A 141,591-nucleotide genomic window follows, 5' to 3' on the forward strand; every position below is an offset into this window, starting at 1 on the left:
GCTTTTACATTGAGATCAGGTGTAGGGTGTAAATGCTGTACATACGTATATACAGTATATGCTTGTTGCTGTGTACTCTGTGGTAACGCCAGTCCAGCATTTCAAAAGAAAATACTACTTCCTGTGATTGTGTAAACTCCGCCGCACACCGCGCCCATGTGGCACCTGTACAGACGCAGATCAACATACCACTCGCACGTGTGACCCCTCCCCCCCGCCCCCCGCTCAGATTTACCAAAAGAATCGCAAAATGTAAACATATTTTTGTAGAAAGTACTAGATCTCTCATATATGTTAGTATTCAGCCATATTAAAGCAGAAAAAACACATGTACACACAGACACACCACTTAAAACATCACATACACACTTACAAATAAGTCAGATCTCTTTACATACACACACACACACACACACACACACACACAGCATTCTCCGACTGTTCCAGCAGGAAAACCTTTGAACGACAGAAACACAGCACTGAAATTGTAATTTATTGTTTGTACAACTGGCATGTGTGAATAAAAAAAAGTGAGTTTTATTTATTACAGTAATTTTGTATCAAATTACTATTTAACGTAGGAGTATGACTGTGCCGAATCATTCCTCTGTAAGAAAATAGTGTTTCTTTTTCTAGTCTTCCACATGAATATATGTACATAAAAATCTATATATTTAAACATCTGTGTGGTTTCCGTCTCCTTGATTTTGAGTTTGTATTGGAGTTCACACAGTGATGGAAATGCTGGAGAAGACATTGAAAAGTCAGAAGAGACAAATAAACTTTTAGAAATTTTGGAAAGACTTTTTTTATCTGTTCTCTTTCTGATAAGAAAACAAACAATTTAGAATTCCATAGGCTGTAATTGCACGAGAATCCACATAAGGAGCTTTGGTCAATCTTTGGTGCTGCTGCAACTCTGCACCAACTATAGATGGCGCCCTGACAGGAAGTTAGTCTGTAGCACTGTGCATCAAAATCCTTATTATCCACATAATATGAGTAAAAGCTTCATGGTTTGGAGAAATGCACATTAATGGTTGATGTAGTGAGGAAGTAAAGTATGTAAACATGAAACCCTACCAGCAACAACCCTAAAAAGAAATGGAAAAGGACATAGAGCAAATAATCTGTACATTTAAGGGAGTTTACATTGTACAGATTCATGACATGTTAATTGCAGTGTGCATAATCATATACTTTAGATATGTGTAGGTGCATATGGTTAATGTGTGGGCAGATATGTGTCCAACATAAGAGGTCTTAATTATAATCATAATTTACACACAGCACACATACTGCTCATCTTCTATCCCAGATTGCAGAGCTATACATCCTACCAGTCATCAATGAAAGGGTGATTAATTTTCAATCAGTGAATCAGAGAGTGGGGGAAATGTGTGATTTAGGTTGTACAACAAATTCAATATTACACTATTAATGTTGCAATATTTCACTATTCTATAGCCCTTGGGACATTTTAATTAGGTTTACTGAATGTAAAAATCCATAGCAATCTCACTGACATCATTACATTACATTACATTACATTACGATCATTTGGCAGACGCTCTTATCCAAAGCGACTTACATTACATTACCACCCTTCGCAGAGGGGGGAGCAATTGAGGGTTCGGTGCCTTGCTCAGGGGCACCTCGGCAGGGGCTCGAACCGGCGACCCTCCGGTTCCCTCTGGTTCCCAAGCGGAAGCTCTACCCACTGAGCTACTGCCTCCCATCATTATTGTTTTAGATGTTTTATAAAATAATTACAATTATATTACATTCATGCATTCCAATTAACGGTCCCAGGACAGACATTTATTGCTGCAGCTGTGCAGAAATAAGTGGAAATATTTGTTTTTACATTTTGAGTCATTTAAGGTAACGGGTCATGCTTACAGAATGTAACTTACTCTGTTTTTATTAATCCCAAACGTCAAAACAGCTCCAATTTGCTGGAAACGGCCAATAACAATAGCAAGCCCTTAAAATAGATTCTCACGATCCATTTTATTGTTGAACCTTTGTTGCCCCTTGGCGGCCGCAACCCACCTGCGTGACTTTTTACTGGGTTTCAAATGTTATGTAATGCTGCCATCTCTCGGTCAACTGTGGGATTGCATTGGAAAATCACCGCAGTGATGTGGGGATTTTTCACGGCTCACGTCTGCCCCCTAACGGACACTTATGGAGTTGCAGTTTTAGTATTTTCTAGCCTGTTGCTTTTAAGGTGGACTTGTGAATTGTGCCCCTTCACAGACTGATCAGGGATGTTTGCTGGTGTCGCAGTTGAACTTCTTGCTTTGACTGAGTTCAGTTTAATGTATTTATTGCTGTCAAATCTATCTAAATAACCCATAGAGCAGCATTATTAGTTATTATAATATTGGCTTATATTTAAATCAGAACTCTTATGTGCATTGGCAGTAAATTAGAATCTTTGAACGGAAATTTACAGATATATGCTGTATATTATCTATATATTCGAATCAATAGTTTGAAACGTGACTCAACACTTTGAATATGTGCAGAATGGATATTTTAGTGCGCGGGGGAGTTGAGTGTTTTATGTTTAATGTCTCCATGATAATGTGTTCGTGCTCTGCCAGATAAGTGAAGGAAACTCCTGCGTAAACTTCTGCTGTCTGTTAGAGATGAGGATCAGCCCCGGCCGGGCGGGGAGGGAGAGTCCGCGGACAGGGGCTCCGCTTCCCTCTGTATGAGCGCAGAGCCCGGCGCGGAGGAGACCCGATCCACCTTAAGACCTCGCCGGCCCCTCACTGCTCCCTCTCCCCGGGGAGCAGAAGTGAGGAACCCGGCCACGGCGCACCACAGCCGGCTTGGCACGGAGGAAGTGAGTACGGCTCCCGGGAGCCCCGGCCAGCGCGATATGGTTCCATTCCCCGACCTGCTGCCATCTCCACATCAGCCCCTACTGCCTGTCACCCTGATTTATGGAATTTGAACCCATAAGTCACATTTCGTTAAATTAGACGATCAACCCCACTGCCAAACTTAGAAATTTAGATATAATGTGCGCCATCATACCATAAACATACGCACGCCATAATATTTAGGTGTGTGTGTGTGTATGTGTGTGTATGTGTGTGTGTGTGTGTGTGTGTGTGTGTGTTGTGATCGAGCAGAGAAAGAAGGGGGAAAAAACGTTTTCTTGCGTCCAATCCTGCGCTCCACTATGATTGATTGTTCTGACAGCGGTCCAGGTCGCTGCTGCGTTCTGGTTGCGCGCAGGATTTGGCCCCTCTCAGATCAAAGGCTCCCCGGGAAAGGGGTGGTCCCGGGGCAGGGGGATATAAAGCAGGGACCGGCTCTGCCCTGACTGCAAGGCAACAAGCAGAGCAGTACACTAGACGGACCAGCAGAGCACAGACCTGCCCCGAAGTCCAAGAGCCACAGAGACACTGAGACTGAGACAGCTGGAGACAGAGAGACAGGAACCTGTTGGATTCTACTGCTGAGATCTGAGCTTTGATTTCAATTTGATGAATAGTTCATTCTTTTAATTTTAATTTTTTTTTACAAGTCAGAGCTGCACATAACTTCAAATGCACTGGATTTGATGCCCTTTTCCTGTTTTTTTCTCTGTTAGACTTTGATGAGCCTTGTGTGTTATTTTGGGGCCAGTTCTGTGGAAGTTTAAAGACTTTGGGTTTGTAGCTAATAGTGGAGAAAAAAAACCCTTAAAGGATTTAACTCTCTTCCTTGTAGACACTTTATATTCAGATCATCTCTCCACTGGGATTTCGCAGTGACATGATGTGGTTTTTACGCGTTTGGCTCGGTCTGATTGCCGCTCTGTGCGTCGGCGCAGCGCGCAGCGTCTGGGAGGAGAGCACCGTGGTGCCGCTCAGAATGGACCCGGCGGCCCGGTCGGAAAGCGAAACCGAACCGCGGCGGACTCTCTCGGCAGAGGAGAAGGAGAAGGAGGCGGAGATGAGGGTGTACCGGTTGGACGTATTTGGCAGGGAGCTTCTGTTGCACCTAGAGCCGGACCAGACCTTCCTGGCACCGGGCTTTGTGTTTCACGTTGTGGGGAGTCCCGAGTCCGAGCAGCCGCAGCCGCAGCAGCCTGAGAGCGGAGCCGAGCCGGGATGCTTCTACTCCGGGACGGTGAACGGAGAGGAGCTCTCTGCCGCCGCGCTCAACCTGTGCCACGGACTCCGGGGAGGATTCTACCTGCGGGGTGTCCAGTACTTCATCCAGCCCCTGAACGCCAGCGACGCGCTGCCCACGGACGAGGATGTCCACGCCATTCGCAGAAGAAGTCAGGCCCCTTTGGCGGAGGAGGGGAGCTCCAAGTGCGGGGTCAACGAGGACGAGGAGAGGGTGCCAAAGAATCTGGAGGAGGAGGACAGACTGGGAGCTGCAGAGTCAGAGTCAGAGTCAGAGCATACAGGTAAGAGCTCAGCAGGGCCGGACCTGGAAACTATCTATAAATGTATAAATAAATGGTTTTAAGAATAATGATACAAGTATATTTATTTCTAAAGTAAAAAGGACAGGATAATTTTTTTTTTAAATACATACATATCAAAGTTCAAAGTGAACAGCAAAACAGTTTAGGGGGTAAAACCTTTGAGATAAAACGAGAGAAGATGAGAAGAAACTAAATGAACTAACACGGTCACGTTTTTGGCAGCAGAGACGTCGAAAAAAAGTTGTCAAAACTTTTTTCCACAGATTTCAGAATTCTCCTGTTCGTCTCTCAGCTCATTAAACCTGACAGCTTGTTTGGACAAAGATCCTCTGAGTGACGCTGCATTTGATCAATATGATTCATTGATTGATTATTTCACCCAAAAAAAAAGTGAAGTCAGTCAGCTGGAGTTTGCGTGCGTCATCAACTCGGCTCCTTCTGACAGTTTACGCAGCAGAGAGGAGGAGGGGAGGGGGGGCTTCTCCGGGGAGGAGGGAGAGGAGGGGAGAGGAAGAGGAGGGGGAGGAGGAGTGGCCGTGGGAGGGAGGGGAAGAGAGGCGGGGTGGGATTCGTGTCCGGCGGTGCTGAGACTCGTGGACTCCGTCTCCCCCCTCCCCTCTTCTCCCCACCCCTGGTACGAGCTCGCACCGTCAAGACGTTTCGCCTCCTTCAGCGGGGATTTGCTCCCGTCGCGCGCTCTCGCTCTCCCGCAGAGGTCACGTCAGGAATGCGGAGCCCTTGGAGGAGGAGCCGCCGGTGGTGTGACGCTGAGTCACGGCTCCTCCAGGCGCATCCGGAGATCTGTGTGTGTGGAGCCTCTGTGCTTCAGAGAGAACGGCTCTTTGTGGCGCAGGACGCCGGTAAAGTGAAGGTTTGGCGTCGTGTAGAAAGTTCCAGGGAAAAAAACCGGAATAAAAAACAAACTTCTCAAAATTGCAGTGCAAGCAAAAATTAGACAAGGAAACAGTTCCAGAAGAAAATAGAGCGTCTGGCACTATGGTTCAAAGTGTTTGTTACAGCGCCACCATGAGGCCAATGTGTGTATATATCTGCCTGATAATGGGTGAGATTCTGGTTGCTGGAGACAATATAAAAATTATTTCATAGAACAAAATTGAACAGTCACAGCGCCACCATGAGGTCGAATAAAGCTGGAGTGCACCAAGTGTGGTTACTTTCTCTAATTCATTCATGAGCAGCACTTTTTAAAGAATAAGCCTCGCCCACTAAACTTTGACAGCCAATCAAATCAAACCTGTAAATTGAATCAAAAAGCAAAGATTAAACTTCTGTCTGGGTTGTGGGCGAGATGGAGTTTGATCACTAAAGCCTTACCGCTTCCTCTCTCCCACCTTCAGACCACCACAGGACCCGGCGTTTTGTCTCCACCCCTCGTCATATGGAGATAATGCTGGTGGCTGACCAGTCCATGGCCGAGTTCCACGGCGCCGGACTCAAACCTTACCTGCTGACCATCATGGCCGTGGCATCTCGCCTTTACCGCCACCCCAGCATCCACAACTCCATCAGTCTGGCGGTGGTGAAGCTTCTGGTGGTGTATGAAGAAGAGCGAGGACCCCAGGTCTCATCCAACGCCGCCCTGACCCTCCGAAACTTCTGCCAGTGGCAACGGCAGCACAACCCGGCAAGCGACCGCCACGCCGAGCACTATGACACCGCTGTGCTCTTCACCAGGACGGTAAGTAAGAGAGGAGAAACATTTTTTATGAAGCAATGACAGAAGCATTGTTACTCACGTTTTGCTCTCCATTGTGACCTGTAGGACCTGTGTGGCGCCCACTCCTGCGACACCCTGGGCATGGCGGACGTCGGCACAGTGTGTGATCCTGACAGAAGCTGCTCCATTATTGAGGATGATGGGTTGCAAGCAGCGTTTACCGTGGCTCATGAACTGGGTGAGTAGAAAATTTATGAATGTTCTGTTGTGTCGTAACTAAATTAGTTTAAAGCGTAACATGAAATCTAATGTTCTCTTGTGGCTCTGTCTCCTCCAGGACATGTCCTCAACATGCCTCATGACGACGCTCAGCTGTGCTCTGGGGTCAACGGTGCCCACTGGGGATCCCACATGATGGCCTCCACCCTGTCCAACCTAGACCAGCAGCAGCCATGGTCCCCCTGCTCCGCCCTCATGGTCACCACCTTCTTGGACAACGGCCATGGTCAGTGCCTGTTGGACAAGCCGGTCAAGCCTCAGCCGCTCCCCCAGCCCCTGCCCGGGTCGGTCTACGACGCTGACCATCAGTGCCGGTTGACATTCGGCGATGAGTCCCAGCACTGCCCGGACCTGAGCACAACGTGTTCGGCTCTGTGGTGCACAGTGACCACCTCCAACGGCTTGCTGGTGTGCCAGACCAAGAACTTCCCCTGGGCTGACGGGACGCCATGCGGGCACGACAGCTACTGTCTGGCCGGACAGTGTCTCACCAAGAGCCAGGCGGCCAAACACCAGGTAGGAACTCCATCCAATCAGTAACACCAACATGTGGGGTCTCAATTCAACCAATGTGTTGTGGTTAACCTTATGGGTCTGTGTCCTTTCAGACTCCTGTCAATGGCGGTTGGGGACCATGGGGGCTCTGGGGCGACTGCTCTCGGACCTGCGGGGGAGGGGTGCAGTATTCCTTCCGTGCCTGTGACAACCCCCTGCCTAAGAATGGTGGCAAGTACTGTGAGGGCAAGAGGATCCAGTACCGCTCCTGTAACACCGAAGTCTGCCCAGATACCAATGGTAAGAGGTGTTTGGTATGACACTGAGCATAGTCAAGACTTGTTGATGGTGAATTAGCAGTTAATCTCCTATTTTCTGTTGTCAGGCCTGTCATTCCGTGAAGAACAGTGTCTGGCACACAACGATATGTCAGCCCAAGTGACGTTCGGTTCAGGAGAGGGAGTCGAGTGGGTGCCCAAGTATGCCGGAGTGTCACCCAAAGATCGCTGCAAGCTGATGTGCCGGGCCAAGGGGACCGGATACTTCTTTGTCCTGAAGTCTAAGGTGAGACTCCAGGTTTGAGAGAACTACATGAAGAAGTACACACTAGACCATTATAGCCACCTGAATCATCCTACTGCTCTTTGAGTGGTTACAAACCTCTTTGGGTTTCCGTTACGTGTGCAGACCTGCAAGCTGGAGCATCAGTAACTGTAGTTCCTCTCAGCCCTCGTGCCTTGTGGAAGAAAAAGCTTGAACTTTTTCCTCTTAGAACAGAACGCACACTCATCCTCTTATGTAACAGTTTCCTAAAGTTCCATTTGTGTTCTTCTGCTGCCCCCAGGTGGCTGACGGCACTCCCTGCAGCCCAGATTCCACCTCCGTTTGTGTTCAAGGGCAGTGTGTCAAGGCTGGATGCGATCGTGTCATCAGCTCTAGTCGGCGCTTTGATAAGTGTGGTGTGTGTGGTGGAGACGGAACCACCTGCAAGAAAGTGTCCGGCTCTCTGGAACGTGCCAGGTAAACATCCTTCATGTCTTTTGAATGAACTGTTACAGTAGAAACAGGAAATGTAACAGTAGAAACAGGAAACGTGTTCATGTCTCATTTCCTGTGCAGTGATTCTAAATTTGACCATGAAATCTTTGCATTCCAGACCCGGATACCAGGATGTTGTTACGATCCCTGCTGGTGCCACACACCTGGATGTCAAGCAGCGTGCTCCTGGCAACGGTCGTCATGATAACAGCTACCTTGCCGTGCGTCGCCAGGATGGCACCTATCTGCTCAATGGAGATTACAAGCTGATGACCATGGAGACAGACATCACCCTGCAAGGGGCGCTGTTGCGGTACAGTGGCTCCTCTGCTACCCTGGAGCGTATCAGGAGCTTCTCTCCACTCTCTGAGTCCATCACCATCCAGGTGCTGTCTGTAGGGGAGGCCCCCAGGCCCCGGGTCAAGTACAGCTACTTCACCCCCAGGCCCAACAATGCTGCTTCAGGCTCCAACAACGGAAGCCGCCGTCAGTCCATCAACGCCATCCGTGAGGTGGGTGGGGCTGAGTGGACCCTCAGGGAGTGGGGTCCATGTTCCCAGAGCTGTGGTGGAGGTTCACAGCAGAGAGAGGTGGTGTGTCTGGACTCTCTGGGCCGCCCATCCAGGGATTGCCCTGAGGAACTTCGGCCCTTGGCCTCACGGTCCTGTGCCTCCCAAACATGTCCCTCATGGCTGCTCGGTGAATGGTCAGCCTGCTCCAAGACCTGCGGCCGAGGCTTCCGCAAACGCCAACTACGCTGCATTGGCCACGAAGGACGCACACTAACCCATGACAGCTGCGACTCCAAAGATCGGCCTCGACCCCTGCTGGAATTGTGCAATCAGGGGGCCTGCTAAGGACCTTTCCACATTCTTCAACATAGAAGATCAAACTACAAACTGATCTGTGCCTTTGATTTACCACAGACAGTCAAAGAAGCCTGTGAATGTTTACATCCAGACTCAGAGTCCTGCAGGTTTCCATGCTTCCCAACTGGTCTAACAGTTTACCAGATTTCTTTTTTGTAGGTGAGCCAGGGGCAAGTTTGTGAATATTTTTGAGGCAAAGAACATTTCTGAATCTGGTAATTCAATTGACTGATCACACGAACTACCCCGAGGCTCACCTATGGCAAAATCTGCGAACAATCCCCACATTTGAATGGGTATATATGGCATAAAGACTGAGACTGTGGGTTCGTTGGTGATGTTGGTCCGTTCTGGCACTGCCACCTCACTGCAGACATACAGACTGCGTGCGGCGTCCTGCCTGCGTGGCTTTGTAAGCACAGTGGCGGCACTCTGTGCCTCCTGTCAAGGGGAAGAAATTACAGACATTCCTGATTCCCTTTAAGAAGAGCATGCTGCTTACCGTGCCAATGTCATGCTTGTGTGAGTGTGTGTTTGAGTCTGCGTGTGTGTGTTTAATCTTAAGTGCATGTAAATGTTGTTTGTCCAAGCTGGGCTGGACCGACACATATGGGAGGGGTGTGGGAGGTTTTTGCAGATTATATAAAGAAACAGATGAAAGAGTATTAACATGTGCTCATCCCATCAGGTATGGAAAATAGATAGATATTGCATAGTTTTATGTTCAAAGTTGCCGGTCCATCTTTATATTTATCGCGAGCCTGCAACAATTCAGCGGCACATTATAGCAGCCAGATGTCACTAAATGCCTCATTTTCCTGTAGCCATATGTCACCCTCGTCTAAGCCTTCCGAGAGGGAAAGTTAAAAGACCAAAGAGGAGTGTGTGTGTGGGGGGGTGTGTGAGTGTGTGTGTGGAGATCCAGAGAGGGACTTGTCTCCTGCTACTACTTCATAAGTAAGTCTCTCCTGCCTTCCGCGAAGGCATGTTTGTTTGTTTTTTTATCAAGATTTTTTCCCTTTTGTACAGAATATCCAAACATTATTTATTTTTGTACAGCCTGTTAAATATAATCATGTGGCTTTTTTTAAATATTATTTTTTATTTGTTATTTGTTATTGAGACCACAGAAGGAAGTAGAATATATAGAGTATTTATACAGTGTTATATATATATATGGACCTAGATTCATGAATAAAGTATCACATTGACCTGTGCAGCTCATGTCTCCTGTGTTGTCTTATTATTGATTTGTCCATATGAATATTGGAGTTTTTATATGAATTTGGAAAATTTGCTATACTTTCAGATGAGAGTGGTTATTTCTAATTTTTTTGGTCTCTGGTGGCCAAGAATGGAACTGTGATTAGGATGGAAGAAAGTATCTTTCCAAAAAACAAATTTGCGTTTTTGAATTAGAAGATTTTGAAGATGTTATTTTCTATGTTTATCATTTGTCACGCATGTGAACTTCACAACTTGCCGGTGGTCTTGAGAGGCATGTTTACATTTGAAGAAAAAATAATCATGAAGGCCAGGAGCCAGGATTTCCGACGGTCCTTAAAGTACAAGATGGCGCCGCAGGTAGACTCTTCAGTTTTTGCGCGTTTTGTTTAGTTTTCAGGCGTCACTGTCACAGAGAAGACCTTTCAAACCTCCGACTTTCCATCACTGGACTCTAGCTTTGCGAGCACATACTGGACTACACACTCAACCTGGGCTTAAAGTCTTCCAAGCGGACTGAGACACGGAACTAAGTGGAAAAAAGGTTGGTGTACACAAAAAGTTATTATCACACTTAAAGCTGCCATGGTACCTTTTATAGCTAAAATGACACATAAGTAGTGATATTACCGAGTCGCACCTAAACGCAACTGTACATAAACTTGGTGTATGTGATTAGAGCATAGGAGACACGGAGCCGGGGGAAGGAGACGGAGCCGGGGGAAGGAGACACGGACTCCGTCGCTGTAGCTTTGGCTGGAAGTAAGGTGGACACCGAGAGACTATTGGCAGCTTTATTAAACGTTTTTGCTGCTTTCTGAGGCTGCGGAGACCCAGTGCGGTCTAGCTGATTAGCGCCCCTGCTGGTGGTATGACGGCAGTTCACATTGGCAGTAGTATGTAGTGGGTGTAAATTGTGTTTTATCCACTAAGTGTAGTTGACATGTTTTCTCTACATTCCCAGTGAGCAAGCATGAACTCATATCCTGACATATTAGTCTGTAGATTTAAGGTCATAGTCTATAATAGTTGCGTTATCCTTTGTAGCGTCCAATCACTAATAGAATAGCATTATGTCCTGTTCAGACATGGTATGAATCTAAATTGTAATCTAAATTGTAATTCAGATTTAGGCCGGTAGATGGAAGTGTTTGTCCACCATATCTCACTGAAAGCAAAGTGCACTCTGTTAAATCTTCCAAATCTTCAGGCAGTGGTTCTCAAATTTAAGAAATGAGGATGAAAAGTTTGATAGAAAATCTTTAATTATTTCCTTTCTCAGTTTAAGATGTACAAGAAGTGAGGTCATATCACTAGATTGTATTGACACCAAAATTGCTGTTGTATTATGTACAATAGTGCTGTTGTATGTTGTATTACTCCTATTGTATGCCAATAAAATACCTGAAATCCATTCACATAATCTCAGTCTGCTATTATGAGATGAGAAAATTTGTACTGCTTTATGCTGATAACAGTTTAATTATCGTCTTTACATGATCGATTTATCACTGTTCAGACTCAGACTTAAACTCATACAGTCAAAGTAGATCTGTAATAAAATGAGTTCCTTACAGTTTGCTGCCTTTCCTCTGTTTTGGACCCCGGCTGGCCCTAAAAATGCCTTCTTTCCGACACTAAAACTTAAAATCCTCTCAGTCCCCCATGGAAGACAATCTCCCGCCTCATCAGCTTCCCCTGCAGCGCAAAGGAAATCATCATCCTGTAATTATGGATGTTTTAGAGGCAAACTAGCCATTTCTGTAATCTACATAACGTGACGGAACAAACGGACACTAACTAACCAGGTTGGGCGAGGACGATGCAAAAACACGCCATTGTCGTTATTATCTGCATCTGGCCTGACCTGCCCCTTCTGTCTGGGGTCATGCAAAGAATGAATAAACATGTTTAACAACTGACATTGAAATCTCTAAAGGAGCCCAAAAGGGGCTCTGTCAGAGACCAAGCAAGCACGACACACAACTCAGGAATATGGAAGAATAGATACCACTTTATTTAGTTTTTCAAACCTTAAACTCATTGGAAATAATAACTAGGATCCCCCAACACCTGACTTGAGTATTTCTCAGGTTAACCCATTGCAAACTGATGTATCCGAGCGACTCCCTTTTATAACACACACACCAAACAAAGCATGTGAACACACAGCAATCCTGGTTAGACATTCCAAATAGGGGCGGTAAGATATACATATACACAAAACACAAATGTAATAATGAAGGTTAAAACTTAACTCGCTCGGCTGGCGAGACGTTCCCTGAGCTTGTGGCACTGTCCGACTCCCCGGGGAACAATGACTTTGGCCAGGCTGTGCTGCACGATAACAGGCCGGGTGCTGGAACACAGTGCAGGGGAACGGAGGCGAGCGCACACACTCCTAAAGTCCCAGGCCCTCCCTAACTAACTTTGTGTGTGTGTGTGTGTTTGTGTGAGATCAAGGCAATCATTTTGATAAACATATTGAATTTGCACCACACACACATAACTCAATGTCATCCCAGTGATGAATGCCTCCATCAAGTAATGAAAACAGGTCACCTAGAAGGAAAACATAGCCTTACATCTTCAAATAAAAAATATTTAATTTGTGTAGAGGTTTGTTTTTTGACCTAGACTATTCTTATTTGATTGTTTTCTTTATTATTCGACCGGCTGCTTGTGTATGTAGAAGTTGGATGAAGAAAATTGTAGGCCTTTGGCTGAAAGTGATAGTTGTGTGTGACTGGAACTCTTGGAAACGTTTGATCAAAACTCGAATAACAGAGACAATAATGTAAACACTGCTGATTACATCAGACACACAAAAGCTGTGAGCTACACACACAGCACACGTGTGGAGCTGAAACTAATACGTGACACCATAATGTGAGTGAGAACACTGTGTCTTATATTTACATCTTTGACTGAAACTATTGGCTGATGCTGAAGTCAAACATGTTGGCTTGATTCAGAATGAGAAAGGTGAAGATTCAGTGGCAGTGGTCATGTATCTGCCGTGAACACACTTCACCTAAGTGTTTTGTGCCAGAGGTCGAAACAGGGCACCACATGCAGTCGGACATATTTGTTGCCCGCGGCGGAACACTCCAGACAGCCGTAGACGGTTTCCCTCTTCTGGCTGCCCATGCCGCACAGGGCACAAGGCCCCTTTGGGATGTTGTGGTTGAGGAGGTTGACACGTGTGTGGGGTCCGTCCCTCAGGTAGGCAGTAGACACGTCCGTCATGCTGGCTGCTTTCTCGTAGTAGTCTGTCACCACATCGTCCATGTATGTGTCAGAGTGGGTGAGCGCCTCAAACGTGTGGTCATCTAGACGGGCAAACAGGAGTTGAGATGAGAAAAAAGTGGAGCTCAGGGGTAAGAAATTAATATAATCGAGCAAAACCTTACCTGCCCTGAAGGGGCTGCCGTAGATGATTCCAGACAGGTACCTGCGCAGTCGGCCCACAGAGAAGCGACCAAAGAACCCTCCGAGCTGCTCGCTGATCTGCTCTCTCTCAAATCCCCCTGAGGACTCTGGGGCCACACACATATCTGACACACAGGGAAGAAATATTGCAGTGTGTATGTGTGTTATCCATATCAGTCTGATAAGGGGTCAAAATAGGGGGGGGGCATTTGTGATCTCTGCTAATGTCCATTGATGTTATGCAGGAATGATAATGATGGAAATGACTCATTCACAGGATGATTGCAAGTGGTCACATAGTGATGCAACTCAAACAGCATTGCCATTGCTGCATTCAAAGACACTATTGGGACTCCCTGAAAGTACCAATTTCTAAATCATCGTTAATATAAATTCTAAAGTAGTAGTAGTTTGTAGTATTATGACCATTTGTGAGAGAGAGCCCACTTTCATTTATTTTAACAAATGGCCGTCTCTAGCCTTAATGAAAACATACAGAGCAATTTGGCTATGTGCCTAAAGATGTAGGTGTTGGTGAATAATGAATTCAATGGATGTATTGATGGTACTCCTACCAAGCCTCCCGTCTAGCCGAAAGAACAGCTCACAGATGCTGAAGGCGATGGTGGTGTGTGCAGGGATGACGATAGCTTTGTCTCGACCTTTGGGGTTCCTGCCGTCGTCTATCTGGAACTACAACAGAGCGGAAAGTGGATCGACAGATATGACCACCAGTCATTCAACCATGAGAGTCAGATGTCACAGGTGCCTTTTGGGTATGTGTTATAGAGGGATTGACAAAGGTTGCTTGATTTTGGAGAGGTGTGTGTTCGCTTGTGCGTTACCCTCATGGTAGTCCCTCTCATGCCGGCATGGACGGTCAGAGAGCATTGGCGCGTGGTGCGGATGCTCTCCACGACAATACAGAGAACACTTCGTCGACTGTCCTTGGATTGGCGAATCAGACAGTGATCCACGTTGACTTTCCTGTAAAAAGGGAACTCAATCAAATCCCATCCTATTTGGTATCTGGTCCATTTGTTGTTTGGTTTTGGATTGTTGCGGATAGCCAATCATGGAAAACATTACATCATCGTGACCTACAAAGCTGCAGTCAGGCTTTAGGTTTGACACCAGATCAAGGCTATACAAAGGTGCCTCAGCTATTTCTGTGCACTAGCTATCATAGAACAGCATGTGTGCCTGTGAAGAATAGCTCATAATTTATTCATCCCACAGGTAAACCCTCCTCAGATTACAGAGATTAGACATCGATTTACAGGTTAAAAAGATGCTTATATAGATATCTACAGTGTCAGTCTTTGAGGATAGGAGCCTTGTTTTTAACCACATACCTTATTTTTAATCTATCAGTCAGTGGTTTAAAAGGTTATGGACACTTAAAGAACAAATCAATTTCAGTGAATAAGCAACATGGTCACAATCGTTTGCAGCGCTTTATGAATTTAATAAAAGCTGTAGAGATCAACTGACACCAACAACTCTTATGGTCATTTGTGAATCTCTTATTTCATCAATGTTGTGAATAATTGATCAAAATAGATCATTCTTCTTGATCATTAATAAATGATGCTGTCGATGGCTTCATCGAATCATTCCTAAGTGATGAAGCGTTAGCTGTCCTGTGCGCGACGCTCACGTGTGTGCTATGACACCCGGCAGATGGGAGCCAGAATGAGGCAGATGCAGGTAGAGTGCACACTAAGCAGCTGTTAAAGGACAGTCAAAGAAGTTCAATCTGTCATTTACTGTGAGAAGCTACAGGCTACACAGCAGTTAAAGTTAGAAAGGGTTTTCTGATACCTGGAGTTGAGTTCACGTATTAAGTTGGGCACCTCCAGCTCGTGTTTGGACACTATACCGAAGGAGGCTTTGACAGCCACGGAGTCCGATCCACTGATGTTGAATCCCAGGTCGTTTATGACGTGATTTCCTAATCGACCGTCTAGGGCCAAGTCAGACTTGTCCTCGTAGTTCAGAAGCTGATAAGAGGACACTCCTGTCGGAGGAAAACAATTGTTTGTGATCAAGTCATGCAGACATAAACTAAACCACTTTCTTCTTGGCCGTAAACAAAGTTGATATTAGATACTCTGTCATGGACCGTGACAGTAGAAGGACAGCATGAATGAGGGTAAATTGACTGTCGCTGAAGAACCTCCAACCTTTTGACAGTGTACTACATGACCAGGTACCTGTTGAAGGAGATTTGCTGAGTCATCGTAACTTTGCTGCATTCCATGTGGCAGATTTATGGAAATTTGTGTAATAGCCAACGATTTATAAGAGACCAGTGATCAATATTGGCAATTGTTCAACTTCAAACATCAGAACCTAAATATAGGTCGACTCAATCCATATCATCAAGCCTTTTCCTCCATGCTCATGATCACCATACCTGCAGTGATCTCCTTCTCTCCCACTAGAATGTCTTTTAAGGAGAACGGCGTTGACGCGTACTTGACCTTCTTCCAGAAATGCCTCTTCCTCTTTCTCATCACCAGGCTGAGTGGCTGGTAGCGGTCGGCCTCACTCAGGCTCGGAACTGGAATCAGCCTTCCTGTGTCTCCCACCTGCTTCACAAAGTTCTTAGTGGCTGCGGCAAACATTTCCAGCGACGCATGAGTGTCAAACCTGGTGAAATACGTGCCGTCTCCTCAGTAAACTCCTCTAAACGGGTGTCACACTGCTTTTCCCATTTGCTGGTCTTGTTTGGTGAGCTCAGGCCAGCCCTGTAGTCATCGCATCAATAGAATGGTTAACTCAGGGGTGTTCTTTCTGACTCGTGAAACATCTGAATTATTCAGGTTGTGTGTAATGGAATACCGGAGAAGACAGTGTGTAAACCTGATAGGTCACTGAAGGCCTGCTTCTTCCTCTCACATGGCAAGAGTGGAGTGGGAAAAGCAAATTCTGTGCGTGTTCGACACGAGGTGTGTTGTTTGACAGACACTCTAAAATAATGAATATTTCAAGCCAGGGGATGTTGAGAAACGGTGCGCATACACGAGGATGTGCATAAGCTAGTGAAAACATCTGTGTGTTCATCTACAGTAAGACAGAGGATGTGTGTTGCATTAACATCATTCAGCAACAATTCAGAGAAACCTGAGTTATGAAGAAATTCCATTTCCATTTTGTGTTTAAAACAGTGGCTACACCATGGCCCCCATTTGTGTCCTACACAGACATTCTGCTTTGGCCATGACTGTCTCTCAGTCTTGGATTATTTGTTTAGAGACGTCTCTGTGATTTTCGCCAGAGCTTATGTTCTCCTTCTGAGCTTTTTTTAGTTTGGATGACTTCCACGTTTCTTCACCAAAAAGAAGAAGGCGAAAATGGCCGAACAGCCGGTCACCACAGTCCATGTGCTGCAGGATAGAGGGCAGATCCCTCTTGTGGTCTCACTCCTGTCCCGTTCATGCTGTACCTCTAGAAATAGCCTCCATGTTGGAGGGTTTTAACTCCATATGTGAGGAGCTGTCCGACCAAAGGAACTGATGTCGGCATGAGATTTATGCCTATTTTTGCCTCATGTCTCCTTGAGTTGAATCTGTCTGGGTCTGGGGATCAAACACATGTCAATAATGGGCTCTAGCATTCACCTGAACTCACCTGGCAGGAGTTTTTCTAGCCAAAAGTTTTACATATAACAGATAACACAGTGCAACTGATCTGCAACGGATAACAGGCTTACAGTGTGTCCTCAATGTGCACTTTCACAAAATAGTACATTGTGTGGGCAATGTTCAGTACACCATATCCTAAAATGTAACGCGAGTGGGAAGGGAGACTCTACTTATGGATGGAAAATTAGCCAGTGAGCAGAATGGAGGAGAAAGAGAAAACAAAATTGTAAACACTACAGAGGTGACAGTGATTCATACTGTCCAGATCCGAGGATGACCAGCTGCAGGTTTGAACAAACCCATCACCAGCTTAGTGAGTTAGTTGATTAGCTGGTTTTCTGTGTTTGCGGGAGTGCTGAACATTGAAATCATTTCGGTTGGACTGAAAACCTGGCACATGACATTGAAGGATCGACTCCACAGTATTTTGTTGGTGTAGTAACTCAGGGAAAAAATCAATCAACACACAATGACGGGTCTGAAAGCTGCAATCTTTTTGATAAAACTACTGTCTCTACCTACCTCTATAAATGCCTCATGTGAAAAAAAGCCTCATGTGAAGAAGCTACACTCTCATCTGTTGGAGAAACTATCTTCCCATCTGCTCCAGGTTTCTGTCCCCTGTGGCTCTGCCCTGGTCTCTGAATCCTTTAATGAGAAATAAGTCTGTTCCTCAGTGTTTCCTGAAACAAAGTTGTTCTGCAAAGGAAACAAGTGAGATTAATCTCATTCACAGAGAGAAATGGTAAGTGTTGGCAACTCAATTTGAGATTCAATCACTTGTGTTGGTGAAAACGTACAGAACGAACCACAGGACTTGCCGCCGTAGACAATAGTGGACACAACGAGGTGTTTTGTTCTCTGCCGCTGGGACATCATGTTAGGGATTGACAGCCTGTTTGACGCACTGACTTGGCAGAGATTTGCTCTGGAAAACAAATCCAGAAGCAAATGTAACATGCACACTGTAAAGCGTTCAAGCTGGAGCGCACAGATGTAGGTCAGCGAGTGGAGTTTCAGGGTAGATTGTGAAATAAACACAAAGAAGATGATTTTATTTGCAAATTCATCAACAATAACCTGAAGAAATCTGCAACAGTAGCTTTCAAACATCTCTGGTTATCCCTCATCATCCAGCCATCTTCTTATAATTGGACAAGTTCACTCCGGTCTTTAATTAGCTGCACATTTGAGGCAACTTTAAGGATCTGAGAGGGGAGGTTGGCCTTGAAATAAAGGAAGAGAAAAAATGATTAGAGAGGAGAGGAGGAGAGAGAAAGAGAAGGAGGGAGGGAGCAAGCTAGAGAGAGAGAGAGTTTGCTGCAGAGCGAGTGTGATCTCTCATCCAGGAGCCTGTTCCACTCAGGGATATTTGGATTTTTTCTGTCTGGATGCTGTAGCTTCTGGTCGGTCGAGCTCACTCCACCTTGTCCACGTCTGTCCCGGAGGCTGTGCGAGTGTGTGTGTTGTGTTGTGTGTGAGGAACACTGCGTGTCTGGCATGCAGACATGGTCCCCTCGTTACGATCTAGGATTACCGTCTGCCTGGCCATCACCTTGCTTCAGGTGATCGCCATCAGCTGCCAAGAAGATACCAAGAAAGGTGAGCGGCAAACTGAAGTAGGAATGCTCCTCACCTCTGACTGCTCTTCTGTTTTAACACTTTGTGTCATTGAGTTTGAGTTTTTCTGTATTGCCAATGTTAAACAGAAAAGCTCATGTACAGGTTTGATGGCCAAGTCAATGGGGTTGTCCTACTAGATTAGTGGTAATACTGATTGTGTGGGCTTCTGTGTGGAAATAAACAACTTTCCCACACAGGAACATATAATAAGTGACTATTTTGTTCTAATGCACTGCAAAAACTATGTCAGCTTGTTTACAGCTAGTGGCTTTACGTTACATTCACCCTGTTTGTTTCAGGTCCGACTATCAGCAACTTCCTGTCCTACTTCGTCAGAGGCCTGCAAAAGCATTTTACCTAGTCGGTTCTAACAGTTGTGTTTGTTTTTCCCATTACGTTTGTTTTCAATTCACAATTTCTTCTCCTTTTCTCCCGTGGTTTGTTTTTTCACTCTGTGTTTTAGTTTATGAGCAACACCAGGCTGCTGCTGCCTCCTAACAACTGGACCACACTGGCCTTGTGGTTTGGGAACTAAAGGTTAAAATCACACCCACACTGTGGACTAAAAAAGCTGACATTAAATCTTAAAGAGGCACTGCTTTTCCTGCTCACAAATGTGCTGTAACTAATGGTTAGGAATTTGGTCACACACTTTTAAGAGTTTTAGGAGAAATCCTGAACTCAGCTTGAAATCTCTTGGAATTTCTTCTCTATCGGTACCATTTCTAGCAAAATCACGATCTCTAAAATAAAATGCCCCTGTGGATGTGATCCTGGGTCAAAAATACCCCCCCCCCCCGCCCCCCCGAGGCTGCAGTATGGGCTAAAGAGCGTGAAGGGCTGGCGTGGCTATTTCAGTGCGAGGTTGAGGCTGAATGAAGGGGTTCCAAGTGCCATGGCTATAATGACGGGCCTTGTGGATGGGATGGACAAAAGCAGGCCACTAATTTTGGTCAGACTTCAGGCCAGAAAGACACAAGGCACGCCCAAGCCAGAGAGAATGCTGGATATAAAATACTCACTCGCTTCCATCACGTCCACTGGACATTTAACTCATAGATGTATACCTACATTTGAGCTGATACCTAAAGAGGATGACAGAGGGAAGCAGACATGCCAGTGTTGCACATAGACATGACGACAGTGTGGATATGAAGTTTGAAGACACAGATTTTTATACTTTATACTACTTAAGCTAAGGGTTTATATTGTTTTTTGGCCTGAAGGGTCATCTGACAGTTGTTTAGAGAGAGCAAAGAGAGTAAGATACAGATATAGAAAGAAGGGGGCAGAGAGAGAGAAAGAAGGAGAAGAAGTGAGACAGACAACACACTCACAAAGACCCTGCATAGATACAGAGATGGACAGAGGGTGGCAGAGAGAGGGATGAACAGTGAGAACGACAGAAAGAGAATAGATTGGACAGAGAGATACAGAAAACACAATCTGTGTGTGCGGGAGAGACAGAGGGAGAGAGAGATTAGGCTTTACATTGGAGGGACCAACATGGCCAAACTCAAAGGGGCTCAAATTTGTTAAAGATTTGTGTTCCCAAACTAAATAATTCCATTTTAAGACTCAACACTGTTATGAATGAGCGGTTAAGAAGGAAACTGCTGCAGTTTAAGCATTAAGAACCACTGTATATGGTTTAATAATAAACCTGAGGTGAGATGTTTGGGGGGTCTGAGGACCACAAGGCCACAGAGCTGCACTGTACTGTTTCCAGTTCAAACCCTCGGTGAGTCAGCATAATCTGAGCAACAGTCACTTAACACTTTTATCGTCAAATAAAGTCATAATAAAAATATTTCTTTAAATTGCAACACTTAATGTCATAAGGAATACTGTGTTACTCATCACTCCTATCTGTAAAGCTGTATTTAGAGTTGAGCTATATTTAGTTTATCCATGATGGAGGTTGATCACTCAAAATTAGACATTTCGGAGGTGGAAATGGTCAAATCAAATGTTAATGTGAGTGAGAGAAAGTGAGTGAGAGAAAGTGAATGGTTGAGACCTTCAGCTTGGTTTCTCACATGGTGCAGCCTGCAGGTTTCTCCGGGTGTGGCGACTCTGCGCATTCCAAAATAAAGGAAAGCCACAAGCGTTAACCGAGCCCAACGTATAATCCAGCCGCTGTGGTTTCCCTGAAATAACTCCTCTGCCTCTGAAAGCAGGGCCTCCTCTCTCTCAGGGGGAGGCTCCACCACATAATTAGTACTTAGGATGTCGCTAAACTGGATTGAAATCTGCTCACAAACCCCCATAACAGGTGGCCACATTTTCCCTTTTCCTCTTACTGATGGGTGGTGCTTCCTCGCTGCCCCTTTTCTCTTCTTCTTTTCTTTGGTGAGGACTGAGGGGCCTGAGGTGATCGCCATCGCCATACCCTTATTGTGCGGCTATGTGTCAGACAGATAATAATATGACAAAGTACATTCATTTATATTGACTCTATTACTAATTACAATTTTCCACTGAGAAAAACTGTACAATAGCCGTTACTCTGTGCCAAGACAAGCAAATGCTGTTACCTAAACAATGGCCGCAGAGTTGAACCTACAAGCTAGCTATGGCAAGCTAGGCGATGCTAGTTTGTAGTGACAAAGCTAGCTGTAGGTAGCTTGGAATGCTGGCAAAAAAAGAATAACTTTTTGAATAGACTTGCCTTCTTTTGTGCTTCCCTCCCATCTTAACAAAGACAGTAAACAGTGGGTGGGCTTACATTAAACTGTATATGTTGACCCACTTTACATGGTCGTTTAAAAAAAAATATTGTTCTGACCTCGCGTTGACACAACTGTAACCAACTGCAGACATTAGCCTTCATATGTTTCCCACATCCGGCCTTTCGTTTCCTACATTCTGTGACATTTGGACATATGAGAAATGCATTACCCTGAGGATGCACTGCAGGCATGGAGACTCTGGTCTTCCTCCAGGAAGAACAGAGTCTCTTTGCTGTCTCTCAGTTGTCTGTTAGCTGTCATCTCTAAGTGCATTGATTTAGGATGAGAGGAAGTTACGGTTGCTCTGATTACACTTTGTAATCAGAGTTTATGCAGAGCTGGAAAATGTTCACAGCTCTCCTGCTTCTAGGGCAAATCAGATGATATTCTCAAGCTTGTCACTAGATGGCGTAAAGACACAGAATAATGACTGTGTGGTCTGAAGAAGGACCTCCTACAGGACAAATATGACAGATCATGACCCAACACATCCAGAAAAACATCAGGAGTCAAATTTACTCAACAATCCACCAACCATCACAGATACTAGAGCAGCTAAAGAGACAGTCTTCATGCAAACAGTAGTTATAAACAAAGTTCCATTTCCTTTCATTTGAACGCACAACATTCAACATGACAATCCTTATTTGTCAAGCTTTTCTCCAAAGCACTTAACAGGCAAGATCATACCATGCAAGGAGCAGTGAGGGGTTCAGTGTCTTGCTCAATAAAACTTGGACCGGTTGTCTCGTAGCAGCCCGGAATCAAACCAGGAACCTTCCAATCCCTAAGCAAACGCTCCACCATGCCGCCCATTATTGTGTTGTGTGTGAGGACCCCAAACCCCAGAGGGCGATTAACCCCAGAGAGGGCGAGTCATTTCGTTTTTCCAAAGCTTAGAAATTCCTTTTTCCTTTGCTTCCATTGGATCTACAATGACCAACAACCCAAAAATATTCAAATGATTCATGACTCAATTATACTTAGCTGTTGTCAGTGGACCGTGAGTCTTTTAATGTGGGGCTAAAAGTAGACATCTCCACTTAGGAAAAGGGTCCAATGCCTGGGTGTCCACCTGATGCAATCACATGTTTCAGGGTACATTGTACGAACGTCTAATCTCAAGCAAGTCCATCAGGCCCTGTATTATTATTTGGTGAATTGTGGTGGGTAATAATGATTTATTATTGCAGCTGTACCAGCTAAGACTCACTGACGCCAGCTGCTGTTCTTTTTCACAAAGATTCCTGCACAGAAGATGGCAAAGTCTACACCAACAATCAGATATGGAGCCCAGAACTGTGTCGCACCTGTATATGTGATATGGGGACAGTGGTGTGCGCGGACGTGGTGTGTGAGGATCTAGCTGACTGCCAGACCGCAGTGATCCCACGGGGCGAGTGTTGCCCCGTGTGTGTACGCTCGAAAACCGATGCTACAAGCGGTAAAGAGAACAAAGGGTTTCGGACCGCCGTGTTTGTCTTCTTGCACTTCCGAATCCGCATTTGCAGCCTCAGCAGTCTTTCCACATGAGACAGGACTGCTGGTGTTCTTCATCATCTGTCAGCCTGAAGTATTCCTCTTCAGGTTCCATCCTCCATTCATTTATGAAAGGAATACATAGACTTTTTGGCAGATAAGATCACTTATCAACCTGTTGTGTGCAACAAAAGCTCCTCATCCACAACTACACTGTGGACTTGCCACAATGGAAGGTTGATGAAGGTCCTTATTCTCCAAAAAGAAGGCGTATTCCTGGGAGACGGTACTACATTTTTCATCATGTTCGGTAGCACTGCTGTGTTGTTCATCGCACGTCTTTATGATCATGGGAATGTTCACTTTTATTAAAGGAAATTAAGTCTTAAAGAATGTTTGCTGGCATGGATGTTAAGCATGTTAGAGTTGGATGTTTGTAAACTAAATCCAAGCTAGAGATCAGTGGGAGTGATTTGAATGGCTTTGTCGGCTTTTCAACGCTTTAGTTGACAGGAAACAACCCTTGTGATGTCACGAGGGTCAGTTTCTCTGACTTTGCACCGCGTCCTCTACAGCCACAAAAGCCTTCATACAGCTCTTCTCAAGAATTGCGCAACCAGAGTCAACTCCTGATATCAATTTTATTCTGTTCGATGTAGCTACCTGCACAGAAAATGGAAAGGTCTACACCAACAATGAGATGTGGAACCCGGAGGCGTGTCGGGTCTGCGTGTGCGACGCAGGGACGGCGGTGTGTGAGGAGGTGGTGTGCGAACAGCTCGGTGACTGCCAGAAAAGTGTGACCCCGGAGGGCGAGTGTTGCCCCGTGTGCTTGGATACGGCCTCCACAACCAACTCCACCACAGTCCCCAAAATAGGTGTGTGTCTGTAAACTGTCACCAAAGTAGTGTGATTTCATGTCAACTGCTTATGTAGTTTATATAGCTATGTCAATACCTTCATAAAAGAAAGAAATGTACATGTTCAATATGATGTAAAACAATTATTAAAAAACTACTGTAGTGTATTTGAGACAGTTAAGCATTTGGAGTTAAATGAGTTAAATTATTAGGATGTATTGATGGTAATGATGATTATTTTTTTACATTTAAACTTTCCATCTTCCCATTTTTGGTCTAACAATTAATTAAGGCTGTAAGTGAAATAATACTTCTGGCATTAACATGAACATTTGTAAGCATATAAACTTTATGAAGGTAAAAACACAAGCTGATCATTTTGGAGACCTGTAATTTAAAAAGCTTTGTTTCTGTCCTCAGTTGCAGCTGGTGATGAGACAAAGGCGAGCTGCACAGTGGACGGAGACGTCCACCAGCACAACGACATCTGGAAGCCTGAACCCTGCCGAGTGTGCGTCTGTGACAACGGCGTCACCATCTGCGACGAGCCCACTTGTGAGGTCCCACTAAACTGCAAAAAGGTGATCACACGCGAGGGCGAGTGCTGCCCTGTGTGTGAGGACTTCGCCAGTGTCTATGGGAGGATAGGTGAGAAACACACACACACACACAGTTAAAAATGGTCAAAAAAACAATAGATAAGATAAATATTTTTGTTTTCTATGACATACATGCCAAATGAGTCAATATTTATGAATTACACAATTATTTAAAATGTTTCAATACACTCACAATAAACTAAAATCTTTTTCTCATTTTTACCCCAAAGATATGATGGGCTTGAAGGTAGGATTAATGTTGACATAGAATTTTTTATCATTAATAATGTTATTATCCAATCACAAATATCGTCTGTTGATCATTTCACATTATTAATATAATTGTATTCCATTAATAGGGACAGAAAGGTGAGCCAGGAGACATTCCTTATGTGAGTAATTTAACCTTTTATAAGCCATTGAAGTCTGCATTCAATCCAACATTTCTTGACTTGCTTTTTGTTTTTCCTTTGGGCATCAAAAGGTTTTGAAATATCAAATGATTATAATAAAGTCTAAATCTTTTTTCTCTCAGGTGGTGGGGCTTCCAGGCCCTAATGGACCCATGGTGTGTTACTTACTTTTATCTCTTTTTGCTTTGTCTTTATTTGTGGGATAACATGCATTAAGACAAATGGTCAGATAACAGAGAAACATGCTTCATAACGATCCTTCTCATTATTTCCTCTATGCATCCTTTTTGACACTAGAGGGCGCTAAACCTTTTTGTATTTCTGACTTTGTTTCGCAAGTTGTCACATTATGTGTGAGTTGTACGGTAAAATACAGCAAATCTTGTTCTTGAAGATGATAATTTATGGCATTTGGTGTATTCATTTTGATATTTATGGTGATGTTTCAGGGTCCTCCGGGATCGCAGGGACACACAGGTCCCAGAGGCTTTAAGGGCAGACGGGTACGTCCTAACCCATTTTCATCCCATCTCATATCTGGTTTTGGCTATATACGAATTTGCTACACATGTCATCATCTGAATTGCAGGGAGTCGGAGGGCCGCAAGGATTTGACGGGGAACCAGGAGTGCCAGGGAATCCAGGAAAGCCAGGACTCCCAGGCCAGCCCTCAGCCCCTGGGGTTAGCCGCCCTTTGTCATCCCGTTCTCTTGATACATGAACAACTACATTTATCCAAATTATAAAATATGACAAAACTAACATGTGATGATGATTTTGTTTTCCATTCAGGGCCACTTTGCTTCACAAATGCAATCTGGTTTTAATGAGAAGTCTAGCTTTGCTGGGATGGTGCAAGCATCAAGGGTGAGTACTGTAGACATCAACTACATTGATCAAACATAGTATAATATACAGTATACACATATATAAGATGTTTGTTGTGATGGTCAGTGCTGAAGTGTCCATGTTACAGGGTGAATCAGGACCGCGAGGACATCCAGGGCAGGCTGGACCAGAAGTAAGACTGAGAGACTTAGTTTGAACTTGGATTGAACCTGGATTTACAAATTTAATGGTGAATTGACATTAGAACCCTTTTTTGTTAGGGACCCACTGGTGGTCAGGGAATTCCAGGAGATGTAGGAGAACCGGGACAAATGGTGGGAACATCTTTGATTCTCATTCATATATTTAAGTGATTCTGTTATTAACAAGAGTCATGATATTAGAATGAGTCGGACTCAACTGTCACTGATGCTTGCTTATATTTGCAGGGTGAACCGGGTCATCGAGGACCGGAAGGACCAACAGGAAAACCAGGAGCAGATGTAAGTCAAAAGTCTATTTCCAATGCATCGTTGTGTCCTCTAATTGTATTTTATCATTCAGGTTAAAATGTGAAGTTGATAAATATTGTTGTTAATTATAGTTTCAGAATCACATTGTTGCTGTTTTGTTTTTTGCATAGGGAGAAGCTGGACTGTCGGGAGCGGCAGGAGAACAAGGATATCCTGGATCTGTGGTGAGCACCTTCCAAGACTCAAGATAAAACTAAACCTATATTAGTTCCATTATTCTTAATTACATTCAGGACAAAGTATCTCTCTACCTCCGGGAGGCAGACACAAAGGGACAATAATGGAGATTCACAGGGAATAAAACGTATAATTTGTAAGGAAAAGATTGATAAATACGGATTAAAAAGCAAAAACTGCAGCTCTGAGGAAAAACTTTAAAAAGCTTCAACACAGAGTGACCATGCAGTGGTGCTCAGGTGACATTACAGCAGCAGGACTTGAGTTTAACCTGCACATACTGGATATGTAGGATAGGACTTTTGGACTAAAGGTGATGGGTGGGATTGCTTGTTTTCCACAGGGAGGAAGAGGATTCCCAGGACTACCGGGTCTCCCAGGTCTGAAAGGTCACAAGGTAAGAACATGCACTTTTTGATATCTAGTAATCCATGTCTGCAGTATGCGTATGAGTGTGTGTCTGTGTTTTAATTTCAATCTGTCCAACAGGGCCATGCCGGCCTTTTTGGCCCTAGAGGCGAGAATGGAGCAGTCGGAAACAAGGTAAGACTACGGCGCCAAAGGTTGCCAAAGTGGTGCAATTGGTGGGACATCATTTGATTTCTCCCCTCTAACAATCACTAATGTGCGTCTGCTTGTGTACCACAGGGTGTGTCTGGCACTCACGGGAGCATGGGTCCTCCTGGTCCACCGGTAAGCAAAAACCTCAATAAACGGAAAAGCGGATTTCCGTCTTCTCTCTTTTCAAATTTCATTCACAGATACTGAGCCACTCTTCTGTTTCAGGGCCCAGTTGGAATGTTGGGAGAACGAGGCAGAGGGGGACCCAGTGGTCCTGGGGTAAGAACAAGAAAACACTTCATGCATTTGAAAATGATTGAATGAATTTGAAGTTAGAAATAGCTTTGTAGGATTTGGACACGTCTCTCTTTCTCTTTCTGGTTTAGGGAAAACGTGGACTACCCGGTCATGTTGGCAAACCAGGCCCTATGGTGAGCATTAAAGACTGTACATGCCATAAGGATCCATGTCCGCTACATGGATCCCTGTCAGAATTCCAACCTCTAGGAATGTTGAGATGAAACTGAAGTTATTGGATTAGTTTAAAAAGACATTTGTGCCGTTATTTGTTACTTGTAGCTAGCCAGCAGAACTCTCAACAGATTACCACTCGAACTGAGAAGAATATTGACTGCATGTATTATTAAAGAACATTTCTTTCCATGACAGGGGCCTATTGGAATTTCCGGTATGCCAGGATTTCCTGGTAATTTAGGAATGAAGGTGGGGCTTTTCATGATTGTTCTATTTTGTCGCCCAATTTGACACCCAAGTCCTTTAACTTTACCTAAATGTCTTGAAAGTCATTGCCAAGTTCTAGATTTCTACTTCAAAGCGAGTTGGACTTTAGCACCACTGTAGCTGACTTTGTGTTCTGGTGCAGGGCGAACCAGGACCGACAGGAGTCAGAGGGAGCATCGGACATCAGGGACCCAGGGGAGACTCTGGACATGGAGGACCAGCCGGGCCAACAGGACTGCAGGTGTGCTATTAGAAACAGGTCGCCTGATGGGAGACCAGAATAATTAAACTGATCATTTTGTTAGTTAACTGGGAAGGTTTGTACACTTTTCAGGAATATTCAGTATAACCACCTCTAATGACCTCATTGTTATTATTATTAATTGCTGGTTAACAGGGAGCCTCAGGGCCTGATGGAGCTCCAGGTTCCCGCGGCCAATCTGTAAGTTTAACTGCATGATTTAGACACATTTTTACTTTTCTGCGTATTAGTGGCAATTTTGAAATGTTTGTTTATTCTCCTTAACAGGGACTGGCAGGTGTCCAGGGTCCAGCAGGCCTGCAGGGCCCCTCTGGTAACCCTGGTCCACAAGGAACTACAGGATTGGATGGACCAAAGGGCCAACTGGTATGGTTTCTCTATTTATCTTTTGTTTTACTTTAATAGAATCATTTTGTTATATTATGATATCATGGCCTCCTCTCTATTTGTTTATCTCAGGCTGTGAATATCGGTGGATGATTTTCATTTATATCTACAGGGTGATGCTGGATTTGCTGGATTCAAAGGAGATCTTGGACATAAGGGAGAGCGAGTAAGACTACATGATGTTTACCTGCATGAGTAATAAAGACTTGATAAGTAATAAAGATTTGAAAACGATACATTTAGGTGATGAGCTGATTGTTTGCTGTGTCATTTTAGGGTGAGGGAGGTACTCACGGTTCATTAGGCCCAATGGGAGAGGAGGGAAAAAGGGGACCCCGAGGTGATGCTGGGTCACTTGGACCTCCAGGATCTCCAGGCGAGACAGTGAGTTGGCGAAAATAAGCTTTTATTGCTTACTGCTTACTGCTTTGCAAGTTATTTGTATGTGATTGAATGTGTATTCTAGGGTGCTCCAGGAAATAGAGGTTTCCCCGGTGGAGATGGTTTACCAGGACAAAAGGTCAGCTGAATGCTCATCAAAATACATAATTTGAGAGAGTTGATGACTTCACTGGAATTGAATGTTTGATGTTTGGTCAACCAGGGAGCCCTAGGTGAAAGAGGGCCACCAGGGTCAAGTGGTTCCAAAGGTTTAGGTGGAGATGTTGGACGCAACGGAGAGGCCGGTTTAACGGGAGCTCGGGTGAGTCAGAAACGCCAACAAATTCCATCTTCACATAAAGTGTTTTTTCTCTGAAATGGCAAATACGCCAAAGTCAAAAATTCACATGTGAGGATCAATAGCTGAAGTTGTTTTGTAATTGCGCTGCACCTTTCTTCACAGGGTCTGACTGGACTGATTGGCATGCAGGGAGCAGAAGGAAAGCAAGGGCCAGTGGTAATAACAAGAACTTTATCCCTCTACAATGTAGTCAAAGTATCAAAGTATAGATTACAGCGTGTATTTATGGTGTGGTGGCACATATTTACACTTCATTCTTTATGTCCAGGGTTCAGCAGGAGAGGATGGGAAACAAGGTCCAGGTGGTTCTACTGGAACCAGGGGATTAGCTGGGCCCATGGGTCTTCCAGGACCAAAAGGCTTTGCTGTCAGTATGACTCTTTATTACTTCTGTCTTTCCTATAAAATGTTGCGTTTATTATCCTTGATTAAGTATAACAAGTATTCCAGATGATGATCTCTGTGCTGGTGTATCTGCTTGTTTCTAGGGAGATCCTGGAAAGATTGGAGAGGCTGGCAGTCTTGGGCCACCAGGTCAAAGGGTAGGTTATTTATTTACTTTACCAGGGAATTACATGATCTGTTTAAATCACTAAGTGTTCAAATATACTAATAAGCTGCTTTCTTTCAGGGAGTGAATGGAAAAGATGGAGAGGAGGGCGCAGCCGGTCCACCAGGCCCTGCTGTAAGCATCTTCTTCTCTTCAGATAACTGCTGTAAATGACTCTAATAAAGTTATGTTGACATCATGTTTTATTCAATTTGCATCTTTCCAGGGTCTTGCAGGGAAGAGAGGAGAGCAGGGACCCCAGGGACTCCATGGATTCCAGGTACACTGTATCTAGTGACTGTAATTATATTAGTTCACATTTCAGTGCTGGAGAACATCAGCGTACCACTTTCTCCACTCACTGCCGTCAGAATCCCCACATTTAGAAAGGAAATAGTGTTTATAATTGCATTGTGAACTCCAGCTGGCCTCTCAATCTGTTCAGGCCCATTATTTTGAATTTGCTTTGGAATAAAACCTGGTGTTGTTGTTTTTCAGGGTTTACCTGGACTGCCAGGTTCACCAGGAGAGCCAGGAAAACCAGGTGCCGAGGTATGTAACCCTTAACAAACAAAGCACTGTTTATTGAGGTAGAGCTTCCGCTTGAGAACCGAAAAGGACGCCGGTTCGAGTCCCTGCCGAGGTGCCCCTGAGCAAGGCACCGAACCCTCAATTGCTCCCCCCTCTGGGAAGGGTGGTAAATGTAATGTAAGTCGCTTTGGATAAAAGCGTCTGCCAAAATGATCGTAATGTAATGTTATTGGTAATGAAGTCAAAAAGTCAAATATGCTGACTTTGACTTTGTTTTCTTCAGGGTCTTGCTGGAGAGGTTGGAGCTGCCGGTGGTACAGGTTCAAGGGTGAGTCCACTTAGAACCTTCAGTGAAGGCTGCAGGACTGTGTTAACATCTATTTTTTAAAGTTGTGTGTAAGAAACCTTCCATTTCTTATTGTATTGCTGTACTTAACTGTTGTACTTCTTCTCACACTGCCCGTTTCCTCAGGGAGAAAGAGGCCCTCCAGGAGAGAGAGGTGAAATCGGACCTAACGGACTGCAGGGACCAAAAGGTGGCCCAGGAGCACCTGGATCAGATGGACCAAAGGTATAAGAAGTATAATGGTTGAGTTTATGTACAAACATATGACAGAATTTGTAGATTCAACAATGGTTTTAATTCATTTGCATGTTCATTAATCCTGAGGGTATCAGTAGGCTTTGCACTAACAGCCTTGTTTCTTTCAGCGATTCCTTGGTACTAATGGTTCTTTTGCATGCATACTTTAGGGTAGTCTTGGATCAAAGGGTACTGTTGGAGAGCCAGGAGCTCTGGGACTACAGGGTATGCCAGGAGAGAGAGGCATCCCAGGACCTTCTGGGCCAAAGGGAGATGCAGTAAGTCATAGCACCAATGTACATAAAACTGATCTGCAATAAATAAACAAAAGTGATAAACAAAGTTAGATTGCCTTTACAGTATATCTCCAAATATGTATGACTCCTAGCTGAATGATAAAAGTGTGCGTCTTTGGACAGGGTTCTCTTGGTGAGAGTGGACTTGAGGGTAAAGCCGGCGCTGACGGTGCACGGGTGAGTCTCAACCTAATCTGTTTTTTGAATGTAAAGTATGTACAAGTATGTACACATACACACCTGTGTGTTTTATGGTGAGGGTCACAAGAGGAACAGACATATTTTTAGACAGCATTTCCCTCGAAGCTTAATCCTGTGTATCAGTGATCATTTCATGTATTTTTGTAATTTTATCAATAGGGACTTTCTGGTCCCGTTGGACCTCCTGGCTCTGCTGGACTCCATGGGGAGAAGGTAAGATTGACTGAGGTTTTAATTACTATCTTACTGAGAAAATGGTTGGTCAAGATATATCTGGAAGATAATACTCAGCTTGTCTTTGTCTTGAAAAGGAAAAATGAATTGCTGACATTGAGGTCACTGCTGCTTTATTTCAGGGTGAATCTGGCCTCCCAGGACCTGCAGGTCGCCGAGGGTCAAGAGGAATAGCTGTCAGTATTATTGCATATGGTAACATTGTTGGATTGTCCTTCCTTTTCTCTTTTAAACTATGTGTGTGATGATGTTTCACAGGGTTCTCGCGGTGATCTTGGTCCCACTGGTGCTGTTGGATTCCCTGGAACTTCTGTAAGTGGCCTCTCAGTCATCTAACATGGCAATTATGCCCAACAAATACAAGGAAAAATGTTTGTGTTTGAGGCTGAGAGGCATAATTAAAAATAGAGCATCTTCGTAATCCTCCGCAGGGCCCTGATGGACAGCCTGGGGTCAAAGGTGAAACAGGTGATCTCGGCCAGAAGGGAGAGGCAGGAGCATCCGGACCGCAGGGGATGGCTGGAAAAACTGGAGGAAAGGTACGTATCCGAAACGTGACTGTCACAACACAATCACCAACTATCTGATTGAATAACCACACCATGACTGTATGTGTGTGTTTCCAGGGTCCTGACGGTGTGACTGGATTAAAGGGCGGCAGAGGCACACAGGGTCAAACTGTAAGTTACTGTGTATATAAGTTACACAAGATACACAGTATTTTGAGTTGTAGTAGTGTTAGTAGTAGCACTAGGGGTATACTCACTGTGTGTGTGTCTTTGTGTGTGTGTGTTTCACAGGGCTCCCCTGGTTTTCCTGGCTTGCCTGGAGGGATTGGACCCCACGGCTCTGCTGTGAGTTCATCTGTTCCATCATCAAAAACGTTTTTTCTGATTATTAATAAAGTCAAACAGTCTGAAATGAAAAAATCAGTTTGTAGTTCAACCTGTCAAGCACCGGTGTAACTAAAGTGTAACTGGCCGTCATTGATGATTCATGATTTTCAGCAGTCTAGTTGCCTGGATTCCCGGTCCATTATCAAGTTCTGTGTCATTAACACATTAATCGACCGTAGAATTCTGTGATCAACCAATCAGAAGTGCAGAGAGCCGTATAAGAATTTATATTAAGAGGTCATTTGTCTACGTCAGGGTTCTGTTGGAGCTGATGGTCCCATAGGTACTCCAGGAAAGCAAGGACCAGCAGGAATCCGAGGAGAGAATGGAGCCACCGGGCGACAAGGAGAGAGCGGACATGCGGGCCCACAGGGCACCCCTGGAGATAAGGGAGACTCTGGAGAGGACGGTCCACCAGTAAGATGAGAGGTCACTAAAGATGCTGTCATTTCCAACGGCCTTAAACAAAGAGCCTGACACTTTTCATTCTCTCTCAGGGTCCTGATGGGCCTCCAGGACCTGCTGGTCTCGCAGGGCAGCGAGGTGTTGTGGGCCAACCTGGATTAAGAGGAGAGAGAGGCATGCAGGGACTCCCGGGTCCTGGTGTATGTATCTAACATCTCATCTAATATCAGGAATAAAGTTTCCTCTCAAATTCACTCTTCTCTGTTTCTCTCTCTTTGTTTCTCAGGGTCAACCGGGAAAACCCGGCGCTGCTGGAGTTCAGGGCGTCAAAGGGCCCTCTGGTGGAGGCGGTCTACCAGGAGCCATGGGGCCAAGAGGGGACGCCGGTCCAGAGGTTTGTCCTGTGAAATTCAGTCCTTATTATACTTTTCTCTTCTGCCTTTCACATGGGAAGTTAATTGTGGGACTATCGGTGTTCCTTCAGGGTATCACTGGAGAGGATGGGTCACCTGGTAAGGACGGACTTCTAGGAGAAAGGGTAAGATCAAACACATGACTCCTGCCTTACATTTTAGATTTGTCCTAAATGTTCATGGCTCATAGTTGGTGGACCAGATGTGTAACTCCACAATGTGTGTGAGTACTGATTAGTGGCACGTCTGTGTTTCCAGGGAGAGAGAGGTAACCCTGGCATAGAGGGATTGGCTGGTGGTCCAGGATCTCCAGGTACTGAAGGCCCAGTGGGAATGACAGGAAGTCCAGGAGAAAGAGGCGAGAATGTGAGTTCAACCACGGTGAAATATACAGGACAGAGGAATAAGTCGTTTCATGTCGGTTATTGTTCTTGATGCCTCTGTGATTATTTTGACTTAAGGGGGCTAAAGGACCTCTGGGACCCCTCGGACCACCTGGAGTACGAGGCAAAGCGGTAAGAATGAACTCACAATTTTTCACCTCCAAAATTTCAACCATTTTTGCTCGATGTGCTGCATTTCAGTAAGACTTTCTGAAATTAAATCTGAAACTCAGGGACCTCAAGGGCCACAGGGAGAGAAGGGAGTTTTAGGAGAACAAGGCGAGAGGGGCCAGAAAGGACACAGAGGATTCACTGGGCTTCATGGTTTGCCAGGAATAACAGTAAGCAACACTAATACACCTCGAATGAACGTGAATCTAGAGTATCTCGGTTAGCGAAGATGTTCTGATATCACAATGTATCAGAGGATGAAATCTCTTGTTTTTATTCCTTTCAGGGTACCACAGGTGACGTTGGATTTAGAGGTATTGTTGGACCAGCTGGACAGAGGGTGAGCGCCGATCAATCAGTGGAACTAATTAATTACTCGAGGGAGTTTGACGAACTTCCTTCAAGACAGAAACAAATGCTATTGTATGTTATCATTTTACTTTCTTAATCTGTTATCATCTTGCATAACCACATAGGGACCACCAGGGGTGGTGGGACCTTCAGGGAAGGAAGGAAAAATCGGCCAGCCTGGACCGATGGGTTCTCCTGGAACCAGAGGGACCAGTGGAGACTTGGGTGTGCAGGTGACAGAACATTACATTTATGTGTTCTTTATTTACATAATCTAATTCCGAAGAAATAGATGTTAATCCCCTGGGGTCAGGGGGTCAAGGGGTCAGGGAGTGTCCTCAAAACTGGACATTAGCACTTCCATCAGATGTTGATGAAAAGCGATTTTTTGGATGGGCAGAGTGTTAATTTTGAGCTTTTCTTTACTAGGGTCCACCTGGAGAACCTGGACCCCCCGGCCGCCCAGGTCCCCCCGGACATGCTTCTGCAGCTGTGGACGACCTGTTCGCTGTACCATTTGATTACGACCCTAACATGGCCGCACCAGAAGTTATAGAATATGTCGAAGATGAAGGTGCAGCCGATCCTCCTCCTCCCCTTCCGGATATGAACAAAGATGAGGCTCTTCCCAATAATGGCTCGGCCGTCCTGCGCGCCGACACCGGGGTCCAAGCCACGCTGAAGACCCTCAGCGGACATCTGCAGAACCTCCGCAGTCCTGACGGCAGCATGATGAACCCTGCAAGAACCTGCCAGGACATCAAGCAGTGTTACCCAATGAAAAAGAGCGGTGAGTGTTTGGACTTTTCAGCCCAATATCAGAGGGAACGAGGGAGAGATCCTTCCCACTAACATTTAATGGGTTCCCTATGTACATATATGCATTTGTATATGATTTTAGGTGAATACTGGCTCGATCCCAACCGTGGAAGCACAAAAGATGCCATCAAGGTGTTTTGTAACATGGAAACTGGCGAAACCTGCGTCTCTGCCAATCCAGCCAGCATTCCCAGGAAAACATGGTGGACCCAATCCAGCCCCACCGCCAACAAACCTGTCTGGTTCGGAGCCAATATAAACAGCGGAACAAGAGTAAGCCACTGTCATTTGTATTGAATGTACAGTTAGGAGTTGACAAATCATTCTGGTTGTTGTAATCACGTCAAATCAATTTCAGTTCAGCTATGGAAATAAGGAGGAGCAGCCCAACGCCGTGGCGGTCCAGCTGAAGCTGCTGCAGGTTTTGTCCAAAGAGTCACATCAGAGCATCACCTACCACTGCAGGAACAGCGTGGCTTACAAAGACGCCAAGAACAGCACCATGAAGAAAGCTCTTGTTCTGAAAGGCTTCAACGGACAGGAAATGAGAGCGCAGGGCAACAACCGTCTGCGATACACTGTCGTTGAGGACGGCTGCTCAGTAAGTGAACACAACACAACAAACCAGTGATGGAAGAACACAATAAGTAATTATTGAAAAAACACAGTTTAATTTGTTAAAATAAAAACAAACTATAAAGATGAAAGTAAGGAAGGAAGTGTAAGGAAGTCATACTGAGGTTTTTTCTTTCCCAGGTATCAAATGGCGAGTGGGCCAGGACAGTGATCGAGTACAGGACTCAAACGTCGGCCAGGCTGCCCATCGTGGACTTGGCCCCCATGGACATTGGAGGGGCCGATCAGGAGTTCGGCCTGGACATCGGACCCGTGTGCTTCTCTTAAAACGCAAAGCCCCAAAGATGGACGGAAGGCGGTCAGAAACAGCCCTGCTAGAGGAGCGACATCGTCACCTGGGTTTGACCAAATATGGATTATTGACTCCTTACGATCAATGATTAAATCAGATAAGCAGAATCCGTTTTGTTTGTAAAGAGTCTGGGTGCTGCTACAGGCTGTGCCAGAAGATACTGATGCAATTTGTCCATCTTGTCAATAAATCCAAAATCTGATTGGCACAAGTACTCAATAAGGAAATGGTGCGTGAGTGATACGTGATAAGTAGGTGGATAATCCGAAATCCAAATAAGTATAAAGTGAGATTGAGAAGGCTTGGAAACAGCACAATGGAAATGTTTAATGATTTTTAGTATCTTTGTTCAGCTTTTATTAGTAGATTTCCAGAGGTGTTGAACAAAGACATTGAAACTCGTTAATTTTTCAATCAAGGAAGGAGTTTAATATGACATCGACTTTAGTTTTAATGTTTTATGGAATTAAAAAATAATGAAAAACATGCTTGAACCTAAATTATTAAGTTTTGTGCAGGAACTCATTTACTCAAAAGAAAAGCTTTTTATCTTTATCTTTTTATCTCCTTTCATTACTTCAGCTGTAAATGCAACATACAACTGTAAATTGCCAATTATTTGTTTATTGTTGACGATTTGATGTGGAATAAAACACTAAACCCTGCATTGAAATGCAGGTTTGACATAATTTGTTTGCATAGAAGTTTGAGTTGCGTAATAGAGCTTTGAGGTTCCCAAACTAACCACTAGAGGGAGACAGCACAGAACCATGCAGTGTTGAATATTTATTGATTTTCTTGGTGAAATATTATTCCCATATTACTGTGAGATTAATTAAGACATGTACATTTAAAGTGTTACAATGTGATCATTTGAATAATTTTGTCTTTAAATTATAAATTCATCTTATTATTAAAAGTCTTCGAATTTAGCAATTTTTTTTATTAACCAATAAAATTCTCGCCTTATTCCTCATGAAAATTCATTTTAATGTTAGGGGCAAACACAGGAGCCCTGATTGGCCAAGAAAGGCTCTTCATTACTTCATTAAACTTCAATCAATCAATTTTAACAGCACCAGATTAATTATAATTAAATTATTATATTATATGATGTATTTATACGTTTTTAAAGGAAAATCTTGAATTGAATCTCTTTCAGGTGAAACAACAGCTTATGAACAAATCCACATTCTATGTGGATCAGCATAGAAAATTAGCAGCATTATTTCTTTTTTGGCTTGATCCTTTCCTATACTGGTCCCATCTCTGTTCCCAGACATCACAGCTGCAAAAGCCCTTCAGTAATTCAGTGTGTGAGGTAAAAACCAGCAACACCCTACAAACGTTCAGCAATGTTCCTGTGTTAATGTTTAATGCTGCAGGTGATGTAACATGTCAGTTGCCCACCGATTAATCAACCTCTTTATTTCCTTCGAAACAAACCTGACTGCCAGTGCTTTTCCACCGCATTTTTGTGTGTGTGTGTGTGTGTGTGTGTGTGTGTGTGTGTGTGTGTGTGTGTGTGTGTGTGTGTGTGTGTGTGTGTGTGTGTGTGTGTGTGTGTGTGTGTGTGTGTGTGTGTGTGTGTGTGTGTGTGGTGTGTTGGTCCATGCACGAGGGGTGTGTGTGAGTGGTGTGAAAGAGAGAGAATAAAGAGCGGTAGAGAGGTAGAAAGAAGGCGTCCTTACAGGAAGGAGAAGAGCCAAAGTTCAGGCAGCACATGTTTCTGGGTTGACCTCTCCTCTCTGTTGACGGTGAAAGACATGACACTCTCTCCGTTTCCTGCCGCTCTGCCTCTGTACACATCTGGTGTGGTGGACATTTTTAGCCAGGGCGGCTATTTTCATTTTGCTTCAGGGAGAATTCTGGGGGAACAGAGCAGCAGTAAAGCCATTTTTTAAGAATCTAAGCTGTACACCTGTTTGAGATTTGGGTTTGAAACCTTTAATTTCCAATATAGCGTGTGATTAAATCTATCTGTCTATCTAAATCTATTTGTTTGTTGTATTGTGCGATATCAGTTACTAATGCACACTTTAGCTACGCATCATTTCATGGAACCCCTTTGAAGGCCTTTGACGGACCCGTATTAGTCTATTGATATGTGCAGACTGCTTTAATTAGCCTCCTGTCCTGCTCATCTCAGAGAGGAAGTGCCCATCCAAGCTTCCTGAGGAAAAATACCACCCAGCCGCTAAACTTACCTTCTTTTTGGAAAAATCCCTCTACATGCACAAATCTGTACGTGCAGACTTTTTGATTGCTGTTTATTCTGCATCCACAGCAGCTGCACTCTGTCATGACTTGGCAGCGACGCCCTGATTCTTGAGGGTGGGGGGGCGTAGGGGTGGGGGCTCTTCGCCATGGCCCCTTGTGTTTCATGAAGAAGCCTCCGTGAGCTTTCCCAGCTTTCCCAGCTACACCTTTTCCTTCCTGTGCACCCTCCAACCCCAACCCAACCTGCCACATCACCGCCCCAGCCCCCCCCCCCCCCCTGAAACTCTTAAAGGACACTGGGAAAGGATCCATCCACTGACCTGCATTCCCACCGTGTCTTCATTTTCCAAGTTTAATTAAATAGGAGGATTTATTTGTTATGCTTCATCTGTCCACTAGTTGTCCCTGTTGAGTATTCCTGCCTTGTTTTCCTTTCCTGCTCCTCACCTGGTCCTCATTAGTCAATCAGCACCTTGATTCCTGTCGCCAGGTCAAGCTGCTTTCAAACCAAATCCAGCCTTCTTATTCCTACCTGGATTTTATGTTATATGTGTAAAGAAATATGGATTTTCAGCAGCGAAACTTCCGAAAAATTGGAAATCAATGTGTTGTGCCCAATCTAGAGAAGTGAAAATACCTCCCACCTCGTCCTACATACACACACACACACACACACACACACACACACACACACACACACACGCACAAACCTAATCCCTTCCTCCACTGGCTGAGGTCGTATAGCTGATCGAAAAGGAAATGAGCCGCTTTAACATCCCACCTTTTCCCAGATCCTGGGAGGAGCTCTCGCTTGGCGGTGGGAAAGAGAACAATGGCAGGAAACTGGGAGAGGAGCGAGGGAGTTCCTGTTGGCGGGATGATGCCCGAAGACGAGAGAGCAGACACACCTCACTTGAGTGGATACTGGCTCACCGCCCTGCACAGTAGGAACTGGGCTCTTTAAAAACTGCATCAAGCTTATTGTTTGAGATGTTTTGAAGGGTTTTCGGGTCCAAACGTTTGCTGGGAAACATCTTAGATATGTGGGCTCTAGTCTTGACAAATATATAAACACAGAAATCGTGTTACCTTTGACCACCTTTGACCAACAAAGAAAATACTCTCTGTAGTACAAGATGGACAAACTACACCAATGATTGGTTACTAACCCTGATTAAGGATTTTAATTAGTTCTGTACCCACCTAGCTTCTAATCTGGCTCCTTCTCAGGTTTAAGAGATCATTCTTTCTTGGGCTCAGAACTTATCAATCAACCTTCTATGAAACAATATGGAAGCTACAGAAGTCATAACAGCTATTGCACAGTATTTCTTAAAAGGGGGGTGGGGTGCCGCGTTCTTTCAGGGGTCGCAGATTTCCTAGCTACGCCCCTGGCTTGTGTGCTGGAAGTGAACTCTCTAAACGATGCGGTCACCCTGGATCGTGTCGTTCCCCAGAAGTGTTTTCACCGGGGAAGTTGGGGGCGACCAACCAACGTGTCGACGACTGACATCACTTTGTGACAGGAGCCGCTCAGATACATAGTGACCCCGCGTTGTTTCAGAAAAAGGGCAGCGTGTCGAGCGAGGCCAACTTCCTTCTTCCACCCATGCTCGGGTCACATCTATACGGCCGGGCCACATCGCTCACCCTAACCCCTGTACGCCCTCCACGCCCTCCAGTCCAGCCAAGAACTCATTCCATTGTTCTCAAGAGTGCAGACATCCCCGTGCTTAAGTGTCCAGATCGGGCCATGAGCCTCCCGTCAGCTGCCAGATGTGTTTTTCGCCGTGGTGAATGTGAACATACACTGGAAAAGCATCGTTTTGTGAATATGGATAAGCCACAATTCCCTCCGCTTAGATGATGCCTCTGAAATGGAATGAATGGAATGACAGGAATGGCTGGAAATTGATGTGTATTGTTTCAAGTTTGACCTCCCCTTCTCCTGTTGTCTTGGCTGAGGGAGAGAAGAGATTTATGTCAGTGGGACACACATGTCAGTGTACAGTATAATGTATAGATTAGGCAGGTTTTATATTTATGTACAGTTACTGTCCATAATGTTGGGCAAAGGGCCCTCCTGCAAGGCACCAGAATTGGAACAAGTAATCAAATCCTGTATTCACACTAATGTTCTTTTATCATGGAGAAAACTCTATTTTGAGAGAAAGCTTTGTTTATTGTTTACTGTATGTTAGCAGTCAAATGTACTCAAACATTAAAAATAGGAGTTCATATGTGACCATCAGTGTTAACTTGTTAAAACTGTACTATGATTACTGAAGAAACAAACATTTTCACACCCCAAAAATTGTATTGGTGGTCCAATTTTGGCGATTTTCCTATTTCCCTGGAAAGGTTCCTACTCCCTAGATGGAAAATTCCATGGTTGCTGCCCTAAATAACTACTATACTTTTGAACTGGATTTTTCCCTGACATGTTATAAATTCCAACCAGTATCACGACACTGAAGAATCAATGCCATATTTGGGACTCTTCCCTGATTGCTATAGATAATATGTATTTACATGAACATGTTGTAAACAACACAAACAACACAGCATCAGGCCTTCCTCCACTTTCATATCAGTCTCATATCAGTTTATGTTCCCTGTTTATTTCATAATTTGGCCCTAGTCCATTTCTCTGCTTATTTTCTGAGTAGCTGAGGAATTCATACACAACCCCTCCCACTGTTGCAATATCCCACTGACAGACAAACTCCAAATGGTTCCATCGGAGGGGCCTGCCAAATATGAGATCACCATGACGACACAGAAGGTTTCAGACCAGGCCCTCACATTGATGGGACTTTTCTGTCAATTTCATTTAGGTCTGTGATATCCCAAGTCTTGTTTCTCCTCACAAAACCTGCTGTTGATGTACTTTGGTTCGCTTTTAATGTTTTGCTATGTGAAACCAAAATGGCCTAAGTAGCTTACTGATTTGAACTGCAGCAAAGTGACAACAGGGACCTTTGTAGGTTTTGTCAGCATGCAGTGCAGCTCTGTCAGGGTGGCAGCATCCCATTAACAGAGGGAGCAACAGTGTGTGTCAAATTCCCCGTCGTATCCTGTGGAAATGTCCTTGACCAAAACAGAGCTGCTACGTGCTCAGCCGTCAGTCTCCAAACATCAGCTAAAAGCTTTAAGTTTCAATAGAAGCGTGAGGAAGCTTTGGCGGTAAACAAGTGGTAGTCATGAGACTTAGAGGAAGTGTTTGCTACGAGTACACAAGCGCAGATGGAGCAAGAGTTCAAAGTCAGTGTATTCTTAGAAACAGGAAGCCTTCAATGCATCTACTGCTGTGATTTCCACTGGGGTAAATTAAGGAAGGGGGCTAATTTGGCGTTGCAGAGGAATTTAAACGACAAAAACATCTATTGTATGACGTCGTCTCTGAGAACTCTTGCGCATATCAAATTAAGAAGAACTAGAAGAGGAAATCTGTGTTCCCGTAAACCACACAGGAGGTCGTGCAGGCAAGTCAAAGATTTAGGTTACTGTGCTTTCTCATACTGTAAATGGCAAAATAATAATAGGAGGTAGTCTCGCATTTACAGAAGATTAACGGAAACCAGGTATGAGGTCATGACTGTGGAGAATATCTAAGGGATACACTTGCCGTTTGGGCTGAGGGAAAAGACAGTTACACACCCTGCATTGTCTGGAAACAATATTCATTTCACTGGAAAATATATCAAAGCGCTAACGTGGAGATTCCACGCCTAGATGACATACAGCATATGGGGGGGCAAATGTCCACCTCTTTGAAGTGGACAGGTGGAGAGACCTTAGAACAACACATTTTCACAATGAGACATAGACTCGCTGCTTTGACTCAGTTTAGATTTATTTACAGCTCTACTTTATTAAGCAAAATAATTCATTTCGACAGAAAAAAGGAGATTCAGACTGTCAATACACTATTAACGCACATTTCTTACACTTCAGTACAGCCCAGTGCCCATATTTATAGCAACACACAGGGCAGTATTTATTGATATTCTAAACAAAATAACACGTATGCAAAATGTCACACAAATATTTAACTAAGTCACTATTTAATTCATCATCAGGACTTAGGAGTTCCATTGCAAAGCACAACACAAAGGCTTGAAAGAAAAACTCCCATCCTGATTCCAGGTGCACAAATGTTGATTGATAAATTCTGAGCCTTACCTAGAAATGTCTCTTTTTCATCACAGTCTGCTTCCCTTGTGGGACAATTCTGACGCCATCCTCATCACGTGGAGCCAAAACGTTTCCAGTTAAAGCCTTTAGCATGTTTGAGAAAAGCCGAGGGGCCAGATCAGGTAAGCAGATCGGGCTCTGTACTTGTTTAGAGCCACATTCATTGGCCACCAGTATGTATGTAAACACTGCATGTTGGCTTAGGTTGTACATTTTGTACATCTGACAGAGCCATTGGTACCTCTGGAACTTATAGCAATAATAATATAATCATTGCTTGCTTCCTTATGTGTTAAGCTCAGAATTTATCAATCAACCCACATGGCATTTCTCATTTGTAAATGGTACAAATTACCATTAATTCATTCAAACAGCAGGCTCATCCCCACTGTATATTAAGAAATTATCATTTATATTTAGAAATCATTCATTTCATTTTATTTATTGGATCTATTAAAACTGAAATTGTGGACATCACAATCTGAAATACTAGATAAATGTAGAAAGCTGAAACCAGCAGCTCCTCATTCAACATTATTTCGTATCCTAAACTGGTTCATTTTGATCTTCAATTCCAGTGTTAAAGCTACAGGTGAGCCCCCCTACCCCCCCCCAGCAAAGCTCTATGGTCAAAATATGCTCCAAATAAATGTATACATGTACAGGAAAATAAATGTATGATAAGGATTAGCAGGAAACCATACAATGTCAGTCCCTGCTGATTCAGAAGCAACATTTGTGCTCCTGTTTCACCTTCTAGACATCATTTTACCATTTTAAAATACACCAAATACACTAATATTTGAGTCAATACCAAATTTTGAATCATAAACTACTCAATTTGTCAATAAACTTTGTCACAGTTGTACAAAACACAGCCTTGAATCAAATATATACAAACATTTTCACTTTCACAACCGTTTCACTATCTCTCAAACTTCTTTCCAGCATTTTTGGAAAAATCTGATTTGAAGCTTTAAAATGCACATTGAGAATTACAAAAAATATGTCAATGCAGATATAGGTAGGATTCAGTGAGCAAATTATTTATGAAATAAGAATGAAGAAATGGTAAAATCTGCTCCTGAATGGAGCAGATTTGCATTTGGGTTCCATCATGAAAATATCCATCAAAGTAACAAGTGGTCAGTCATTTCCACAGCAACGGTAGACTTAACACAGAGATGGGCCTACCACGGTAGTAGAGTGACTCGACATTGTAACGCAGGTAAAAACAGTCAAATGGCAAATCACCAATCATCAAACAAAATTGGCAAAATCATTTTGTTCAGAAACCTGCTGAAAACTAAACTTCCCCTTAGCAAATGCCAAGAATTAGCCTAAATTGACACATTCATCCAATGTCCATGCCAAAAACACACCAACACATCGGTTTTACAGCTAGTAGCCCAAACGTCTTACCCCCAGAAATTGCAAGAATCTTTGCTAGCCACTATTATTACACAAGTATTATTTGTCTGTTGAATATGTACCATGCAACACTACACGCAAAGAGCTGTGAACTGTACTGATGGTGTGGATGTACTGGATGATTACTGCAGTAACACCAAAACATTCCCTTAGATTATGGGTACTCTGGCAGCTAGTACAAGAACCAGCCGAGAACAGCGCTGAAGTGCTCACAGCGAGAGACTTCTTCATGGTTACTGTATGTACATAAAAGCAACTTAAGAAAGCAATTAAACAGGCAAGTGCTGTAGTATAATGTATGTGTTACACTGTTTGGCTGAAACTACATATTTTCTTCAAAATGGTGCCCGGAAGTAGGATTATCATTCCAGTGTTGAAGAGTGGTGAGTAGCAGCGAAATATACCACCAACATTGCTGCTACTTTCACTCAGTGTTTCCTCTTCTCTCATGAGGGCTCTTTGGCAACTTTGATGCCTCGAAACCCCATAATTCCTTCCTTCAGGTGGTCTTCCTCATGTTTTTGAATATTTGCTGGAAGCAGCTTAAGAACAGTAAGCTTGTAATTCCATTTTGCAAACATCCACGAGAAAATGTAAAAAAACTGTAAAAGTCATGATGAGTAGCTCCAAGAAACCATGAAGATGTTGAGATTTGAGATATTCCATTGTCTTCCCGCTCCAAAATTCACGTCGATCCTCATGCGCCAAAGTTTCACCTTCATGCAAAAGGGTTGTCCATTCGGAATATGTCTGAGTAGCTCTTGCCGTTTATGTGCTCAGTGTGGCTTTCGATACTGTAGCAGCGGTGGACTTCTGTGAGCGAGGATGCCACATATGAGGCCGAGCGGAAGAAGTCAGCGTTGGCGAAGGTGCCTCCGAACTGCATCCGCTGCTGGTTCCAGTGCCTCCGCAAGACGCTCTGAACCTGCAAGAAGAGGTTGGGGTTATGATACGCACGCAGAGCAAAGGTAAAAGATGCTTATTTCCCTTTCATTTAGCTCATTGTGGATGAGACTGCAGATTCACTCACCTCCCCATTGAAGAAACAGAATATTGTAGCAACCAAAAGACCCTGTGTGTGTGGGGGAGAAAGGAGTTTACTCAATGATTTTATGCAATAAACAAGATGACGACATTTTTTTAAGAACAAACAGCTGTGGGGCCTGCAGATCATCATCATCATGCTCTTATGCTAAAACTCCCACATTTCTGAGTTTATTTCTTTTGGACAATTTTCCTTCTAGCATTTCCCTTCCTGATCTTCCTTCTTAATCTTTTCTATGCAATGATTCCCGGAGTTGGTTAACAATGAGCTCCATGGTGGCGCGAACGCACTCACCTGGTAGTGCATGAGGATGTTCATGATGTACTGAAAGATCTCAAAGGCCAGGCGTCCCTGTGGCTTGTAGGGGATCATGACAAACTGAATGCCTAGCAGAGGCACCAGGATGAGGGTGGCTCGCACAGCCTTCATGTAGAGGCTCGACTCGGCCTGGTGGGTCACTTTCAGCTTGGTGATGAGAACACGAACGATGTTCAAAAGGAAGAAGAGGTTCACCTAAAATGGTGATTTGATTGAGTTTTGTGGTATGAAACTAGATTTGAGATTTAATGATATTCACTGGTTCTAATGATATTTATGGGTACTTACCAGCAAAGCAGCACAAATGGGGCCATGGATAATGTACAACAACGAAGTGTCTGAGCTGATCCAACAACTGTGGAGGAATAACAATAATAATGATGATATGAATAGTAATCATCTCACAGCAGATACCTTTAGAGGTGATAATCTCCTTTTTAGATTTTAACAGACTTACTTGTCGTTGTAGTAGCAGCGGCGGGCTATAGCATGTATCAGTGCTGGCACAAGTGGAAAACCTGTCAAATTAAATATTACATTATATCATTTCACATTATATTGTGCCATTTCCCCCACTTTCTTTCACCAGAGTGCAAAGGAATTCTTACCCCATCCGAGTAAATAATACCACATGAGATACTGCTTCTCGGCGAATACGGCCACAACGATGAGGGTATGCAGGTAGATGCCCTCACACAGCATCCAGAAGTAGTTACAGCTCAGCAGATACAGGTGGATAAACATAATCACCTTACAGCTCACCTACATACAACAGAATCGTCAGATTTGATGTCTCTGCCATATTTAATCCGTATGTCTACAGGCGGATTAGTGACTGATACTCACAAAATTGCTTTGCATAAGTTCCTGGTTATTTGCCACCGCTGTCAGCCAGACTATGGTGATGATGGAGTTCAGGACGAATGAGAGGAAGAGGTTTTTGTGAAGGGTTATCCTCTGGCAGCTCAGACTCCTGAGGGCATCCAGAGGTCAGGGAAAGGTCAGGGAAAATCACTCAAATGTTCTTGCAAGTTTGTTTGTTTCTTAATCTGCACACTTACTTAAAATGGAAAAATATTCCTAAAGATATGAACAATGATACAAGCGATAGGCCGTGTCCAATCAGAACCAAGTACAACAAATTCATCGCAGTCTGAAACACACAATGAATACAAAATGAATCATATATGCAGATGACATCGTGGTTTATTAATTTTATTACTATAAGCATGTTCTTTTCCCTTCTTACCTTTCTGCCATAATTAGTGTTGGCATTGCATTTTGTGTAGTTAGTCCAGGTCCTGTTACTCTGCGGGTGTCGCCACCACTGGCCCGAATCTGTACAGACTTTGGACACCACCTCTGATGACAAAGAGAGGGGAGTTAAGCGTTAAACGTGCATACATACAAAGTTAGGTAAGGAGGGTGGGCGTGAGCTAGCGCCTATGCTACATGGTGAGGTGGCTAGGTAGCAACAAATGCTAATGCGTGTTTGGCCAAAAATGTGTAAACTTAACGTCACAGACCTGCGTCCAATTTACTCAATCATGTCAACAGGTGTTCTGGGTGTGTTTATGTTCTTAGGCTGCACCCAGACAGAAGTAGCAGCCGTTCCACTACTTATTGTTGTTTGTTTAGTTCGGCGGGAAACGAAGAAATGCACCTTTAGGGTCAAAGTCTCTGTAGTAATCTGGACAGTGCTGCTCTGTTGTGAAACCAGCTTCAGTCTCGTCCCAGCACAGCCATCCGTCCCACGTCCGGTTACACATCGGCCCTGAGGCACAACGAAGCAAATGTGAGACGCTATTATCGTTTGTGACGGTGCGACGCCATTAACTTTGTGTCAAACAGTCGCTGGTCACCTGTTACTTTGCGGTGTGGTAACTTCAGGATGCGCTGGAAACACTCGTACTGCGCCGTGGCTATTTTGTTGCGTGTCACGTCCGAGTCGTGGCTGAGGGGATGCTGCTCTTGCTGGTAATCGTCTTCAGGACTTGCGAGCACGAGCAGCTGAAGGTTATGGAGACAAGCACACACACATACTGTATATTAAATGAGTGCATTTAACCAGGTGAGTCTTGATTGATAAGTTCTAAGCCAGATAAGGCTATGATACAGTTTCACGTCTAATTTGCCCCCCTCAGACCCCCCTGAAGTTAACATGTTATCCCCCTGCCTGCATTCTGTAGGTTCTCTTTTGAGTGTATGTAAGGTTAACGCTCCTGGAGGCCACTTCCTGTATCTTTAGCAGGCGTGTCTTTGACTTGTACGGAAAGCATAAAAAAACACTGACTACAATCTAGGCTCACAACTTATCAATCACCCCCCCTCAACATTCTAACGGTTCCACTTCGACGCAGCGCTTGGTTACCTTTGTGAGGGAGAAGAGCTGCAGGACAAACAGAGCGCAGTTCAGATCCATCCTCGTGCTGATCTGGTCATTCCAAGGAAAACTGAAAAAAGATCTGGATGAATTCCTTTTTCCTCAAAGGGAAACACATTAGACTCTCCTGTATACGTGTATGTCCTGTAACCAAACAACCGGCCCAAACAATTCCTAACTGGGTGTATGTTTTGAGGCATTTGTACATTCAGCAGGTTAACATTTCAGCGCGGTCTGTAGTCGTTTCCCCCCAGAGCTCCATAAGTCATACGCTTCCTGAGCTGCAGCAGCTGTTAATGTGATCTGGATTCTCTGTGCTGGCAGGAGCAACCTTGGCTTAACGCTGAGACTTCTCAACCTGCTCCAAATCATCCACAAATTAGATTCAGTCTCATTTTTGTCTGTATAATTTTGCTTACTTTCTGAATTTGCATTAATAATTTACCATTTTTGAATGCTAAAATGGGTTTGGGTTTAAGTTTTAATTTTCACAGGCTGGTTTCCCCCTTTTGGTCATTTGGGTTACAGATATGGCCTTAGCTTCCTTTGTTCCCCATGGCTTCCTTCCCGTGTGGTTTTTATGCATGTTAAGCAAGTTTAACCAAGGTTTGGTGTCAGCTTCGACCTCTATCTTTCAGCATTCTATTTAAGCGTTATTATTATTTCTATCTTCACAAGAGTCTTGTTCTTGAAGTCGTACCAGGAATTATACTTTTTTGAGGATTTGCAACAAACCCTTTGGAACAATTCCTTTTTACAGCCGAAATCTGCCGCACAGACCAACAAAATTGTTGACGCCCCTCCTGCTCCCTCCTCCACTAATCCAGGAAGCCTTTGTCACTTTAGATGATCGATGTCTTCTAGATCACACCCAAACGCACAAAGCTATGAGCTCTAAAGGGTTTTATTAACTTTAACAGAGGTTACTCATTAAATATGTGAGCAATCAAATATCTGTATCCATTAAACTATCGCTTCAGATACCATTTTTTTTGTTAGATGTGACAGTTTGCACCCCAGATGATATTTCAATGTGGGGGAAAAAAACACAAAATTCATATCTGGGGTGCAAAGTTGGACATGTTTCTGCCATCTAATACATAATGAGACCTGAATATACAGCTTTGCTATGAATGTTATGTTGCTGAACTGCGTGTGTTTTAGTTTTGAATCATTGTTGCTCAGTATTCCTACTGTAAACATGCCAAAATATCCACAGAAAGAAGCAGTTGAAGGGACTTACCTTTACAGGATTGGAAAAGCGATGTGATGCTGTGTTTGTTTGTGAGTTCCTGAAGAGCAATCCCCCAGTCTGTGTACCTCCGGCTAGAGTCAGAGAAGAGACTGAGCTGTCCTGAAAGATAAAGGCTGACTGGGGTTCTGTGTGACATCACATGTGAAAGCCGATCCCAACTATCAGTGGGCAGATCGAGGGACAGACCTGCAGAAGGATGAGGAGTGATTATCACACGACAATCATCCAATTCACAACATTCACATTTATAAGGCAGTGGGGGAGGATAATAGTTATCATTTAAAATAATAAATCGGCACTGATCGAGAATTTATACAAATGCATAGATGTTGTATACATGTTGATGTCAAATTTAAACTGCATCAAGCTCTAACTGTATATGTAATGAGTTTTTATTGTTTTTGGGCTTAAGATTAGGCTGTATTGCTTATCAATTGAGGAAAATGTTTCTTACTTGTAGATTTGGTCTTCTTGATGGAAAAACCTTTTTTCCAGTAATGAAGGTTTAGAAGTTTAAAGCACTTTTTTTTGTAATGGCACATTGACTAAAAAAATAATGATTCTGTGATTTTGTAGTTATCTCTTTGGTGAGCTGAAGCCTCATAAAAGTGACCGTGTAAAACCAAACATCACTTATCACTTGTTTCTAATTAAATTAACAAATTGCAGAAAGAAAGAAATGTTCATTTGAATCCCAAATTTTATCTGAGCGCTGTTTGAAATGTGTCCATTGAAAAGGTATATTCAGCCCAGTTTTCCTGATTTGGTCATGATTTGATCCTCCACAAATACAATTAAATGATGAGACTTCTCTTCCTTGACAACTTGACAACATCGCCCTCTGCAGGCCATAAAGCCAACATGGCCTCCTATTACTACCAATTCTAATGTCATATAAAATAAATAAAACATTAAATATTTATTATGTAAAATGTAAGTACAATGTTTTAAAAATGTATAGATCTTTTAAAAATATTTTCTTTGGAATAAACCATTGTGTATACACATATAATTCTTTCATAGAAGCTGTCACGGATTTGTGTGAACTATTTCCTTTGGCAGTAAAATCCAAATCAAAGCACTTGAATAAGAGCGGATGAGTTCGAGTTGTTCCAAGTAAATTTATTAACACAAAGAGGCTAGACCACTACCATAGTTACAGAGAAAACACATGAGTTGCCCATTGTGGAAAAAACAAACAAGAGGAAACTCAGGAGGTTCAATGGCCAGACACAAGAGAACACTAGAGAAGACACAGAAATCAGTACAAATACATTCAGCAAGATCACTTAGAAACAGGAGCAGCAGCAGGAAACGTGTAGAAAGTCTTCACAAACTCATTTTGCTCTTTTAGCTGGGCTATATCTTTAAGCTGATGACTAATAACAGGAAATTCATTCATTTTTACGCATACTGAATGATTGAGTAAGTGCTCAACATGTTGCTACATTTAAAATGACAAAGCTCTTATATATGCAGGAGGGAAACACTGTTTAGGGCCAAAACCGTATTGAACTCTCAGTCGTTTCCTTCACAAATGGAAGAAATAAATGGAAAACATCACCTACTACTTAAAACGCTGCTTTTGACTATGTACATGCAAAAACAGACACGTTTGTGTCTCAAACATACAAACATACATAAGAAATAACGGCCATAAAAGTTTTAACAGTAGTAACATGACGGAAGACTACAAAAAATCCTGCAAAGTTCCATTCCAAATTTTCCAAAACTGATCAATATTGCTAGAGGAACCAATGTGTTTTTGCCAAATCATCAACATAATAAAGTCAGATTATTATATTTACAGACTGAAAATGTGTACAGCTTCTGGTTTACGCTGCGTGCCGGTAAAGCACTCAGGCACGTACAGTATTAAAGTGTGGCGTGCTTCATTTGACTCAGGAAAGAACAACCAGCGTGTCAGTTACGTGATGAGAGATCGATGGAAAGGCAGACTCAGAGCTGAACTCTTTTATTTTGAAAAATGCTAAAGTAAAACCTTAAATCTGGAAAACTTGGTAGTAAAAGTAAATGTAAAGGCACCAAATAAACAAGAAAATGAAGTAATAAGTTGTCAAATTATTAAAAAAGTAAAGGTAGTTTTATTGTACTTACAACTTATTGGTATTTACTGTCCTTACTTACTGGTGCAACAACACTGAGTCTCCTTTCGTGAAAACAAATAATTTAACACCAATCTATCTATGGTTCAACAATGAAACGTAAAAACAAAACAGAAACCTTCATACACACAAGAAAACATTCAATTTCATGCATTCTAAAGAAAGTGTAGGCTTAAAAACGGGAATATCTGAGAAGTTCAGAATGGCAGCTCAGTTTTACAGGGAAGTATACATTGGTGTCTCATCCTAGAATTCATGGAGGTCCAGAGTCAGAGAGCAGCTTCGAATCGCAATTGAGATCATCATCATCACCATCCACAAATGGGAGATGAAGAAGCCACGAGTTAAGAACTTTTAACAATTGCTAACCGATTCTGACAGTGACAAAAGTGTTTTCACAAAGCCCGGAGTCTGAGGGGAGGCAGTGCGGTCAGGAAAGCGTCGTATGTAGAATACAGCAGGCATTTGTGGTGAGAGTAAGTGCACGACACGTCGACCAGTACCCGCCTCAAATCCTGCCACCTCAGCAGATATAGCTAAAAGTAGACACGTTTTTTCACGTCGGGCAGAGAGAAGGGGGCAGCTGTGGGATATCGCGTTCGCGGGATGTCGCTGGTGATCTTCAGATTAGGAGAGCACGAAAAACACGTCTATGGTAGCTACACTGGATGTTGTGACACGTGTGTTCTTTGGCAAAGTTGTACGATCACATAATCCAACGACAACGATGCCTGTGCGAGCACCAGAGCTGTCCAAGTCCAAGTCAACTTCTATTCCTAAGCAAATTTGAATGTCTGTACTACGTTTTCCTTTAGCTTTACATCAACGTGTCCTAGTCACACACTTTCTGCATATTTTTATTGCTTTCGAGACTGATCAAATGTTTGCTTTGATGTCAAATAGTCTGGTCCTAATGTAGTTGCATCTCAAGTCCCAAAGCAAAAGTCCAAGTCAGGTCTCAAGTCCTTTTTTAGGCAGCTTTGCAAGTCTCAAGTCCAAAACTCTGGTGAACGCAACTAAACATGAATCTAAACGGGCTACAGGATCAATCAACACCATGTGATGAAGACATGAAACAGTGAGTGGGACATTTAACTTGAGCACTGATTAAAGTGAAGGCTTCAATGTCTCTAACTTCGCTTTGTCAGAGGTCTCGCCTCTCGGACGTGCTTGGCACTCCTCTTTTCAGTCTTCCCTTTCTCTCTCACCTTCCTCAGGCGGCGTGGGGGCGGCGTGGCCCTTGACTCGCTGTCCTCTTGAGCGCTGGACGTATCCATCCCATCGTGCTCCTCAGGAATGTTGGGGATGGCCCCGCTGCTCCCATCTAAAATGTTCCTCAGAGAAGGGTCTTCTGGCGTGCAGGTGGCTGTGGTGCCACTCTCGCTGCTGCTCAGGTCCTGCTCTTCGCCGTAACGCCCCCCTCGGCCGTGGTGCGGGAGTGAGGAGGCTCTGATAGACCGCCTGTCGCGGTCCCTCTCGCGGATGCTCTGCTGCGGCTCATTCATGTCCACCCCTGAGTCCAGGCTGGTGTCATTGCTGCTTGGGGGGCGGTGGCGGCTCTGCAGCTCGATAATGGAGTGGCGTACCTGGGCGGCGGGCTTCCCATCTAAGGAGACAAACCAGGCCCTGGGAGAGGAAGAGGACTTGCCGCGTGTCAGCTCGAGCAAGGTGCGCTCTGAGATCCCCTGCAGCTCACTGGGCACACCGTGACCCGACCTGAAGGCCTCCATCACAGCTGCCTCATTGAGAGTCCCAGGCACAGAGACAGAGGATTCAAGGAGGTTACTGTAGCGCCCCCACAATGCAGCGCTGGAGCCTTGGCCTGGGGGAGGCATCTCCAGGGGCTGCGGCTCGTCTTGGCCGCTCTGCTGTGGGCTGTTTCCACCTTTGGAGTGGTGGTGAGGGACTTTGGGTAGTGTCTGGGTGTAACTGTCTTTACTCGCAGGCTCTGAGTGAGCATCATACTCGGCTCCATTCCGGGGGAAAGTGGCAGACTTGCAGCCGGATACCTGCTGCTCCTGAGTGCCGAAAAGCTCTGGGGCTTGGATGATGGCCACAGGCTGGTTGTAGATATGGACCAGCTTGTCTTGGAAGAAGTTTTCTGTTGCTGTATTCATATTGGCCCGATTCTGCTCCGACTTGTCCCGAATCCGTGCCACCTCTTCACTGTTGATGTAGTGATGTGGTGGCTGGGAACCTTTGATTCGATCTAATGCGATGTTCTCATAGAGAGGAGCTCCTGGACGACTTCCTGGGTCCTCTACGTAGATGTTGTAATTGGCTTTGTGCCTCGGCGTGGACGAAGGCTCACACTGGACACTGCAAGAGGCGAGGCTGTGGTCACCGGAGCGGAACAGCAGACCCTCTTCCATGTGGGTGGAGGTGGTTTGGTCTTTTTTCACAACTGTGAGCTTGGAAAAGCGTGCCCTCCTACTCCTCCTCCTCCTCCTCGGCTCTCGGTTAGAACCTCTGTAGCAAGAAGAGATGGGATTTAGTCAGAAAGTACAGTACTCTACATGGTTCAGTCCCAACCATGTAGAGTAAGTGAGTAAGAAACATGGCTGCTTTTCTCACAGTGATCTTACCCGCAATGGCACAGCAGCACCGAAAGAAACCCGATGACAATAGCCAGTGTTCCTCCCAGTATTCCCATTAACAAGTAAGTGTGGTATGATATAAAATCCATAGAGCTTGCGTGTCCCATGTAATCTAAGAGGTCAAATTAGCAGATACATTCAGATCATTTATGGGTAAAACGTTCACTTTACACAAGATCATATGTTTTGAGAGGTTTTGAGATGTTTTGTGGCCGTACCTTTTGATGAGGGCATGAAGGCAGCGATCCAGTAGCCCAGGTGAGAAGCTGTGTACGTCCAGACCAGCTCATCGCCAACCTTTTTCACAATTCCCCATCCCTGATTCTCCCAGGCACCTTTCAACACAAGCCAATCTTATTTCTTATATCTGACATTTAAGGAGTCACTGGATTCACTTGGTTCTCTGCCCTACCAGTCTTGATGTTGAAGGCCCAGGCTGGCACGGTTTCTGAGGCCCTGAGGTGGGTGCTATGTCCCAGGGGCAAGCTGATTTGGATGGGCCCGCGAACATGGAGCTCCTCGCCGCCAGAGTACAGCAGGACGCTGACAGCTGCCACCGCCTTCAGCTCGATGCTTCTGTAAACTGCAAACACACGAGTCGGTGAGATGAGGAAACGTTATTTGGTCGGTCCTAAAACAGATCTAAATGATATGATCTCAATATGGGTCCTTAAAGTCAGCTGAACGTTATCGTTGTTACCTGATTTGTTGCTAATGATGCCTGGAGTGCAGTTGACACAATCCTTTGCTAGGTGGTGCTGTGGGACAGTCAGGTAGGCTGTCACAGAAGAGACGTTCATCTTCTCGGGAATTGTGAGGAGGCTCTTTGGGAATTTAACCGTGGGCTGAGAGAAGCTGTCTGCAAAATAAACAAACAAATGAGTCTTCTCCCGGCAATTCAACAGGACTTTTTGTTTACATTTTGACAGTGAGTGAACGGACCTGGCAGCTTCCCCCTGATGAGCACAGAGTCTTCGAAAAGCCAGATGTTCCCTTGGCTGTGAGGGAGCAGCAGCAATGTCACAGCAGAAAATACTGCAGAGGGTGACGAACCAGAGGGCAACATGTCAATCAAACACAAAGGTCAGCTCCACTTTAACTTTCCAAACTGATTAATCTCAGTGTATCAGAGCCCAACAAATATTTTATTCTTTTTGCCAATTATCAATATTGGTATTCAAAAAGTAACCATAACTAAATAATAGAATATAATCATAAACACAATATATGCCAATACTAATATATTCCTGTTGGTCAATAATTTTGGCCTGCTGATCAATTAGGTTCTTGAATCGGCCTGTACAAAATTGGGAAGACATGATAAAAATGATTCACACAAGAATTTCAAAATAAAGGTGTGCAACAGCACCAGCAGAGGGCAGCACCACCACCTACTCGCATCCTAGGGTTCAGAGAGGCACAAAAGGGAGGCGCCTCTGATCATAGAAACCGAAGGAGCGCTCATCTATTTTTTCACATCCCTCTGACTTCATCCTTCTACATTCTTCTTCCTCCATCTATCCCCTCTACGCTCTCATCATGAAGCCGTTTGTGCTGCATTCCCAGAACAGTAAGAGTGAACGGGACCACAGACAAAAGAGGCCGCCCACCCAGTGAGACCCATTCCCCCTCCTTTGTGTGTGTGTGTGTGTTGTGTGTGTGTGTGTGTGTGTGTGTGTGTGTGTGTGTGTGTGTGTGTGTGTGTGTGTGTGTGTTTTCCTTTTTTTTCCTTCCTTTTTTTTTTACATCGATGAGAGGCTGCTCTGACCAATGAGCTTCCTCCCCCCCTCCTCAGCATCAGGACAAAGACAGTTTGCTGAGGCAGGGATAAATCTCACTGGAGCTCCATGCAGACACCTTGGCTACATGTACGGCTTTGGAAACAATCAATAAATGGACTGTAGCTCTCCGTATTCAATTCCACTTAACTGCGCCTTGGCGACACGTAATGCTTTATCGTCAACGAGCCTCATAGTGACAAGTTGTATGTTGTCGCAGACTGCTCATCAATCTGTAATGACGATGAATAATTCAGCGTAAATGTGTGGAGACTGCAGGCAGAGTTATTGTAAGGAAATGCTTAAAAATGATTTCACCACTACTACGTCCTGTCGAGTATCTTGAAATGTCATTTGTTTACATTGAAAACATGCCACTGTCCCTACCCCTTATAGCTCTACTCATACCTAATACTTAATAATATTAATAATAGTGTTTATTCCTAATCCTCAAATCAATCCGTCTCTGAAAATCCTCTTTGCTCCAGGAGGTCATGGGGTCAAACCTCTGAGCTCTGACCCTGGAGCTGACCCAGACTCGTACAGTATTTATGACTCTTACACTCTCATGGGAAAGATGATAAATGGTTGTCGTCAAAGAGCCAGACTTATTTATAAATTATGAACAAAGTCAAAGTCAAAGCCAATTAACTATGGCGTCTTGCTTCCTTGTTGAAGTCTCACTCACTCGGCCTCTTGGCGGTGCTCCAGGGCAGGGGTCTGGGCACGTAGCCTTCCATTTTGCCCAGCAACGTGAGACCTAGGCCTGGTCTGTACACCACCCGGAGCAGAACCTCGCCCCGCTCCCCCGTGAGGGCCGAACTCGTCAGGGTGTGGTTCACGTAAACGTCCACGGAAGCCCCTGACAGCGGCTGGCGGGTCACTAAGTCCTTCACCAGGACCTTCAGGGCAAACTGAGGCTCTGAAATAAAGAAAGTTAAAAAGGCCAAAACAATGATTTGATGCTTTTAGTATGCACGGAACAGAAATAATAGGCCATAACAAAAAAAACATATTAAAATAAGGGATAAATATAAATATCTATCTGTCTGTGTGCAGACCAGACTTCCGCCCTGCAGCGCTCCCACTGAGGCGCCACCGTATTCCCTCTGTAACCTTTCCCTCACCATGAAAAAGTGATGAGGCAAGCACGGCCGAATCAGTGGGAGAATGAAAAATAGACTGTGACCAATGAGAGCAGAGGGGAGAGAAGCCACATGAAAGCTCAGATATACACAAGCAGAGATGAGATAGATACAGATTAGAATTTTACCAAAGCCTCTGTTTGTACTATTGGAGTTCACAGAGAGGAGTCAAGTACACTGGGGATGGTGCGTTTGTGGATTAGAGGGTGTGTCGGAATTTGTGCGCACTGATGTCTGATGTAAACTTTGCAGTGGAGCAGGATTACCATTGACAGGATGTACTGTACATTAACATACTGCCAGCTCTGGGCAAAATGATAAAGACTCTAATCCCTCACACCTCTGGGTTACACACTACATTTTAATCCTATTAGTCAATAGCCTAGGACTGAATAGTATCTATTTCTTTATTTTGGTTCTAATTTAGCCATCAAGTATCTCATCGTTTGGACAGAAAACACTGGTAAATAGCACTTTCCCTTTCATGAACTGAATAAAGCCCTTTAGTTTTATACTTAACACATTTCATATTGTGAATATTGGAACTTTAATGGGTAAAAAGTGATATTTACAGACTGAAATGAAGCCCTGAATGTTGCATGTATTCCCCATAGCAGTTTACAATAACAATTAAGAGCTTTAATAACTCGATTTAAGGTTTATTTAAGTGGTTTGAGATGTAAGGGGTGTGTGATTCTGGGATGATTTATTTATTATAAAACAGTATATTCAATTTCTTGTTTTAGATTTTCAGTGCAAGCTAGGATGCAAAAGTGTTGTTTATGTAGGACTACAATAAGTAAACAGAGTGTACTTTTTAGTGAACGTTGATATAAACCCGTTTTAACTCCCTTAATTTCGATTATTGAGACAAATAAAGGCTCAAAGGGATTCCAATTTCAATAAAAGCATCTCTAACATGGTGTCTATAATGAGCTGTTGGAGCTATGAGTCATGCTGAAACAATGCCTGACCCCAGCTGAGGCGTTTTGTCTCTGGATGTGTACCTGCGATCGTCCCGGAGGTCACATATCGCTCCGGGCCGGTTGGGTCGGTGGCAGACGGGTCTCCTACCGCGGCGACGAGGCCATTGTCCCCGGGCGAGGCGGAGGGCAGGCCGCCGCCCTCCTCCGCTGCTCCCACCGCCCCATCCAGGCAGGAGATCAGAAGCACCAACGGCAGGAGGAGCAGCAGCAGCGGGGGCAGGTGGCGTTCGGTAGCGGGCATGGCGAGAGGGGGAGCAGGCTCAAAGACATAACGGACCCCCGACACACGAGCTCGGGAGGAGAAGAAGAAGAAGAAAAAGAAGAAGGAGGTCCAGCGGTGTTGGTCCCGATCATGAAGGCCTCCTCCCTCTCATGGTCTGTGGGGCTCGGCTCGGAGGAAACACGCTCGGTGGAGAAAGGATGCGCTGGTGCTGAGGATGGGTGTGTGTGGGATCAAAGATCGGTTAGGGTTGAGAAGATGTCTTACTCGGAGAGGAGAGGGGGCGGGGTCTCCTCGCAAGCGTACTTAACCCTCACGCATGCGCACTTTTCACGCACGCGCGCTTTTGAACTGCAGTTTTGGACATGGAGCTTCTTATTTTTGTAGTGTATTTCTTTAGTCTACAGTTTTTGGTGTATACGTTAAATTTTGATAGAAATCCATGTAAAACCAGTTTTCCATTTTCCTTTATTTTAAAATCTCGCTATTTGTAGTAAATTTGTTTATAGGAGAGCCATTGAAGTATTTGTGTTTGTAGAAAGACGCCACGCTACATTACAGGACACATTTCTGAGTCTCAAAAACACAAAATGTTAATTAATTAATTGTTAGTTATAGTAACATCCAAGCTTGAATTTCGTATTTCACAGACGTAACACTTCCCAGGACTAAAATAGGTTTACTTTCCTATGTCATAGTGATACGTCATGCTTTGTTGATGATCTTTGCTCAGAGGGGAGACGCTGTTACATCATTGGGGTCTATACGTGGCCCTCTGTCGGTAGATTCTGTCCCTATTTTTACCCCCACAATGTAAAAATCTATAATTGAAGTCACATATAGTAACAGGTGGATAATGTGAGAACTCAGGCCAGACTGGGTAAAAAGTGTACAGCTTCATAAAATGTTTTTCCTATCAGTGTCTGACCCCAAAATATCTCCAGAAAGTGTTTGGGAACATGTTGTTGAAACAGTTTCCCACTTTATATAGTGGTGGATATGGGTTAGGATTAAGGCTAGGGTCAGGTTTAGAGGGTTAGGCTCAGGGTTTAGTTTTTATGTTTAAGATAGACGTCTGAAGTTTAGCCTAGTGCCGTTTTAGGCCCCCAGAAACACACGTGAGTCTGTTTATAATGATTATGTTTTGTTTGAGGTGCCTCCATAGACCCCCAAACAAAAATGACTGAGCAACACTGCCACCCACAGACAATCAGATGGACACACATCATGGATAACATCAACAACACACTTTATTACTACACTTTGATGTTGCAGCAGTTGGTGAGGGAACGAGAAAGGAACTATGAAGTACTTTAAAAAAAACATTCTGCTGTACACTGATACTAAGTCTGATCTTTAAAAAAAAAATCCATAGCTACTTAATTCACTGAAAATGGGTGCAAAAACTCAAATGACATACAGCTAATCAGATTGTAATAATCAATCAGCAGGCACCATTTGAGTTCAGCTGGATCCAGCCTGACCTGTGGGGATGCAGTGGAGCTACATGGAATAACATGGGCTAGTGGAAAATAAGGCACCACACCTACCAGAACGAGTTCATCAGGTAAGAAATACTTTTAATACTCAAGATTACAGAGATTGTGCTGGCTGCTGGTTCGTTTTATAGTTCAGTTTTTGCTAAAAATGCTTACAAAGTGTCATATTTTGCTGGAATACGAAGCTGTCATGTTGTTATTCTGTCAGGGTGGCCAGTGATTGGGAGTTAACAAGCAGACAATAAGCCGTGTGGAGCTGTCGTTCTGCATTTAAGGGGTGTTTTTCATGTTTGGGGAGTCAGTCAGTGGGAGAAGCTCTGGTCCTGGATAGACTGTTTTAATAAGAGGCAGGATGCTCGATTCACTCAAAACAGCCAAATAGATGATGTGGCATCTCTTGGCACTCCTGAAATTTTTGACCACTAGCCACTACTAGTTCAGACACATGCAGGGTTGTGAGTTCATACCCCATATCTCAGTTTTTGTCAGAGGAAACCCTGTACATCAACTTGCCCTTTTGGCTGAAGTTGTCAAGTGATGTGGAAGAACTACCAAGAAACCTAAAACATCAAAAGGAATATCTGAAACAGCTGCTTTTAACCACAGCTGTGAATCTTGCTTAGCCCTGTATATCCCCACTTAGATAAGCCAAATTACGAGTTGGCGAAAAAATGATTGAATCATGGGAGAAAACAAGAATTCATCTTTTTATTAAAATGTTTCACTCGTTCAGTCACAAAAGTGTTAAATGAAATGTGCCACAGTAACAATCCATGATTATAAATGACAAACAAACAGTGCTACATTAAGCCGTGTGTAACTGTGTAAGCTCCAAAAACATACGGAGAAATGTGCCCTTTTCCTAAATCCAGAACAAAGTGCAATCATTATGAATATAGTAATAAGTACAACAGAAAAAATTTCAATAGGTGCAGAAATGTACACAAAGTGCAATAAGAACAGATCCCCTATATGCCGTTAAACAATTGAGCTGTTATAATATGCATACATGATGCGACGCCACAACCATGGTGAGACAATTTTGTAAACATGTTCAGACGTTTCAGGTTGGTCAAGATTCACATTTAAAAATTCAATAATATTGCATTTATATATGTTTGCACATTTAATAAGTTAACTTTGTACACGAATAAATACTTTAATTTATTTGCCATGTAAAAATTAGACCCAAATGTGCCCAAACTAACAGGGACCGATTACGTTTTAGCAGCATCATTGGCGCTTTTTGCCAGAGGGAGAACACCTGATTATAAGTAAAAAATAGATAAGTCAATAAATAACATCAGGCTCTTTTTGTAAAAAACAAAGAAAAACTGGCAGCCCTCTTTAGCAGGTTAGTGTTACTGGTACCCCACAGTCAGTGGTTTATTGCACAAGAGCAACAGGGAACAGCGCCCCTTTGGCACGAGAAATTCATTTGTCAAAAACTTTAGACTTGAGGTGCGTGCGACTTGGAGTCCGGAAGAAACCCGAACTTCCCCCGAAGAAACTCTGCATAGAATTGAATGGGTGACAGCATGAAAGATGAGTCCATCCCCGTCTGCCTATGAGGGAGAACACAGGATTATTCTATGCAGGATCTCGGTGTTTTGTAGTAGCGGGACTCAAAGATTTAAGCAGCAGTTGCTTTTTTGGTCAGTCCCGCCGTGCAGCAAGTTCACCCCAGCCAGCGGGGTGCCGCCACTGCACCACAACACCGGTTCTTCAGTAGCAGCCGTCTCTCCAGGCGCCGTCACGAAGGGCACTGAGTGTGGACAAGCTCTTTGGTGGCGTCAGCAAGCTGCAGAGAGTAGACAAAAACATTAGATCTCGAACTAGCTCTAGTTGCAGGAAGAGGCCGACCAGAGTTCCTTGTTTGCTTACCTGCGCGCTTGTTGGCCGATCTTGCTTCGGGGTGTGGAGCTCGGTGTGCCAATGAAGGATGCGGGGCGTGGCAGGCTGCTGCGGTGAATGCCGGGCGAGGCGGCGAGCGTGCTCCCTCCGCCGGCCACTTTGCTGAGCATCGGGATACTGCTGTTACTGCCGCCAATGTTTAGAGACTGCAGGCTGGCGGAGGTCGGCATGGACGCCGAGCCCTTGATGGTGGGACTGACGTAGGCGGTGGCCTTTAGTGGTTGCCGTGACAACGAGGCGAAGTTCCCCACGCTCTGGACCCTGTTCTGTAGCTGACCTGGGGAGGGAACTAAGAGTGGAGGGGGATATAGAGTTTCAAGTTACAAATACAAACTAAAACTTTTAAATCTTATATTTGATACTAAATCTTTGTGTTTTCTGAGGGTCTTACTGGAGGATTGTAGCCGAGCGAGGCCGCTGGATGAGTCAAAGCTCTGGCTGTTACGAAGCAAAGACGGGGAAGCGCTAGGATTAGTCGGGATGGGCACACTGGGCATGCTGGGAGCTCTGACAAGGTTCGGCATGCTCCTCCGCAGCTTATCTACAGAGACAATAAGACGTGTAAGTATTAGCACTACACAATTTCAGTACAGTGATGAGGGCAGTGGCTGCATTATACTTTCAGCCTATAGAGGGCAGCACAGCAGCAATTTTCTGCCCGATGTCAGTGAATGGGGAGGAGTTTTTGTGTTCCAACATGACCCAATGCCTTCCTCCCCCTCAGTCAGATACACCACACTCACTCTAATCCCATCAAACTCCTTAGAACGACATCACTACCCTGTCTTCTAAAAGAGGCTTAGGAGTTTAAATTAAGTGGTAAGACTGGGCATCAGGTCAGTTCAGTTCAGACAAACAAATAGCCAATAGCTACAAATAGCCAAGCTGAGTTCACAAGTGTACAACCACAGCATATGATGTGTTTGCTAGGGATAATTAGGATGGAAAAGATCAAAGTTGACTTACTTTCATATTCGGCTGGATGTCATGATGCAGTTACCCCCAAAACAATATGACCAACATTTACGGATACAAATAAAGTACGTAAACACATATTACACACAAAACAGATAAGAACACAGATAGATGTCATTAGTTTAGACTGGTAAAGATTCTGTGGTGACATTTTTGAGACAATGTTTATTAGAGGGAACCTCGATCGTTCAGGCATGATATGATTGAAGTTTGAGCTCTGGTTGATATTCAAAAATGTAAAATGGTGGAGGTCTTCCTCACCTGATCCTGGTCTGAATCCCTGCTGCTCGGCTGCGTAGGGGCTGGCCAATCCCAGTCCAAATCCCTGTGGTTGGGGCGGAAAGGCGAACCCGGCGGAGGGGAACGGAGGGGTGGAGGGCGGCGTGCTGAGGGAGCTGGTACTTCTTCGCCAGTCTCGGATACTGGAGAAGGTGTGGGAGTGCGGCAGGCGGGTGAGGCGCGGCTGCGGCGGCGGCAGGAGGCCGTAGTCGTCTTCTTCCTCCTCCTCGTCTTCCTCCTCCAGGCCGGGGCCGGCGCTGAGCTGGCTGAGCTGGAAGGTGAAGCTCTGGCTGCGGCGGTTGGCCAAGCCACATGACATGCTGGCGTAGTCCTGCCGCAGACCTGAGGGAGCGAGAGATGAGGACCAGAGCGCGCAAATCACACACACACACAAACACACAACACACACACGTGGATAGAACAAACACAACCATCACGCATCACCTCCTGGGGTTAATGAAGCTGAAGTAGCGATGAGCTCTCAGATCTTTTGTTATAATATTAGAAAAGAGGGAACAATGGAGACAAAATAAGAGAAACAACATGAAGACGGACCAGACAATTACATTTTAGAGACCAAGACCACAATGAGATTAGACTTGCACCTTCTGATATCGCCCATTCACTTGTTGGCCGTTTATGAGGTCTAAAAATACACAACTTAGGCCGGACTTACTCTCCTCCTGTAGCCGGGCCATAACCTGGACGTCGGTGAGGTCCTGCAGTTTGTATCCCAGGGCGATGGACTCGTCTTCCACCTCTGTGGCGCCGAAGTCGACATCCAAGGACGACTGAGGGCTGAGGGTCGAATGCCGGAAACTCTGACCTTCATAAAGAAACATTTGTTGTGTTAAGATCTCGGTCCATTCGTCTCATCAAAGAAGGACAAACCTGGAACACAAACCTGGAACACAAACCTTCCACGTATTCATCATCTGCACCCTATATGTGGTTATCTGTGGCATAAAAAGGAACACAAAGCTCTGTCTCTTTAATGCCATGTTGCTTGGCCTTGAAACCTTGAGTGGAGGCAAAGCCCCTGTGGGGAAGCTTCTGCTGCTACACCAAGCTCTAGATCTCAGCATCCTCCCTCAGGCGCTGTATTCCAATATGGCACTCTCTCAGTCCCTGCAGCTTTGCCCTCGCTGTGTAAGGAAGATTATGTTTCCGTGGCCAAAGCAGAGCAACAAACACGGTACAAAAAGAAGACGAGAAGCAAGAAAAGATGAAGGGAACGACAGGGACAGCAGATTCTGTGGGCTTACCACGATTGGCCGGGTGAGGGACGAACGTGGGCGTCCTCTCGGTTGCGGGGGAGAGATCCTTCGCCACGGGGCTCAGCGTCTGATGGAGGGCCGGGTGGAGCGGGGAGCAGAGGGACGAAGCTGAGGGTGGAGAAAGAGACAAGGCCAGAAATGTAACTTAAAGCATTTGATACGAAAGAACATACGCTCTTGGGATGTGGTGCCTGCGGTCACTTTGAGCTTTCTGTGCGCTCAGTCTCCAGTATGAACATTAAGTGTGTGAACCTGTGTGAACTCTGGGGGCAGCAGAGAGTCTGCAAGGGATAATGTTTGCTCTGATCTGCATCCTAGTGGATATAGTGTTCTTTTTTTTGGTACTTTGAGGCCTTTAGAGCACATTCATGTAAAGAAATATGAAAGTAGTTGTGGTTCACCTTGATGTTTAATTTAACCACTTATGTCTTTAAACCACAAAAAAAAACTTAACCCCGTAATATTGCAGTGTCTTTACCGTGTTTTTCAGATGCCTGAGGGGTGGAGCACATTTTGGCAGATGGTGAAGCGCTGATGGGCGACACTCCAGCTACTCGACTCAGAGGAGGACCAGCAGAAGAAGAAGGGCTGCACAGTGAAGTGCGCCACCTGGAGACTACAAGAGAATTCAGAGAAAGAAACAAGCAGGTGACTTTCATTAAACCCAACCAAATCTTTTCAATCGTTTTTAAAGATCAATGAGGTCTACAAAGGCACAAACACACACCCACACACACACACAGAGACAGAGGGAAACAAAGAAGTACTGGGCAGAGGTTACCTCACATTGTGACTGTCACAAACGGTCCCATTCTGCAGCTCAACATCTGCTCAGTGTGGAGAAACAAAGCTGCATTCAGCACAACAAAGCTGCACACACACACACACACACACACACACACACACACACACACACACACACACACACACACACACACACACACACACACACACACACACACACACACACACACACACACACACACACACACACACACACACACACACACACACACACCCCCCTTCCCATTACCTCAGCTACTTTTCAGAGACGGATCAGCGACAAATACTGAACCACAAGGTGAACTATGAAGATGAATAAAAATGGTTATTGAAGTGTGTGTGTGTGTGTGTGTGTGTGAGAGAGAGAGAAGGAAGCCTACAACTGCTGGAAGATCCAGGCAGAGGATGTCTCTCTGATACCTGTCAATGTGAATATAAGCCACTTGAAGGCCCCACATTCCTTTCATGTACACGGTTTCTATGGCAACAGCAGTCGAGTTTCCTGTACTCAACCGCGGGCGGAGAGCGATAGTAGGCCAGGCTGGTGGGAGGCAGGGGTGCAGCCGGGAAAAAGCATTTTACAAACACACATCAGTGCAGGGCTCACTGATGCAACAAGGCGCCAAGAAACTGAAATGTTCAGGAGCCCCAATGTGGAGGAGTCTATCTGTATAATGTCATTTTACCTTAATTTATGATGTCATATTTGTATTTCGTTGGTGAGATAAAGGATGAGAAGGAGGTCTTGCACTCCCGGCTGCCATTTTCAGTTTGTATCAGCAAAGAGACGCCTGACAGAAATGTGCTACAATGTTTAAAATGTAGGTAGGTGGCTTTGTAATTTCAGACACACACACACACACACACACACACACACACACACACACACACACACACACACACACACACACACACACACACACACACACACACACACACACACACACACACACACACACACACACACACACACACACACACACCTGAGACAGTCAAATGACTACACAGACTCACTGATGGAGGTGATGAGTTTGATCTGCTCTCCCCACCTTCAATAACCTCAAGACTTGGAATCAATCAGTAACTATGACGACGGAGATCACACCCCTACTGTCTGATATGGAATCTGATGTCGTCCTGAGGTTGATTTTGCTTTTCTGAGCCTTCTGACAGAGTAGGGTCTCTCCATGCTCTGAACAATACAGACTTGTCGTGGTTGACAAATCCACATACACAGAACACAAACAAATCTCTGAGTGTGTGTTTGTGTGTTGTGACCAAATGACTTTTGAGTTTCCTCCTTGTACCTTGTTCCAGTCTGAGGGACAACGACCTCCTGGCAGCCTCCACTTCTGATTTAGACGAGTCCAGAACGTGGCGGCACCACTGCCGAGGCGTGAGGGAGGCGTCGCCGCACACTTTGGCCTTTGGCGACACGTATAACCTGCAGACCAGGAGGAATACAGTCAGTCACATGCCATGCAACAAATGAAGTGGCTTTCAATCCATAATTCAGACTCTGTCCCGTCTCTGAGCCTCTCCTCATGGTCTTAAAATGGGATTGTGGAGTGTTTCAGAGCGGATCAGATCATTCTGACAGCTCTCCGCTCGCTCAGAGGGTAAACGTGGAAGGAGCTGAATTATAGATCGAGACACCCGCTGATACCAGGTGGAACTCTGGACTGAAGGGAACACACACACACACACACACACACACACACACACACACACACACACACACACACACACACACACACACACACACACACACACACACACACACACACACACACACACACACACACACACAGTTCCTAGATACATTGAGGAGTCATTTGTAATATAAACACCCAGCATTCCCTGGAAAACAGTCTTACAGACGGGTTGAATCATCAAATCAAGTGTGTTAATATCATTACATGGCTGTCAATTGTGATGATTGAGTGAACATATAACGAAGATAAAAGATTTCATTTTTAGCTGTTTTTTTAGCATTTTTAGCTGTTCATCAGGGAACAATAGAAGCTTTTTCTTTTCTCAGTTTGGGCTCAATAATTGAATGTAACCTGTAAACTCCACACTTAAGTCAGAGTGTATTCAGTATTCAGTGTGTGTATTAATATTATTCTTGTTACTCCCAACACCAGAATGTCAACATTGCAGGAATTCTGAAAAGTTTTGTCGTAGTGCAACAGCAGAGAAGTTCCATTTTTTATTTGAGTTCACTTTACTAATAGTTTGTGTTAACATCTCCATAAAAGGTACACAAGTATTTTCTATACGGCTCTACATTCAGTAAATGGTTCATAACTTCCTCTGCCCTATTGCAGTAAACAATGCTGAGATTGTGGGTTTGATTCCCTGTGTGTCTCTATGGTTACAGAGCAAGGCAGTGGTGCAGAAGCCTTCAAACAGCATCGCTAATGTGAACTTTCCTCAGCTCCTCAGCTTGGTGCAGCTCTGACTGAAACAAGTGGCCTCCTCTCAGCTGACCAATTAACCTGGAAGGTGCGGCTTTGTTTTGGCACTGCAGAAGCCGCGGAGACACCGTGGATCCTCCGGGTTTTTTTTTTATCAGGAACAAAGACCATCAGGTGTGCAAGATTCAGGCCTTTTCGTGTGCAAACGCAATGACAAAGGAAACCACACACACACACACACACACACACCAGTAAGCAACAAATGGTGAATAAGAGCATGTACCATGTTTCATCCGACTGATCTGAAGAGCAGAAAGCATCCAAGTCCAGAATCTCCAGCTCATCCAGAACCGTCAGCGCTCCGTCTTCCTCCTCCTCCTCCTCTTCCTCCTCGTCCTCCCCCGCACCGGCCGCTCCGTCGGCGGCGATATGCGGCTGGAAATAATCTAAAGGCTCGTCCGGGGGCGCGAACGACGAGCCCAGAGACAGCAGGCTGGACAGCGGGCTGGGGAGGCGGTAACCGCCGGTGCTGCCGAGGACGCACGCCGGGGACGGAGGCAGCGCATGCGGGCCGCCAGCGCAGCCGCTCGCCCGCGTCCGCAGCTGCTCGTTCTGGCGCTCCAGCTTGCGAACGAGCTCCTGGAGCTTCTTCACCTCCAGCTCCGCGCTCAGGGTGTTGCTGTTGCAGTCCACCTCCGGCATGATGTGCGTGCTCAGCACCGCCGCCTCCATCGAGTCTGGACGGACGCACAGATTGATGTGGTTAGTTGTATCCCCGCTCCCCGCTCCCCGCCCTCCAGGAGCGCAGACGCCTCCTCCTGTTGGGATTCTCAAATGAGGGTTGCGGTCAGCCGGCGGACGCTCGGCTCCCTAAAAATGGGACTGTGCGCTTATTCTGAACTTTACGGTTGCTAATCATTGTGATGCACAAGCAGCTTTTCCTAATGTAGTTCCATGATGTTTCAGGATATGTTAGGATAATTATATACATACACATCGTTTCAGATATCCTTTCTAATTGGTTGAAGTTGGTTCAATCACCCATCACCTCCAAATATCGCTTAATCACATTCACACATCCTGTTAAACATTTGAGACCTCCAAGTACCTGCATCTTTCTATATTTTATAGGTATATGGCGCTATCTAGTGGTTGAAGTTGGGTAAGTCGTATCATATTTTTGATGAGCTCTCAGCTACACTGTAACAAATTGTCCTGTAAATTTACAGTTAAGTGCTGGCAGCAGGGTTGCCAGAAGTTAATTGTAAATGTTACAGTTCTCATACTGTAATCAACATAGCAGTATGTTACTGTAATACCAAAATCTACTGAATTACAGTACACTGCTGTACTTTATTGAGCCCAAAAGGCTGAACAGCTGTCTTACATTCCGATGTCAACGAAAGAAAGTGAAGCCACAAAAGCAGTGCAATCTTTTGTAAACAGAAAAGGTACATAAATTACAACTAGGGCTGGGCAACAATTAAAAATTTTAATCGACATTATAACGCCGTCACTTTTGAGTTCTCTCCTTATTGTACAACTCGTGTATTCTTCTTGAGGGAGGCTCATACATATATTCGTTGCGATCCTAAGACCGTTCCTCAGAACGACATCTTCCACAATACTAACCAGCCTGCAGTTTGAAGATAGTGAGGACTTAGAAAATGATAATTAAAAACACTGTGTTAATGTGCAATGAAGTCACTGTCAGAGTTAATTAATAACTGCGTTAACGCAATAATAACGCGGTTGAGGTAAGGGGGACCCTTATCACTTTTGACGTTTTTTGGACATATCTTGGCCTAGGAAACACACAAAAAGCCAGAAATTCAAACACAACATCCCTGGGGCACTAACATTTATTGGTGCAAGTTTGGAGCAATTTTGACCAAATTCCGGGCCATTCCTTTCTTGGGGAAAATTTTGGAAAGAGGGGGGGGCCCTTCTCTCTTTCCAAAATTTCCCCAAAATTTTAATTGTGTGTAAATCTCTGCCTTTTTGTGTGTTTCCTAGGCCAAGATATGGCCCGTCCAAAAAACGTCAAAAGTGATAAGGGTCCCCCCTTACCTAGCTTCTGCCCTGTCCACTAACATTCATTGGTGAAAGTTTGGAGCAATTTTGACCAAATTCCGGGCCATTCCTTTAAATGCCCATATCTTGTACAGGGAAGAAGCTAGAGAGCTAAAATTCCACACCCAGCCTCTGGGTGGCACTGGGATCTATTGGCATGAGTCTGGAGAAAATTTTAATTTGGGGGAAATTTTGGAAAGAGGTAGGGGACCCTTACATCCCCATGGCACTGGGATTCATTGGTGTAAGTTGGTGAGTTGAGATTGAACATTTAAAAAAAAAAATTTAAATAGTAGAAGAGACCCGTCTTTTAAAACATAAGCCTTCTGTTATGGCTGTAGATCCAGGTACATATGGGACGACTTCTGGGTTTGGACCCTGCCTGTCTGCCTGTTGCTGACCTTGGTATCACAGGTATGATGCATGATGACGATGGTGACTCAGTAGTGTCGAAGTCAAGACCTCATGTAGTGACTGAAATAATCACAATGGGATTCATGTAAATTCCAAGATGAACAGACAGCAGGTAGACCAATATGAAAAACATAATTTATTGATTATTGTTGCACATAAACAATCTCCATTCAGGCTCAGAGTTCCCTCTAGTGGCTAAGGATGCAAACTGCAGCCTGAATCTGAAAAAACGCCATGGCTGCTGTGTGGAAACTGGATGTCAGAGTGAATTACATTGTTGTGTTATGCAATGTTTCTCTCTGTCTCTTTCTCTGTCCTCTTCAGCGTTTCTTCCAGGTGAACTTCCTCCTTGCTCCCTCCTGGCCGGGCTTCTTCCTTTCCCTCACTCTTGGGTCGGCAGTGAGCAGACCAGCTGGGGGGGAAAAAAGACAATGAGACGAAATAAAGGGGGTGGAAACAGGCGGAGACAGACAGACGGACGGACGTTTAGACTTGTCCCGATGACCAACCTTGTCTCATGTTCTCCATGTCTCCGTCCGGCAGGAAGCTGAGCAGGGCGCGGGAGATGGCGTGCCGCAGCGCCCCCGCCTGGCTCGACCGGCCACCGCCGCTCACCGTGCACTCAAGGTCAAAGCGGCCCAGCGTGCCGGTGAACTGAAGTGGGAACATCAGCTGTTCTCTGAGAAGGGAAGGGGACGGAAGGAAGGAAGGAAGAGATTGCGGAAGGAAAGATGACAAGGGAGTGAATGGGCAAAGCAGTAATGTGTGTGTGCCGTTTAACAGATACAGACGCTGTGAAATGTCAAACAGTTGCTTCTGACTCAGCAGGAACAGGATAATGAATGATGTGTGTGTGGAAAAGGAAAGTGTGTGTCTGTTCTGGACGGTGTCACACGCTGAATGGCCTGCGGGTGCTGACAAAGCCAATTGTCACCTCTCTCCTACAATTACAGCCTGTCCTCACACGGCGTGACAACACACACACACGCGCGCGCACACACACACACACACACACACACACACACACACAAACACAAACACACACACACACACACACACACACACACACACACACACACACTCTCAACTGTGTAATTAACTCACTACAAGGAGATAAATAAAAAGCGGGTCGATGCCGTGAAGAGAGGAAAAGCTGCTTTCTAATTTTTTTGGGGGTGTGAAACATCACGCTTCGCATTTTAAGGAAAATGGACTGCCACACACACACACGGACAGACAACTCTCCCACCTGTCCTGCAGCACAGGGAAGTACTCTAGGCACTCCTGTCCGTTGATGGTGACGCGTCCAGAACCCACGTCTCTCAGAACCACAGAGGAGTTTGACGACTTTCTCCGGCCTGGAGTGAACACACACACACACAGCTTAATCTGATTTTTCCTCCATACTTGGACCAGACAACCTTTCCATAGTGGACGTTCTGAATCTACCATCGGCGGTGCAGAAGGCCACGCCCCTCTCGTCCTTTTGCAGCTCCGCCACCATTTCCTTCCTGGACTGGACCTGGATCTGCTGGCGGTAGCGCAGAACAAACTCCTCCTCTCTGATGCTGTGGGGCATGGAGATCAGGCGCTCCATCAGCTGGATGAAGTGCTCGTACTGCAGACGACACACACACACACACATTTTAAGGTGGATCAGAAAGAGGAAGAGGAAGAGGACAGAGAGAGAGAGAGAGAGAGAGAGGGGCGATGTTCTTACGTCGAATGGGGAGATGGGCTCCATGAGCGACGTCTCCATTTCCTCCTTGGTCAGCCACCTGCTGTCGCCCAGAAAGCTGAGAGATGAAGAGGAAAGAGAGGAAGAGGAAGACAGAGAGGAAGTTTAGTTTCATCTTTTTATCTCTTTAATACAACAGAGGAACAAAGCTGAACTTCTTTAGCTTGAAGCTCTTTTCCCCTTACATTTGTTTTGTGTCCTGAAGGAGAAGTCCCTTAGCTCTCAGGCGATCCTGGTACTTCTCTGTTTCCAACACTTTCGCATAAGTTTCCTGAAAGACAAACAAGAAAGGCACTTTGGTAAGAAGAAACCATTTAAGATCTGCTCACCTCAACATTACACCTGAGCACAGAAGAGGAGAGGAAGCGGACATTGATGTACGTGATGGACGTGTGTGTGTGTGTGTGTGTGTGTGTGGGGGAGGACGGGGGGGGGTGATGGACAGACCAACAGACAGACGCATGCTGGTCACGTCCCCGAGGCAGACACACACGCAGCGCCTGGGCGAGAACTCATTTCCCCGTCAATTATTCACCAGATGTTTGTTTAATTCCGTCTTGATAGAGTGGCGCCTAATCCGCCGCCACTATGACCGGCGACAGAGGGGCACAAAAAAAAAGCAAACATCAAGCAAAAACCAATTTTCCTAGCAAAAAAAAAGAAAGGAGGGGCGGGGGGTGGGGTGACTGTGGTGTGTGTGTGTGTGTGTGGGGGGGGGTAATAGAAAATCAGAGAAAGAAAGTGAGAGTGGAGGCTTGGATAAGGAGCTTGTGTTACACGTATGCAAACAATGGGTGAGGAACAAATCTCACGGGTTGGCCGGATGAAAGGTGACGGGGGCGGGGGGGAGAGCGAGGGCAATATGGAGATACATTAAAGTCAAGCTTGTTACAGAGGCAGGCGGCAGGAAGGAGCCCGGATCACCACAGGGCCAGAGCTACGCAGTGCGTCGGAGCGGAGAAACACAAACGGTCCAATTTAGCTTAGAAGGGCCCACAAATAACACAGAAGCGGCCGGTGTGGTCGCTGGTGAGGGGTGTGTGTGTGTGTGTGTGTGTGTTGGGGGGGAACATGGGGGCATAAAGGGCTCGGTGGAGCAGCGAGCAGGTTAATGCACCGCGCCGGATGAGCAAGAGGAGGACGCCGGCGTTACGGTCCACCGGTCCTGGCAAAGGTCCCGAGGTGTGTCCTGGAGATTTCGGGAGGGAAACAGGAAGTGGTAAAAGGGGAGAGGGGGAGGGGAAAAGAGAGAGCGAGCGAGCAAGCGAGCCCTCAATCATGCAGATGGGCAGCGTGAGCTCTCAGACATGTCTGACATCCCCATTTAAAGCCACAGCAGGGGTTGCAGATTGAGGCTGCAGGGCACAATAGAGTGTGTGTGTGTGTATGATGCGTGTGCATGTTGTGTGTGTGTGAATGTATATCTGACGTGTAAGCTTGGACCAAAATTCAGAGTCATAAATGATATCGATGAGTCATGTCTGAATAAGGAAACAGAGCAGAAGAGCAGAGTGTGTGAAGACAATAAAAGAGGAGGAGGAGGAAGGGCCGGTGAGTGTGTGTGGTGGAGCAGCACTCTGGAGCTCCCTGGGGAGTCCTGAATTTCCCCCATATGGCCAAATGTTACATTTTCAGCAGAGAAAATTAATTTAGATCTACTTTTACTCTCCCATTCTTCCCTATTTTGTGGCCCTTTTGGACCATAATGCATCTCTGCCTTCAGGAAGTTTCTCCTGCTTCTCACGGTCCAACACGTTTTCAGACAGCAGTTACAGTTTTTGTGTGGGAGCCAGTTGTTCCACACGAGACTCAGCTCTGTGTCTCTGCTTCATTGGCTGCACCTGTTGTTTGTAAACAATTGTCAGCTTCAAAAGGCTTGGAACTCTTTCATTCTTCCAGGCACTTCGCATTCGGTTGTTGTGACTGCCCTCTGTTGGACTGAGAGGTGAAGTGCAACTGGGACGGTGTGAAAATCACTCCTTCAAAATCTGTGAAGACTCCAGATATCGTCCCATTTAAGCGTCACCATAATTAATAACATGTTCAGTTTCATTCAGGTGATTTAAAGAGCCCATAGCTAATCATTCATCAAAGTACCAAGGCAGCATTTTTATCCTCTTATTCAGCCTAAACAGAAGAGATGGTTGGCTGAAATCGCAGAGTTTCTTTGTGATTTGATCGTGTAAGTCTGACAGCAGAGCAGTGAAAAGGTGAAATCCTTGATACTCACATGCATCAGCGAGTAATAGGACTGTTTCCCCGTGTAAAACAGGAAGTGGAGCGGCCGCCCGTCCTCGTCCCACTGGACACCTTAAAGGAGAGGTAAAGTTACCGCGTTACCGTCGCTCTGGTAACCGCGTGTTAGCAGACGCACGGATTGACACGTACCTCTCTGCCTCGGGAAAATCTCCTCTGGATGCTGAGAACGCAAACAAAGGAGTCAGAGTCAGTGAGGTTCTCCTTTAACTCAGTTTAGTAGCGTTTAAGGTGCGTTTAGGAGTTTGACCTCCTTCCTCACCTTCATGAGCGGCCGGGCCTCCTTCTGAAACAGGCCGGAGGGGAAGAGGTACTCGATGCTCCGCTGTGACGGCAACAAAGACAGAGCACAGGTGAGGGAGGTCGAGCTGACAGACGGAGGAGAGACGCAAGCTGCTCGCCGGGTTCAAGGAAAGTGTTTGTGTGTGTGTGTGTGTGTGAGTGTGTGTGTGTGAAGTGAAGTTTGAGGACACTGTGGATGCTCAAGTTCACTCAGAGTTCATCCTTTGCTCTGTGTGTGTGTGTGTGTGTGTGTGTGTGTGTGTGTGTGTGTGTGTGTGTGTGTGTGTGTGTCCGGGTTATTAGTGGCACTACAGATGGCACTGTGAGTGTGTGTGTGTGTGTGTGTGTGAGAGAGAAGATGAGGAAAGAAAGCAACAGAAGCACTTCTGTTGCTTTCACTCATCAAGACTGCTCATCTCTCTCTCTCCCCTTCTCTTCCTCCCCCTCTCCGTCGGTTCAATTAGCGGGGCGGCAGGTGTGGCGTTTTAAGGCTGTCAGAAGCAGGACGGAAATCAGGACGAGACGGGCCCCGGACGAGAGGAGGGTGAGACAGAAAGAGGGGGAAGAGAATGGAGGAGGAATGAAAGGAGAGGAGGTGAGACGGGCGGGAACAGATGAGGGAGCACCTGTTCGTCCCCCCGACAGAGCGACGGAGGGAGAGAGAGACGGACTCGACGGTCACCCGTACAACTGAGGGCGTCACATTTTTACCGACTACGACGCCACGGTGAAATCAATCATGCAAACGCGGGGGCGACGCCGTCAGGAAACGTCTTCTTTTATCGACCGCGGCGACGGTGAAACTTGGCAGCAACCGCTTCAACAGGCCGGCAGCCAAATTCCAGCGAAAATACCCAAAAGGTCTGTGTTGACCCCGCGACCTTGTATGGTAATGTGACGCTTTGAGGGTCTGTTTGTCATTCGGCCCCCCTGCGTGTCTGAAATTGGGATGCTCGCCGTCACTTTGGCTTTCACAGTTTGGCGCTGACGGCTCTCTTCATTAGTGGCGAGGGACGCTGGGGAGGCGAGGCGAGCGGTGAGTGGGAAATCGCGCTAAACGGTCGGAGCAGTGGGAGCGCCGGCTTTTGCCAAGAACGGACGCGGGCGGCGTGTGTATGTGTGTGTGTGAGTGTGTGGAGGGGATTGCTAATAAGCCGTGACGCATGCATTTGCTAGAGCTGCCCAATGATGATGATGATGATGCAACTGGCAGAAAGCGATTCACCTCGCCGACTCAGATCTGAAAGTGCTTCTGATTCCTTTATTACTTTAAAAACGAACTAAACAAAGTGAAGAGTTGAGCGTTTCTGTGCGAGTGTCATCTCTAATTTGCAAGTTAATCTCACAATGAAGTGTGTGTGTGTGTGTGTGTGTGTGTGTGTGTGTGTCTTACGTCGATGTCCTCCTGCGTGAATGTCTCCGGGTCTTCTCCCATCATGTTGGCCAGGTGACGCTTCCCTATGTTGAACTCCTCCACCTCCTTCTGGATGAACTCGGGTGTGAACTTCTGCGGCCCGGGTGCAGGGTTCTTCCTGTGGAGGGCTGAGCTCACGCATATCTGTCTCTGTGGGACCTGGGGGGAGAGGAGGAGGAGGAAGATGAAGACGAAGAGCGTGAAGGTTACTGCGGCTAAAAATGGGAGAAAATTCTATTCTTCCTTCTAAAATTACAATTTTTCTAACAAATCTTTAATTTTGAACAACGAAAATATTTAAAATTGTAACAAATCTATGCAGCGAATTTTAACATTGCTGCTCCCACTTCCGCCATTTAAACAAATAAAAGACTTATCCAACTAAACTGATTTGATGACATGACATGTGCAATGATGGCAACCCCTTATTCAAAGCTGGTCCGCTGACAAACATCACAGCTGAGACTGTTTGAGCTGTAATGTTCATATCACGCTAGGAAATAAACAACAACAACAATATTTAGCTTCGTGCTCCGGCTGACAGGCACTACCTAAGGATGCTAACCGTTAGCTAGCTCAAGGACGTCTGTTTCCCTGCGCCTTTAGCGTCGCACTTACCCCCCGTCACCTAGTTTAAGCCCAAACAACGCTCGTCTCGTAAACATACAGTCGCACCTTACCTGTCGGCTAAGCTGTGCTGTTATTATGTTTAAACCGGAGCTGCAACGTCCACATTTCCCCAGTAAGGATCCGACGGTGCGGACCCTAGAAGCCGCCATCATTGCTAGCGGATGTGACGTACGCAGGAAGTCACAACTAGTTTTGCAGTTGAAGATACAATAATGTATACTACTTATTAAAATTATTATATTGATCAGAATACACAACAGTTATAATGATAATAATAATAATAATAATAATAATAATAATAATAATAATAACATGAATTTCTTTCAAATTTGAGTATATTTCGCTCCTCATATTCCTAAAAAATACTTATTATTTTTCCACTCTTACTTTTACTTAATACATTATGTGAGTATTTCTTTTACTTTGAAATCATTTACTTATGGAAGCACAATATAATAACTTAATTTAGATATGAAGGGAGTGATTTTATTTTACAGGAAAATAAAAAATCAATCACAACTTTCTCCAACTGCACAATGAAGAGAACACCAGGCCTCTACTTGGTATTGTAATAAATTTATCAAAAGACAAAGTGTAACAAATGATCAAAACTATCCAGCAGGTGACAATAAAGGGGGGGAAAAAATAATTTATCTCCCAAATCACTGTATAGGCCCATAAGGGCATTGCCTGTTAAATGAATTGTGTATTTGAATCCAAAATGACATCAGAACACAGTGCAGAGGAAAACTGCATGACAACAAGCCTGAAATGACAAATGGGGATAAACAAACCCTGAGCAGATACAACATGTTCAAGCATTTGACTGTGGTGACCTACATATTCATGCTCACCGCTCATTACACAGCTTTTACTCATCTCAGGCATCGGCGTTACATCTTTATGAACTCCTCGTGTCGCTTGGCATGAACATGGAAATTGAATCTGGGGTCGTCCGGTACACCAAACGTATTCCTCATGTCCTCCTCTGAGAGCAACGTTATAAATTAACACCAGTCATTGGCTAAATCCTGCTGTTACCACTATACAGACAAACATAGACATGAAACATACATCATAATAATAATAATAAATAGATTTAGAAAATAGAAATGTCATGATCAGCATACGTCATGTATGCAAGATCCGCAGCCGTTAACAAAAAGATGTGTAAATGTAATGTGGCAGATTCACATGATTTATAACACAATAAAAGTGCTCGCTCGCCATCTGCCAAACACATGGGGAGGCCAGCACGTAAAACCTATTAGTCAGAGCTGGAAACTTCATTTTGTGAAGATTCTCTCAACAGCAGAGCTCCCACTTTTTTTCTTTTTTACCAAACCTTCGGGATAATAATAACCTTAATTTCAACCGGAATTTATGACTCAGCCCTTTTCCGTATTGTGTTGCTTCACCAGACCGGCACTGTATTTGTTCCCTTCTGGGTGAATCATGGGATTAAGGGCCTCGCTCAACGGTGCCTCACACGGCAGGAGGAGGCAGATATGCAAGAGAACCTGAAGATGACTCATCATTACTGCAGGCGGGTAGTAGTGGAAGAAGGTCAGAGTACAGTATTTCAGTACTCTTGCCACGATTGTACAAATCGCACGAAATGAGACATTAAGGTGCAGATTATAGTATTTATAGTCTAGTATAGTATTTTTGATAGTGATCATAGGCGCAAATAAGCTTCCTCGAGGATCCTTAGGCTGCATTTATAGTGATCTAGTTTGACTGTGTGTGTGTGTGTGCGTGTGTGTGCGTGTATGCTGTTTTTACAGATCAATGCAGTGTGTCTTCACTTAGATTACTTTGATAGAGTTGGAACAGGAACAGGGGGAGATTAATCAAAGTGAAGGGGCACCGACTCCCGGCCCGTGCCAGTCGATATGGCCGCGTGGTTAATTCGCCCCGAGGAGGTGCTGTCGTCAGGCAGATGATAAACAGTGTTTGCCCGTTTTTTTTTGCCACGAGCGTGCTGCTGCTCGCCAAGAAAAATAGTTTCGACCCGTGGTCTCTAATTCACAGTGGGGGGTGAGGGGTGGGACATTAATCATCCCTCTGCTGTGGTCCGTCTGCGACAGGCGAGCCACCGAGCGGAGATGTTCGTGTTGGGAGCCCACTGTAGATTCACTAAAACTACAGGGACGACAACCACTGCACCTGTAAGCTTTAGCCAGTATGAACAGGTATCTAATGTGAAGGTTGTCGTCTTAAACCGTTCCTTTTCTGGCGTGCTGCATGTGCCATCAGTGCTTATATACCAGGCTAGGATTCAGGCATGAGCGAGCTGGCTTTGCTCCAAACTCTCCCACAGATCTCCATATGGACAACAGGGATTCCAGCAAAGTCTTATGCGACATTGACCTCCATCAGTTTGGCCCCCTGTACCCAGATTGAGTGACATCCGTTTAACCGTGTTTCTAAAACAGCAATGGAGCGACAAATAATGAAGAATATGACATGCGTGGAGCCATGCCAAGTCGTCTCCTCCTCCCCCCCCCCTTTTCCAAAAGATGGAGTGGTGGTGAATTGAGGGCTTATGACACCGACGAGCTGAGGCTTTGCTCTCCGTGCCGCTTTACGCCGATTCTCTAATAACCTGAGCGCTTCTCGTCGGGATAAGCCCATGGCGCCGAAACATGGCTGTCATGCCTATAAAGCGTTCACGGCTCTAAAGAATCCATTATGGCTGCTTGACAAACACGGGGACTCAAAGGGCCACTTTGCCCGAGCTCATTTACTCTTTTAGAGCTTATTTATTTGCCTTTAGTGCGCTGGTGGAAGGGATCTCCAGTGCAGCATAATGCATCACAGCAGGTTGTAGAAAGAACACATTTAAGTGTAAGTGGTCATTTATACCATGAATCCTACATTTATCCTTTATGATGCTGCTCTGTTGAGCGCCGCGGTACACAGGATATGATATGTTTGTCCACACACATAGAGAGGGAGGGGGCGCCATTAATTTTATGTCTTCTTCATGGGATTCTACAGAGGTCCTCACTGAAAACATGTGATACAAATGGAAACAGACATTTTAAATGGATAAGGGTAATTTGAACAAAGATGCAAAACATTTAGAGGAAATAGAATATATATATTTTTTAACCCTTTGCACCGTTGCTGTTGATTGACCCATAATTATTCAATGGCAAGTACAACTCTTGCTATTTACTGATGTTACTGCCATAATTTACATAATTACCTACTATCTCAATTTACTCCTCTTACAATGCTGAATACAGAACATAAACAGAAATATGCCAATTAATGGCATAAAGATAGAGAGATATAGAGAGATACTAGAGAAAGTGTGAGGTAAATAATGGCAATGAATCAGACTTCTGCAAGGAATTCAGACACACACACACATACATACACGCACACACATTTGTAGATTATCAACAAGTCTTTCAGTCCAAATTAATTTGCCACTGGTAATGGATAGAGACATTTTGCTGAGATGCGTAAAAACAGCTGAATTGCCAGCGATTACCTGCTGGAATCAGCCTTCATCAGTATCAGGATAATTACAAAGCACTTCTGGCAGTGCGTGAAATGAATGGAGCGTGCAACAGATTGGGTGGCGGCCATAGGTGTCTGCAGATGCTAGGCCTCTTCCTCCTCCTCCTCTTCCTCCCTCTCTTCAGAGCAGCTCCACATGATGGGGAGTCGGGGGTGGGGGGGTGGAGTCAGAAGACAGAAGGTGCAGCAAGTTTAGAGGGTTTCATAGAATACAGAAGACTGCAAGATAGAAGTGAACGGAGATTTCCAAAGTGCAAAAGAGCATCAAAACAGAGCAGATTAGAGAGTAAAAGCACATAACTTGAGTATGACAGTGCAGAATAGAGTATAACGTAAAAGAAAATAGAATAGAAAAGAGGGGATTGTAGAGAAAGTGAAGGAACCAGACCAGAACGAGGCGGGATGGATTGGAAAAGAGCAGGAAGGGCACTGCTGTCCATCCTAATGCGTGTAGGGTGCTTTTGGGTGGGTAAGGGAGGCGGGGGTGTTTCGAGTGTTGATCCCCGTCTTTCCCAGACTTCACCTCCATCCCTCTCACATGGAACCACTTTGGACCCCCCCTCCCCACCTCCTCCTCCTGGCTCTTTCTGCCTTCTCAGACGGTGAGCCGTATCAGGTTTCCTCTCCGGCTGAAGGGTTACTTCGGTCCATCTCAGGGATGAAAAGATGACTATTTTCCTCCGCACTCCGCTTCCATACTCTCCGCTCTTTCTTTTTTTTTGTCAGGTGAGAGGCTGGGGAGGAAGGAAGCTATTACACTCGGGGTTGAGCCGGGGGCCTGGAGACGCAGCTGCCGGGCCCTCCCCGGGCCCGTCGGGGGAGGAAAAGGATCTGGATCCGAGGTCTGGACGGGGTCGAAACCTGAGATCTCTGGAAACTGGCTGGGAATGACCCAAGAAAAACTTCCGCCACCCCTGCACCACCCTTGTCCTGTCCTGCCGTGTTTCCCATCACGGTCTCCAGCAGTGGAAGAAGAGTTTGAATCCTTGATTTAAAGATACAATCTGTGATCCTAATACAAACAAACAGGTCACCCAAAAACTGAGAATGATTTATTATAACTCTGAAACCTAAATCATGAAGTTATGCAAAATAAATACAAAATGAATACAAACTCTTTAATTATGTGCATGACTTAAGCTCTAAGTGATAATGTCTCTGAGTATAGTGGTTATCATCGTTTCAGTTTGAAAACATGACGCTTCTTATAGTGTAGCAGGCAATGCTTATTAGCAGCTGTAATGCTAGTTTGAAACTAGCAAGGAATGCTGGAAACTCTTTGCGTAGTGCAACAAGGTAGCCTGGAAGCTTGTGGAGCAGCAGATAATTACTAATGTAGTGGAGTAGAAGTAGAAAACAGCGCAAAATTGAATTCTCAAGTACAAGTGCCTCAAAGTTGTATTTAATGTAGTACTTGAGTGTACTTAGTCACTTTCCACCTCTTAAAGTCTCTCTATATGTTTAAGAACACGCTGACGTTCCCCTGAGGCCTAAAAGCATGTACACACCCACAAACGTCACACACAACCACACACACGCTGTCACACTCTTGAGGTGACACCGTTTATAAGATTACAGGTCAGAAGGTCAAGTGGTAAAGCGGGGGACAAGGTTTACATTCATTTGGTGCTCGCTCTTGTTTCTGTTTCGGCTGCGTCGACACCTTCGGGTCCGCGAAGGGAAAGATGGAAACCCAATCTCGACCGCCGCGCTCTGCGGTCAGAACCGAGCGGGAGATTTACATATCTGGGCGAATGTTTGAGAGGGAAATTCCAGCTTTTGTTTTCATATTGTTTCCATTCCGTCTGGACAGATGCTCCGAGCGAGTTTCCGCATGCTGTTACACATCAATCACCGGATAAATACAGGCAGGGATTTGGCGGAAAATATTGCTTTTATCCGAGGTGTAGGATTGCGTAATTGCTGCCCGTTTGGCCTCACATTCTGCTCAGGTGACATTTACACTCATGGCTTGGTCCTGAACTTCCTCGGGTTCAGGTATGACAATGTCAGGTGGAGAAATTGTAATATAGCAACACTTAAGATGTTTTTGATATTTCGCAACATGACTTTGTGATCAGCTGCATGCTGCATTCACAGGTTGGATTATTTATCGTAAATTAGTCCTAAGTAATGAGCGTCTGACTGGACTGGACGCACATTTAAGGACAGGCCGGCTCAGTCGGTGACAAATTGCCGGTATGATTGAACTGAAGGACTGATTGCCGGGTTAATATCACCCATTGATCTGTTCATTGATCATTTGTCCCCCCGGCTAATGACGGTGACCGGGCTGATTTTAAATAATACGTCTCGCTTGTAACCTGAAATCAGAGCAGGGATAAGGATCGTGGGGAATGGGGGTGGGGGGATTCTTAGGGGTGGAAACCACTGTGAGAAATCAGCTTGAAAAGGCCGGAGGAAATTGAGACAATAATGAAAAGAAAAGGTTCAATCTGCAAGCTTTTTTCCCCCCTGGTGTTGATCAGAAGGGCTGGGGACTCACCGCTGGGCTCCTTAACATCTGGTTGGGCAATTTACCCCGCTCAGACGACTGGAAAGGTTAAACCACTAAAATCTAATATTTGCCTAGAGGGGGTCAAGGCACCGCAATTACAAGGTACAATCGGTGGGGCTAATCAGCTAGTAGCGCGTACCGGGGGCTCGGCTGGGCAAATAAGCCCTGATCAGAAGCGCTGTTCTCTGCCTCACTGTTTACTTATTAAACCCTGTTCTCATGTTCAAGGGCCCCACTGCAGCCTCTGCCCCCCCCTCCACTGCTTTTGCACATACACAGATACACACACACACACACACACACACACACACACACACCCCAAGGCACATGGGGGAGTAAATTTAGCTCCTGACGCTTTTTTTTTTCTTTTTTAAATGGAGACCGCACCACTCGGGGAGCAAGTATAGTCCCCCACCACCAACTCCCCCGCCCCACCCCACCCCATGTTAATCAGTATCTGTGGCCTTTTGTTGCGAAATGATCTCAAATTACTCCCCCCCCTCCCTCCCCCCATCTGCTAGGCATTAACACCTCGGGAAGGAGCAGGATAGGTAGGAGATACTTAGCCTGGGGAGGAAAACAAAAGTGCAGAGCGGTGAGACAGATGTGTATGTGTGTGTGTGTGTGTGTGTGTGTGTTATGTGTATGTATACAGTGAAGCATATGTGTGTGTGAATCGGCCTGCATTGGCGTTATGTCTCAGAAGGATATGTGTGTGTGGTAATGTTCCACTATGCTGTTTACATGATTGCTCTTTGACACACATTTCCTAATTGACTGAGTATCAAGTGCAGGATTAGTGTATAATATATCAGAACTGTCTGGCGCGCCACACTTTTGAACAAGGCTCGGGGAACAATTACTGGTAATTAAATATGTGCCAGTTACTGGAAAAGATAATTATGTCCTCGGTGTATAACACCAATTAATTACTTTTATTTCAGCGAGCAAAGCTTTTAAACAGCAGCGGAAGCCGTCGGAATGGCGTTTCGAGAGCAGCCAACCTCTGTGTTTGCAACGCATAAGTCAAGAGATACATTAAGACGTCCGTCGTCTGAATCTGAATCGCTCGTTTTGCTTTTAATGTACACAAGATTCCAGTGTTTTAATCTTAAAAAACGTTCCAATACAACAAATTACATTCTTTTCCGACTCAGCTCTTCTCACCTCACACCTTCTGAAGTCACTGAATGCAAACAGTCGAAGTAAAACCCAACAGAGGGAAGAACTTCCTTCACTCCCTGTCTTCATTCCAACACGTTTCAAAGGGGAATGTTGTACTTCTACACTCCAGAATCCTCAGCCCATCATTGGATTCTGACGTGTGTGTCAGACTTGTATCACAGTGGGTTTCCAGGATGTAACAAATCATCTATTTTGGTTTTCTAATGCCTAACTTGAGAATCTGATCATTAGTAATCTATTTAACCTACTATGGTTACACTGCAAACTCCTCTGAGCCAAACACTGCCAATGTCCCCTCCACTCTCTCTCTCTCGCTCTCTCTGGTTAATGAGATACAGAGTCAGACGGCCTGACTGTGCTCTCTCTTTCTTCATCCCCCCTTTCTCTCTCTCTCTCTGCTCATTTTATTTCCCTCTCACTTTCTTGTTGACTCTTTCGGTTTTGCTCTCCCCGACATCATCCCGCCCTCGCCTCGCTCTAATTTTATCTTCCAGCTCGACTCTCCGATCCTGTACTTGTGGCCTTGTGTGTGTGTGCGTGTGTGTGTGTGTGTGTGTGTGTGTGTGTGTGTGTTGATAGTCGTGTTTCTTACATTCATTTTGAGCCTAAATACACACCATCTATATGTGTGTTTATTCTGTCATGTGTCATGTGCATGAGTGAATGTGTCCATTATATGGGTGTGTTTTTAGTTTTGTGCTATATGTCCAGATAAATTGAGTTTTTTCTTGTGTATGTGTGTGTATATGTCTTTACATGTACAGATGGGTGTGTGTGTGTGTGTGTCTGCTGAGCTGGCCTGTCTGGAGGGGGGTGACGTGTGTCACGGCGGGGCCTGGCTCCCCCTGGATCTAAGCAGTATTGACAAACCCATCAGAGCCCGTGATGCATCGGGGTCCCTGCTCGCTCGCTGCACCCTCCCCACCCACCCGCCGCCTCACCCTCGGGCCCTCAGCGGGGCTTGCTGACATGCTGTCACCTTGGTAACCGCTGCCAGAGCAGCGAGCGCGGCCTGCCGGGACTGCTGACCCGAGCTGGCGGCCTGCCTGGCGAGCTGCGCCGGGAGGTGTCACCGGTGGACCCCGGAGGACCTGACCGACCCCTTCTCTCCAACCATCGATCTGTCTGCCTCAGAGCATCCGTCTGCTGCATATAGACCAGGACAAGACACACACACACACGCTGTAATGTGACTCATGATTACTTAACATTTCACCCTAGACAGCAGCTAAAAACAGATTTTAATATTTAATTGATCCCAGTCAGGTGACGTCACCACTGACATCAAACTAACTTCATCATTCCACACAACAGGACTCCAAATGCTAAATGCCATAATGCATTTCCTCAATGCACATAAACTACAAAGGAAGGAGTCATCCTGCGTGTGATGTTGGTCCTGGATCTCATGTTTTTTGGAAGAATACTTCAAGTCATTACTTGGCAGCTGCTGAATTCCTCTAGTTAATTTCCTAGTTCTCCCAGCCAGCATAAACAGGGAGCGCTGGCACGGCTGTGGGCATCGGTTTTCAGGAATGTTCGGAGTCCTTTGAATGCTGACCAGATTTTTGACACGCGGCCTTGGAAAGGCACGCCGAGACGTGAGTCGTGGGCCCCGGCTGGAGCTCTAGAAAACTCACCCAAGGCTGGAAGAGACGCGCTGCCTTCACTGTCACTGGGAATCTGCTGCTGCATTAATGCATTCAAGTAATTCTATACATTCACTCTATAACTGCACTCGCTGCCATGAGGAATAGTAAGGAAAACTTCAGACTTTTCCTCCTCTAGTTTTTTGCTGCAACTGCTTCTGCTGCTTCTTCACCCTGTAAGGTTTTGATTATAATACAGATTTACACACACTTAAAAGGATCTGAATATGATGCAAAGTGTCAATCGTATAGTGTCCAAAAACAAGAAGAAGAAGAAACACAAACAACACACAAGAATTCAGTTAGATAGATAGATAGATAGACAGATAGATAGATAGATAGATAGATAGACAGATAGATAGATAGATAGATAGATAGATAGATAGATAGATAGATAGATAGATAGATAGATAGATAGATAGATAGATAGATAGATAGATAGATAGATAGATAGATGGATAGTTAATTCTGGATATGTTAAGGAAACCAAATGAATGATTCGAGTGGTCATGTTGGTTGTTTTCATGCAGGGATAAATAAATCAAAGCGACGGGTTCAGTGTCTCATTTGTCAGGCCATTAAAATCATGAAGGAAACAGGCTTCACCTCCTGCAATAAGGCACAAATCTTCATCATTCCGACTATGAAAATGTCATCTGTATCATCTTACTTTGATTAAGGTACTTTACTTCTAGTGGGGATAATGACACTGGTGATATTACGGAGGCAGCAGCAAACGGCCACTGGGTGGCGCTGTAAGGTCAGAGAAGCTGCAGCCGAGAGGTTCACTGCTCGCTGCTGTGTGTGTGTGAGTGTGTGTGTGTGTGTGAATAGATTTGGATTCTATTAGGAGTATAAATGTGCAGTTTATAGTCGGAAATATTCATAATAAAGTTGTTAAATGTTTTATTATGATGACTGTAATAAAATGTAATTCACCAAATGTTTCATACAGTTTGTTTAAGTGCTATTAAAATGGTTTAAACTCTAAATTGAATGGAATAATAGATTAGAATTTATTGTATTTTGTCACATTCAGGTAAAACATTTTAACTCTCATCGGTTGTTTACATTTATCACTTTTATAAGTTTATCTTCGACTGTAGAGAGAAATCGCCTGAATCTACACTGGACTAATGTTTCACGCAGAAAAGAAACATTTCTCTGCTTTTATTAGAATGTGTTGTGTGCAGGGGTGTGGTGCGTTCACGGGTCGTGGTGCACGCAGCCTCTCAGTGGGTGAGTGGGGGGTCTCAGGCCTGATCAGTCCTCAGGCCCGAGCAAACTTCCCTGAGGAAACGCCACACAGGACAACAGTGCAGCGTGAGCCTGGGAAATGGGAAAAAGAAGGAATTACGCCCTATAATTAGCCTGTAGGGACATGAGAAAGAGATTAAAATAGACACATAAATACCTACAAAGTCAAGGAAGTACTCACCATAAGGGAATATTTGAATTTTATAAAACATAGAATGACATGGGCAGGAGTTGAAGGGTAAATCCTCTGGACATAACAACATATATGACTATAATGAGGGAAAAGTGCTTATAATGACCTCAAATATGATAAATTCGATGACATGAGTCCCTCTATGATATTTTTAGTTGTTGTTGTATTATAATGATGCTACAGAAGTACAATTATTATTATTATTTATTAGAAATATACTAAACTATAACACTACTATGAATTCACGCATTAGGGAGTATTGAAAGATGTTTGTTGTGATATTATTTATGTTTTTATTAAATATATATATGAATATAAAAATGTCTGCTGATGTTTTGTCGCTTATCAGATGTGATCGTCGCTGCATTAAATCAGACTAGAGCGGGTTTTATTTTGAAACGCAGACAGGCAGATGAGCTGCTGAGGCACATTAAAGCTCCGTGTGTGTGTGTGTGTGTGTGTGTGTGTGTGTGTGTGTGTGCGTGTGTGCGTGTGTGTGTGTGCGCTGCCTTCACCCCTCCTCTACCTCTCCATCCATCCTGCTCACAAAACCATGACCTTCACAATTTATAGAGAGGAAACCCCCGAGAGTCACGTCATGTTTTAAAAACGTCCTCCCCCCCTTCCTCCCCCTCCTCCTACTTCTCCTCATCTTCTTCCTCCTCCTCCTCCTCCTCTTCTCCCATGCTCACACGCGGATATATAGACTTGATGAGACATATTTACGTGCAGGCCTGGAACATTGTTATGGTTTAGATCCATGGGCGTGACGTGGTTTCCAGTAACGTCTCTGAAATTAGTGTTTCTACAAATGATAATGACAAATTTGACAGCAGAAGTGGCATCAGACGATTTAATGGAAATATCTTTGGCGCAGCAACAGCAACAGCCACGACAATAATAATAATAATAATAATAATAATAATAATAATAATAATAATAATAATAATAATAAATACATGCCTGAAGTGTAAATAATACACTGAAATAATACACAGTAAAATAAGTAATAAAATATATACATTGGGAAAATAAATAAATAAATAGATTATCAAAAACAATTAATAAATCAATAACAACAATCCAATAACAATAAAAATAAGTAATTTTCATGATTCTCATTTTCACGAATATGAATAATTACTTACTTTCTTCAATTGTTTCAGTTACCGCGATGATGAGGAGGTGGAGGAGGAGGAGGAGGAGGAGGAGAAGGTGGATGGTGGTGAAATAAGGATCAAATCAAAGTAAAAGTCTTGCTGCACGCGCTTGTAAAAATAATAGCAATCACAATAATCAAAGGTATAAGCAATCAAAACCAGACAGACGGGTTTTTTGTTGTTGCGTGGAGCAGAGATGAATGTTTCCCCGTGGACGTGGGAGAGGAAGGCTCCCCGTGGAGAACAGCTCGGAGTAATCCATATTCATGGCCTCGACACGTGGAGTAAATACAGTATGAGAGGGGAACCATTGTGTGTATACACGGTTTCCCCCGGTCACAATGAGCCTGACACCGGACTGACACATATGTCTCTGCGTATAAATACACACAATCTGTACTATAACAACATACTTTACGAGTGTGTGTGACGCTCCTATAAACGCAAAGGCTACACCGGCTCATTTACATGCTTCAAAATTGAGCCTGAACGCACCATGTATGCTGGTTTAACCTTATAAAAGCTCATGCAAATACTGTATATAAACCCTATTTTCACATTCAGATATTATAATTAAAATTCTGTCGACACACACTCGCATTGTATTTAAGTAACTTAACCCTTTAAATAAGATATATATATTTAAATATAGCAATACACAGTGTTCATAGTGTATGAGACAATGAGACAATGAGACAAACTACTTCAATAATGAAATTACTGCATTTCTGTATAATAAAGTGCATAAAGATAAGACAATTATATGTTTATATATTTTCTAAATTGTGCATAATCATCATCAGTGATTGATTGGAAGTCGATCAATAACATATCGATATTAAAGTTATAGGTTTATCGAAGTGATCGGGAGTGTTGGAGGTGCACAGGTGTGTGATCAGAGGGGACGAGCCTGCTGGACCCACTGGCGCCTTCAATCAATACAAGGGAGAGGAAAGTAGGCCTGAAAACACACACACACACACACACACACACACACACACACACACACACACACACACAAACACACACACACACACACACACACACACACACACACACACACACACACGCTGCTGCCAACATGGTTTTTGAAGACCCATGAAAAAGCTAAAGCTGTTGCAGAATAGGCGGATCAAAACCCATTATGAGATTTGAAACTCTGTTTTGTGTGGAGTCTGAGCACATTGGGACTCTCTCTCTCTCTCTCTGTCTCTCTGTCTCTCTCTCTCTCTCTCTCTCTCTCTCTCTCTCTGCTGCTGCTCGATCCATACGAGAGCACAATGTAAATGTGCAGCTCTGCTCCATTTGGATTTGTTCTGTAGTCAACTTGCAGGGGGGAACTCCAGTGCGTGTGTGTGCTTGTGCGTGTGTGTGTGCGTGTGTGTGCGTGCTGCAGGTCTTGTGTTGTAGCTTATCCCTGCGTGTCATGTGACTTTGCATTGGCTTTTAGACAGGAGCTGCATGCATAATGAGCAGGTGCGCGTATATAGGTAGAGTCTTTGCATGTCATGTTACTCTGCTTTATTTATCAGAAAATTACATACTTTAAAACACAATTTCTCCAGCTGACACTTGTTTAAATCCCTTAATATTTGTTTTATTTAATAGAAATAAACTGTGTATATATGTATAGTGCGCGTGTGTCTGACTGGCTGGCACATTTACTAATGCAGACAAAGAAAGATGATGTCTACTTCTCAATAACATTGAATTCAGTTGCTAAGCAACTAGTATGGGAAATCATCCGCGAAATTTAAATCCTCCAGCGAGAAGACACGTTTTGTGAGTTTTGCTGAATAGGCGAGGAGGAGGAAGAAGAAGACGAAGAAGAAGAGGAAGAAGAAGAACAAAAAAGTTTGTTAATATAAAGCTTGAAACAGTTTCTCCTTTTCAGTGTGAGGGGGAAACAAAAAGCAACATCATGTAAGAATATTCTGAACAACACAGCAAAAGCAGAGAGTCAGTGAACTCCACATGCACACAGATTATAATAAAGATAATAATGTGTTGATTGTGCCGCTTTAGAAACAGCAGCCAGGACAGCAGCAGCGGGACACGTCCCACACTCTCCCCGCTCCATCAGCGCACAGAGCGGCCGCGCAGGCTGCAGCTGCTCGGTGCCGGACAGACAGACAGGCAGAGACACAGACAGGATCGATAAAGCCCCCCTGACCCAGCTGCCCCGGACCCTAAAACAACATGTCAGCCCTCCCCCCTGACTCACGCACCTGACGTTTACTGCGCTACGTGAACGTTACATGGCAGTTATGGGCTCTTGCTGGCGCGTAAAGGCACATTCCGCCTATTTGCAGGCTCGTCGCGTGTCTCTGAATGAATGTAAATGTGTTATTGTGCAGATGGGAGAGGAGCTCGCGCTGTTATGCGCTATAAGATACGATGTTACATAACATTCAGGCAGGACATGACGTCGAATCCCTTTGTAGATTTGATCCCCTGATTTTTTTTTATTTTCCATTTTTAACAAAAAAAATGCTCAAGGCCTTAAGAGGCAGCAGATGTAAACAAAACAGACGAGCCATTATTCCACACAGGCCGCGATGTTTCACTTCAACGCTACACACTTACAAAAATAATAATGATGAGATTTAGTTTTGGCTTCTATGCAAAGATCGATCAGGTTTATTTCCTGATCAGGGCATGAGTGCTATTATTATTCAAATAAAACACCTAAAGGGAGAAATAGTGGAATATTCCTTTATGAGTAATTTAGTCAAAACTCAAAATGCGTCATATTTCTGCAGGTTATTTCCTGACTCGCAGCTTCTTTATGGGACTAAACACTCCACCATCTCTTCCCCTATTCTGCATGCAAAGAAATAACAACGCAACCCAAACCCACAAATAGTACAAATATAGGGTATTAAAATATATATGTATATAAATTCCAAAACACTCTTTGCATTTCATTCTAACAAATTTATTGTGTCTCAATCAGCTCGTACGGAACCACTACTGGAAATTAAATTACAATCAAAATGATCACATCAAAATATACCCTTATTACCTAACAACGGTCAATGTCAGCTTATGATGATTTGTGCTCCTTTAGAAACGATAATACAAAATTAAACCAACAGCAAAAAAAAAAAATTAAAAAAAAAAAAAAAAGATTTTTTTTGAAAAATAAAGGGAAAGCATCTTACACATTTTCCTTGAGGGGGGAGGGGAGGAAATAAATTACCGTTAGGAATAATTCATAGGTATTCCGAATAAAATATTAAAACAAGTCATTCTGATGAAAAATATAAAGCAAATCAGTCAGACCAGTATCTGATCTAGTGTGATCTCTATTGCGGCTTTACAGAGTTTGTGTTTATTAAAACCTACCAAAGAACACTCACTGCTTAGAAAGAGCAGCAGAACATCCACAGCACCCAGACTCACTCACACTTGGCAACAGATTTATCAGGAGAGATTCTCTTTTTTTTGTTCAAATAAGTGCAGCTCGAAAGTCTTTTTCAAAAATGTCTTTATGCTCTATTTGTTGTTGTTGTTGTTGTTGTTGTGTGGAGGGAGGAGGAGGAGGAAGAAATGAAGAAAAATCCACTGGCGGTGTCAAAGTCCATTAAATAAGGAATCAAAACAGAGAGAAGAAGAAGAAGTAGTAGAAGAAGCCTGTTAGAAATGAAGAAGGAGTGATCTTTGAGATCAGGCGGGGACAGTCCAGCTCCTTGGGTGTCTCTTTTTTGTCCTCTTTGGGGGCCTCAGAGGGCCTCGACCCGAAAAAAACACACACACACCAAAAAAAATTTAAAATAAAAAAAAATCTCCAAATCCTCCGCGTGTGGAGCAACTAAAGTGTAAATCACGATGGAAGCGTCGTGGAGGAAACTCACTCTTCATATTGTTGCAGTTTCACTCCCCCTTTATTCCTCTGTTATTATTGTGTGCATGTATGTGTGTGTGTGTGTGTGTGTGTGTGGAGAGGAGAGGGAGGGAAGAAGGTTCAGTTCTAAATATACAAAAGCCTGCTCCTTTGTTTCTTTGCAAATCAAAACACAAGGAGTTTTGGAGGGAGAAGGGTAGGGGGGTATAGCATTTTTCGTGGAGGGGGGAGTGTGTGGAAGAGGAGAAGAAGAAGAAGAAAAAAAAAGAATGGTAATAATAATAATAACACTTGATTTGTTTCCTCTTGGTGTGTTTTCAATGCGCCAAAATTACCTGGTGGAATGAACTTGTGGTTGTCACCCTCTGGTCGCTCGCTTCACTTGCATCTTTTAAGTAATCTACTAAAAAATGCCCCTGAAAGAAAAAAGCAGAAGGAACCTTTTAGGGTTAAGACATATCAGAGGGCCTGGAGAAGCTTTAACGGTGCGTGTCTGTCTGGGGGGAGCACAAAAAAAGAAGAAAAAAGCAAAAAGGAGGGGAAGGTGGTTGTTTTTTTTCTGATTTCTTTCTCTTTTTTTTCCTGCTGAAAAATATATAACACATTTTTGCAGTCTCATTCATATTCCCTCACAATGACAGTATCAAAAAAAAAATTGTGGCTATCCTGGCCATAGTCTGCAGTGTGTGTGTGTGTGTGTGTGTGTTTTTGTTTGCTTTTTCTTTTAAATCAGTTTAATTTCATATAAAATATTCTGCTGCTGTGCTGTTCTATGTTTCACTGAACATTCTTTTGCAGTCCATGGACGGGGGCGGTGTTTCTGCACTCACATTGCCGACCTGAGAGTACACATCCTCCGGCGTCTGTGCCACTCCTGGGGGCGTCATCCGCTTTTCCTTCTGTCTCCTATTGCAAAACCAGACTCTAACCACCTCTTTCTCCAGCTGCAAGTTGTCCGCCAGCGAGGTGATCTCCTGCGCCGAGGGTTTGGGGCATTTGAGGAAGTGGCTCTCCAAAGCCCCCTTGACGCTCACTTCAATGGAGGTGCGCTTCTTTCGCTTCCTCCCCTGCGCCGCGATCTTGTCGATGCTGGTGGGGCTGCCGGTGGACGAGTCGGCCTCCTCCAGCCACTTGTTCAACAAAGGCTTGAGCTTGCACATGTTTTTGAAGCTGAGCTGCAGAGCCTCGAATCTGCAGATGGTCGTCTGAGAGAAAACGTTCCCGTACAGGGTCCCAAGCGCCAAGCCCACGTCCGCCTGCGTAAAGCCCAGTTTGATCCTCCGCTGCTTGAACTGCTTGGCGAACTGCTCCAGGTCGTCCGAGGTCGGGGTGTCGTCGTCCGAGTGCGGGTCGTGGCTGTTGACGCCGCCGTGGTGCTGGTGATGCGGATGCTGGTGGTGATGGTGGTGGTGGTGGCTGCCGTGGTCCAGGTCCGGGGTGTCCCCCCTCACCAAGCCCGGGTGCACCAGGCTCTGGCTCCCCGGACTCAGCATCCCGTTCACAGTGAACCCGCCGGGCTGCGCGTAGATCAGCGACTGCTGCTGCTGCTGTCCCCCGGATATGGAGTTAATGTGCGCAGCAGTCGTGCTCCCCCAAGCCCCGGCGTGAGTCTGGTGGGGAGCTAAGTGTGGCCTGTGGTGCAGCGCGGTGCCCGTGTGCAGATCGTCTCTGCCGGAGTTTTTCACGTCCTGCTGCTGCGGGCTGCCCGTCATCCCGACGGGGCTCGACGACCAGGGCGATCCGGCTTCGGCTGCAGCAACCGCGGCTGCAGCTGCGGCCGCTGCGGCGTGCGGGAGGGATGTGACCCACTGATGGGCATGGCTCAGCATGTGGCCCCCGTTGCTCGCTGCCATCGCGCCTTGCATAAAGTCACTCTGTACCATCTTGACCGAGGGGTCTCCCCTGTAGCCCCCAGACCCAGAGGTAACCGCAGCACTGCCCGGCTGCATGCCACCTCCTCCGGAGTCAGAGTGCACGATGGAGCCGGACGATAAGATGCTATTGCTGGGCAGATAAGGATTGGAAGCCGCGGTGGCCATTCCGTCAACCCTTATGAATATGTTTGTGGATAACCCCCCTCCCTATACAGTCACTTCTTTCGAGCAGGCAAATTGTATCTCATGAATTATTCAAACTTTAAAAGTATGGGTAGGTTTTGGCAAATACCATCAACGTGCGTAAAAACGCCCGAAAAAAGCTTGAAAACGGTGCAAAAACCGGGATAAAATCCGCATGTAATTACAACATTCTAATCAAACAGTTCTGCGTGGACATTGGCGAATAAAATTCCAGGTTTTCAAAAGCCCTTTGAAACCATGTGCGGTCCGCTTGGAAAGTTTTGCACTTGGACGAATTTTTGCGCATTAAAATTCAAAAGCCTCGTCCCGGACAAACTTTTGGTGGTGGTGGCGGCACACACACACACACGCACACACACGCACAAAAAAACAACAACCCAGAAAAAAGCCTCGCAAATTCTCCACAATGTACAAAGTCCCAGTTTATGTCCCTTTGGATGTGAAAAAACATGAGCGGAGTGTCCTCGGTTCTTTTGTAATTCGTTCGCAGATTTCTCCCTCCTTTATTCTTTTCTCTCTCTCCTTTTATAGCACTGTAGCGCCTCTCTCTTTGTTCTGTTTTGATGTATATAAACCTGCCAAACCGCAAACTCCCGTTGAAGTACAATCCAGTATAACGGCGCACGGAGACGGTTGCGAGCCTCTTCTCTCATTCGCTTGTTCTCTCTCTCCCCCTGTCTCTCTATATCTCTCTCTCCCTCCCTCTCCTTCCCTCTCTCTCTCTCCCTCTCTCTCTCTCTCGCTCTCTGACAGGCCGTGTAGCCCCGCCCTCTCCCTCCGACGCCGCGCGGATGTTTACCCCGTGCGTCTCCGCTGATTGGTTCCCCGGGACGTGACTGGCAGGTTCTCGCCAGCGTTTGCTCGCGGGCGCACGAGCCCTCCTTCCGGCTGTTCCGATTGGCTGATTTTTAATTGCAGTCCAAACAAAAACGAGGAGTACAACTTAGTAGTAAATAGTACAAGGATATAAGTACACAAACAGGGATGCGGTGGTAAACAGAGATATTGGAAACGTGTGACCACCAGCAGGACTCACGGAAATGAATACAAACTGTTCATTTACGTCCTCATGAGCTCATAAACACGCAGCCTGCAGCTTCGTATATGTGAAGTGAGTTCTGTATCCTCACATATCCTCGTTACCATCATGTCCCACGCAAAAAAAACCTTTGGAGTTGATTTCCTATCGTGCCCCCGCAGCAGCACCGGGCATCTGAAGCTCCCACTGCCAACACTATGTGAGGTTCTAATCATCTGCTCGCCTGACCTGATTGTGTGGTTGAGTGAGGCATCAATGCTGACACAGTTAGGGGTTGAATTCCCACTGGGGCCACTCGTGAGGAAATACAGAGGAACTTGTTTCCGTGCAGAGATGGTGTGTATAGATGGTGTGTTTGAAATGTGTGGAAAGGTTGTTGTTTTTGTCTCAGTTTGTCTTCAGCTAAAGTTGTTTATGTGCGTATAAAAGCTCAGGCTCAGGCTCGTGATATCACTTTGAGCTTTATTCGCCCATAAACAGAAGATACAGCATCTTAAAGCTTAAATAAACGTCCAGGTTCCTGCACCTTAGGGCGCCCCTGCGCGTGTGTGTGTCCTGCGTGTCATGCCTGTATGTGTGCGTGGTCAAGCGGCTCAGGAGTTAACGCACAAAAAGGTTGCGGGGATTCGCTTCAATGCGGAAAACGCCGCGTTCAGGCGACCCCGGTGAGGTGCAGCGGAAGGAAGAGAAAGTGGCAAGCAAAACAAGGACAAATTGAGCTCCTGGGGGGTTTGTGATGGAATGACCCCCCCCCCCCCCCCCACCCCCCCTTCTCTCTCTCTCTCTCTCTCTCTCTCTCTCTCTCTCTCTCTCTCTCTCTGCTGTCTCATTTTTAAATTAAAACCTGAAATCTGAAGATATGTCGCCAACAAAATGCGGACAATCCCTCAATGTGACCGCATAACCCCCCGGACATGAATGGGCCCTTTGTTAGCATGTGGGATCCTTCTGTCTGTGTATGGACGCACCCATGGGTGGTAGGAGCTGCCAAACTAAAGCAGGCCCACACCTCTGCTGTAGGTGATTTCCCCGGTTGGTTGGACGCGGATTAACCTCAAACCTCAAAGATTACGGATCAATGTTATTGCAAAAAAAAAAGAAGGAGCCACATCTCCATACATGAGTCCTGGTCCTGCTGTGTCCCCCTCCATCCCAGCAGACAGGACTTGGATCGGGCTCAGATCCGGAGGGAGCCTCGTGGATGTGTGTTTACATTGAGCATCCAGGCTGGGGGCCCAGAGCCGCGGGGCCCCGCTGTTCCTTCACATACAGTGAGGATTTCTGTCTAAATTACCGCCGTTCACTCCGCCGCTGCAGCCTTCAAAGAGCGTCTCAGGCGGCCGGCAGAGACGTGACACCCCGGGTACAGACGGAGGAGAGGAGAGGAGAGGAGACACCCCCCACCCCCCCAACCCCCCATCTGAAAAATGAAATTATAAAAATAAGTCAAAAGCCATTTCAGAACTGCTTCCTGAAATCACCAAGCGCCAAACAAACACACACACAAGCACACACACAAGCACACACACACTCCTCTCTGATATATGATGTGTTTATTATTTATTTGCTTATTATAAAAGGTCCCCAAGTTCCCTGCTGGGGGAGTTCATTTGTTTTGTATGCAAAAAAAAAAAGAAAGAAAGAAAGAAAGGGGGGAGAGGAGGAAAAAAAATCATCCCCAAGTATAACAAGAGACGAACAGTTAGTGCTGATTTTCATTTGCATAAATTTTCATATATTTTAGTGAAAATAATAGCGGGAGCCGAGCAGAGCTCCTGCTCAGTTGAGGCAGAGGAAAGGAAAAATCTTCGGGAGCACCGAGTCGTATAGCGGAGGGAGATTAACCGCAAACGGGCTGCATGAGTGCGAACCACGTCAAGCTATTTCCCCCTTTTTCCTCGGACAGGAGGTAAGTCAACAATTACCGGTGCGTGTTTCCCCTTTTGACGCCCCGGGATTCGCGCTTTATCTCCGTTTTTACGCACAGCTTAGACCCAGGGCGTCTCCTCCGCTTCACCCGCTTTACATTGTGCTACTTTAAAATAATATCTACTGCTGGACTTCTGCGCCCATGTGAAGGCAGATTTACGCTCTCTACGCTTATATATAGGCAGTATAGATGTAGAAATCGGAATGATACAGATACGCGTTCGGCTCCTTTTCAACCCTAATGCGTCAAAATCAATACTTGCGCCTCGGTTTGCTTTTTTTTTTGCGCTCCAGCTTTTGCCTTTTATAGAAATAGCGGGCAGATGGATAAGCTGCGCTGTTTGTAGTGAATGTCCACCGGAGAAAAGTGCAATCAATCACATTTTAAGCAGGGAGAGAGAGAGAGTGAGAGAGTGAGGAGAGAGAGAGGGAGAGAGAGAGAGAGGGAAGGAGGGAGGGAGGGAGAGAGAGTGAGAATCCTCCAGAGGGACCGTGTAGGCAAGTGCAATATGAAATCATTTAATATAAATCGATCTCGGCCGCTGTAAAGTTTGTTTAAAGTTTACCACCGCTAAGCTGCAATCACCAGTCAGACTAAAGCACGTGTTATGCTCACAAATAGCGATTTTCTAATGAACGCTGATCTTTGTGTGTGTGTGTGTGTGTGTGTGTGTGTGTGTGTGTGTGTGTGTGTGTGTGTGAGAGAGAGAGAGAAAGTGTGTGTTTGGAGCGTTTCCAGCTGCAAACACGCAGAGAAATGTGCAGAAAAGCGTCAGAATGCGAGATCAGATCATGTTTACGAGGCGTTTCAGGAGTTGGTCCCAACTTTTCCCAAACTGCACGTTATTCCAAATGTGTGGAAAACACTTTAGGATTTGGTCTCTGTGCAGTGGATCCTTTTTTTTCTTTTTTTCTCACGGGTTTAACTCCTTTTCCTTCATTGATGGGGGGGAGAAGCATTGCTGAGGCCGGCACTTGGTCGCCATGGTGAGCCCAATAAAAGGGGGAACACTAGTCGCATTAAGCTGTATGTTTGTGCACTGGAGTCGAGATGAAAAGAGCCTCGGTGTCCCGGGCCAGCGCCGGTGCTGGGAGAGTAACGCGTTACAGTAACGGGAAATACTCAATTAGAAGGAAAAAGGGCTTTAATATTGTCTTTCTTTTGCTTAAAACGTTGAATTATGCAGCACATTTCCTTCTCTTGTCCTCCCAAGTTTACCGGGTCGAAACGCTTTCTGATGTAAAAAAACAAAACAAACAAAGTAGCGGAGGTATTCGTTACTTTTAAGTAAGTAGCGACCATGTAGCTATAAGTAAACGGGATTGTCCCGAGCTAAAATGGGATTTCATGAACTCAAATCAATCGCTTAGGAATCAACGCTGCCGCCAGGTGTCGCACTCACTCATCATGCAAATCCTGCAATTAGAATGCGCTCACTGCAACACAATAATAAAGCAAATCTTACGACTCATAATAAATAAAACAATTAATTGTGTTTAAATTAATTGATAGTGTAGTTTTCACACGTTTCGCTTCTTAAATGTCTCATAGAATGGAACGACACAAGGACAATAATGAAGAATCCTCCTGGGAAACCGTCTGAGGTGGAAACACCAGCTGATTAGTCATCGATTTAGTATGAATGGAAACACAATAACATTGAAAGACTAAATACTGAATAAATATGCTGTTCGAAGTCATCCTTTTGCAGTTTTTGTGGACAGGGACAGGAGTAAAGATTCAGCTTTACTGGGAGTTGAAAGCAAAAGAACAGATTCTAACAGATTGACAGGGAAATGTAGATTGGACAGAATCAATAAACGGAGAATTTGAGTAAAATGACACTTTCCTTATGTTTCTGTGTGATATTCTACCGGGTTAATGACAGAGTGTCTGGGCCCAGCTCTCTCCTGCTTGTATTGATCAGCATGACAGCAGCCCTGGTTGATATGCAAATAGGCCCCGGCACGCTGTTCTACCAACCAGTCGCCATCTGCAGTCGCCTATAAGCCATAAGTCTGAGCCAGCAGGTCTTTGTGGGGAAACATATGAGTGAAACACCTCTTTTAAGAATGAGGAGTAAAACGAGGAGGCCAGGGCCCGAATTATGGATGATTAGCGCGGTGCTGCATGTCTCTGTGCGCCTCACCGGCCATTTACACACAACACCAGCGCTCCTTCCTCTTCATCATCCTCATCATCGTCCCCTTACCAGAAGCAGCGTCTCTCCGTGTGTGCGTGTGCGTGTGTGTTATTACTCTGCATTATGCGCCCATTCTGTCACGGTGCAACAATGACTGCCACTGATAGCAGGAGGACGCGCGTTTGTTTATTTCTCTGCATCATATTGGACAGATTGGTCTCATCCGCCAAGATGCTGATTCACGCAACAACAGCAAAATAACAAACAAAAAAAACACCTAAAAACATACAGGTTTTTCCATATTGATAAGATTAGAATAATTATAGATTTTTTTCATATGGGAAGGAGGAGATTGAACGCAATCATCCCCATCAGAGTGACGTCACTGATCCCAAAGCGGATGTATGGATTTATGACACGTGACGCAGGATTTACAAGGTGAACAAACCCACTTAAGGTGTGTGAGTGTGTGTGTGTGAGTGTGTGTGTATGTGTGCGCGCGCCCCCTGGTTACAATATTCAGATAAAAATTGACGCAATTCCTGCCATTTTTAATTAGAGGCCTATATGGCTGCTTAAGTTGCCTATGGGCGCCGCGCGTGATTTATTTCCCGCTCCCACCCGTAATCCGACGCGTTAATAACATACGTTGAGTGTGTGTCACGTCAAGCCAAACGTTGATTTAGAGCGGAATCCGACTCGGAGCACTTAAATGATAATGTAGAGACTGTAGCGTTAATTAAATGGACCACGTTGAATATCAGTGTGAGCAGTTAACGCGCCTTCAATTCCCTGTATAGGGTTCTATTTTCCTTGTTCTTCTTGTTCTTCTTCGCTCATTCAATCCAGACAGAAGCTCTTTCATTCACATTCTATTAATAAAAAGCCCAATATGTAATTATACACACCTCTTACTCCGTGTACGTGCTGTTGGTAATTGGCCCTTGCAGCTTGTAAATGGTCCGACGCGCAGGTAAAGATTATATGTTTATAGCGCGATCACACACACACACACACACGCACACGCACACGCACGCACACGCACACGCACGCACACACACACGCACGCACGCACGCACGCACGCACACACACACACACACACACACACACACACACACACAACCTCTATAAGTCATGGCTCAAGTGTGTATCAGCTGCAGCCAGTATTGATTGGAGATAGGGGGTCGATGGAGATGTCATAATTTGCTGAGAGGTGAGAGGAATACAATTGATCAAGAGCGTTTGTTTGTGTTTTTTTTGCAAAGGAGTTTAGACTAATACATTTGATATTTAATGTTAAAATTCAAGCAAGGAGGTGAAACAAGTGACTGTGGTGTAAAGTGGGTTTGAGAGGCGGGGCCAGGAAAGAGAGAGAGATAGAAAGAGAGAGAGAGAGTATTATCTAAGAGGCCTGTTCCAAAGGAAGGAAGGTACTTACAGGACACACACACACATACACACACACAGCCGCACACATGCACAAAGCCTCTAGTGCCGGCTGGTGAGGAGGTGAGTGACGGAAGACAGATCGCCAAAGATAGGATGAAGTGCAGAAGTGTAGCTTTCTGAGTCAGAGGGGAGGAGAGGAGGGAAGAGGTGTGTGTGTGTGTATGTGTGTGTGTGTGTGTGCGCTTTGTCTGTCAATCTCAGCTTCACCCCGCCCCACCCACCAACCCCAGGCCTCTCCCCTCCCATCCACCACTGCTCTCTCAGGCTAGGGTGCTGTCTCACCAAAGCCTCTCTTTCTCTCTCTCTCTCTCTCTCTCTCTCTCTCTCTCTCTCTCTCTCTCTCTCTCTCTCTCTCTCTCTCTCTCTCTCTCAGTCACACACGCACACACTTAGAGATGTATAACATATTCACACACACACATGCCTGAATCCCCCCCTCCCCCCCACCGCCCCACACACACACTTCCAGCAGCATCAAAACAAACCACAAGCTCGTGTTGCTCTGCATGCAAATCAGACGCCGGACACGCTGCTGTTTCTATATTCTATTAGGCCGCGTTACACATGCTAATCAAGAGTGATACTGTGTTATTAAGCGCAGTAATTAATAAATAAACTCAATCCGTGGGAAATCAAATCCATAGCAGTGCGGAAGCGGCTGCAGTTCAGCGCGCTGTTCGCAGCCACTGCTACCCCTGCTTTGTGTTCATGTGTGTTTGTTTGCTAAACAGTGGCGTTCCCTGAGGATACTGGGAAAGACGAGAGGGGTGGGAGGGACGAGGGCGGGCAGGCGTTTGGGGGGGGTTACTGTGGCACCTCCCTGCCCAGGATTACATTAATCAAAGTATTTATTTCCCTCGGGGGAGCCAAGGCGCAAATCACTCCAAATCCCGCTAAAATTGGATAACAGACGAACGGTGGCACCTAAGCTAACCCTCCGTCTTTTTTTGGGTGCTTATTTCGGCCAAACTTAATGGATCAGGTTTGATCTAAGTTTTGCGGCGAGCGGGGTTGTGATGGAGGGGGGGAGGGCCTCTGAAAAGACAAAACAACATAATTGGATGGAAGTGTGAGCTCAGGTAGAGAGAGAGAGAGGGATAGAGAGAGAGAAACGAAACAACACCGGCGCTAACCGCTAACCTCCATACAGAGCTGTACAAATAACAGCCATGAGGTCCCCCCCCCCTCCCATACACACACACATACACACAGACAATCTATGAAACAAGCCTCAACCTCCAAGCACCAAAGCCGCCCGCGTTCTCCCGCTAAGTCCGGTCAAATCCGTCGTAAAATCCCACAAAAACAACAGCAACCGCCGCGTCTTTCCCACTGTTTGCTAAGTAATTCCGCGCAATGTTTGGGCAAAGCCTTGGGTGGCTAATAAATCAGCGAGTGTTTACAGCCGAGCAGGTTGCTGATAAGGCAATAAATACGGCGCCCAATATGCTGCCTATTACAGGTAATGCAAATAAAATAATAGAGCTGTAATTTTTCCTTATGTGTTGTTGTTGTGGCGGCACCATCTTTGATATTCATGAGGGAAATGGGGAGGGAACGTCGTCTGGCACTGTAGCGCAAATCCAACGCTCCTGCCTTCGTCCCAATCAGGGATAAATGATGGCCTCGTTGCGTGGCGGTGGAGGCGGCCACACACACACACACACACACACTCGCGCGCACACACACACGCTCACACAGACTTGTATGTTTGTAGACACACGCTTTGCCCACACATGCTGTTGCTGCCATGCATGCTGGGGGCCGGGGGGGCCCTGACTCAGAGCCAGGCCTCTTAGGGTGCAGGCAGCTTGGACTAGTGGGCCGTTGTTACTCGCCAAATCCTGAATTTTACTCGTCACCGAGCAGTTTCCATTGACCCAGATATGCCAAATATGCATATTTGTGACCCGTGACATATTTGTCACCCGTTGTGACCCGTTTGTGAAGTACAAGCTACTCTTGGATTAATGTAGTTGAGCTACTCAAGCTACTCTCTAAATAGCTTCACTTCAAGCTCCTGAGAAAATGTAGCTTACTACATTGAAGCTACTTCAAGGGGCAATATTAAATATTCTTTATATTTTTTACTCAAAAAGTCTGTAAAATTTGTAAAACAAAGAGTACACATTGATTTCTGTGTAAGTTGGAAACAAAACAAAAAATAACTGGGATATGTTCGAGGGAGTAACCGGCATGTTTAGAGTTCAGTCTGAGTGTGTTTGTGTGGGTGCTCCAGTGTCCCTGCTCACTTGGCAAGTAGCTGTGTAGCTTTTGCCAAGCTATTCAGGAAGTCAGGAAGAAACTGGAAAAGCTACATTGTTTTGGAAATAACTGAGCTGTTGTCGAGGTGCTGATGAAAGTAGTGCAGTTAGTAGTTCAGCTATTTGAAGCTAGCAAATCCCAACAATGTGTTTGTGTGTGTGTGTGTGTGTGTCTGTGTTCCCAACGCTACAGAAAGGCAGCATGTTTGCTTCTATACCCTCCAGTGCCTGTGTGTGTTTTTGTGCGTCTAAGAGTGTGTCCATACAGATACACATCCTGATTTGTGTTTAGAGAGCTACATTTGGCTGCTCGCAGTCTGTAATACCTCCAGCCTGTGTGTGTGTGTGTGTGTGTTGGCGCGTTCCATAAATGCGTCTATGTGCAGGTGTAATGCATAAGCGGAAACAGACAAACAGCTCATGATGGCATAGTGGCGACCGTCTGATGATCCATGATGCTGAACAAATGAGCGGAAAATCTACAGCTTCAGTGGGAGCAGTGCATGATGGGTAAAGAGGAATGGTGTAGGAGCTGAATAAGCAGCTTATTAAAGTACACGGTGGTAACCACGACTGTGCAAATGTAGGATAAGTACTTGCATGTAAATTGCTACGTCCATCGTGTTGTGGAAGTAAATGGAAGTAAACACTTAAGCACTGTTCCTAAAACACTGATTTATTTGTACTTCATTTGAGTATTTCCACTTTACTTAATTTCAGAAGGCAATATTGTACTCTTTACTTCACCACGGTTATCTGATACAATTCTGGGGTTTAAACCTCGATTCCAAAGCCAATCGATTTGATCACAACTATTTAGGGAATGACTCATCTCCACCATGATTTGATTATTCTGATGTACGTCAACACAAAGAGCTCAATTTGCCAGCATGTTTTACATTAATGTCAATGTTTTGTTAATAGATTATTATTGATTTTCACGTTTCAGATCATAACCCTAAAATTAAAAATACATATTATGCCTCAACTACTCTCATGCAATGAATTGTAAAGTAAACGTTACCAATCCTAATTTGCGAGGGGACCCTTTGAAAAGCATCCCTCGACCCCCCTGTGGCTCCTCAGGCCATACTTTGAGCCCCCCAGTATTGGTTTTAGCAGGTTTTGCATGTACTATGTAGGTTTATGTATTTATTGTATGTGAACGTGTTTGGGCAGCTTCCAGCTCCCGGGTGTGTAGCGGTGATCGGAGGCCCTGGGTGTCACAACGGGGCCGTGCCGTCCGGGTCTCTGACTGTTGTCGATGATATGCGGCCGTGGCTGACATGTGCTATTCATACGCGCGCTTGTGTGGTCACGTTCGGCGTCGGGAAAGTCTTGATTCATGCCGGCATTATGCACGCCGGACGCTTATGGCCCTTTCCCCGTTGCCGTGCAGTCAGGCCCATTTGTTTGGAAATGGGTTTACATACATCTTCCGCGAGAAGTCCCCCCCCCTCCGTCTTGCTGACTCCCCCTCTTCCTCTCCCTTAGCTGAGAGCTCCCGCACACACACACACACACACACACACACACACTCACACACTCACACACAGAGAAGTGATAAACTGGAAGCTACAGGAGGTAGTATATCAACTGCAATAAAGGGATTTTAGGTGAGCAGACTCTTCATGTTGGAGGTCTTTCAATGGAATCAGAGGGTCAGAGGGAGTACCACGAGGGAGGAATACTGCAAATACAAGAAAATGTACATAGGGGTGTATTTAAGTGTAGCAATTGTGAAGAATGGTCCCAGGTTGCTGAATTAGCGGGGCACTAGAGCGTGATGTGAATCTGTGAGGACTGGGGGATACGGTGTGATGTGGTAACACCAAATTCAATGAGTATGGATTTAAATGAGGCAAAAAAATACAACAACAATAACAACAATACCAACAATAACAATAATGCAGTCTGGGTCATTTTCCTGCTTTTTATCATTAAAAATACTATTTTCCCAAATGCTAGCTAGCTATTGAGCTAATGATGCATATTTCAGGTCCTAAGCATTGATCAGTTATCAATGACTCAACATCTGCACTCTGCTTAATGAAGTCATTCGCATTCATTTACTTTCCATATCATTCATGAAAATGCAAATGTATTACGTTGTCAATTCTGGCTGCAGTCCAACTGCACGCTGGGGCAAAGTTAGTAATGGCCGTAAATTACGTAATGACCCTTTAACTGAACAGCGTCGTCAACTCTGCAGTCTGGAGCAAAGACACCAGACGTGGTTCTGGATTTGTAACAACTGCAAACACACACACACTGGTTTGAGCCCCTTTTCCCTCCTCGTCTTCTTCCTCCTCCTCCTCCTCCTCCTCCTCCTCGCCCATGTAGGCCTGGCGAGAGCGTTCAGCCAGCCGAGCCACAAAAGCGGCTTTGAGGGCGCTGGCACGCTGGCCGCCGACCCTCCGAGCTCACACACTGCAGGCACGTACATGCTCGGAAACTAATGCTACTAATGCTACCAACACTGAAGCTCCAATACTGCCTAACTGTCTAATTTTCTCAAAATAAGTGCACTGACATGGCTTCAACCTGTTACCACAAACAAATAAAACTTGTTTTAAGGGTGCGACAGAAGAAAACATAGAGTTGAACAACATAAAATGAGTTTTGGCTGTTGGAATAAGATGATTTAAATTGGAAACAGTTTGACATAATCTCACCAAAATAAGAGTTGAACAGACAAAGTGACTTAAAATTGAGGTCTTTCTTGTGTGGATGTAAAGAGCATTTATAACAGAATTAAACAATAAAGTACAGTGCAGCTGAGGAGAATAGAGCACAATAGAACTTTGTGGTTTCGACCCTTTTTTGGAAAATTGCCTCAGCATGGACTGTCAAGTCAAATATCCCTCTTAGCTTTTGGCTTTGTGCAACTCTCAAGCAGTTGTGCGCCGTCAGTTTATCATTCCAGGAAGCGATGATGAGTGTGTGCGAACATCTGCGTATGTGTGTATGTGTGTATGTGTGTGTATGTGTGTGTGTGTTTTGTTGCATTCGCTTGTTTTCTTCAGAAATGAACACCAGGATTTGTTTTTCAGTCCGGCCCTGGCGTGTCAAAGCAGCGAGACAGCACTAAATCTGTCCGTCTGAGGATTCTTCTGTCTCACAGGCGCGGGGTTATAAATAGTCTCTTTGGAGATGTCGCACATTTTGAAAGATTTTCCCACTCTTTGAAAGGTCCTGTCACATTCGCCAAGTCTTACGTCTTCAATTTGGGACGAGAGGCGTTTTTTCGTTGCTTTCTCATCACGACACGTGGTGCCGCACATGCTGGTTTTAATATAAGTCGGCTGAAAAGAGCGCGTGCTCCTCAAATGACACATGCGGATGTCTTCATTGTCAAAATAAGAGAAAAGACTGGAGGCTTGCATTTCGCTCCTGCATCCATCCAAATCGAGGTCTTCCGCGGGGACGCCTTCTTTTGTATGGCTGAACTTGAGATAATGCAGGGTGTCATGTAAAATGAAATTACACGCTGCACGCCGTTCCCTCCTCGGCACGCTGGCTGCGCGTCTTGTTATCCGCGCGCCGTAACCTTCATATTGTAGGTGTGAGACGAAAGCTTAGCAAAGCATGGCCGATTCGCGGCGGTTACGCCTGTGGTTAGCGAGTGTGCGAGCGTGAGGGTGTGTTTTAAATTCAGGGTGTCTTGTTTGTCTGAAACACTTTTTTTGTTGTTGGATATGCCGTCCACACATGTCTCACACACACTCCAGCTACACGCCACACTTACGTAAGCTTGCTCCGGTTCGGGCGTGGCGCCGAATTTTGATTATTTTGCCAATAAGCCTTACACCTCGCAGGGGTTCAGTTTTTCGAAGACGAGATTGACAGAAATCCGGTGATTTGCCTCTGAACCAGGCTGCTGACAGAGGAAAGAATGAAGAAATATAATAACATAATAACACGTACAAAATGTTCGTTAGGATTACATCCTCACCACAAGAGGCCTGGAAGTAAATTTAAGTTTGACAAAGCATCCGTGTGAACTGTCTAAACTAATCAAACTCTGATGTTTAAGTTATTATTGTGCACTATGATGCGTTTAAGGACTCCAAACTGTGATTCATGAAAAAAATGCGATCATACGTATACACGTATTACGTAATTGCAGAATGAAGAGTCCACCCATTGATGAAGTGTGTGTGTGGAGGTGTGTTACTCTGATGTATTGAAAGTATCACTGTGTATATAAATGACCTGAATGGTTTCTAACAGAGCACCCATCTGATGCTGTCTGTCGCTCTGTTTCTTCCTTTTACAGGAGAACCACGGAGCCTTGGTACCATCATCATGACACAGACGCACACGCACACGCACGCGCACGCGCACGCGCACACGCACACGCACACACACACACACACACACACACACGAAGAAACAAACTTTGGTCCCTCCCTGATGTACCTGGTTTGGAGGTAAGGACCTTGGTTAAAGCTGGAGTGTGTGTGTGTCTCTCTCTCTTTCTCTCCCTCCCACCCCGCTAAGTGGACACGCCGTCTCCTCGGCTTCCGTTTTTCCTCCGCACGCCTGCTGCTGGAATATTCACGCTTCAGGCTGCTTTCTTTGAGAGAGAGAGAGCGAGAGAGAGAGAGAGAGAGAGAGAGAGAGAGGCATAAAAATATGCAAATGCTATTGTTGAAGAGCAGAACATGGAGGAGTGCTCCTTTTACACCCCCTCACCTCCCGGCTGCCACTGCCATACCAGCGAGAGTGAGAGCAAGAGAGAGAGCAAGAGAGAGAGACAGAGAGAGAGGGGATGCTCAGGACTAAAGGAAACACAACAGGGGCAGGATATTAAAAATATTCTCAAAGGCCACCATTGTCTGTTTCAATTGCGGCCTTATTTTGGAGCAGTTTGTGGAACAGAGAGACAGAGAGAGACAGAGAAAGAGGGAGAGAGAGACAGAGAGAGAGAGAGAGAGAGAGAGAGAGAGAGAGAGAGAGAGAGAGAGAGAGAGAGAGAGAGATGGTATGGACACAATGAAGAAGAGAGAGAGAGGTAGAGCTATTGAGATAATGAAATCCATCACACTAACCACAAAGCAAGACTGAACAGACGTCTGACAGAGAGGGAGAGGGAGAGGGAGAGAGAGAGAGGCCACACTCCTTTGCCAATAAACACACACACACACGCACAAACACACACACGTTAGCACTCACACACACAAAAACACACACACAAACACACACACAGAGGGAGAAGGGAGAGAGTGAGAGAGATAGAGAGACCATGCCACTGATACATACCACTGACGCACAGACAGACTTTGAGAATGAGAGTGAGAAATATATACATATAGAGAAAACACACACACACACACACACACACACACACAGAATAAATGTGTATCTCCGTGGAAACAGTGCATGTGTGTGTGTGTGCGTGTGCGTGTGCGTGTGTGTGTGTGTGCGTGTGTGTGTGAAACCCATCTGTAAAGCCCTCACGCTCTCAGGAAGACTTTTTGAAGTGATTATGAAGACAGTTCAGATCAAAGGATTTGACAAGTCGGTGTGCGCGCCAAACACGAGGCTGGGCTAAAGCATCATCATCATCATCATCATCATCATCACCCACCCCCGACCCCCCAGCTGCTTTGCAAATGTAATGTGACACTTAGGGATAAACAGATTATGAAAGAAAGGCGGGCGGAGGGACACAAAAAGTTAGAGGGGTAGAGGGAGGTTATTTAACGTCAGGGACAGAAAAGAGAGAATCTGGGAATATCAGTGGGAATATTGGATGATCAGGCAGCATTCTCTCCTCTTTGCCTTCACCAGTTTTTATAGATTAATCCCTAATCCTCAGCAGCTAAAGACGTCATTGTCATTGAAGTGTCTCAGGCTGCTGCTCCTGATGTCACTTTGTCACGTCTCCTGGTGAAAATCTCCACACACTCCACACACTTTTTTTCACCACAAAAATGTGATGTAAATTGCTTGTGATGATCCCAATAATGTGTGTTTTTTTATGAGTGTATCACACATACTGTATACGCATTTAATCTTGAATATTAGGGAATGCTTTTATTGCTGCGTTGTGTGTTTGAATGTCATTTTTACACCAGAAATACAAAACTCACAAGCGGCCTCCTGTGTGGCAGATGTTGCGACAAAGAATCGTGACTGATCCGAAAGCAAAAAAATCACACGGATGCCAAACCAAACACACTCAGATGCAGCGTGTGTGTGATTGCTTGCTGTAAAACAGTTAAAATCTGCTGTGTGTGTGTGTGTATGCCCTGCTGAATTGCTTCCATGTGTCACAATAAAACAAAACAGATCAGCAAAATCTGCTTTGTCTCTGTGTCTGCTTTGTCCTCTCAAACAAATATACTTAAGTGAGACGTCCCTGCATTCAGACTGACTGAAGTAAGAAGACCAGTAAGGCACAGTATCACACTGATTGGTGTACTTTCAATCAATGTGGAGTATTAACTATGTCCACAACAGGATAATCCAATCAATACATGCGATTATGAAAAAGGGGACTTCCAGGTTTCTGGAAAAAAAGACCATAAAACAGTGCTGGATCTGGAAGGGGGTAGTTACTGTGCTTAAACAGGTAAAGGTTGGATGCGTGCAAAAAACAAGTACAGCTACATATGACTTATTATCATTCTTATCTTTGAAAATATTTTGGAGGAAAAAGGGTGTATTGTCAGCGATGCTGACTGCCAGAATGAGCTCATTTTGTACAAGACAAATGCACACAGTGTAAAAGTCGTATTTTTTGTTCCAGGCTGAAGTACTTAATTGGATTCTACATTTGGCAAATACAGTTAAAGTAAACTATATCAAAGTATAATCAAAGGTTTAGGGCTGAAACTAAAATCAAATAGCACTTTGGCTCAACACTGTGAACAAATATGGTGTCAATCTTGCAGGTTTGCATTTTTAGCTAAGATCAGCCAGACTAAAGAAACGGCGGTCCAGATGATGAAGCTGCTTCCTGAAACTCAATATCTTACATGCGGTGATATGAATTATGAAGTTGAACACCAAAGACTATTGGCATCCAGTGTGTATTTTAGGGATTTTGTGCTTTGTAGTCAGTGAAACATCCTCACTGTTTCTGTCCTTTACATCAAATGTTGTAAATGGCTTTGATGAAAATATATACAAGCGGACAACGCTGTCATATATGTATAGTGAAGTACGAATATAAAGCAGTGCAAAATTGAAATAATCGAGTCAAGTACATCAGAATTGTATTACTTGAGTTAATGTCCCCTACAGTCACAGTAAGAAGCAGAAAAGGCAATTCTGATCTTGAAGTGTCTCACTAAGTGTCCATTTGTCCAGTCAGAAGAGGGTGTGTTCCTTTCTCTCTCTCACTCTCTCTCTCTCTCTCTCTCTCTCTCTCTCTCTCTCTCTCTCTCTGTTGCTGTCTCTGTGTGTGTTTGTTCTTAATGACCCTCACGGCAGGACAAACGTCCCTTTGAGAGTGGACGGACAGATGGACGACCGGGGCAAATCAGAGACAGACACAGAGGACTGAGGCTCCAGTGTAGCCGTTGTCGCCACGTGGCCTGAACACACTCTCATCTGCACAGCTCTTGCATTTCCTGCCCCCCAACACACACACACACACACACACACACACACACACACACACACACACACACACACACACACACACACTCACACACACACTGAAGCATGATGCAGCATACAGTGATTGGTAGACCGATGTGCTGATAAAGGATGGATGGCTGCTTCAGCTGCTCGCAAACAGCTCCTGGCTTTGTTTATACAGAAATATTGCCAGTTTGGTTTATTTGCAAATATAATAAAATGCCAAAAACTGACACGATGGGAGAGAGCGAGGAAGGAATACAAACCGTGCGGGTGAGAAAAAACGGAACCCCACGGCGTCGATAAAAATATCTCTCCAAATAAAGAAAACAAGGCAGGGAAAAAAAAGAGACACAGGTGAATCTGACACAAAATAGTGCCAGAATGTGATAGACAGCCGCACCTTAGATGATCAAGAATTATTCAAAAACACCCACTTTGTTGATCGTTTGGCTCTCGTTCTGGAAAAATTGGTGCCGATAATAATGTTCTGCTAAAAAAAGTGAGAAATGCATTTTAAAGAGGACTTAATTCCCAAACTTTGTGTCCCGCCGTGGGAAACGAAACCGGTTGTGTTTCGTAAGGTCGCCCAGTTGCAGTTTCTGGATAGCTGAAAGCGGGAAGAGACGAGTAAACTCAAACAAACGAGCTGCTGATTATGCGTTGGAGTTCTTCAAAGTTAGCCAAAAAACAATGATGCGTGATTCACTCTTCCGCGTCTCACAAAGGTTTAAGAAATGATGGTTAAGGGGCTTTGAACAGGACCCCAATGGGGAACCTTTGGAGGCTTACACATTGGCATCTATCAATATACAGTATCTTCAATAAATAAAGGAAAATACCACCTGTACCATCTCAAGCTCAAGTACCTGAAGGAGTAAGACCACCCCTGGTTGACGCTATTCTTGAACGCATTCTCTGGCATGTTCGTTCCTCGGCATTTGCTTCTATATGCCCCTTTAAGACCAATAAATTGCTTGTCTAGCGGATAACCTATAATATTCAGTGTTTGTGAATACACACGCGATCACAGCAGTTGTTCTCGCCATAACATGATGCACTTCCGCCCACACTGGCATGTAATCATAAACCAAATGGACCGGCGTGACACAGCGAAACCTTCCTCTTCCCCCTCAGTTCGATGTGTCAACAAGGGATGTCAGTTTGATTGGTCAGTGCTGAGGGCAGACGGCTATTGATTGGCCGGTCATTAGGAGCGAGCGGCCCGGCGGGAGTATCAGAGCCTGACACTGCTATCATCGCTCTTTAACGAACGACCATCAACAGACCGGGACCTGGCAATTGACCCGGTTAGCTCCCCGCAATCCCAGCATGCCAGGCTGCACAGTGAGTAAAGGCCTGAGCTGTGTGGCCGTATTGATCCCAGGATGAGACACTGAGGGAAGTGTAAGGCATACACACACACACACACGCATGCATGCACACGCACGCACGCACGCACGCACGCACGCACGCACGCACGCACGCACGCACGCACGCACGCACGCACGCACGCACGCACGCACGCACGCACGCACGCACGCACGCACGCACGCACTGCAGGGGTGTAAAGAAATAAGTATAAGTAAGTATAGGACACACATATAAAACTCCCCCTTAAATGTACCACAGCAACTATCATCTTTTATGATTCCATAATCCCATAATGTGAATAATAATCTGTATACGTGCGTCTCGTCCATGTTCGTGTATAGCAGCATGAGGTATTGAATAGAAGTGAGTTTGGTGTAGTGTATCTCAGGTATTTGACCATTTGGCTGCTCAGACGTGTTCATGCCGACAGTTGGCAGAGGTACAAGTCAACAAAAGCGGATTGGTTCAGCACTGCTGTGCCTTCTTGGCTGCCTGTACATAAATCTGTGTGTGTGTGTGTGTGTGAGAAAAAGGTAGCAAGTGAGTGAGAGAAGAGATGTGTGTTTGTGTACATGTGGAACTGGAGAGGAAGGTGTGTGTTCCTGTGAAAAAGCGGTTAGTCATTGAAATATCATTAGATGTACTTATCAGATGAGTTGAAGTAAGAGATAAATATGAAATACTTAATTCCTGACGAGTGTGAGGGCGATGGAACCCCAAACACAGGAGACGCTGCTGGGACGCGATCACAAAGTGAACCGTCAGTGTTGGGAAATATGTCATGACATTGATGAAGTGAGGGGCAAAAACTAGCAAATAACCACATGGACAGTCTAGAGTGTGTGTGTGAGAGAGTGTGTGTGTAGCAAGCGTGTGAAGGAGAGTGTGCTCGGCAGTGATCAGAAAGTGAATGAGCCATTTCACTGGCTGCGCTCTCTCTCTCTCTCTCTCTCTCTCTCTCTCTCAGAGGGGAAGCCCTGGCTGTGGACAGCAGTGGAAATGAGCTCGGCCGTGCATTTAAGTGTAGCGACCTCGTGGCTAACCCCTTGCCGTTTCCACCGCTCTCCCCACTAAACGACGCCTACTGTAACCTGCCCGGGAGGAGGAGGAGGAGGAAGAGGAGGAATGAGGTCCATCCCCACCCCCGCCCACTCTCCCTCTTTGTTTTCATCACACAATGTGGAATAAAGAGGCAAAGATCTACACTTCTTCTTCCTCTGAGGGACGTATTTCCTTCTAATTTCACCTTGTTTTTTTTAAATTGTTTTCTTTTTGTCTTTGCTTAGATACTTTGTTTGTTTTAATATGATGTAACTTAAAATTAAAGAAGAAAATAAAGTTTTATTTTGTGCATTGCTTCCTTAGTGGTGCTTTCAAGCATTGGTGTAAGAAATAAAATCTTCTTAACTCTGATTTAGCGGTCGTCTTTTGATACGACAGTGATTTTTTACAAAAGTTAATGTTACAGATTAATTTTGATGTATTTAAAAAAAAATCAGTATTGATTAACTATCATCATGTTGACAAACACGCAGGAAACCATCACTGTCACCTCATATTAGACATAGAGAGAGGGACAGAGAGCTAGAGAGAGAGAGAGAGAGGGAGAGAGGGAGAGAGAGAGAGAGACAGAGACAGAGACAGAGAGAGAGAGAGAGACAGAGACGGATACAGAGAGGGAGAGAGAGACAGAGATGGAGAGAGAGAGAGAGAGAGAGAGAGAGAGAGAGAGAGAGAGAGAGACAGAGACAGAGACGGATACAGAGAGGGAGAGAGAGACAGAGATGGAGAGAGAGAGAGAGAGAGAGAGAGAGAGAGAGAGAGAGAGAGAGAGCAGCCATCATTCAACTCTCCAGGTAGCCAGCTGGGCAGATTGCACGTGAACTCAAGAGGCTTTGATGGTTGCAGGTAGCAGCTTTTTGCGCCCCCCCCCCCCCCCCCCTCCAACCTGGCCTCCTCCCTCACCACCCTCAACACCCTACTCCAACCTTCCTCAACACAACCCCTCCCTTCCACACACACATGCACGCACACACCCACCCACCTCCTGGCTTTCCCTCTGCGGAGCAACAGTGCGAACCAGAGCGGCCCCTTCAGCAGGCACAGGTGGTATTGCTCACTCCAATTTAGCTCAAACCAACCGCCTCTCCCCCCACCCCCCAGCCCCCCACACACCCCCACACCCCCACACGCACCCCGGACTTGAAATAGAGCTGCTGTCACAGGCAATCTGCGGCGCGAGATGGACCGCTGACTCCGTCAGAGGAGAGGCAGCGAGGTAGAGGCAGAGAGAGAGAGAGAGAGAGAGTGAGAAAGAGAGAGAGAGAGAGAGAGAGAGAGAGAGGGAGAGAGAGAGAGAGAGAGGGAGAGAGAGAGAGAACCCCCTGCTGAGCTCCCATCCACCAGCAGCACATGTTCACCGTGAGCCTCACTCGCCCCTCTCGCTAAAGGCAGAGGTCACGCTAGCCAGCAGTTTATTTAGCGCAAGATGGGACCGCCTGCCACAGGGAGGGGGGGGGGGGGGGTCTGGGGGCGGGGGTCCTCAATCTGTTACTGTCCTTCCTGTTGTCCCCCTGGAGGCCAAAAGGTGCCGCTGACAAGTGGGAGAGTTGAGTGGGACAAACTTAAAAAAAAACAGGGATGCAGTTGCCGTGACGGCGTGAGCTCTGAATCCTGGCTGGGGGTGATGATGTAACACACCCTCCCTCTGGAGGCCATATTGGCGGCCCTCAGATCTTGGCAGGAGGGAGTGTGTGTGTGCGAACAGCTGATTGATTACAAGCGCCTCACTTGCGTAAAGGAGATGTGAGGTCTCTGTATTTTGGCTGGGGGTTGATTATGTCGTACAGTAAAACACATACACACACACACACCTTTGGCAAATCCTTTGTTTAGGTCACCGTATCCATGGTAACGCTAATCGCCTCTCCTCATGGTACACTTTGCTAACGTTATTGTAGCAGAAATATGTTAGTGCTTAATTGTTCGACCCTGATGCGACCCAACACTCCACATTTATACTGAGGTCAAAGTTCATCTCTTTAACACGTTAGAACTTCGATGAAATGCCGGCTCAGTGTGTAGTTGTTGTATGAAAGCGCGGCGTCAGAAACCTCACATTAAACAAAAACTCTCTTCACGGCGGCTGAGTCAGAGCGATTTGACTGGAGAGAATAGATACGACTGAAGATTCCAGAGTGTGTCGCTCTCAAACGACGGCTTCTGATTCCGAGGAATGGGATGGCCACAGCAGGTGTGTGTGTGTTGGCAGCTTTGTAGCAAAACGCTGAAAATAAACCTTGCGAACCCCGAAGGGAGGTGAGGAGAATGGATTTGGGCTCAGACGGGGAATGAAAACGCAGATCACGCTTTAAACCAAGCCCCGGCAGCTCCTCTTCCTCTCCCGTCATCCTCTCCCAGCTTTAACCATCCATCTGTCTCAATCACTCTCCCTCTTCATCTCAGACAGAACAATGCGTACACACCTACACACCCATCTGCGGTGTAATTGTCTTAAGTGCAGATGCTCTCTTTAGAGGTGCATTAGCTGGGTAATGCCTGCTTCTGAGGATCCCTGGGTGCAGAGAGCACCCACGGGTGTCACGCAGCTCACACACAGCCAGGGATTTGAGCACACACACACACAAACTGAAAGCAAAAACAGGAAGTTCATGATTGGAGCGCATGTTCACAGCCTTGTTGTTTTTCGCCCCTGGGTACGACCGGCTCGGATGATGCCAAGTTCCTGACAGAGTGTGAATCACATTGCTTCACCTATATGTCATATATGTTACAAATACATGGAAAACTATAAACAGCAATCGCACGGTAGTGATGGTAAGTGATGGGAGATGCTTGTTGGCTGGTGAACGTGTCGACTCTGACTGTTATGGTTATGATCAACACTCTGGTGAGGCTTGACTTCAAAGACCTTTGGCCCTTTGACCCCCCCGACCCCCGAACCCACACACACACACTGTACACATTCTTTGGATTTTGTCACTCAGATCATCAGTTTGTGGCCCCAAAAGCCCCATCAGGTCAATACTCGTCTGAGGACAGAAACGTCAGGCTGTGCCTTTAATTAAAGAAGTGGCTGGCCAATGAGTTGTCCATCAGAGGCGTCAGCGGGAGAGAGAGAGAGATAGAGAGAGGGGAAGAGAGAAAGAGAGAGAGAGTGTGTGTCTTTCATCCCCTGGCTTCAAACACTCTGCTGAAAATGGAGTTTTAGCCACTCTGGCTTTAACGCGGCGTACAGCCCTCAGCGCATGACGACTCGCCCCCCTGCAGTGCCAGCAGGGAGCCTGCTCAAAAGCACAGCGCACAGATGAACACACACACACACCAGCACGCTCAAAACTGCCCAATCACACACACACACAACATGAGACGGAGATAGGGACTTCCATGAACATGTAGGGAAACAGGAGCACACACACTTGGAAAAAACACACACTGTATGAGCTCCAATTTGACGTGCGCACACACACACACACACACACACACACACACACACACACACACACACACACACACACACACACACACACACACACACACACACACACACACATTAGAGAGGAGGAACATAATGAGAGCTTCTGAGAGAGACAGTCAGTGAGAGAGCTTGAACATTTCTGGGCTCTTTTATGTAACAGCTCTATGGAGCTATACAATGCTGTAACGAAATGTGTGTGTGTGTGTGTGTGTTTGTGCATAGTTAACTTTTGAGAGCTCTGAGTCATCCCTCCTTGTTGACAGCACAGCATTTGTATCTGTCTCTGAAAAGTATGATGGCAAAAAGTGTTTGTATGTGGGTGTACATGTCAGGATATGAGTGTGTGTGTGTGTGTGTGTGTGTGTGTGTGTGTGTGTGTGCGTGTTTGGGCACTTACCTTGAAACAGATATCCTGAGCACACCTACGTAAACTCTCATCTGTACTGAGGTGACAAATGAAACAGCGGCGGCGCACGAGAGTTGAAGATAAATGGCACAACCCCGGCATGGAGCAATTAAATCTCCCTCCATGCCCACATTAGTCACTTCCTCCTCCTCCCTGCTCCTCTCTCCAGGGGGTCCCAGCCTCACTTTGTTTGTTTTAATTATTTTTCTCTATGCAAATGTGCCCCCCCCCCTCCCTTCATAATTGCCCCGAGGGCTCTTCGTCTCCCAAAAACTCGCCGACGGAAGGAATCAGGGAGGGTTGGGATGGGAGGGAAAGCTGTTGCGGGGAGAAGTTGGGAGTGAGATTAAGAAGTAGACAGATAGAGGAGGAAGTGGGTATCGATTAGTGGAGGGGGGAGCCATCTTTGGAGAAGTCATCAGCTAGCAGCAGTAAGGTAATCAATCCTTCATGTACACGCTGCCTGCCCGCCCGCCCGCCCGCCGCCTCCCCCCTCTTCCTGCGTGTACGAGCAGCGTGAGAAGTGTTAATGCTGCCTCGCAACATCAATCACACACTGTGAGCCGGGGAGGGGAGGGGAGAGGAAGAGAGAAGAGGAAGGAGGGATGCAAAGACACAAATATGATAGAGGAGTGTAAAAGAGAGGGGGGGGGGGCGACTGGAAATACAGAGAGAAAAGCTGATAATTGGGAGATACTGACTGTAACTGTGTGGGGAAAGAGTCGGAATCCTGTTTGAAGACGGTTTGACATCAGCCGTGTCAATTGTAGGTTGTAGAGTGGTCGTCAGGACAACGTGAAAGGACGAGCCACGTGGACAAATACGCCAAAAGGGAAAAGACGGAGCGATGGATGACCGGGACAGTTCAAGGAAAGAGATGAGAGACCATTAAGTGGAGGACGACTAGAACAAACAAGTTTTTAATTTCAGGCAGTTTGGACTTCTGGGTGTTTCTCTTAGAGTTGGAGAATTGGAGGCGATTTCCTGACGTTCATCAGCGTATAGTTGTACGTTTGCTACCAATCATCCTGACTGTGGCCTCATCTGTTTACCATAATTATCCCAGGGTATCACCCTTAATTAGACAGTAATGTATTCGTGTTTAAAACTGCTACACACCTTCTTCTTCTACATATCATAGCATACACCATAATCATAGTTTTAGATGGGAAACAGAGTGGTGGGAAAAAACAGGGAAAAGCCAGAAAAGTGGGACGTTCAGAGAGGAAAGACAACGACAAAGGACGATACAGAGAGACAGACGAGACGGGAGAGAGAGAGGGAGAGAGACACTGATGGATACTGCGACAGAGAGAGAGAGTGAAAGAGAGAGAGAGAGAGAGAGAGAGAGAGTACAGTGAGTTGGCTGTGCGCTCAAAGACGAGAGAACAAACCCTTCAAAGTCATTCAGCTAATCCATCTCGACAACACTGAAGCCTCATCATATCGACCCCTTCCTCAGCTACACACACACACACACACACACACACACACTTCACTCCTTTCCCGACAGCACCAGCAACCCCCCCGCCCCCCCTCCTCCATGACTGTTGAAAGGAGCGAGGGATGAAACAAACAGGAGGAGGAGGAGGAGGAAGGTCAGGAGGGATAAAGGAGGGATGAGGGCGAGAGGAGGACCAGCTGAGGTTCATCCCGTGGGTGAATCTGTGGCGTGGATGGTCGACGCCCTGTCCCCGCCCCCTACACGCACACACAAACACACACACACACACACGCACATACACACAATGACTACTACTACAATGACTAGTAACCTCCTATGAGTGATGACTTCACTAACTGACCACCCACGTCTCAGGTTCTCTAGCCCAACGCACCTTCATAACTGCAGAGAGAAAGGGAGAGAGAGAGAGAGAGACACAGAGACAGAGAGAGAGAGAGAGAGAGAGAGAGGGGGAAGGGGAACTTTCTGGAGAGCAAATGCATTATGTCTTAAAAACTAACAGAGAGACCAACTGGTACATTTAGGATTTACCCAACATGATGGTTGGAGTGTAGATGGACACACGTTGACCTTGACGACCCTGAGAAAAACAACCACACTTGACCTTTGACCTTGATTTTTAACATTGCTTAAAGCCAAAACTCAATAGTTGATGAAGAGAATTGCCATGGTAACCTGGGCGCCTGCATCCCTGTTTTTGTCAGCATCTCTCTCTCTCTCCCTCTCTCTCTCTCTCTCTTTCCTCTCTTTCTATTTCTCTCACTCTCTCCGTCCCTCCCTCTCACTCTCCCTCTCCTTCTGTCAAGCTTCCATCCCAGGAAGTCAACATACTGAAACGCCGCTGCCAGGAAAGTCAAGTTTTTCCTGTCCGACAGCGGATTGGCTGCCTGTGGAAAAGGGGGATTGTGGGAGTGCAGGGCGCCAAGGCTCTGATGTTGTGTGGCCGTTGGCATCGTTCAGACGCTCTGCCCCCAGGACCAATGGCATTACTAGAGATTATTGTGCCATGCTTGGCAGCTCCGTGTCTGTGTGTGTGTGTGTGTCCCATGTTAGCAGTAAGGGAATTTGCTTGTGTGTGTGTGTGTGTGCATCACTCCACTCAACCACTTGTATCCATCCATGTGCATGGGAATGGAACCCTATGTGTGTGATTTTTTTGGCCTCTGTGTGTGTGTGTGTCTGGGCAGCTAGCGTGCCAAAGCCTGTTGAGCCGTTGGTCACACTCCTCTCACTCAGGAGAGCTCAAATGCTGTGTAAAAGGCCTTTACACACACACACACACACACACACACACACACACACACACACACACACACACACACACACACACACACACACACACACACACACACACACACACACACACACACACACACACACACACACACACAGTTTCTCATTCTTACTTTACCTTGAGGTCATCCTGCACACCTTTCACACTTACACTCGTTTATTCAGTAGTAGTCTTCGTACATTTACTCAACTACTGTACGTAAGTACGATTTTGAGATACTTTGCTACCGTTAAAAAAAATGAATTAACTGTCAGATTTCCAGGTTTTAATATTTTTTTATTCTTTTATTCCCAAACTCCACAAACTGCAGCTGTAAGGGTTTCCCACACTGTTCGGTGATGAAAGTGTGTGTTGCCAGTGTGAGACAGTGGCAGCAGGATGATCTAAGAAAAGACACAACTGCCGACTTTCCTAAAATGCCGAAATACCAGCGACAGCCGAGCGCCTGTGCTGAGAGTTTCTCCTAAACCTCCCGCGTTCGCCTCTTCTTGCCGCTCTGTTCCGGGTAAGGAGTGCGAGCTGAAACGAGACGCGTCCCTATCTATCTGACGATTCGCCGGAATCCTGCTGCACCGGGAAGAAAAAGTGACATGTTGCTCCTCCAAGTTGTCATGAAAATAGCAGGAATTTGTGCCTGTTCAGTAGTACTGAGGTTTGGTAAAGGAAAACACAGGGGATGCTGATGTCAGTGTGTTCTATAGGAGCATATAGGTGATGACATGGCATCTGTACCTCATGTTTGGACGTATATGCACACACACATTGTATGCATTCACTTACAGAGCATGTAGCAAATCATGAAAATCAAAGGAGGGGAATGCAGTAAGAGTTACACTGAATACTCTATAATAAGTATAGGAGTACTGGTGTCAGTCTTGAGGTATACGTTGCAGGAGCTCGGCTGTTGTGTACAGATGTGCGTCTCTGAAATGCAACTGAGCCACATATTGCATCCAGAGGATTATTGGTCCCCGATGAATCATTGAGCTCCCAGAGAGAGTGACTGGTGTTAAAAACGACATTCCTGTTCTAAAGCAGCGGTGGAGGTCAGCGTTAGCATATGGCTCAGTGTGTGTGTGTGTGTGATGTGTGTGACGGCAAGGAGGGGAGCAGGAGGAGTGTGAGGTGCCAGCTGGCCCCCAAAGATGAGAGGAGCGGTCGGCAGAGTGAATCAAAGGAAGGGAAGGAGGAGAGGGCAGGTGGAGGAAAAATGAAGGAAGGGAGGGAGGAAAGGGAAGAAGGAAGGAAGCGAGGGAGGAAGTGAGACGGGAAAAGACAGAGATAGATGGAAGGAGGCGGGAAGGTGAGGGAGACAAACGTGGAGGAGCTGGCATCTGCTGTCCTTCCAACCCCCGCCTCCACCACTGTCACCAGCTCCCACTGGTGCATTGTGGGAGTGTGTGTGTGTGTGTGTGTGTGTATGTGTGTGTGTGGAGATAAGACAGAGGAAAAGGTCCAGATGGTCTGAGGGGAGAGTGACAAGTGGCTGTCAGGGGACTCAAACAGAGCGTGGCCCTCTGCTGCCCTGTTGGCGCACACACACACACACACACACACACACACACACACACAAACACACACACGCACACAAACTTGTTTATCCTCATGCAGATATCGATGTGTCCACTGGGGGGCAGCGTCACGTTTAGTCAACCACAACCTACAGAAACGAGATCGCATCGTCAATGTATAGCTACTGACAAGATTGAACTACATTTCTTTGCTTTATCCCGTGTTTGTGTATATGTGTGTTAGGTCCGATGTATTGTTGTCGTGATGTCGTGACGTACGACTAAAGATGGCCGACGGAGCTTCTTCACTACATTACGCGTGGTTTGACTTTCGGTGGCACTGGTTAGGGAGATCGTTCCGACCCTCTGCAACCTTTGTTTACAAGGAAATCTAGGGAATTTTCCCGCTGCGTTGACGTCACGTTGCGACACAAATGCTAGTTTTGTGCGGCGTGTGCTAGTTAGACACAGCAAAGACGCGGCGCAGGCAGAATTTCAGCTTCAAGGAAACATAATCTGAACACATTTTCCGTCTCTGCTCCTCCGATTTCTCCTCTTTTCTACTTTTCTCTTTGAACATTACACCTGTGTACATTTGTGCCGTGTGTGTGTGTGCATGTGTGTGTGTGTGTATTATCTGTCATTCCAGAGCCAGGGGACGCACGTTAATGGATAAAGCCCGCGGAGAAGCCTGGACCGCCAGCCTCTTTATATCTTTATGGGTCATTCGCTCATCTTCCCAAACACCCTTAATACGCTTTATCTCTCACACTCTCCCTTTCTTTCCTCGCCACACCACGGAAACACACACACACACACACAAGCGCACGTATCATAACTCAGTTGCCCTTGATTTGTGCGATCCAGTGAATATTTTTCCGCTTTCCCAGGGAATTTCCCCCACTTGTCCTTTACGAAATGAGAGGAAAATGAAGGATGGGACTTTGGGCTCCGAGCCTGTGACCCTTCTCAGTCCCACAGCAAGGCTCCCTGGGATATGTAGGCGCCCCCAGGACTTGGGGACAGCGTGGGGTCTCACTCACCGACAGGGGGTGGGGGTGTGTGTGTGTGTGTGTGTGTGTGTGTGTGTGTGTGTGTGTGTGTGTGCGAGAAAGAAAAAGAGCAAGAGAGAAGAGAGAGATTGACAAGAGAAATTGGGTGTGAGGACAGAGAGAGAGAGAGGGGAAGAGACTGTGTGTATGTGTGTGTGTGTGTGAGAGAGACAGAAGTGACACAGAGAGGGAGTGTGTGTGTAATGAAGACAGTGTGTGTAAGTACGAGCGAGGAAGTAGAGAGATTGTATGCCACTAGGACAGAGAGTGAGGAGAGAGATGAGCAAGTATGAGCGTGTGTGAGTGTGTCTGTGCGTGTGTGTGTGTGTGTGTGCGTGTGCGTGTGTGTGTGTGCGTGTGCGTGTGTGTGAGGGACAGCTCGTCCTTCAGGCTCACCTCGGCCCCCTGGGGTCTTTCTTCTCGGCTGTGGTGGCGTTTTAGTGGCCCCAACTGACGGCCATGAAATAGCCAGAAATTTACTGCTCTGAGCTCAACTCTCTCTCTCTCTCCCTCTCTCTCTGCCTCTCTCTCTCTCTCCCTCCCTTCATCCTCTCACACACACCTCTTCCTCCCTCCTTCCTCACACACTTTCACCTTTCTCTTCCTTCCTTCACTCTCACTTGCAATTATCTTCCTTCCTTCCTTTCTCTCTCTCCTTCCACCATTATCTCCCTTTCTTCCTCTCTTACCTCATCTCTCCATCCGCCTTTGCTATCTCACCCTCTCTCTCTCTCTCTCTCTCTCTCTCTCTCTCTCTCTCTCCTTCCTCACACCTCCTTCACTTTCACTCTTTCCTCCATCCCTCTAGAGCCCCGTCACACGTGTTACATACTCATCTCTCTTTCTCTTCCGCCCTCCAACCCAACTTTGCTCCCTCTCTTTTCATCATCCCTTCATTTCTTCCTTCCTTTCAATCACTTTTCCTTGTCTTTCCTCCACACTATTACTGATGAATAACTCATTCATTCTCTACTCTTCTTCCTTGTTTCCTTTCTCCCCCTCCTTCCTCTTGTTAACCTTCTCCACCTCTGTTCTTCCTTCCTTTACTCTTTCTTCCTAGCCACTATTCTACCACCTCTCTCTCTCTCCCTTCCTCCGCTTCTCTTTCCCCTCCTCCCTCCTTCCCTCGCAGTCTTTAATTTGTATCCTCCCTTCCTCCATCCCTCCTCCCACTCTATCCCCCCATTCTCCACTTCCTCCCTTCTTTCCTTCTCTTTTCCATACGTTGTCCTCTCCTGTTTTGAGGACCAAACTCACCCCCAAACACACACACACACCTATTGCAACACACCCTCCCTACACACTCCTTACTCTCCTCTCCTTTGTCCCTTCAGGGAGGACGGCCCATCACCATTCTAGACACATAACCTGTCCCAGCCACAAGTGACAGCATCACACACACACGCACACACACACACACACACACGCACACAGGCACACACACACATGTACACACACTCTCCATCCGTCACATTTACATTTCAAACTGCCTGTGCTTCCACCAACACATCCATTATTTACCAGCCTCTGGCCAAAGAGGAGAGCACCGTATCCACACTCCCCAGGTAGTGTGTGTGTGTGTGTGTGTGTGTGTGTGTGTGTGTGTGTGTGTGTGAGGGACGTATAGCAGTGCCCGAGCACCCCCCTCATCTTCTCTCTCCTCGTACCTCTTCTTCCTCCTGCCTCTCTCAGCAGCCCTACAATCGTAATTATATTTTCTTAAGTTCGTAAACTAAATTGCTCCCTCCTTTCCTCATTTCCTCCCCGTTTTCCGCCTCTACGCGATCTTTGAAAAGTCGATTACGGGCCATTTGGCAGTGACAGCGGTGTCAAACATGCTGTACATCACCGGAACTCCACACATATGAAAACTCCCTGCAGATTAAGTTTGTGAGGAGCGAACGGAGGAAGTTTGTATTCGATTCCTTCATGTAATAAAGTGATTGACGTGCTGGTGTGTGTTTTGTCTGCATGTATACCCTCATGTGTGATTCACCATTCACACCCTGACCGCCGCCTTAACGCATGCGTACGCCGTGCGATTCACACTCCTGGCCACGTGGAAGCAGGGAGAGAGGAGACGGCACATTCTGTCCTCCTCCTCCTCCTCCCGCTGTGCACCTCCCTGGGCCTCCTCACACCTCCTCTTCACCAGGTGAGAGCTCACAGACACACGCTGACTCGCCCAGCAAGCGCGCAGATATACGATCTAATCTACGCCATTGATGCTGAGGCGCTTCCACCTACACAAACAGTAAATGTGTAGATATGTGCAGTGATCTGATACCCATCATCTGTAGCATTCACCATATGATGGGAAATGAAATAAAAAAAAACATAAATATTCTCTATTGGTGTGACAGGAAGTAAACAAAGAAAAACTAAAATGTACATTTGACCATACATATTATTAAATCTATATTTTGTTATATTTATTATAGTTTTATCTTATATTTATATTTTTTAATTTATCATTTATCTTATTCATTTCTTTATCCACTATATTTCTTTATATATTATTCTATTCCATAAAATTATTGTGCATAATTTGAGGTTTTGAATGTTTAAATTTTTTAAATATATTTCATTTATCTGTAGGAGAGTGATAATAACTTGCCTAGGGTGACCCTATCAGCGCCAGTTGCCCTGACAACACAGCGCCTTGGACACAAGCAGGTGATGAGTCTCCTCCGCAGGGCGTCAGCACTCACCCTTAGGTGACAGGGTGAGGAGCTCGGACACCAGAAGTGAACTCGGAGTAGAACGGCTGAGGTGAGGTGGCTCGGGTGGCCATCAGGATTCCCTCCTTGGATGATTCCCGAGATTCCCGATTCCAGACCACGGGATAGATTACATGTTCCCAACTGGCCCGGAGACGTCTTAGGATCCACCAGGAGGAGCAGGAGAACGTTGCCAGGGAGCAAACTGTCGGATAAGCAGTGAAAATGTCTGTTAGAAACTGTACGTATTTACTATCATCACTGTTGTTGTTTTCTGTGTTATATTTGTTTTTGCTTATAATCCCTTGTTTTTGCACAAGCGAGTGAATGAATGAGTGATTCTGTGTTGCTTCAGAGAGCAGAAAAGAGGTCAGGAATCCCTCTTGCTTTGATCTGTTACACTAAGAGAAGGAGGCCGGCAGGAGGGAAGCTACTGGGCTGGCGGCGATGTGAGAGGGTGTGAGGGAGGGTGGCCTAGTTAAAGCACTGGTAATGGATTATATTATGCTATAAACACACTCTCGCCTGCCGCTAGTCTGACTCCTCTGGCCCGTGTCACCTAAACAAGCCGGTAAATGGATGGCGAGGACCACAGGGGGTTCTGACCTGTGGATGTTGTGGAGCATTTTGGACTTTGATGCTGTGAATAAAACGCTGCCATGTTTGCTGTTGAATACGCCAAAAAAGAGCAACGAACAGACGACGCAGCGGCAGGCGGGTTCCAACGATCTCCCCGCAGGCCCTCGTCGATTTGTGCAACCGAAAAGGTGAACGCTCGGCTCTGTGCGGGATCCAGGAACGCTCCAGCCACGGACCAGAGGCCTCCTCCTTCATCACTGACACGCACTGAAGGATTGTGGGATTGCTGGCCAAGCGTGTTGGCTCGGGCTCCTGTGGTTGGCTGCTGTCGACGGCGATGAAGCGGTGTGATGTTCTCTCCAGCAGACCCCACCGTCGCCGCACTGGTAGACACCGACAACACACCTTGGCTGGGTTTCCTGGCGACCGTCCTGCCGAGCGACGAACACAACAGAACTCTCCTCTCCTCTCCCCTCAGTGTGTCCTGTTTGTCTCCTCTCCTTCTCTCATCCCATTCCCACTCCTCTTCCTCTCTGCTTTGGCTCACCTTTTTTTGTCTCCTTGTCCTCTGATCTAATGTCCATTGCTCCCTTCTTTCGTCTTGTCCTCGTCTCTGCTCCTGTTGTCCTTACCTCTTGCCTCCACGTATCCTCTCCTCTCTTTTATTTTGTCTCATCTCTTGTCTCCTCTTTTGTATCACCCCTTTCCTTTCCTCCCCTCTCTTCTTTGGCTTGCGTCCTTGTACCCTCCTGTCCTCTCCTCACATTGGACACATTTCATTGGACACCATCCAAATGATCCCATCTCTTTCTCTCTCTTCCTTTTTCCTTCTTTGCTGCGAACAGCTTCATGAAACATCAGTTTCACCCTTTCAGCTGTGACATCTTTCCCCGTCTTTGCATCAACATATAGATCTCCCCTTTCTCTCGTCTCCCCCCCCCCCCCATCTCGTCTTCACTGTGAGATCCTCATCAAAACATGTATCATTCATTCCTTTGCCATTCTTGTTTTGAATGCGTTACTTTCTCACCATGCCAGATGAGAAATAGCGAGCGGCGTATACATCCAATTCTGAAACACCGCAGAGATGTCACAACATCGGTGATGCTAAGTGTTAGACATCTCACATTGCCTTTAATGCTAACTCCAGCCTCACCACCCATACTGTGGACAGCAGTCTGCACGTTCACACCTCCGCCGCGCTCATATACGGTGTTAGAATTCCTCAGAGGAGTTCCACTGGTCAAATAAACCTGCTAACATGGAATGCATCCATATGTCTGCTAACAGATCCTGTTTCAGATATAATGCTGCACTTTTCACTCCGCTACATTTGTTGTCACCCTGAAGTTACTAGTTACTAAGCTGATTTACATTTTACATTCTTTCAATATCGCTCTTTTTAGCTCAAAATCAATGGCACCAGGGATCATCGTCAAGACTTAAATCAAAGCAAGAGAATTAGGGGAACCTGTAATTATTCAACTCTCCTGAAACATGGAGACACATTACATTGAATCACACTAACGACTCAGCGCTATGTAAGTGGGACCAACACTTTGTTGCAATGGGAAGCAAACCTATGAAACTCGACATCTTAATGAGGTGCTACATATTTAAGACACCAAAATGTTGTACTTCCTTATACCTCTCTTTGTGTGAATGTGGTCATACAGTTGTAAGTTCGAACTACATCATTTCTGCCAGCATGTGTAGGTTTCGATGGTTTTTCTGCCTTCTGCTGGAATGAATCAGAAGTGAAATAACACAAGAGAGAGAGAGAGTGAGATGCAGAGCACAGTTGAGATGCTTGAGGAAAATGCACACCAATCAGATCAGATGAAGTAAGTATTTCCGTACTTTGTGTACAAGAATTAAATGACATTATAGGAATCTCTTATTATATTTAATGGTCTAAAAATTCATAGAAGAAGACTAAGATACATTTTTGGAAAACCATGTAATCAGTAATTTTAGGTCCTTGTAGTAATTCAAAATGTTGAGTCCATCAATAGCCTAGCCACATGTACGCATGAAAGCATCAGGGACATAATATTGTTCATAATATCACGTTCTGAAAGGTTCACAGTAATGTTCTGCTGTGATGCTCTGAAGCACAGCTGGCTCTTCTCACTGAGCTGTGGTCGGCCATTTTTCAACAGAGACGGTAGTTTAGCCAAACCCACTTTTTTATACGACAAATTACCACCAAAGAAAAATAGTTTCCAGGCAAGTGAAAACACATGGGGTCGATTCAGACGTACTTTATCTGCAGCGGAGAGGGCATTCTGAAGAAAGAGCTAATCTCCTACAACATGTGTGGGCCATACGCTTGTTCAGCCCGCTGCTCGGGACATCCCGTAATATCCTCTTGGCACGGCTACAGTCGGCTTTGGCGCTGCACCTGTGCGTCCCGCTCGTTTGGCGTGTCGATCCAAATAAAAAGCCGCGGCACCTGGTCGTCCTTAAACACACGCAGCTGTGTGCTGCTGTGTGTGAACGCGTAAAAGGAAAAAAATAAGTGTAAACGATGCTGATGTATGTATCTGTGATCGTATGTACATACGTTTTTCTGTGTGTGTACGTGCATGCATATGTGAAATTGCATCACACTGACATCTGGAGGAGTGAGGGCCTGAGGACGAGGGGGCTCAGTTATCTTCATTTAAGTCTGATTTGCACCAAAGCCAGACATGAACTTTGCTTCGAAGCCGACTGCCAACTAAACAAAAAAACAACACCTGTTACCTGTTTGCACGCACAGCAGATGCAAGGTCACATTTTCCCCATTAAGTCTGCACGTAAACTATTGCTCACTCGTCACCCACACCCAAGGTTTGACCGAGCAATTACTGTAAGTCTGGGTGAGTCCATGTGGGGAAGAACCTGCAGAGGGTCATCACAGAAGCATCCAGTGAAAACCAAAATGACTCATGTATCTCTGAGGTTACACCAGATTTGTTGTTTCTGTTTTACGCTGTAGGATGATGCGATATAGGCCAAAGTAGAAGGTTCAATTCTGCGTTCACCTTTGGGTTTGTTTTCATGCTCGATTATCATATTACAGGTTTAAGTTTCATCTTTTCTATCTAGCTATCGGGGCTCATACAAGCTGGGGGCTGGGGGCAGATGCTTACCTTGCCCCCCCCCCCTGCAACAAAGTAAATCTGGTTGAGAGATTTTTCACCTTTTGGGCTAAAACGTAATCACATTTCCTAAATTGTGCCGCTCATGATGAAAATCCGCTTTTGTGTCTGTAATCATAAAGCTTTCGTCATCTTAGTCAACACGGCTGCGACTACAGGCTGTTTACAAAGCGAAGCCTCTCTCCTCTGCAATCAAAGCGCGCCGAACACGCGTCGCCCTTCGAGGGGGTCTTTGAAATCTGGCCCTCAACCGCACACGCCAGCGCATCACGCCGCATTAGACAGTTTGTGGAATGAGTATTTGACGGCCGACGGTATCGCAACATGCAGGGAAACCTCCTAGCAAGCAGCTGTTCACACACACCCCCACCCATCGCGCCCTCTCTCCCCACCCGTCCTCCCTCCCTCCACCCCAGCCCACCCGCCCGCCTGCCTGGCTCCTGCAGACAGCGAGCTGGTTTAAAGCTCAATTGTGCATTTTGCAGATAAAGTAGCAAAACTACTAGAGGCGGTGTTGTGAGCGCTCGTTGCCAGGGCAACACTGTTAGGGAGACCTGGTTCTCCATTACTACTTAATTTAGGCGCTCTAATTGCATTCCACACAATCTGTGGCCACAGCGTTATGCAGAGGGAGAGGGAGGAAAGTTGCAGGGCGGGCGGGGATGGGTCCTCTGCAACGCCATGCCTACGAGCCAAAAGAAAATGCCTCTCACACCGAATGTGGCACAAATGGCTTTGAAATTCACTTTATTGCTGTTTGCGGCGATAAAATGTTTCGCTTAAAGATGAACCTTAAACATTAAATTTCAATTTCTCATGAGCGCATTATCACGTTTCCTTTAATTCGGGGACAGAGACTCAGTCATTTAAAATGTTTAATGTCATCGGCTGCTACAGAGGTTAAATATATTCTTTGCTGAATGATTGGAGACGACTGAGAACAAATCTGTGTGTGTGTGTGTGTGTGTGTGTGTGTGTGTGTGTGAGAGTGAGAGAGAAAGAGAGAGAGAGGAGTAAAATTGCTCTAATTGTTCAAGCTTCTGGCCTCTGAGCTTTTCTTTCCCTTCAAAAGCAAGAGCACACACACACACACACACACACACACACACACACACACACACACACGCACACACACACACACACACACAGCCACTCTCTGTCTCTTTGAACCTCCACAGGCCGTGGCCCTGAGAGAAAGCTGGCCCACGACGCTTTTCTTCAGCTGGGGGTTTGAAATGATTGGTAACTGTTGAGCCGGTGTTTTCAGGTCGTCGACCCCGAGCGCTGAAGTGCCACAGACACTGGATACGACATCGCCCCAATTATCCCGCACTCTCTCCCTCTCCCTCTCTCTCTCTCTCTCTCTCGCCCTCTCTCCTGCCACTTCACCAAGCCAGCGGACGAGCGGCTGGGTCTGCATCGCCTGCCTCTTTTACGACTCGCCTAATGTGTGCGTACGTCTGAGATTATAGGAGGCAAAACATTAATCAGAGTTGGGTTTCGCCGCAAAAAACAAACTCCTGCCGACTAATGCATGCACGCTATACGCTGATTTATGCCTGCACTGCCATTAAGGTGTATATATGGATACGAGAGGATGGAGCGAACACAAGCGCAACCATGTGTGTTATTCAGAGTACAACAGCATCAATTTAGACCGATTTCAATCTGATTATGGTGTTTACATCATGTTTGCCTTAATCTGATTTGAGTCTTGTATGAACACAATGACAAAAAGAAGAAGACAGCAGGACTCAGTTTAAAGTTTTTTTTTCGTTTTTGGTTGATTCTACTCGTCTTTCTGCCTTCTTTCGACACACTGACCCCTAACTTTGCACAGTTCTTGGTTTGTATCGGATGCAGGTGGAGAGAACATGAGTGCAGACGCAAATTTGTTCAGACATGACTCGACGATGAGGTGATTCTCGTGTCAAACGGAACATTTCTCGCTCTGTTTCCCATCGATCTTGGCTGATATCGAGAACAAGCAGTGAGATTTAGGTGTGTGTGTGTGTTTTTGGTGGGGGGGGGGGGCTGTTTTGACCCCTGCCACTCTCTCCGAACTGTCCTTTGTCTCCCCCCGCTCCCTGCCCCCACCCTCCCATCCCCTCACCCCTTCCAACAAAGGGACCTCTTGGAGGAGGTGGTGGTGGTGGGGGGGAACTCTTTTATGACTCCTTTGCCATTTTTCTCCGCCCCCCCTCCACCCCATTTGGTTTTCAGGCCCATTCGTTCTTGCCTCGTCCTCGGGAGTCGGGGGCCACCATTAATATCGTTGCCTGGGAATTAAGGCCCCGTGGCCCCTTTTGTTGTGAGGTGGGCCGGGGCAGTGGTGGCTGGGGCAGGGGGCGAGGGGCAGGGGAGGGCTGCCCTTTGTTCCAGGGAGCGGAGTGGGCTTCAGTTCCCACAGACCCGGGGGCCGACGGGGGGGCCCGCGCCCCCTCAGCATGACGGCGATGAGGTAATGTTTACAGAGCTGCGGGCCCTCACACAGACAACCTCTAAGCATTTATCGGGCCTTTACACGGGCCTGCATTCACACAGACACACGAGGCACACAGGTGCATACGTATATGACATCACACACACCACAAACACACACAGATTCAGCTTACTGCTACTCGGGCAGCTAAAAAATACAAACCTATACGAAAACTGAGCCCTGTAGGTCCAAAACACACACCTACTGTAACCAATGGAAAAGTGCAGTGGCAAGGTCAAAGATCAAACACACACACACTGTTGATGTTTTTTGACTTACAGTACACTCTCGAGTTTGCAGGTGAGATCAGTTCTCTTCTGTTTGTGTAACTAGAAAAGGATGGAGCTGCTGTTATTATGCGTCACAAACACACACACACACACACACACACAGACACACACACACACACACACACACACACACACACACACACACACACACACTAATCTCTGTACCGCCCCCCCCAAAAATATTTAGAAGCTGTTGATGCCTGCAGCTCTGACAAGCAGCGGAGTTCATTCGGTGTTGCAGAGATAACTACTGTATTCGAGTGTGTGTGTGTGCGTGCGTGTGAACAGAGGGCAAAGACGGAAAGGGAGATGCGCACACAGACACACACACTAAGAAACGCACAAGCATCCATATGACGGTGACAGAACGCAAAACATGCCCAAGTCTTCCACCGCCTACACACATACGCACACACTTATACACACACAGAACCCCACACACATCAACGTATCAGCAGCTTTAGTCGTCTAACACGAAGCAGTAAACACAATTTCTACTTCTTCATTCCTTTTTATTTGTAGGAACCTTTTGTCTCAATAGCCAAGAGGGTCGTTCCTAATTGCTGTGTTGGCGTTTCAGGAGCGCCGCGACGAACTATGAATCCTCATCAGCGTCGCAGGAAGAGACTCATTGGTATTTGTGCGTTTTCTCAACCGGCTCAACAAATCGGATCCTAACACGTAAAGATTTGTGGCAAATTCCGGAAAATTAGAGCATCTCCTTTTTTCGTTTGGAGCACTATTCGCGTGCTCCTCCTACTCAGACACGAATAAGAAAGCGAGTTGTAATACCTATATAAACCCTAGGTGGCGGTAGACTCGGCTTGACTCAAGTCACATATTGTCTGACTTGAGATTCTGCGACTTAACAAACTAGAATCCGGACTTCCCTTGAACTCAAGCCTTTGGACGAGGAGAGATTTGTTACTCTCCCTGCACATTACACAACATGTTAGCCTCTTGTAGCTGAATGGTTTTGTTTGAGTGATGGATACCTCTCAAGGTTCTCTCTCATCAGTCATTTCCATGTGACAAACAAGTGAGAAGAAGACAAGATATTTTCCCGAGAAGATTTTGGAGCCTTAAAAATGGAACTTCTATTCGTCATTTAAGAAATAGATGAGTTAAATCGGTCATACGTTATGTTTTGGGACACAAAATTGTTCTTCAGCAAAACGTCTTACAAAGTCTGAGGGCATCAATTGACTCTGCAATCTCAGACTATGGTCACATGTGCCAAGAACTGTTTGGATCAGGATTTCGTATCCGTTATCTGCCCTCTAGTGGCCGAAGATCAATGAACGTGAAAGTGAAACTCTACAGTGATTTTCAGGTTTACGCACAAAGAATAAACAGACAATCAGACGCCGCAAACAGTCAATTAGTCCAGACCCCAAATATCTTAAAACATATGAATAAGACGATCATGTGATCAAACAGATGAGCTGAGAGTTCACATTTGTATGTCCTGCTGTCGTCTGAACCCTCTCTGCTCCTGTCAACGCCTCATCCATCCCCCCCTCTCTCTCTCCCTTCCCCCCCTCTCTTTCTCTCTCTCTCTCTCTCTCTCTCTCTGGAGATACAGGTGTAGCGATTTTTCCGGCTGTCACAGGGTGAAATTGTAAAAGATCAATTTACACAAGCTGGGCTGCGAGGAGAGTTATTGACATTACATGACCCCCCCCCCCCCCCGACCACCCCCCCGCCCCTCCGCTCTCTTCTAAACTCTCGCTCCCTCTCTCTCTCTCCCTCCGTCACTCTCCTCTCTCCATCCTCTTCTTTTTTTCCTCTCTTCTATTTGTCTCCTCCTCATTTACAAAATAATAAATGTTTACAGCCACCGGGCGTCTTCCAGCAATTACTTAACCCCGGAACAGCTTGAAAAGGTAAGTTAACGAGTGAAAACTAGCTTAGCATTCATTTAAAGCTTGCCACCTGTTGGGTTTGTGAGGCTGCCAATAAATGCTAATAGCGACAAAGCCTTGACCTAAAATACAGAATTAGTGTTAAGTCAAACACATCAAAGTCTTTACAAGCGTATTTGTGGTTGTTCTATTGAAATTCTACCCATATTTTGATGTGGGTGATGCGATAGTGGAGGATGGCTCAGGAGAATAAGTCTGCAGCCAAGAGCCGGCCTGATGTGCGATAACGATCCTCCACAATGGCGGCCATTGTTGCGTCTAATCCATAACAGTGATATGATGCTAATGAAGGGATGTGTAATCATTATCCGTGGCCTGGCTTGCGCTCTTCTCCTGCACTCTGAGAGGATTTGCGCGCGAGTGCCGGGATCAGGGTTAATCTTGTTTCAGTTTCAGGTCAACTTTGGCACAGTGGCGAAACTCTCTCCCTCTCTCTCTTTCTCTCTTCTCTCGCTCCCTCTGCGTGTGTGTCTGTGTGTGTGTGTATTCACTGCTAAAGGGAAAATGTGGATCCTGTAAAGTACATTTTTAATTATTATTATATCTTAAATCTAGAACTGGTTTCCAATCTCAGTTCCTCTCCAGTCTATGAAGGCAGAATTTGCCAAACAAACTTTAAGAGAAATGAGCAAAAATGTGATGCCATTCTTAAGTGTATTCGACTTTAGAATGGAATGAAAGTGTGACCCAAACTCTGCTGGTTTACAGGCGAACAGCGGCAGCCAGAGAAGAAGAATTGACTTTGTTCAAATATATACCGACTATAATGTGATAAAGACAAATGATAAGTGTGAATTTAATGTTGAAAAGGTGAAAACAAAAACAAAACACCATACGTTTGTTGGAGAGTATCCCAGCATTCAATGGGTGAGAGGCTGAAGCACACAGACAAACTGAACATTAAGTAACCAAAATAATCCACAATCCACTACAACACGTTCACAGCTGTTCTGCAAGGGAAGTCTGTGGAAATCTAAGAAGAATCTCAGAACAAATGACATTTAACACCATTAACGTGTCTCAGCCTCTCTGTCAGGGCAGCATCATATTACCTGAACCCTTTACCTTCACTTCCGCAGAGGAACTTCCTCCAAAACCAGCCGGTGAGAGGTTCAGACCGCCGCTCGACCTCTTGCATCGTGCTGCTAATAAGCCCGGGCTCACTCGCACTTACAAAAGGACAATTGCGGCAATTTCCCCTTTCGCTTAATCATCCTCCTCTTTATGATAAGGATGTAACTAACTGCTGAGGTGAAGTTACATTCTAATAAAGTCAGCCGGTTAATAATGTAATCTTAAATTACGGCATAATTACCAACGCCTGGCTTGCGCTCTTCTCCTGCACTCTGAGAGGATTTGCGCGCGAGTGCCGGGATCAGGGTTAATCTTGTTTCAGTTTCAGGTCAACTTTGGCACAGTGGCGAAACTCTCTCCCTCTCTCTCTTTCTCTCTTCTCTCGCTCCCTCTGCGTGTGTGTCTGTGTGTGTGTGTATTCACTGCTAAAGGGAAAATGTGGATCCTGTAAAGTACATTTTTAATTATTATTATATCTTAAATCTAGAACTGGTTTCCAATCTCAGTTCCTCTCCAGTCTATGAAGGCAGAATTTGCCAAACAAACTTTAAGAGAAATGAGCAAAAATGTGATGCCATTCTTAAGTGTATTCGACTTTAGAATGGAATGAAAGTGTGACCCAAACTCTGCTGGTTTACAGGCGAACAGCGGCAGCCAGAGAAGAAGAATTGACTTTGTTCAAATATATACCGACTATAATGTGATAAAGACAAATGATAAGTGTGAATTTAATGTTGAAAAGGTGAAAACAAAAACAAAACACCATACGTTTGTTGGAGAGTATCCCAGCATTCAATGGGTGAGAGGCTGAAGCACACAGACAAACTGAACATTAAGTAACCAAAATAATCCACAATCCACTACAACACGTTCACAGCTGTTCTGCAAGGGAAGTCTGTGGAAATCTAAGAAGAATCTCAGAACAAATGACATTTAACACCATTAACGTGTCTCAGCCTCTCTGTCAGGGCAGCATCATATTACCTGAACCCTTTACCTTCACTTCCGCAGAGGAACTTCCTCCAAAACCAGCCGGTGAGAGGTTCAGACCGCCGCTCGACCTCTTGCATCGTGCTGCTAATAAGCCCGGGCTCACTCGCACTTACAAAAGGACAATTGCGGCAATTTCCCCTTTCGCTTAATCATCCTCCTCTTTATGATAAGGATGTAACTAACTGCTGAGGTGAAGTTACATTCTAATAAAGTCAGCCGGTTAATAATGTAATCTTAAATTACGGCATAATTACCCCCTCTTAGTCACCGGGGGACGCTGTGTAATTCAATCACTGGGCCCTGCGATACTGTACAACAAAAAGTGTACTATGGGGGCTATTTTACGGGGGAATGAATCGGCCGACCCACCGCTGCTCCTGCTCGGGGTAATTAGACAGCAGAGTCTCCGGCTGCACACAGACGCTCACTTATCAGACAGGAGGATTTATCCATCATGGGGCTTTACATCCCGCATGTCTGCAGGGAGGCATCTATGTGTGTGTGCGTGTTTTTGTGCGTTTGTAGGTGTGTGTGTAGGCAGGATATTAGTATGTTTGTGTAAGCATGGGTCTGCAGTGTGTAGGAGGAGTGCATGTGGGTTTTTGCCTGTTAATGCCTGAGTGTGCGTGTGTGTGTGTGTGTGTGTTTGTAACTGTGAACATATAGAGTATATGAATGTACATAATGTGTATATTTTGATTTAGTATTTGAGACTATACATTTAAACATTTGCAAGGTTATTGGCATCCATTATTTAATTTCATTATATTTTATTATTCCATCATTATTCTCTGCAATTTATATATTTATTACTCAACTCAATTATATAATTAATTCAATTACTTATTCATTACAAATTACTTTGTTGAACTTAACAACTGATTTTATTAATAACCAACACCTCTGTTTTATTTGATCTTTCAATTTTTTTAAATTCTATTATTCTAAATAATTCTTTAGTAACCACAGGACCTCACTGTACTGTAGTCCTTCTCTCCTGGGGCATTCGGACTTTTTTAAAGGATTTCGTTGTTTCCTCTACTCAAACACATGAAGCTGCAGATCCAAATCTTGCCTCCTAACTCACTAAATCCCTCCCTGCTCCCCCTTAACCCCAAAACCTCCTCAGACCGGAATGAGAACTCCTCTCAGTGGACAGACGAGGAGGAATGTGTGGGAATTGTTTTCTACCTTCATTCAGCTGGGTCAGGGTTCACACACACGCACGCACGCACGCACGCACGCACGCACGCACGCACGCACGCACGCACGCACGCACGCACGCACGCACACACACACACACGCGCACACACGTACACACCCATGTACACACATACATAAACACCACAGGACCCAAACCCAATTTGTCATTTATTTTCAAGAGGGTGATTTCTTTAGAGGCTCTGCTCGCTGGATATTATGTGGCAGGGAAAATCTAATGCCCCTCAATAGGTTTTCCCAGGAAAAGGGGAAAAATTAGATTTGCGAACTGGGAACTTCATTTGGCAGGGCTGGCTACGACTCGGGGAGCGGGGGGAAGGAGGGAGAACAGGCAAAGGGAGGTGAAGGAGGGGGGGGGGAGGATGAAAATCCATACTGCAGTGCTGAATCAGCAACTTCTTGTCCCTCCCTCTCGCTCCTTCTCCTCCTCCTCCCTGTCTCCCTTGTTCTTGGAGCGTCTCCTCAGTGGCGCCGCGGATTCTCTCACCGTCGCCAACGCACGCCCAGAGAGGAGGAAAAGGAGGAGGGGGGAGGGGAGGATTTGCCTCTGCTTCCCCTCTCTCTCTCCCTCTCTCTCTCTTTTCCTCTCTCTCTCTCTGCATGTCATCCCCCTTTTTTCGTAACACAGCTTCCCCAAAAACAAAGCCGTGCGGGGCAATATTGGGAGCAAGTAGGTGACTGTCAGTCTCGGCAAGGGGGGGTAAACGGCGAGGGCGATGCAAACCCCTCAACGTCAACCCCCCTTCCACACACACACACACACATGTCGACACCACAGAAGAAGAGAGAGATAAAAATGGATGGCGGGGGCCCCAGCTGAGAGGTTCAAGGGCGAGAACAGAGAAGAGGGATGTGGTGAAGGGGGGGCGGGTCCAATTTGTTGGGGTAGGAGGACAGAAGATGAGGCTTGGATGGAGTTCAGGTTGTGTGACTGACCCTGTGACCTCCCCCCAAATGGCCTCCTCGTACACCATGAAAACAAATAGATTTTCATGTCACGCTGTCAGCGAGCTGACACAAACATACACACCTACGCACACACCCTCGCCAACACCTCCGGCACGGGCAGTGGTGATACAGCCAAGGGTTCGTGGGAGAAACAGGTACCACCAGTGGATCCGGCGGAGGAGGCGCCATAAATCTGACACGGCCACTCTCATTTTCATACTGACGATGGAAACAGCCTGTTCAGATGGATTCGACTCGCGCACTCAACACAGGCTTATAGTACACAAACACATAATCGCATATATAGAATGATCCAGACACACGTGTTAGACTGCAAGATACGCAGACCGGCTGATGGGTGTTGAACCGTTGTGTCCCTCCGTCTACATCTCGTGAAAATTACAACGGACTGTGAATCACAGATTATGCGTAGTGTGTGTCTGTGTGGATAATGTGAAGATTACATTCCTACACTGTGAAGGGGATTAAGTGACAAAAGCATGGATTGGACACACGTTCACCACGTGAGCAGCTATACCCACCAGTCGTAGGCTTGGAGTTCATGACCATTACCAAACGTTGGCACTCAGAGCTCTACCACATAGGTCCGCTGTAAGCATCCAACTGATAGGAGATCACCGAGAGTACCTGGACAAGAGGCAAAGGATTATCCAATGCGGTTTGTAAATACACCACAACGTGCCTATGGGGAGACGGACGTGATGTCATCCTTTCCCGTCACTGCCCGCAGCTTCAGACTGATGGTAAGAACCCGAATTAAGAGCCTTGACACCCAACAAATATCGCAATATCATCCAATCTAAACAACGTGCGTGATGTGGGAATGAATAAAAGTACTCTACTATTTCAATTCCATGCTTTACCCAGTAAACTGCATTTACTTTGGTCTATAACCGAGCAGTGTTTTGCAGTTTCTCAGTCCTCCACCTGTCAGGTTACACACAACCCTAAAGTGAAAACTCCCTCTGCTTTGTGTTGGAACGAACTTCTCCACAGCAGCAGCAGTCTCTGTGTTGACATTGGAGGATTAAACTGCGTCTACTCTTTCAAACCCTGACCACAGTCTACTTCAGGCCAAGATTTAGATCCTCAGAACAAGGCCTCTCATAATCCTCCTGCCACCCAGACTTCAGATGAACGACGTAGCTGTTGATGGATATTTTCCACTCTCAATCATTTCAGTCAGCGCTCAGACTTTTCATGGCACTTCTCTTAATGTCAATTTACAGTGAAATACAGCGAACAAATCCTTTGGGGATCTGGGTTCAGGCTTGCAACCTGTTCAGACCCACACAGCTGAACTCAGGAATTATCCTGGACCTACACCAGAAACTTTACCGATAACGCAAATATTAGAAACAGCTGCAAGTCCGGTTTTGCTCAATTTTTGGACAAACTTACTTCTTGGAAATAAACAGGCATTTCCTGTAAAAACTTGCACGCAAACCTTTGACGCACTAGAAATGGCTCAGTTTGAGAAAGATCAGGCGACGGCAACGTAAAAGCAAATCGCATTAAAGAGGAGCGAGTCTCTTAGTTTCTTTTATAGATGCAACAACTGCTACAACCGTCTGATCCCAGCAATATGTGTCACACAGGCGCCTCGTAAAGCTCCCAGATCAATTTCTTCTAAAAACACGTTTCTCACAACCTTATTGCGAGGTTTTAGTGATATATGATGCACCATCAGCCACAAAGCAGGAAAAATTGCCGGAGCCCTGCAAAGCCCATTTGTCCCGTTTGATGACGCGGTGGCCCTGTCGCTGGTGGAGCTGCTATTAAAAAAAGGAAGAAAAAAAAAAAAGGGAAGGAGCCTCTCAGCCACACGTCTCACCAAACCCACGGGCCCGCCGGCCGCACGGCACGCTGTGCGTCTCCACCGGCACCCAGCTCAGGAGGCATAAATCCAGATAATTCTCTGCACGCCTTGAACCCTGACCCCCGCCACAATTCACACCAACATAGAGACGGAGCGAGGAGAGGGGAGGGTGGGGGGACGGGGGGGCGCGATGAGGAAATGAAGAGCAGCAGGGGCAGATGGATAGAAAAGAGGAGGGGAGAGAGAGGGAGACAGAGAGAGAGAGACAGAGAACAAGCACGAACACAGGAGAGAGTGAGAGAGAGAGAGAGAGGAGGTAAGTCCGGTTCAAAGAGACGCTGAGGTAACGAAGAAGCTGTGCCTGGATGTGTGTTTACGTGCTCACGCGCGTGCGTCTGTTGCGATTAGTCACCAGCGTCCAGATTGAGGCGGCCGTCCCATCTAAACGCTCTGTCTTTATGAGCCATTAATCTTCGACTCGGGCCATTTTCATTACCGCCGAACCCGCTTTGGAGCCACCAGATGCATGATACTGCATAGTGGAAATTAATAACCCACCCATCTCTGCCTTACACACACCCCCGCACCTCTTTCACAGTCATCACCCCACCCCACACACGCACACACCCACGCACACACACACACACACACCTCTCTATCTCCACCCCACCCTTTCCGGCCCAAGCAAATGATGAAAGATGCAAGAAAATGAGCGTTCATGCCACTTTTTTTTCGTTGCTATTTGCATTCCTGCTCCCACTCTCAGTTTTGTCAAACCGCTGCCCAAAAATCACCCCTCCACCTCCGCAGCACACCCCCTTTCCCCCCGTCTTCTTTGCTTCCTGCTGCCGTTTGACTCTCTGGCCCAAGACAAACAATTCATCATGAGCGTTTTAAAATTCTCCAGGTGCCTTGACGCTGTGATGCGGCCGCTGGCGACAACGAAAGGACAGACAGAGAGAGAGAGGCCAGAGAGAAGATCGAGGGGCTCATGGTGACAGAGGAAGACGGAGAGGGAAGAAAGAAGCAGAAGCCTGAGAGCAGAGAGGGGTTGAGCTCATATTAATTCCTCTGTCTTGGTTTTTCTAAGTGAACTGAAAGAGAAAGAGTGGGAAATGACCCCCTGGGTCCCTTTAAGACCGCAAGGTGCCTGCTGGTGTGGTGGTGGAAATGGTTGTTACTGCAGACTAAAGGGACTGAACATTATTAAATACGTGCTTAGGTAACCTGCAGCGAGGAGGCAGGGAGGGAGGGAGTGAAGGTGGGAGCAGAGGGAAACAGATGAGAAGGAGCCTTGAGTATGGAAAAAGAGTTGGAGTGTAGGAAGGGAGGTCAGGGGGATGGAGACAAGATAGAGATGGATCTGGAAAAATATGGCCTCTGCCTGGAGCACCACCAGCAAGGAGACCCAGAGAGCCTTTTGAGTGGCAGAGGGGAGACGTGACTTCGATATGGCGTGATACAACAGCAATGACACCCAATCAAGAGGAGCATTACCGCAAATTAATAGCCCTCATCCACAAGCGGGAGATGGAGGAAATTAGCAAGGCTCCCGTAGTGAACAGAGGCCCACCGCTAAGTCTCACCGATAAAGGATGAGGTCGTTTAAAAAGGCGAAGCTACGTGGTGGACTAAGCTAAGCTGGCGGATGGAGTGGTTGCACTTGATGTCTGTTTATGAGAGACATTCATTACGAGGATCCACATGAAGCGCCTGCAGGAGTGACCAGTAAAGTAAAGGACCGACACTGTGACAAAATTGAAAGTTGGGAAATTGTTTTTCGGTCTCGGCATGCCATCGGAGGGGAGCCTTTCTCATTTCCTGTTGAGAAGTGTGGTGCGTTGTGGGCAAAATATAGAGGAGGTTTTGTGATGCGAATCAACGCCGGTCATCCATCAACGTGCACAAGTGAAGCGAAGAGACCGGAGAGAAACGAAGAAGAAGGAAGTTTCTTCAAAAAACTTTGGCTTTATTGTCTCTTTTCCCAGCAGTAATGAACCACCGGAAAGCAAAAGCACCAAAAACATCAAATTCAATGTAATTATAGATGAAGAAATGCAATCGATATAAGATAAACACCGAAATGAACAAGCGCCTCAATTGACCTCCGTTCCATCCTGATCCTTCAACATATCAGGATCCCACTAAACACAAATCAATACAAACAATGTTCAGACATATAAGAGGCTGCAAATGAACTCGGCAGATGATGCTACTCTGAAAGTCTTCATCGCAACCTTCAGTCATTTATTTACATAATGAGATAAACAGGGTATACAAGCCCCGGCGACCCTCAGCCAGCCAGCGTTTGTGTAGGAGAGGAGGCAAAGTCGCCCGTTTGACCTGCTTCTGTTTTCAGCCCAGCAGACAGGATAGTTGTCTCTCAAGATTTGTCTCTGTTTATTTATTCAGTGGAAAATGAAAAGGTACTGTATATAAATTCTCTGAAATGTCCGATCTGAGTGCTGGAGGCAAAATGAAAATACATCTTTCAAAAATAGTTCCGGGCAGGGTTATTGCTAATAATAGATTCATCGTGACGCAAAACAAATCTTATCGTCTCACTGTGATTGGACTGATTAAGTTCTTCGTCTGACTAGTGGTCTTGGTTGGACTCAAATCGGAACCTTTGGTTAATGTGTATGACGGATCAGTAATGGATTTTCCCATAATTGGAGATAACGGCAATCTTGGTTTGGAATAACAAAAACAGTTAGGAATAAAATGATAAAAAGCCTCAAGATTGGTGAAGGGAAAGTGGATTTTCCGGAATTGACTGATTTTGGGAGAATTTTCATGTCTGGTGATTAAATTTATGCACTTTTTTCCTTTAAGTGTTGAGGCAAAGTGATAATAAGTAAGTGTGCCTCCTCATATTAAGCTCTGGTAGTAATTAATTATATTATATTGTGAATTTCTTAACCCAATGAGGCAGAGAAGATGCTTTTTCAGTCTCAGCCCAATGATGTCATCAACCTCCCCATAGATAATCTTGCATGCGCTTCTGCGATGACATCACACTCTGAGCCCTGCACTCGGGCCATTTCTTCCACATCGGTCAGGAATCAGTTCAGCTGAAAGCTTTTATCCGACACTGGAAGCAAGTCACCGACCCTGGACCGAACTCATGAGTAAGAGTGTGCGTCTGTGGGTGGCGCTGGTGGGGTGAGTTGGCTTGGGTTGGGTTTGCATGCCGAGAAAGTTCAGCATGCCTTCAGGCAGCCAAGTGTTGGATTTGAACTGGCGACCTCCAGGGTGTCACAGTTCTAGGCCCCATGCATTTGCACGATTGGCCTATAGAGGGCAGGTTCAGAGGGTTCAGGGTCCCGGCCCGTACATAGTGGGTCTGCAGGGAATCGAGGGAATGCCAAGGTCTGACCTCCTCCTCCTCTCCCCCTTCATCACTCCTACCTCCAGGCTATCAACAGTGGGCTGAAAGTGTATAAGAAGAGAGCAAAAGAGGAGAAGCTCTTT

General features: G+C 45.6%; 8 protein-coding genes across 9 annotated transcripts; 2 read left to right on the forward strand and 6 right to left on the reverse strand.

The window, feature by feature from the left end:
• The first annotated feature begins 3,336 nt into the window (after nt 1–3,336).
• Nucleotides 3,337–10,012, forward strand: adamts1 (ADAM metallopeptidase with thrombospondin type 1 motif, 1). Its single transcript, XM_076152483.1, has 8 exons — nt 3,337–4,420; nt 5,800–6,140; nt 6,225–6,357; nt 6,457–6,914; nt 7,007–7,193; nt 7,279–7,457; nt 7,738–7,913; nt 8,050–10,012. The coding sequence occupies exons 1-8, from the start codon at nt 3,778–3,780 to the stop codon at nt 8,786–8,788; spliced, it is 2,856 nt and encodes a 951-aa protein (XP_076008598.1). The 5' UTR covers nt 3,337–3,777; the 3' UTR covers nt 8,789–10,012.
• A 3,042-nt stretch (nt 10,013–13,054) lies between these two features.
• pjvk (pejvakin) lies at nt 13,055–16,086 on the reverse strand. The gene is made up of 6 exons (XM_076152530.1): nt 15,876–16,086; nt 15,281–15,476; nt 14,302–14,443; nt 14,032–14,149; nt 13,524–13,581; nt 13,055–13,397 (listed from the first exon to the last, which is right to left on the reverse strand). Exons 1-6 carry the CDS (start codon nt 16,084–16,086, stop codon nt 13,055–13,057), a joined length of 1,068 nt encoding a protein of 355 aa, XP_076008645.1.
• A 2,347-nt stretch (nt 16,087–18,433) lies between these two features.
• On the forward strand, nt 18,434–36,773 carry LOC143002421 (uncharacterized). The gene is made up of 55 exons (XM_076152509.1): nt 18,434–18,708; nt 23,600–23,818; nt 24,221–24,448; nt 24,630–24,646; nt 24,759–24,791; nt 24,935–24,967; nt 25,262–25,315; nt 25,402–25,494; nt 25,605–25,679; nt 25,789–25,833; nt 25,922–25,975; nt 26,090–26,143; nt 26,284–26,337; nt 26,694–26,747; nt 26,840–26,893; nt 26,999–27,043; nt 27,137–27,190; nt 27,298–27,342; nt 27,581–27,634; nt 27,795–27,893; nt 28,050–28,094; nt 28,182–28,280; nt 28,414–28,467; nt 28,578–28,685; nt 28,768–28,821; nt 28,906–29,004; nt 29,146–29,199; nt 29,312–29,410; nt 29,532–29,585; nt 29,675–29,728; nt 29,820–29,873; nt 30,092–30,145; nt 30,408–30,452; nt 30,597–30,695; nt 30,878–30,985; nt 31,127–31,180; nt 31,364–31,417; nt 31,561–31,614; nt 31,697–31,750; nt 31,870–31,977; nt 32,065–32,118; nt 32,239–32,292; nt 32,590–32,751; nt 32,832–32,939; nt 33,026–33,133; nt 33,224–33,277; nt 33,411–33,518; nt 33,614–33,667; nt 33,769–33,876; nt 33,993–34,046; nt 34,183–34,290; nt 34,487–34,847; nt 34,959–35,149; nt 35,235–35,477; nt 35,633–36,773. The coding sequence occupies exons 1-55, from the start codon at nt 18,615–18,617 to the stop codon at nt 35,777–35,779; spliced, it is 4,776 nt and encodes a 1,591-aa protein (XP_076008624.1). The 5' UTR covers nt 18,434–18,614; the 3' UTR covers nt 35,780–36,773.
• Nucleotides 36,774–42,237: 5,464 nt separating this feature from the next.
• Nucleotides 42,238–48,802, reverse strand: LOC143002410 (calcitonin gene-related peptide type 1 receptor-like). Of its 2 annotated transcripts, none has more exons than XM_076152497.1 (13): nt 48,642–48,802; nt 47,387–47,468; nt 46,878–47,025; nt 46,679–46,789; nt 46,265–46,377; nt 46,077–46,168; nt 45,862–45,988; nt 45,624–45,777; nt 45,473–45,533; nt 45,304–45,370; nt 44,992–45,162; nt 44,683–44,724; nt 42,238–44,577 (listed from the first exon to the last, which is right to left on the reverse strand). In XM_076152497.1, exons 2-13 carry the CDS (start codon nt 47,435–47,437, stop codon nt 44,371–44,373), a joined length of 1,344 nt encoding a protein of 447 aa, XP_076008612.1. In that variant the 5' UTR covers nt 47,438–47,468; nt 48,642–48,802; the 3' UTR covers nt 42,238–44,370. The 2 variants fall into 2 exon arrangements, with proteins under 2 accessions (XP_076008612.1, XP_076008610.1); XM_076152495.1 differs by having other exon boundaries at nt 44,992–45,210; nt 48,642–48,801.
• A 3,107-nt stretch (nt 48,803–51,909) lies between these two features.
• Nucleotides 51,910–57,526, reverse strand: fam171b (family with sequence similarity 171 member B). Its single transcript, XM_076152532.1, has 8 exons — nt 57,307–57,526; nt 55,843–56,076; nt 54,319–54,411; nt 54,077–54,235; nt 53,789–53,959; nt 53,595–53,711; nt 53,365–53,488; nt 51,910–53,248 (listed from the first exon to the last, which is right to left on the reverse strand). Exons 1-8 carry the CDS (start codon nt 57,524–57,526, stop codon nt 51,910–51,912), a joined length of 2,457 nt encoding a protein of 818 aa, XP_076008647.1.
• Nucleotides 57,527–59,734: 2,208 nt separating this feature from the next.
• Nucleotides 59,735–67,509, reverse strand: LOC143002399 (SLAIN motif-containing protein 1-like). The gene is made up of 10 exons (XM_076152482.1): nt 66,936–67,509; nt 65,540–65,676; nt 63,928–64,065; nt 63,438–63,557; nt 62,849–62,998; nt 62,155–62,514; nt 61,885–61,896; nt 61,310–61,459; nt 60,889–61,207; nt 59,735–60,805 (listed from the first exon to the last, which is right to left on the reverse strand). Exons 1-10 carry the CDS (start codon nt 67,382–67,384, stop codon nt 60,730–60,732), a joined length of 1,911 nt encoding a protein of 636 aa, XP_076008597.1. The 5' UTR covers nt 67,385–67,509; the 3' UTR covers nt 59,735–60,729.
• Nucleotides 67,510–69,262: 1,753 nt separating this feature from the next.
• Nucleotides 69,263–75,621, reverse strand: mrps9 (mitochondrial ribosomal protein S9). The gene is made up of 11 exons (XM_076152531.1): nt 75,510–75,621; nt 74,809–74,988; nt 73,396–73,458; nt 73,266–73,296; nt 73,108–73,187; nt 71,063–71,148; nt 70,860–70,935; nt 70,589–70,757; nt 70,389–70,497; nt 69,649–69,818; nt 69,263–69,551 (listed from the first exon to the last, which is right to left on the reverse strand). The coding sequence occupies exons 1-11, from the start codon at nt 75,609–75,611 to the stop codon at nt 69,460–69,462; spliced, it is 1,158 nt and encodes a 385-aa protein (XP_076008646.1). The 5' UTR covers nt 75,612–75,621; the 3' UTR covers nt 69,263–69,459.
• Nucleotides 75,622–91,119: 15,498 nt separating this feature from the next.
• Nucleotides 91,120–92,841, reverse strand: pou3f3b (POU class 3 homeobox 3b). The gene is made up of 2 exons (XM_076152485.1): nt 91,633–92,841; nt 91,120–91,218 (listed from the first exon to the last, which is right to left on the reverse strand). The coding sequence occupies exons 1-2, from the start codon at nt 92,839–92,841 to the stop codon at nt 91,120–91,122; spliced, it is 1,308 nt and encodes a 435-aa protein (XP_076008600.1).
• Nucleotides 92,842–141,591: the final 48,750 nt, after the last annotated feature.

The sequence above is a fragment of the Genypterus blacodes genome, unplaced genomic scaffold, assembly GCF_046128005.1.
Source record: "Genypterus blacodes isolate CSIRO-AG114 ecotype Tasmania unplaced genomic scaffold, CSIRO-AGI_Gbla_v1 ptg000056l_1, whole genome shotgun sequence".
In the NCBI taxonomy this organism is placed as follows: domain Eukaryota; kingdom Metazoa; phylum Chordata; class Actinopteri; order Ophidiiformes; family Ophidiidae; genus Genypterus; species Genypterus blacodes.

Coding starts and splice junctions, on each gene's coding strand:
- adamts1 (XM_076152483.1), top strand. CDS start 3,778: ATGATGTGGTTTTTACGCGTTTGGCTCGGTCTGATTGCCGCTCTGTGC. Junction 7,194..7,278: donor AGTCTGCCCAGATACCAATG/GTAAGAGGTGTT, acceptor TTCTGTTGTCAG/GCCTGTCATTCCGTGAAGAA. Junction 7,914..8,049: donor GGCTCTCTGGAACGTGCCAG/GTAAACATCCTT, acceptor TTTGCATTCCAG/ACCCGGATACCAGGATGTTG.
- pjvk (XM_076152530.1), bottom strand. CDS start 16,086: ATGTTTGCCGCAGCCACTAAGAACTTTGTGAAGCAGGTGGGAGACACA. Junction 14,444..15,280: donor ATACGTGAACTCAACTCCAG/GTATCAGAAAAC, acceptor CCCTTTTTACAG/GAAAGTCAACGTGGATCACT. Junction 13,582..14,031: donor TCGGCTAGACGGGAGGCTTG/GTAGGAGTACCA, acceptor CCTGTGTGTCAG/ATATGTGTGTGGCCCCAGAG.
- LOC143002421 (XM_076152509.1), top strand. CDS start 18,615: ATGGTCCCCTCGTTACGATCTAGGATTACCGTCTGCCTGGCCATCACC. Junction 23,819..24,220: donor CACCACAGTCCCCAAAATAG/GTGTGTGTCTGT, acceptor TTCTGTCCTCAG/TTGCAGCTGGTGATGAGACA. Junction 29,411..29,531: donor CAGGACCAAAAGGCTTTGCT/GTCAGTATGACT, acceptor GCTTGTTTCTAG/GGAGATCCTGGAAAGATTGG.
- LOC143002410 (XM_076152495.1), bottom strand. CDS start 47,437: ATGGATCTGAACTGCGCTCTGTTTGTCCTGCAGCTCTTCTCCCTCACA. Junction 45,778..45,861: donor AACTTATGCAAAGCAATTTT/GTGAGTATCAGT, acceptor TGTTGTATGTAG/GTGAGCTGTAAGGTGATTAT. Junction 44,578..44,682: donor TCTGTTTCTTCAATGGGGAG/GTGAGTGAATCT, acceptor CTCTTCTTGCAG/GTTCAGAGCGTCTTGCGGAG.
- fam171b (XM_076152532.1), bottom strand. CDS start 57,526: ATGCCCGCTACCGAACGCCACCTGCCCCCGCTGCTGCTGCTCCTCCTG. Junction 53,960..54,076: donor CATCATTAGCAACAAATCAG/GTAACAACGATA, acceptor GTGTGTTTGCAG/TTTACAGAAGCATCGAGCTG. Junction 53,249..53,364: donor GTGCTGCTGTGCCATTGCGG/GTAAGATCACTG, acceptor TTCTTGCTACAG/AGGTTCTAACCGAGAGCCGA.
- LOC143002399 (XM_076152482.1), bottom strand. CDS start 67,384: ATGGAGGCGGCGGTGCTGAGCACGCACATCATGCCGGAGGTGGACTGC. Junction 62,999..63,437: donor CCCTCACCCGGCCAATCGTG/GTAAGCCCACAG, acceptor TTCTTTATGAAG/GTCAGAGTTTCCGGCATTCG. Junction 62,515..62,848: donor GGCCCGGCTACAGGAGGAGA/GTAAGTCCGGCC, acceptor TCGCTCCCTCAG/GTCTGCGGCAGGACTACGCC.
- mrps9 (XM_076152531.1), bottom strand. CDS start 75,611: ATGATGGCGGCTTCTAGGGTCCGCACCGTCGGATCCTTACTGGGGAAA. Junction 73,459..74,808: donor TCACGCAGGAGGACATCGAC/GTAAGACACACA, acceptor TTGCCGTCACAG/CGGAGCATCGAGTACCTCTT. Junction 70,936..71,062: donor CTTCAGGACACAAAACAAAT/GTAAGGGGAAAA, acceptor TTCATCTCTCAG/CTTTCTGGGCGACAGCAGGT.
- pou3f3b (XM_076152485.1), bottom strand. CDS start 92,841: ATGGCCACCGCGGCTTCCAATCCTTATCTGCCCAGCAATAGCATCTTA. Junction 91,219..91,632: donor TGTACTCTCAGGTCGGCAAT/GTGAGTGCAGAA, acceptor TTTTTCTTTCAG/GGGCATTTTTTAGTAGATTA.